Below are 118,161 nucleotides of genomic sequence, written 5' to 3'. Positions count from 1 at the left end.
CCTCAGACCTGACTGGTTCTTTACTTGACGATGGCTGGGCAGTTGATGGAACCTGTTCTGGTCACTAGCTTGCTTAGTTCAGGTAGCACACATCTGTGTCCTGTTGCAGAGGGTGCTGCCTCTGCAGTAGTTTCCCCCAGCTGATGGCTTCTCTCTCCTCATGGAACAGCCCTGCTCTCACTTCTCCCTGAAACTTGGTCATTTGATGTCCCTCAGCAATGCCAAGGGGCGTGTGGTTGAGAAGGGATAGGGATGTTTGCAGAAGTATTAAAGTAACAATTCTTCCACTATTACTTTCTCACTCATAGATTTCCTTCTCTTCACACTTCTATTGTGCAGTTATTATCCATTGGCAAAAGCAAAATTAAATGATAGTCTCAGAACTAACTAGGATTGGGATGTGATAAAGGTTGGCTCATGAAGGTGGGATCAAGTCAGAAAAGAGTGACTAGAAAATGGCACCAGTAACCAGAGCCTCTATACCAAACCGAACTCCCATCAGTAGTGAGCCAGAATCAATGTTTTTTCTTGACTACTGGATAGAAAGCATTAAATGATTTCAGCCCTGTTCCTAGACAAAAACTGGCTCAAATTAAGAACAGGATGAGCCACTGAGACTAAACTTTCTCCCTTTTTTGAGATGCACATGCAAGGATAGGACAAGTTTGTTCTGCCTGAATATGTGTAGAGCATGTTATACATGCGGCGGAAGTGTTGTAACTTAAAAAGAAAAAATAAAAAAAGAAAAAACGTGGACAAGTTTTAGGTGGGTGATTAACCAAAGGACATTTGTGCCTCACTTTCCCAGATTAAGCTTTTCACAACGTAGGCAGCAGCTGCTCCCAGTGCGATGTACTCCTGACTAAAAGCATTGAAGGATGAGTTCATGCACTTCCCATGCGTTGGTTGCATGTTCTATTGATTTTAGAGTAATGCAACTAGAAAACCTCAGTACAACAGAATGAAGAAAACATTGCTAATGCAAAGGAGCTCACAGCAAGCAGTAGTCATGTCTTACTCAAGCACGCAAACTCACTGCAGCAATGCTCACTTTCACAGCAGTCTGCCTCCCAGGAAACTTAACATACTCCTTCTTGCCCCACTTCAAGAATGAGGAGTCTCTCCCAAACTTGCGGATAGTGTCATACAGTTTCATTACTTCCCCAAGGCTACACTATCTTGGTTTCCAGTCTAAACACTAGAAAATTTGCTTTGCTTCATAATTGTAACTATCACACTGGGGTACATCTTTGCCTTAGAGCCAGAGAAGATCTAACTCTGGAGGGATTCCTTGGCACACTCATAAGCTATTTGCTTTTCTTGCTCTAAAGCTTTCCTAGAAAAAAAGGCCATAATTTGTGCACTGAACCCCAGCAACTTTCAGCTTCGAGAACAATCTGATGGACAATGTAAACTAGATCAAACCTTGTGCTGTTCAAACTCCCTCACAGCCTGCACCTGAAATGCAGAGCCTTAAAATCAGCCAGCAGCGCTAGCAGGTTTCTGTGGAGCAGGGCTTGGATAGACTTGGGATTCCGGCCCTTCAAGCACTTAAATTCTTCTCTGCAGTTGGAAGTAACTAACACCTCTTCCTGCAGTTACAAAACATTATGTGCAGCCACGCTTTTTCAACAGTTCATCTTCCTTCCTGCTGTCAGTGTCAGCAGTATACAGCAGAGGGACCCAAAGTCTTCTGCAGCTGTGCCTGAGCATTGTGTCACACACAGCAGGAACACGGCGAGGACAGCCTCTCACAGCAGTGCAGGAACAGGGACAGAGACTGACAAGGAAAAAGTCTTTTGAGCTCAGTTCCCCAACACACCAATTAAACAGAGGCAAGACACACATATATTTCTAAAGGCTTTTTTTTTTTCCTTCCATTGTTACAGGTCTTTGAAAGGTAGATGGATGGATCAGGCCAGTGAATAAGTGGGACAGTGGTAATGCTTCTAAAATAGCATTCCCTACCACTAATAGATCCCTTTTCTCTGTATCTGAAGGGTAAAATGTCGGGTTTCTTTGCCTTTCTTCTTGTTGTTGTTACTAGATATAGCTCTGGAAATATATATATATTTTTAAATGGTAAACAGCTCTGGGGAGAAAAGGTATAATTGATGATGATGATTAGACTTGGACAAAGAGGCATCCTACTGATAATTAGACTGTGATAAAAGACGTTTTCTACACCATATATTTTCTACTCATTTCTCCCTCCCAAAGTGAAGCTTTTGGGGGGTTCTTTTGAGTTTGAGGCTTACATTAGCCTTGAAGTACATGCAATAATACCATCTGGCTTTGACAAGATCTGTACACCCCGCTGGTCTCAGTATGCTGTGTATTTCCTTTTGTGCTCATTTACTAGCAAGTATTTGTTTCTCTAACTTGGTCTTTCAGCTCAAGTTGAGCCTCAGAGTGGTGGTACAGCGTTTTATCTTGGGTCGAAACCAAGGTGGGGCTTTGGAACCAGCACTCACAAAGGATTCCAAAGTATGATGCTTATTAGACAGTAGCATATCAATTCCCCTATTGTTCAGCCACCTACTAATTTGGGGTAGAGCAAATTGCCCTAGCTGGTACCAACACAGTGAGCAACATCAAGCTGCTGAACAGCTCATCCCACCCTGAGCTGGGCTCTTGCACAACCCAGGAGGCAGCGCTGAGCTACACAAGTTGCAGCACTCAGAAACTAGAAGGACTCACCTCCAGCAGTGATCTGGAGTCTCAGCCATGCTATCTCCTAATCGCACAGGCCGACTGGCAACCAAGACACAAGCTCAGATCTGTGGTTCTCTTTCCAGAATCTACACAGACATGCACGTGTGTGTGCACATTCATAGAAATGTGTATTTATGTATATAGCCAGTGAACAAAAGTACACATCAATCTCAGGGTTTCTTGTTTGATGTGCCCGATCTAAATATTTGTACTTTTAAAATAAACTTCCCTTATTCACACACCACATCCACTGCCATTCAGATAGACAGACACATGCAACAAGGCTTCACACAGCCTCCAGGAACTCAACCCTCATACCTAGAAAATAAGGAATTTGTTTGCTTTTGGCACCTGTGCTAAGGATTTAGTCTTTCTACAGACTCTACAGCTATCATAAAACATTGCTCCATTTGGCTACAGATAGAAACCTTCTAAAGCAAAGCTGGGAATTTCACAACAGATACCTACATGCTCCTTCCCCCATCCCATTAAGACCAAACTTGTGGCATAAGACCAGCAAGGCCAAATAACACAGACTATAAATGGAACGGAAGTCACTGCAAAAGGAAAAGTTTTGTTCCTTGACTCCAATGGCACCTCAAAATCTTTTAGTGTCCTACCTCATTGTTCCAAAAGAAAGCAAGTTAATATTATTAAGGAATGTCTTTTCTTTCACCTGATCATCTTATTCTCTCTGCAATTATTTTAAACCAGGCCTTCAAAATCAAATTATCTGTTTTAAAACAGCGCCTGCCTAACAATTTATTTGGTGGTTTTCTGCATCTTGAAATGTTACCTTCCCGCAACTATATAGCAAAGTGAATCTGTGGTGTTTGCCTCATACTGTTCATGGAAGCTGCTCCATTAGAGAAATACCAAATATTTTGAGACTCAAAAGAAAAGAGACATTGAGATCTAACTATATCGGTGAATAAACTGTATTTAAACTGCTTCAACTGACAAGCTCAGAGGTAGACTTAAAATATATGATTTCTACCCATGGGTTGTTCACTTACATGAGAAAAGTGATCCAACAGTCCTCTCCAGATGGCAAAGGCAATTTGGATTCATTACACTTTAACAGAAGGTAGAACAACATTATTTTTTTTAAATAGATCCAATATAAGAAGCTCTAGAATAACTCCACTGATGACATTGGGATTAATTTCTGAGTATTTACTCAGACTGTCAGAGTTGAAACTCATATTCAGAGCAAAGGTTGACTCTGCTTTGGAAAAGATCTGTTGCAAACAAGCAACCATTCAGTCACCAGCACCCTCCTCCTGAAGGCAGGTTACTTGCAGAAGAGAGGACTTGCCAGTACTTTTAAAGGTATTCTTAAAGCTCCAGTTATACGTTTGTGCTCATGCTATTCCTTACAACTGTGTTGTGTTGTGCAACCAGTGGGTTTGCCTATTATTTATTCTTTGCCTTGACAACTGTAGTTTATCTAAAATATAGATTTTACTCAAAAAAATATTACTTGATCATAAGATCTGCCCAAGTAAAATGGATTCTCTCAGATTTCACACTGAGAAAACGAGTAATGCCACTAACAACAACATGAGCAACTTCACATCTAGCTGATTTATGTATTCATGGAGTTTAATATAGTATTGCTACTGAAGAATTTGTGACATTCCAGTTATATCTAGCATTTATGTATATGAAATACTGGATTGTACTTGAAGTTCAAAACTCCCATAGCCTAATTCTTGGCTTTCTGATGACAAAAACAAACAAACAAACAAACAAAAAAAAAAACTCTAAACTGGTTTCTTTCCCATGGCTCTATGCCCTGAGTTTTTGAACTTGTACTAACAATGAGATTCCCAACACCATCCTTCCAGTAACCATGAAATTCCTAACACCACCTGGCACCTTAACAGATAATCTCTACAGGGGCTTGATGTTCCTAGAAAGTAGCGGCAGGAATTCAGATAGTCAATGCATTTCAGAATCTAACATATGCTTAGCACATCTTCTAGCAAGCAAATGTACAAAATTTCTTGATTTTTCACCAAGTCCTCTCTATATTCTATTTAGATGTCCAATACAGAAACAAGAAGACAGGAAAAGTAAAATTAAATAAATAAATAAAATAATAATAATAATTCTTCATTGGGACTTTATTAAGCACTTTCTTGTATAATGACCACTATAAGCAGTAAACTCTTCTACATACCCAGACAGTAACAAGGCTCCCTGCAATCACACCAATCCCGTTAACAGCTGTAACACTTTGTGCAGATGCATCTAGTCCTGTTGTAGCACCAGAACAGGACTGAATAGTGTTCACAGCTATCTGTTCTTTCCAGAAGTACACATTGCTCTGCCCATCAAAACATACCTGCCAGAAACTGTCATAAAAAAAAAAAAAAAAAAAAAGCCTTTATGAGTCACGAGCAGAGCTTTTCAGCAGTTGCTAAAGCAGGATTTTGGAACTTCAGAGAGGAAACAGTTACCTCTCCACAGCTTTTAATAGCTGCATGTCTTCCCACTGACTTCAGTGCTCTTAACAGAGCACCAGAAAGGCAACTGCTGAGGGGACCTTACCTCTGCACTGCACTCAAGCAGTTTCAATGCACTTTCTTACTGAATTAAGTGAATTCTGCATATCTACACTATATCCATCACTCCGCACCAAAATATCTTTCAACAGTGTTTTGAGCACTACGAGTAACATCTGTTGCTTATGTGGTTTTTACAGAATTAACTTGCCTGAATAAAATGAGTCTTCTCTATATTGAGTTGCAACTATGTAATACCACAAAATGCAGAAGTTCACAAATGCTTCTCTAACTTCTTTTAACTGCACTAAAAACAGCTCAGAGTATGTGAGCCTCATGTGGGCTTTTTAGGGGTAACGGTTTTCTTTAGGAAAGGATTTGTCCATTCACAAGGAAATCTTGGTCAATAACCTTCTTGATTAATTCTGACTCTGTGGACACAGGTCCTCTGCTACACTGTGCAGAAGTTGCCATGTCCCACAGGAATACACTGCAGCCTTGGTAGATATCCTCCCCTTATCGTTTTGAAAAGTAGGGTTAAAGCATGTACCACAATTACTCAGGATTTCTGCACAGCTATGGTGTTTAGTGAGCTGAGGTATAGAAGCTGCTTCTGACAGACTGCAGCCATTTCTATACTAGGAAAAGATCACAAAATCATCTAGGTTGGAAGAGACCTCTGAGATCACATAGTTCAACCTCTGACTTAGCACGAACCAGTCCTCCACTAAACCATATCACTAAGCTCTACATCTAAATGTCTTCTAAAGACCTCCAGGGATGGTGACTCCACCACTTCTCTTCCCTGGTGCAACTTGAGCCCATTCCCCCTCATCCTGTCACCAGGCACGTGGGAGAATAGACCAAGCGCCAGCACGCTACAGCCTCCTGTAAGGTACCTGTAGAGTGCGATAAGGTCGCCCCTGAGCCTCCTCTTCTCCAGGCTGAAAAGATATTACACAGGGAATGAAACAATATGTTCTTGGTAGAAATTCCTGACATTTCCTAATGCTAAAATAATTTAGCATTACTTAGGAAACAGCTTTAATCTATGGAGTCTCATGGCCCTCCACCCCCTTGCTACAGGAATGCAACACAACTGTGAATTCATGGAGAGAGAAATGCTAAAATGACCATAAAAGAGAGTAGTATCACTTCCATCTTCTGACTGGAGGATGGGGGTACACCACAGGGGATGAGGAGTATTTATATATGTGTACACACACATTTTTTTTCATACAAAGATAGTTTGGTGGCAAACCAGAAGTTGACCCCCAGTTTCCCACATCTCTGCGTCCTAGGATCCTCATTTGCTATTAGTCTTTTCCCAGCTACATTAGGAACCCTTGGCCAAAGGGCTCTAAGCAGGAAAGGCAGAGACCATCACCCTGCTCTGCCTAGCAACCATTATCAACAGGCAGATTTTTATCGTCTTTACTCTTGCCCTCGTATCCATAATGCCTGAGAAATTACCACCCTATAATTTCCCTCCACTTTGTAGGAACAGTTCTGTGCTTCAGCAGGCATAAAGTGCCTTAGGCTACCTATTTTCAAGATATGATTGCACATCTGGGGCACATACATTAGTTCAACAAAAAGTCTGAGACGAAAAAGACCAGAATTCTATTGACTTACCTTTGTATTGCTGCAGATATACAGTACAGAATAAAACTACTGCAGATATACAGTATAGAATAAAACAGCTCAAACTGCTGGCTAACGTAGCAGTTTACCAAACTCTGAACACAAAATTAAGTGGAAATCATTTTAAACTCAATGAATGCATGTTTTTGGAGGCAGGATATGGATTACTGAGATTTTTGACAGTATTTCAGAACATGGAGAGATTGCTACAAATTGAGTGAATCAAGTCAAACTACTCCCTTGTTCACAATTTAGCAAAAACTAACACCTAGGCTGCATCCATTTGTACAAGCAATACACAAACCCTACAAAATGTAGGTGTTGCTGCTTTCCTGGGAGCGTACATTTTCCATTTGGCAAAGTTTCACCACATGGCTTCTTACAGACAAAGAATTTGGAGTAGAAATTAGACATCACTATTCTTAAAACACAACAGGAATAAACAAATAGATTTCCAAGAAAACCCATCTCAGTAGAGTTGTCAAAGTTGATATAGGGAAAAAGACACCAGAAATAACGGCTCACATTTAATAGCGATAATGAAACAACCGAACACACACTCGTACACAAATACACACACAAACACATGCAAAACTTAGTTCCTGAGGATCCACATACATGCAGAATCTCTACCAATTCCTTTTGTGAATGACACAAAGATTGGCAAGTAATAATGATTTCTGTCAGCACAACACAGCACTTCCGTAAATTGAAGTGATTTAACAGTGTCTGCTTTAATACAGCAATGTGCAAGGTCATGCACATAGAAGCAAAGTCTAGAAGTGCCTACAGATCGAAGAGTTATTTCCTGACAAAGCAGAGAACCTGAAAAGGACTGCCTGTCTGCATGGGCTCTCAAGGCTTTTGTAACCATGGGCTATAAGCAGCTATGTAGTGAAGAAGAAATGGAAAGATCTGGGAGAAATCCCTAAAGTAAGGGAAAAGTTCAGTATGTTTAATTTATCTTAAAAGGGTATCAAGAAATGAGGTGATTATTTATGAAAAGGCATTATGCTAACAACTAAAGAGCTTTGTAAGTGAGCACTGCAACACATAAAAATAACAACGTCTCCAAGTAAGTGGGAGATAAATAGAGAGTACATTTTAAAAGCAAGCCGATTAACTGGCAGAACGAACTGAGAGAGGAGAGGCTGAATTTTCAGTTGTTAAACAACTTTGTATCAGGAGAGGTTGCTCTTCTGGAAGGTTTGCCTTAGCCAGATATGACTTCTCACCCTTCAGTGAGGAAGAGACGAATGAAACGATCTCTTTGCCTTCAGAGAATCTAGGACAGCTGTACAATGTGCATTATCTTTGTGGGAGAAATGCTAGTAGGTGTTGGCCTATTTTTTTTTTCTGAACTACAAATACTGACAGAAGCCTATCACTATGCATACAATAGCAAGTGCCAAAGCAAGAAGTCACCCAGATGACACGGCGAGGCAAGTATTATGCAGGTAGCTGGTGCATGCACAAGAAGTTGTACATCTTAATATATGTTAACTCAAAATCAAGTGCACGTAAACTGTGCAAACATGCTGAAGCAATTTGAGAATTAAATTCAGTAGATGTTAAAGACTGGTATTACTTCTGTTAAATTATTTTAAAAATAATAATGCTATGTAACATGTACACAGTTTTAGCTATAGCCTAGGTCTAGACAGCACCCTCCAAGCTGCACATTCACTTGTGTCCGTCTCAAGCAGCAAGTAGTAATTCAGGGCCTGAACTCTTCCCAGACAGATAAAATGTGTCCTCCATACTTTTGCTCTCTTCGAGTAACTGACCTGTTATGACTGCTCAGCTCTGGGTGACAAAAGCAAGTCCTACACAAACCAAACTTCTGTGTGCTCTTCCTGTGTGGAAGAGGCAAACTGGTTCTCACTAGAGGCCCTGTTTCTGTGTTAGCAATCCACAACCTGCAGAGATATTACTGCCCAGTGTGCCATGTGCTTAGCTAACAGCATGTCAATTCAAATTACAACTGCTCTGAGGAAAGAGCCTTACAACCAGAATCCTTCCAGGTGGCTCAGCAGATTGGTCCATTTGCCATACATGGTAGAACAAGTCAGCCTTTTCTGACTATGCCTTTGGAGTAAAAATATCTCATTAAATAATAATTATGGCATGAGTGAGCGCTACTCTTACACTAGATGAGCACTAAGCAGGTACCCAACTGTGTTTTAGCTCACTGGCTGAGAGCAAACACCATTTGCTTTTGCATGCCCGACAGCTGGATGCAGGCAATGGGCAGAAAAGCAAACAGGGTACCGTGCAAAATGTAGGACTCCCGAGGAGCATAGATGGCAACTCTAGAACACCCCTTATCTCCCTGTCACAGCTCCAAATCAAGCCAGGACATTGCCTGTTCCCTAGCACAGCACACAAGTCTGTTACACAGATTCCTGTTCTACCCTCCTCACCATACCTGACTGTCACCCAGCTGTATGGTAAGCAATGCGATCACCACACAAAGTTTGTTCCTTTTCCTTATTTTGCCTTCAGGTCTCAATTTTGTGGTGTTTGCACACATAAGAAGGCTCACCAAGAACAGCTTCTTAGTACAGTGAAAAGATTCCAACTCAGTGGTTCACCTGATAAACATCCTCAAAATATCCCAATACAACTGTAAAAATAAATTGTGTCCTTTCACTGTGCAAAAGAATTAATATTGAACAGCTACAGATCCAATCAGACATAGCTCCTATGTGACTGAGCCAAATTTATAATTACTTCTTCTACTGTATCAATCTTCAAGCAATGCACTTCAATGGAGAAAGTCAGCAAGAACAATTCTGAAGTTAACATGACTAATGGAATTTGTAAACTTTCATATAAGAAAAGGCATCAGCTGGAACCTCAACTCCCTGACTTGTTCTCTTTAATCAGCAATGACTTGCCAGTATCATCTGGATCTTCACACCGTTTCAAAGAGCACATCAAAAAGACTAGATAGAGAAATATTTTGTCTTTTATTTATTAGACTAACTCCTTTGTGGATGTTTCTTTCTCAGCTGTTCTCCTATACCCCTGCAATCACACTTCAATAACATTAAGTTTCACGATCCCTCTTACTTACCCAGATTAAGCTTTAGAAGTTTTAAGGTACTCGGTTTATCGCATCACATCACTGACAAATACTCCCACCTCTCTCGTAAGAAAGAATTGCATTTCTAGCCCTTGCGTTTGCAAACTAGAGCTTGGAAATATGTGCACACTGAGCCTACTGTCATTCTAGAACAATAAAAGAGGTAATGAATTGGCACAAGAACCCATGTTCTTGAAGCTGGAGATTGTTCATTGGTGTCTACAAAATGCAAGCAAGGCAGCCTTAATGGAGTAAGGGGGTAGCTGCTTGCTGGTGCTAATTCCATGGGTACTTAACGGCAAGGCTAAACAGAACCTTTTCATCTCGTTATTTCATAACTAAGGTGTCCCGTAGTACTTGTAGATAAGCAAACACTCTGCTGAGGCACTAAGAACTGCCTAGTTCATTGCACCCTTAACCCTCCCCTATAAATTCTTGATTACTGTTTTGTTAGGGAAAAAAATAACAATTTACATATTTATGAGCAGATGATACAACTTCTAAAAACTGATCAAAAACACAGTGTTGTGAAAGGACTGCTTTATATGTGCCTGAATAGGAGAAAATTCCTGACAGTGTAAGTCCATGAGCTTGCATTTGAGGCCGATCAGCTAACATTATGAATGTAAGTGGCTATTATTCTTGTATTTCCCACAACAGCAATGGAAAGTCACATTTATATATCATATTGCAGGCAAAGACACCCTATTCTAACTCAAGCCAAAGTTGCCTGTGGTATGTGCTTCTGACCCAGTACGTCATCTTTGCCTCATAGGTAGAGACTACAGGGGATGTTTCACTAAAATCCTGCTGGCACATGATGTGCAATGAACAGATTAGCAAGTGCCTACAGTGTAAAAAGCAGTATAAATCAGACAGAACTGCAGAAGAATCTCTTCTGATCTGTAGAAAACTGCAGTCCAAGGCGTACTTTCTCCCATCCTACTGACAGTGCCTACACTGCAAGCAGTGCCTCCCCATACCCAGCACTCCTAGCTGAATTAGGAGCTCGCCCTCCGATTCTGAAGGTCACTCTCACTGATTTTCAATTGGTTTAAGCCAAGACAAAAATTTGAGTTTAAAGCATATACCAGCATGATCCTAACAGTTGCCTCCTAGCTTATTTTATGTAGCTAAGGATTTACCCAGTTTCATCTTTTTCCATTCTGACAACAGGCAATAATTTGGAAATCCTTCTTTGTGGAAATAGTAACTCTGTGATGAAGCTGTATGAGATGAGAGGAGTTCAGAGCTAAGTATCTGAAAATCAAGTAGCACTTCATGGGATGTATTAAAAACCAATGGGCTTAAGTGATTTGACAAACGTAGAAAAGGTCACTTGGCAATTAAGTGACAGAAGTTGTTTCAGGATGTGTGCTCTTGCTTCTTGAAGGCTTATTATTAGAGCAGGTAAGAGAGGCTGAACGTCTGTACACCAGGAGAATGAATGATGCACGTGCAAGTGTGCAAAATTCACACAGTACTCATTTCCCAGCTGCTGTACATGATATGCTGAGTTTCTTTCACATTTGCATTGTCTATTTTTTTTTAAAGAATGAATAAAGGAATTTTATCCACCCCTTCTTAAAGGATGAATATTTATTTCTAACCTAGCACTGATAAAGATTGGTGTCTGGGTATTATGCTTGAAATGATTTCTTAAGTATTATGTATGGCTCATTTGATGTTGTGTGAACTTTATTTTAGTACTGCTCCATGGTCTGTTTGCTGCACCCCTCTCCCCGCTTTTTGAGCAGGATGGAGAAAGGGGATGCTTACTTCCATTCAGGAAAGGCTGCTGCCTGTTCTTAAGGGAGGGAATCATGAGAACAGTGTGCAGTAACAGATCTCTGGGGAAAAGCATACAATCAAGAAAATCCGATAAAAACATTTCCTTGCTCTACTCTCAAAGTTTCTAGCAAGCTATGGCTCAGGGTCTTTCCGGTTATCAAGGATACCTCTATGTTTAACAGCCCATCACAGGTTTTCTTTATCTTGAATTTGCCTGATTACTTTTCATACACATTGAAACTTTTGGCATCGATAACACCCTATAGCAAAGGAGCCTGTACAATAATTGTGTGCTCTGCATTTTGTAGTTTTATACCTTTTTCTTAAAAGGAATAAAACCTTTCAACATCTGAAATAATATATCTTTCTTCATTTTACAAAACCTCTGATTAATGCAGCCTCTGCTTTGTTGCTTTTAGAAACCTTACAAAACAATGGTCTTACAGAACTCACACCTGCTGGAGAAGAAAAGCTACAGATTGCATTACCTTGCTGTGCTGCTTTAAACGTAAATGAAAAGCCCAGACAGCCTAAAAGGATCATTTCTTCTAAACATGGAGTGTGTTTAACCTTACTTGCAAGCATGTGAGTCTGCACTGACACTGAAAAGCAAAGTACTTTCTGCTGCGCACTGTACAACAAGACCTTTAACATTGCCAAATACTCTTAAATTGCTGCTATGTTACTATTTTAAGAGCCGAGCCTCTTTGGCTTTTTACTCCACTAGCGAGATATCTACAAGTGGAACGGGCAGCTCTCATAAGCAGGGTCATCTTGCCCTTCTATATGGGATCGTACCTTCCACATGGAATTAAAACTCGGAACATACAGCAGAACTGAACTTTCAAGGCCAGAAGTATAAATCAAAAAGAGAAAGACCAAAAACTTTTAGACTGTTACTACCAACACAAATAGACAAAACCCACCCGCATGCCAGTGAGCTTCATATTGTTTTGAAGGTAATTCAGTGCGGTAGCATTTATGCACTTCCTTCCAACGGGTTTCTCTGACCACCCAGGGAACATGAAGAAAACCACGGTGAAGGATAGGTGGAAGTCATATCAAAACCATCTTCTTTTTGGAGGAAATAGAGTTGTAGGTGATTTGTAGATTCTCTACAGCAGTGGCTTTCAATCAGTCACACTACGCTACAGCATATGGAACAGTCTCTGAGGCACTAGAAATTTTAGCACAGAAAACCATTCCCTTCCAGTCCTTTACCCCTTGAGTTAAAAGTATTCTTTGTCAGTCTCTTAAAAAATAGACACAAACCAGCTTTTTGACATTAACACTGTTGCAATTAAGACATTTTAGATTTACTTTATAGTAAGTGTGGTAGAGCTGTCAAAACATTTGTCTCTGGAAAGGGTTTTTTGTTTATATTTGAAAAACATTGCTATGCAGCACGTGAAAAAGAAGCTTCAGAATGATCTCCAACCTTCCACTCTGACCCTCAGCCTCAGTTCCGCCCAGATAACAGAAATGTCTCTAAAATTACACTTTTCTTGATTAATGTGATAGCTTATGCCAAATGACATCTAGTTTTCCATTGACATCAAACGGTTATTAAATGTTAGTGAATAACCCATCTCTGGAATGCTAAGATAGGAAAACAAACTATCTTCTATCCCAGGTGGCATTTCATCTATCATACTTGATTTTTTGCTGAGAATAACAACTAAGATTGTGTTTATTTGCATCCCTGTCTATTCAGGTCTCGTGTTAACAACAACAAATAAGACAGAGAGGCTCTCCTTACCTTCTGTCAAAGGATATCAAGAAGAAATCAGCTGAAGCTGGCAAAACCATTCTGCTGTGAATTTGCTAGAAGATCAGAGCCATAGCCAGGTTCTGCAAAAAATGACAACAGATACCTCTCAGTTTTCATGCAGCAACTAAATTAGACTGAACTAAGCAACTGCCTACTGTATTAAAATTAAAACATAACTTAGAGTACAGAAAAGACATTCCATATTTATGAAATGCTGACACTAAGTTTTGCTCCATAAAACATGGTAAAACAAAACCAGTTCTTGTCCAAGGCAGGCACAGAGATGAAAGTGGGTTGTTTCAGTTATTTTAAAAGCATGGCTTGACAAAATAGCCAAAACTTAACCATGCTTGCCTATTTGGCAACTGCTCCTCAGTGATATCAGTTGCAATGAAGATGATTATGTCTGGCCACCTGTGTCAAAAGGGAGCATAAGACATTGATATTCACACTTGGAGGCTGCTCAGGTTGATAGGTGTCCAGCTTTGTGAGGGAACTAACTCATTAGTTCCCTCACATTACAGGGTAACCTGACTTCACAGGGGACAGTTGCTGTTACTGAAACAGAGTGGTTGTGTCACACCTCCAACTATCCAAGAGTTCCTGAAGTATCTCAGCTCAGGTACCGGCTTTTCATTTATTGTACATGGGTTTGAGATACACTTGAAAACATCAGTGGAATGATTGCTAGTCACAGTGAATCCCTGCAGCTAGGCAATAAAACTGACAGGAGAAACTGAATGTTTATAAAGCTATATACATGTGGAAAACAACCACCCTAGCTTTGCTTATACAGAGAGGTACTTTCAGGTAACAATTACCACTAAGGAAGAAGATCATGGGGTTACCTCAGGCAATCCTAAGGAAATGACAGCTCAGTACACACTAGTTTTTAAAACGCAATTGATATATTAGGAATTACTAGAACCAGAGCAGAAAAATTGTTACCACCATGTGTTTTTTTACTGGTGTATTCTGCACACAGAATATTGTACATGCTTTGGTCACCTCATTTAATAAGGATACAAAAGAAAAAGGTAAGATGATTTCAAAAGAACAAATCTATTGAGGAAAAACTAGGAAGACAACAACCCTGGTTTAGGAACTCCTTATGCAGAAATGTCTGTAGACCAAGAAAAGGCACTAGGAAAGTGTTATTATATCCTCCTCACTTCGCTTCATATGCTTCCTAACCAGCCACTGTTAGCCAGGGGTATTGGCTTACAAGGATTTGTTCTTGTATAAGAAATTGAGCTTTTTCTAAGCTCTCATTAGGGAAAAAAATGCTGTTTTCTGGGCCCTGAATCACCCATTTGAATGTACAGCATATGTCTTGTTTTAGGAAGGCTTCAGAAACATATTCAATAACCTCAGAAAATGAAAGATGCTTATATACTTTGTCCCCTGAGCTCTGCTTCTGCTGCAGTTCAAGAAGAAAAACAAACATCCATTACTATGGATGATAATAGAGTTTTCTCACCTAGGCATAGCAGTATCTGAAATGTGTGATTACTTGATGCATGTGAGACAAAAATGCTGCTTCCTCCTTTCCGGAAAGTTAACTGGTTGGTTAGTTTGCCAAATTACAGCTTCACAGGTGAGTTTCTCGTGATACACTGGAAGACAGCACTCAAGAATAGGGACAGATTATACATGTATGCCTGCCACTGATTGGAAAAAGATATTCAACAGAATATACCCTTGTTTTGAATGTCTGACTTACGCTGTTTCAATCTACCAATGAGATTTCAATATGGGGCTAATGGGAACCCAGCCCAAAGAGCTGACAGGGAAAAAAAAAAATCATACGTACTCAAATTAACAAAACTATAGTGTACATTACAGCACAGCACACTTTTTGTGCTGCATCACATGCAGTCTAATGTCAAAGCAAAAGTCCTTCAGGGCTAGGGAAGGAATGGGTCTTTAATTTTTGGTTTAGGCTTTTAGCACAAAGAAAGATTTCCTATGTAGCACTGCATGCTTCTGATCAATATTCTTCTCCTCCACATACTGTCATCTTTACTGAGATGGGAGTGTTTCCAGTATCTAATATTACATTATTTGGGAATGTGACAAATACCTAATATTTCGTTCCCTAGCTCATAAGCTCCTGGCACAGGATATAGCCAATTTTCATGGAAGTTACTTGTATCCTGCTGCAGACCTCCAGTTTACATGTGGTAGATATGAGCAACTGCATTAACCTTGATCTGAAGGAAAACATTTTGTTATATAAGCACAGTCCTGCTCCCGTAATGCTATTCATATCAATATAAAACATGGGGGAGAATGAACAAGTAAATTAAATAGTGTTCTGCTGCTTGTTTCCTAAACTGCGTGGGATGTTAGGGGACTACAGACTCCTTCTGGTAGGGCACATAGCCCAGGTTGCGTGTCAGACTGCAGTACTGATACGCACTCACATTATCACTGCTGCCCCATCCAGCTCGCAGTGCCTCAGCAATCCTGAGGACACCCTGGCTGACTTCTGTCTTCACTTCAGACCATCTGGGAGCACTAAACTGCACTGCCACCTCATTGTGCTGCTGCCACTCTTCCATCACCCTCTCTCCTCACAAAGAGATGTCAAAACCAGCATCAAATCACCACTTTGTCACAACAGCAGTGATGCTGGGCAGGCATATAGCATGCTAAATGTACAGAATAAGAGGCTGGAAGCTAAGGACTATTTTCCACGCCTCTGGTGGACAGGGCAAAACATAATGGCTTTACATGGCAGCAAGTGAGACTCATTCAGACATTATCAAATGCTTTCAAAATGGTGAAGACAGTTCTGCACAAGAGTAGATTGCCCAGGTAATTCTGGAATTATGTCACTGAAGATTTTCTTGCGAGCAGCTTTGCCAAGAGAGGCAAAGTTTGTAGGAAAAGAAAAACATTTTGTTAGGCCAAGCTTACAAATATTAAACTCTGCATGCTTCTGGATGCCTAGAGAAACAATTGCGCACAGAGGTTTTTCTGGTGGTTGTGGGTTTGTCATAGCCCATCCGTGGATGGGAAAACTTGGCAATGAAAAGGACTGTTTCTCCTCCAACAATCCTCATCAAAAAAGGGGCATACAACAAATGGCTTATCTCCATCTGCAGTTCTCTCTTCCACCCATCTGTAAATTTGAATTAATTAATAAACGCCCTTACGCTTTCAAGGTCATGGAAAATGAAAGGCACTCAGCAAAACGGAGGCACTGACAGTGAAGGGTTTTTATTATTATTATTGCAAACAGAAAACTTGTGAGGCAGAAGCACTTTCATCTATGCCATATGAGGGAAGTTGGAAAACTAGAAAGGGAAGAAAGAACATAAATTGTGCTTTGAATAAATGGGACCCTTCACTAGAAAAAGCCTAAGGCTTTAGAGAACAGAGTCTCAAAACACATGATGAGGCCAAAGACATCATTAAATCAAGGATCTTCAAGCAAATTCAGCTACATTGTTTTTTTTTTTGTTTGTCCCTGTTGATAGTGGACAAGCTCTTTTCTACTGGCTGCTCACTAAAGAACCGGCACAGGGCTCTTGCACTTCTGGCCAGAGAGACCTCATGTAGATAAGCTGTTTTTTGACAACTACATCTGCATACTTATTTGAAGCTCCTGGCTCAACCCAAAACTCTCTAGCGAATCTTACCACAATCAAAATACATAAATGGTAGAACTACATGGCTAGTTTTGAGTCACATAATTTAATGTCCATACACTGCTATATGAGATTCCACAGCTTCCATGTGAACTTCAAGCACCCTCAATGGGAAACAAATAAAATGATTTAGGGAGTAAGATGAAAATGTCATTTAGATATATAGTGCTTGACAAGTTAGGAACATCACCATTAGATAAACGGCAACAGCACGCGTACTTATGGAAACAATTTCTGGAGACACATGCAGACAAACTTCTGGAAATAAAAATTTCTTTGGAGAAAATGTTTTGATTTTGAGAACAAGAAGGATCAACTGCTTAAAAATTCTGGAAGACCCTAAGCCAGAAGGATCACTTAATTCTTGCGCTGCCTCAATGGCAGAACGTCCATCAATTATTAATCTTGATATGGACACCAAAAAGAGCAACTCTGAAGTCTATCTGCAAAATCAATCTCAGCCTGATGCCTAATTCAAGTCAGACTTTTGCTATTTTGTAAGGCAGGAGTGAAATCTTGTCACTCAGAAAACAGGCCAATTTGTTTCCTTTTTTTCCACTTAGAAATTTAAAACTCATTGCAAGGCATACAATTCAACAAGGAAAAAAGTGAAACAGGATAAAAATCATGAGGAAGATTCAATGGCTGCAGCTCAACAGCTGGGAAAAGAGGTCTCTCAGCAGGTGTGTGAACTTCTGACACTCCTTAGGACAGCAGAGGCCATCACAGTGGGCCTGCAGCATCACATGGCACTTGGCTTCAAATTGCTGCAACCTCTGAGTTCATCTCTCTCAATGCTGACATATGTTGACAGACCTGCATGAAGACGTTCTTGTGATGAATACAGAACTGCTATGTAATAATCAAATACTGAGATGCTGTAATTTCATTAGCACTGAGAAATCTGGGCAGCAAGGCTTCTGACTGTCAGATCACATTCAGATGAAAGAAGGACCAATTAACTATGTGAGACGTTGATTAATGGAAATGAACCTGTCAGTTTCAGAGGAAGTCACACAGCTACTAACAAAGCAACTTGAGCATAAGGTAACACAGTTTATTATAAAAATCAAAGCCATAAATCAAGTGTTCTGAATAGAACATTTTCACTAGCCTGTTATATATGCCACTGTGAGTAATTCTATTTATCCCTCTAGCTGGATAAAAGAGGATGGCAAGCTGTCAGTACCACTGGGAAACCTTCAGAATGGATAGGAAGCAGCTTTGGTCACTTATTTTATGCATCTGTTAGCCCCTATTTTGTTAATACATTACTTGTCCGACTTGTGGAAGCGTGCACTTTTGTCAAACATACACGCAAACTTAGTAAGAAAGTTATTGCTGTTATCACCACCATCAGTATTACAATTAACACTGTAAATTGCTTAAAAAACAAAACAAAACAAAACAAAAAAACACTAGGACCAAAACCAACAGTCATGTATTCTGGACAATCCAGGCTAGTACGCATCATTTTGCCCTACTCTCAAACAGTAACAAATCTGTTCTCATCTTCTCTGAGGAAAAACAATTTTTAGCACATTATCAAATCCATATTGTGCAGGAACAGATCTCTCTTCCTGCTTGCACCTCTGTTTCTGGCTCTCTAAAACAAAAAGCTTTAAATATTCAACAAGGTAAAGACCCTGCATTTTAACCTTTGAATTTTAATTTTTCCACATGCTACAACAGCCTAAGACCACAAAAAGAACAAATTCCAAAATGAAAGCACATACATAAATAGAAAAAAAAAAAAAAAAAAAAAAGGGAAAATTACAGTAAAAGTAAAGTAAAAGGGCATCTTTCTGAATTGAATGGACACAGCTGTTTTCGCAATGACATTAACATGAAATCAAAAGAACACTAATGGTTGAAAAGTTTTCTTAGGAAGTACCAGACTGCAATTTTCAGGAACATTCACAAGGAAAAATTGAGCTAGTGGGATTATTTGCAAATCAGGGTATGGTCAAATTGCAAGACAGAAAAACATTTATTGTTTCACAGTCTCTCTTCTCTGTAGCATTTCCTTGTACATTTAATATCTGCACATATCAATAGGCAGCATGCATTTGGTAACAAAGTAGATTGGTCACTAAGCCCTACAAACAACAGTTGCAGAGAATAAATTTGAAGTCCTGACCATAAAGGTGGCTGGGTGAGGTTGTAAGGAGCCTAGTAAAAATGAAATGAAGTACTTGAAACAAGCAAGTTGATGAAGGTAAGGTGCACTTGAAACAACAAAAGAAGCTGGGGGACAAAAGAAGTTGAAAAGAAAATAATAGACTTAACAGAGATGCAAGAGATCATTAACAATCCACCTTCATGAAGATAAATCAGCTTTACCAATAGGCTCCCTTTCACTTTAGACCTTAGAGGCACTGTGTGGATTATTAAATGCACTCAATTATAACTGCTGTTTAGCTTTTTTTAATGTTTCAAACAGAAAATACATTACCTGTTTTTTCTTGATGGAAACTGATGAGCAGATTGCTGGCTGACTGAAACATAACACCCAGACTGACATATTACCAGACCAACACCTCAGCAAAATCCAGCCGGTACCATGTGATGGAGTAAAAGACAGGGGTAAGCCACACAGTGATTTGACAAGAGAGGGAAAGAATTATAAATCTCACCTGTTTAAGGAACTTGCCACTTTAAGGGATTAAATTATTTAATGTGTCCCAACCCAAACCATTTTTTAAAATAGCTTTCACCTTCCAGACATCTTTCCCTTCCTCGAATTAACAGAAAAGGCCATTTTAGGAGGACAATAGGAATGCTTTCTTTCTATATTTTACTGCCTTTTACAGAACTGTTTTAGCTTGTCAGATACTATATACCCATGAAGGCTTCCCAACAAAACTCAGTAATAGGGCTACACACTCTCGCAGGGAGAGAATTAACTTTTACTGCTACCATCTGCAAAATGTCAAGCAAACCTGAGGTACACCACAATGATAAACCCTGAGCACATACGTGCGATTTACTATCTCATCTCTGATGAAGCACATATTAACCTGTCAGGCTCACATGCTAGTCTTCTTTTTTCTGTATTCTATACTGAAACTTAGGAAAGAAAAATAAAAGAAAATTGGCAAACTCATTCACCTTTTGTAATAAATAAATAAATAAAAATTAACATTTTAACAATCTTTCTACATCTTTACTTTCTGAACACAACATTAATCATGCAAATCCCCAAAGAAATCAGAATCAGCAAGAGTATGCCTGTATTTCCACTTCACACTTGTTATTTCTCCTGGATCACACCTTACCGTATACACATATAAAATCTTAACACACTACTGTAAAACAGGAAGCAAACCCTTCTCAAACAAAAACTATGATTGGAAAAGTAAGCAGTGCTAAAGTCACATTAAGGTTCCACATCAAAACTATGTGTGGTTGTGACTGATATCTCTAGACAAGAGCAATATGAGATACTGCACAATCACTGACGAGTTGCATTGGCAACTGTATTTAGACTACAAAGATCTAAATAAAAAATGCAAGCACTGCATAAAAAAATTTAGGTGCCCTAACAAGGTTGGGAAGGAAAGAATTTGCATACCCTTTTTCTACACTGCAGCTGGCCATCTGTCCTGCTAATAATTCCTTCTTTTCATATCCTACTTCAATAGTGTTATTTTTTAAAAGGTTTGATGAGAGTATCTGATGCTCTTAGTTTACTTCTCCCACTTTCAAAACCACATTTTGAAATTTTTACTTTGTTAAAATACAGAGCTTTTGTTTTCCTCCTCCAGAATCTTTTAGCACATCTGCCATAAATCACTCTTGGAAAACTAGACACTAGAAGATGCTGCAAACAAACCATTTTCTATAACTTCTGCTGAATTAGGGGAAAATTGATTCAATACATGTATTCATACTATTCTTCCCTGACATTTATATTACTTTCTTCTTTCTCCCAAGAAAGTCCCAAGTTTACAAGCCAACTCTGAACATTTGACAAGCACAATTTGAGAAATCCTCATGGGAAAACAGTGATTAGAGAAAGCAACTGGCAGCTGGAGGCCCACGCTCTATTCCCTATTCCATTACTGATTTTTTCTGGATGACCTTGTCAAGTCATTTAATGCCTTTCTGCTTCTGCTCCCCTATCTGCAAAACATTCAGATAAACACCTTCTTTTTGAAAAACATCCTAAAATTGTTTATTAGGAAAATGGTTCCTCAGATACTAGCCTGGCTTTTGGGTTGTAATACCAGACAGAAGACAACACAACTGCTACATGACATAAATGCCGATCTATCGTTTTCTAACAGACTGAACCATCCCAGGTTAAGTAACAAGTTAACCTTGTACCCAGGGGCTTTATTTCAGATGAGACAGTAGTTACTCAGGCCATTTTAACCTTACACATATAAACCGAGCTGGCAACAAAATGGCAAACTATGAAGGCAACAAGAAGACACAAACACACAAAAAAACATCAAACAAACAAAACATCATAAACAAAAGAATACACATTATTTTTTTTTGTTCTGTTTAATTTAACAGAAACATGACTATTTAGCCAAGCCTCACCTTGGCCAAGCACATGCTGCTGGCAGTAGCAACGCTCACATTTGGGATTAATGGTATCAGCACAGAACCCTCAGGTATGCAAACAAAAATGGTTTAATGGTGGTTAGTGATGAACCAACATCCCTAAAGTCAGTACAGGTTAGTCAGGCTCTCACAGACATCTTCCAGGCTCTTTCATGCCCCCTCACTGACCTTGGGTGGTTAATGCACATATTTCTATTGCTAATGTGCCAAGATATGCACTATAAATGGAATACATAAGTGCAGTCTTACTATGAGTCATCCTGCCATCACTCTTTTTCTAGATAAAGTGTAAAATTACATAACTCTGGGAGCAACCTAATAACAGAGAGGAAGCAAAATGGAAGAGAAGTGCAATTTTGATTTATTAGTCCATCTGTACAAACCTGTGCTGGCTAGCAAAAAGCAACACGCTGAAAAAAAAATTGCTTTTTGACATTTAGCATAGCTCCTACTTTAGGTACCACAAAAGTTCTGTTTTAGTTCTGTGAACTTAACACAACACATTACTGCACCAAGAACTTAAAACGTACACTAGGTTTTCGTATAACTTTTCTACATGGACTCAGAAATTCATCACCCGAAGACAGCCAGATGCAGGTACCACCAAGAGGTCCCCTCAGCATACAAAGCAGCACTTCAGCTCACTCAAAATGGCGGCGCTGAGGGGAGAACAACCGCCCGCGAGTAACGGTCCGCGCGAGCCCGAGCGCACTACCGGATTGGCTCTCGTTTCCCTTGTGCTCGCTGATTGGTGGAGGAGACCGCTCCCGCGTTCTCTCCTCTCTCCTATTGGCTGCCGTTTCCCGCCTCTGCTGCCGCTCCTGCTGAGGGGCCGCAGCCACCTCAGGGCCGCGATGGCGGCGGGCGGCGGTGGCTCCCTCTCAGGCAGCGCCTCGACGTGGCCCTTGAAGCGCTACGGCCGCTTCCTGCCCCCGACGGACGGCGACGAGGAGCAAACCGCCTCCTCCTGGCAGGTGGCCCGGTACCGGGGTCTTTTCTCTGTCCTGCTGCCCTCAAAACTCCTATCCTGGCCCTCCGTGTGTGGAAATGGGTGGCACTTGTAGCTGTCACCCGAGCCGCGGAGGGTCTTTTGGTATTTTAGCAATAATCAAGGGAAAGCTAAACGTGAAACAGTGGAAAATAATAGGAATAAAAATGCTACAATATCAAGCCTTTTCCTCTTCTTAAGCTAGCTTCCTTCGGCATGTCTGTCCAGCCTGGAGTCTGTGAAGCTAACACAGGCAGTGAGGGGTTTTCCTTTGTGAATTAATAATTAAACCTGTTAATGATATTAGTGATATCTGTTAATGGCCTGCTTTTTTCCTTGTCCCTCAGAAGTGACCCACTCACTGTATTAAAAGCTATAGATCAAGTCCGAAGAGGTCATGTTTTTTTTCAAAGTAGCTAGGTCTGTGTGTGGGGTTCTAATTAGTAAATATTTCTTGACTCTGCCTGCTGTCTGGGGGCTGGAGGCCTGGTACATTTCTGAGAGGTACTTTTACCTCTAACTTCCAGCACTGACCTCTGAAGCCTTTCTCATTTTGTACCAGAAATGGGAAGTGTAGATTCTGTGCATACAGGGATGGATTTTTCTTTTGTCAATCTTTTTAAAGGTTTTTGAATCAAATGAAGAATCTGGTCATCTTATCCTTACCATTGTTGTATCTGGCCACTTCTTTATTTCCCATGGGAGAACAGTACTGGTAAGTTGGTTTTTGTTTGTTTCTCACGTTTAAAAACCATTTCTCCTTTTATCTTAGCATCAATATTGACTTCTTTTCCTTTCTCAGCTTCATGTTCTCTCCCAGTGAAAGGAAACTGCCAATTTAATTTTGCTCATGGAAATTCCCATGTGGTGTTTTCTCTCTTTGTTTATCAGACTAATACTACATGTATTAATTCCTACTGAGGAACAGTGTTTCCTTGGTGCTTCTAAAACTCTAGATTAAGACACATTACTAAGTGCAGTTGACATTGAAAGATGATTTTTTTTCCAACAATTCTTCAGTATAAGAAAACAGAAAATATGCTGTTAAGAAATACATAGAAATACAATTTATTTAAGATTTGCCATATGATCCAGCTAATTTCTTGCAAGTGATCTATTAGTATTTTGATAATTTTGTTTATCATGGTTCTTTTTATTTTCAATATGTTGCGTAATGTGATCTAACATCCACCTTACCTTCTTGGAGACAAAATATCTTAAGAGCTGTGTCAACTGATTGTGCTGTAGCCTGTGCTTCAGTATGACTGGCTTCTAAACTATAAAGACATCCTAAAACACCCCATCTAAGGGAGTTGGTTTGATGTTGAGATTGCTCCATTCTTCATGACAGAAAAAGCCTGTGCTGGAAAGTGGGATCCACTCTGTTCAGTGCATATCACCAATACCCAGTGATGATAGCAAGTAGGAATTGTCTGATAAATATATTTAAAAATAAATAAATAAATTACAAGCCATTGCAAAATGCTGCAGCATTAAGATAAATGCATATTTAATACAGAATGTGTACAAGGATATGTATAAGATCATAAATCAGTTTTTGCTGTGCCTCCTAAAATGTCTTAAACTTACAGAAATATCTTCTAAATATAGAGGGGGAGACCCATGTAGTACTCAAGATTTCAAGATTCAACTTAAAAATTCAAGATACCCTTGATTATTATTTTTTGACCTTTGAGTGTATTAAGGTTATTGAATGGGTAATGAGCGAACTAACAGAGAGCTGTCTGTATAGCCCACGTACAAGGCATAGCATTTGGCTTATATATTTAAGAAGGACAAGTTGAGTGGTTTTAGACAAGGTAAAAATGGAACATGAAAAGCATTTCAGCAGTGTGTGTTGAATAAGAAAAAGGAATGGAGTAATTGAATGTCCAGATAGTTAAACAGACGCAACTGAAATAAGACTTGCTGCCGTCTCTTGCCAAATTCTGCTGGGAATGAATCAGTGCAGAATGCCCCTCTCCTGGGGCTGGTCCTGTTTTCAGTACACTGATCAGACAGCTGTAACTGTTTAGTACCTAGTAGATTTGTATTACGTTGCAGAATGTCCTTGAAATAACCATATAAAGGCTAACTGAAAGGAAGTTTTAGTAATTAACTAATGAGCAAGAAAGGCATGGACAAAAGCTATAGCCCTTCAGAGACTTTGTCTGGCAAAGATTGTATCTGGCAAATAATAATGCGCAGATAAAGCATGCTGTCGTAAGGGATGAGTGCAGGAAGAAAAGCGTTATAAAGACTTGGCTGAGAAAAGCACTTTCTCACAGCTCTCGAGTTTAATGGCTAGTGAAGCTTTCAGGCAGCTGCCTTGCTTGAAATACCAAATGAGGAATTTCTGAAGAGATGTCTCAGGTCTGTTTCAGCTTCTCAAAGACACTAAGATACCGCAGTAATAATCTCAATTTAGGAATAGTGTAGAATAGAGATGGTACAAACAAACTTGAGAAATATGACCAATACATGATATCAAAAGTTTTAAAATGTCATTTTTTAAACAAATTTTGGTAATATTTCTACACGAACGTTAAGGCTACACCAAAGATGTTTTATTAAGTATATGAGAGAAGGTATACAAAATTGGTGTTGTATGCATTTTAAAACCTGATTGTCAATTCCTTTGGATGCACTTCTAGGATGTGTAATTGGGATCATGCTGCAGGAGTGCTCTGTGCATATTGGACGTTACCTAGTGCAAAATGCATCGGTACAACATGCCCTGTGCCTATTTATCTCTCTCTGCAACACGACAGAGATTGGAGTAGTCCTCCCACAGTTCCCTCTTCAACATACTGGACTGGCTGAAAAACCTAGCAAATATCCAATCTGCTAGTTGTGAACACTGGTGGGCATCTTTGGACCTGTGTTTCCTGTTTATAAGTGATTTGGCCCAACATCTGGCTTAGCTTTACTGGTTAGACTTGTTCCTTAAGCACATGCCCTCCCAGAAAGGCGTGCCTTTCCCCAGTGCTGACATGCAGTGATAAAATTCTGCCTAAAACAATCCCAATCCGCAGGTGTCTTTTCAGGCTGATGACCAGTCTATGGAATCTACTTAGTAAAGCAGCCAGTATCACCAGCCAGAAAGGTGATGCACAGGGGGTGGTGCTGTTGGCCAGAAGCTGGTATCAGCACCGATACCACAGCATGCATGACCATTACTGAGTCTGTGAATGGTTTTCTTCAGGCAGTACACAGGGACACTGGAAATTTAGCATCATTTCAGTATCACTCAAGCCAGAATTATGCAGGCCACTGGTGGAATTTTCCAAAGTCCTTGTTGAGATGCATGTAACAAAAAGAATTGCAATGCAGTACAGGCTGTGTTGTTGCTGTAGAAATAATCAGACTGTAGAAATGGTTAATCTCACTGGTGCTATCTCCCTGTGGTCTCCAGCTCCCAGGAGTTGTCAGAAACCTGTCACAATGTTTAAACAGGCTTTGCACAAACAAGTATGTATGGTTCTTTGGAATCTGTCACAGACCACATCTTCTCACTGGGGGTCTATTATAATGGACATTTTGTCATGGAGGATAACGTGAAATACACAAGTTTCTGCTCCAGAGGGAATGCATGAAGTCTGATAAAGTGCTGCAATTGTTGGAATGATTCAGCTCTTGTTTTTACTGTTCGTTTGTACTTGCTGGCGTGGGCTACTGAATTTCCTTTTTAATGCCAAGGTGTTCTCCAACACATGTATGTGCTGAAATTCCCTCTGATGTACTTACAAAACTGTTTCTTGCTATGTAGTAACTACATCCTTTAAAAACTGTTGATGTCTAGTCTTTTGATCCATCTTCCAATCCCTGCTTTTCAGACCTTTTGATGTACTGCAGGCTTCTGATTTTGAGGGAACCCATTAACAACTATCACAGCTTTATACCTTTGCATAGGAACACAGTGAGGCACAAGACCTCTGCGTGACCCTATCAAACACCAAATAGTGAAAGAAGTATTGTCCATTATAAGGGGGGGGGAGACGGGACATACATAGTTTTCATGGTGATCCCACTGGCTGCAAGACCCTGGAGAAGCCTGAAGGTGACCATATTTTCTTTGGAGTTTCCAGTTTGCAGATAATAAAGAAGGCAACAGGTCTTCTCAGAGGGATGTTGCGCCTTGGTTAAACGCGCTTGGTCTGGTCGGAGTTAGGCTTAATTTACTGTAGAGGTGTGATTTAGTTCAAGAACTACTGGATGTTTCACGTTGTGCTGAATGAGACTGCTGTAATGTACAAAAAACAAAACAGAACACAGCCAACCAACCTGCAACAAGTGCTGTTCTTCAGGATTTCCCATCTGGTTTGACTTTCCTGAGGCATTTGCTGTTGATGGATAAATCACCTTTTCTAAGACTGAAGAACCTTTCTGGAAGAGTAGATATTTTTGTCATAGGACAGCATTAAGCAATCACAGGATGTATGATTACAGAAATTGTCATTTGACATCAACAAATGGTTTCTAAAGTACACTACCTCATCTCAACCACTAGTTATTTCAAAGACAAATGAAGGAAGTTATTCTGGTAGTTGTTCTGCTGTCACAGGGACCACCTTCCTTCTCAACTCGAATAACTATTTTGTATTTTTGTAAAATTTCTGTGGATGAATAATAAAGGGATTTTTTTTTTCCCCTCTAGCAGTAATCCAAGAATGAAACGAATTGCAAACTAAATGCAAGAATTCAGAAAGTGGTGAATGTTCCTAATGTTTTTTTTTATTGCAGCAGTTATGGAACCCTTACTCCACTCCAAGAATTTTAACATGAACCATTTTAAGCGATAGGTTCAAAAAAAAGCTTTTAGGTAACATCTTTGACAAAGAAAATATTAATTGGATGCTTTTAAAACTGGCACTATCATAGTATGATGTATTTTAATCTCTTCTGGTTTAAAATGGGTGCAGAATGTAGTAAAATCAGTGCATTAATAGACTCAAACTATCTTGTTTAGTACCTTCTATTTTCTCTAGGAAGATAAATCAGAGTACATCTGTTCTTCAGTGGTGTGTACATTTTACAAAAGCCAAAATGAACCTTTTTAGCTGCCAGCAAGTTCTGAGTTATTATGATAATATTGTGGGTGGATGCTTTTTAAAAAGTCCAGCAAGAAAAAAAATCAGTTACAGTTGAATCAGTTGAAAAATGTGAACTTCAGACTTAAGCTGCTTTGTATGGCATATAGAAGTTTTCTTTATTCATTCTTCTGCAGTAAATGTTAGTGTTAATTGAACTCTGTGCTGATCGGCTTCTTAGTTAATTTTCTCCTAAACTGATCTTGGTTGGCTAACATGCAAGTAGCAACAGCTCCAAGTATTTTCTCTTTAGTGAGCATGGATCCCATGAATACTTACTTTTGGATGAAGGCATATTTTGTTCAGTCGCTCAGTGATTTTTCCATGAAATGCTTTTTCATGTCAAGTGAAGATTTAGGAAATATTAAAATACAAACCATTTTGTGTAACATACACTTGCCTTTGTATTAAAACATCAAGCAATAGCTTTTGTGGGAGTTTTTTGCTTACCAAATGCTTTTCTTTAGTGTCTTACCTTTCGTCCATGGATAACTTTCACTACATCGCCATTTGCACAAAACTGAGATGAAAGACAGTTGTTCAGAAATGAAAATATGTATTTCATTAATGGCTGGATTAACCCAATCCATTTGGGGATGAATATTCAAGGATTCCTGCCTTTATATCAAAATATTTTCTCTTCTATGCATATATTTACATATTCTCACAGGTTTTTATTTTCTTAAAGCAGGACTGTTACAAAACCTTTCTTTTTTCTTAAAGAAAATTGGTTTCTTAGGACCAAGTGAGACTATGCCTCTTCTACGAGCATTTGTAAAAGTTAAAAAAATCTTCACGTAAGAAGATTTTATAGAAGACTTACAGAATTATTCTCACAAGCCATAAAATAGTAAAATATTCAATGAATGATCTTCTAGCAGACTTTTCACTAACAGAATTTGCAATACTATTTTCTGGCCAGAGAGCATGCTATAGCGTATGTGCTAAGTCTCAGCGCTTTCAGACCAGGCAGATCAGTCTGTACCTGCTGCTTGGGTGCTGCAGCTTGATGCAATTTCTTACAGTACCTGAGAATGCTCCAGAGCTGATGACTGAAGCACATCCATCCTATTCTAAGAAGTAATTGTGTTCAGTGTATCCATCAGTTGCCCAAAGAAAACTAAGTTATCTGTTTTAATGGGTAGACTGTTTTGGGGAATGGGTATGCTCTCGATATCATTTTAAACATTCTTTAATGACACTGCCAGAGATGACTTCTTGTGATGAACCAAATGGAATCCAGAGAAGGGTAAACAGAACATCAGAGCCTAGAATGTAAAAAAAAAAAAAAAAACCTCATGTGTAATGCATGTCAAAGGGAGTTTGTTGTTTTGATTTTCAGTATTTCATTTGGAATTGCATAACATTTTTAGGACCTAGTTTTGCTTAACAGACTGCATATCTCAGGAAAACCTCATTCTTGCACACTGTAAGTAATGGAATTTTAACAGAAATATCTCAACAACATCTCTGGCAATTTCTGGTCACACTTAGGATACTTCATGTTCTGTGTATGACACGTGCAACTCATTTCCTTTCCCTCCTCCAAATCAGAACATCATGAAAATTATATTTTGGTGTTTTATTGGATGCAATTAATTCCAGTGCTAGAATCCTTAATATCCTACACATTAAACAAACTGAAATTGTAAAGAGGGCTTATTTAATAGGATAAAATGAATCTGGAGCAATTGATTTGTGACCTGATCTTTTAAGTATAGGCTAAATATCTTTAGTGCCCTCCCAGTCCCCTCCTGACTTCTAACGAGCTAACAGTGCTTAGGATACAGTAGAATCTAGCCTCATTAATTAGGCAAACATTCAGCAGACATCCTGATGTTCTTGATGCTCTCTTCGCAGTGCCTGAAACTTATGCACCAGGTTTTTGAGATGATATTCACAACTCTACCTTGGGTAGATAAAAGTCCCTGTGCAACAAGTGAGGACATTTGACAGGGACCTGGGGAAGTGAGCAGGTTGCTTGGTGGTGGAACTACATCAGTTTCCCTGTTTGTGTTTCCTATAACGATAGATGCCTGTTGTAACAATTATGTATTATATGACCAGCAACTGTAAAGAGTTATAAGGGTTTCAGATTTATATTACTCTCCTGCCCTAATTCTTCTAAACCCAACTACTAATTTTTAAAGAGTAGTGGCATTAATAAAATATACTTACCCTAAAGTTAGAGTTCAAAATAAAATACTGATCTAGGGAAGTATGTATTTTGTATCAGGACTTAAAGAAGAAATTGCTTACCTTGACTTACTGATGGAATACTTTCACGTGCTTCAGCCAGCTAATCCTATGAGTATTCTATTCGTCTCTCTAGGTCCTTGGTCAGTTGTCATTGTTCTAAAGTGTAGTTTAAAAAAATGTTTTTTTGATGTTCTGTGAAACATTGAGGTTTGTCCCAAGTTGGGGGCTTATCTTTGCTGTTCCCTCCTTCAAGGGGCTGCAGTGTGTACCAGTCTGGGGGAAGTCTTTGCAGAAAGGTGCCACCCAGCAGCAAGTGCTCCTGCACCTAATGCTGTGCTTTGGCAAAAGACATTCATTGGTTATCGAGTCCCCTGCATGGCTGCCTATGTGTGGCCTGCATTCAGTCCTTCATTTACCTTTCTTGCCTCTGTACAGAACCCTTTGTTTAATGAGTTCAACCCTGATCAGTTCTCCAGAGTCAAACAAGCCTAACAGCAGCATTTAAGATCAAAAATCTAAGAGATTCGGGAATAAAAAAATTGCATGCAAAAAGAGAACACGGAGCTTAACATCCTTCTATTCCTAGTTAGCTTGCTGTCTGTCTGCCTTGGCTTTTTGGCCTTTATCCTTTTCCTTTCCACTTCCTATTCTATACTCTAAAGATCTGGTTGAGGCAGCTAATACTTAACACGAACTAAGATTGAAGTTACACACAGCCTGTGAAACACATGGTTTCTGCTACGCTCTTAGCTTCCCAAGAATTTGGAGACTGGCATATTGCTTGGAAATTTCTGGAGAGACAACTTTCTACTTCCCCCACTCTCCAAGTAGTCATGTTTGGGGAATTTTTCTTGTCATATTGCCACTTGTGCTCTGCTCAGTTTTCAAAACAGCTCGTCATAGGAAAAAAAAAAATCTATTTGGCAGTATTTAGATCTCAGAGACAGATATAAAAGTAAGGAAGACTTCTAGGTGCGTTAGTCACAAGATAAAAATAAAGGTTTGATTGGAATTATGTTCAAAGCTTGATTTCCATAACTTTTAGCTTTAAGGTGGAATTATTTTTTTTATTTTTCAGTCATTAATGAAATGAATCTTGTCTTTTTATAAAGTAAGCCATTTTCTAAGTTAAAAGTGCAAAATGGCAGCTCACATTGTCCTTTGGAAATCCAGTAGGATAAAAATTGGTATTTTTCCATATATTAACAAGCACTTGATTTACAATCTATATGTGACATTCAAGCATATAGTTTCCAGTATTATAACTATTAATGACTAAATCCCAATCAAAGAGGTCACCATGGAAACATGCACTTGTGAATGTTTTCAGATTTCGCTTAAGGTTTCTGAAAGCATCTCAGTTTTGTCTGTTATGTAGTGTTCATCATAACACTTACACATAATTCACAAGCTTTTTCAGACTGTCTGCTCTCATATCCTTATTTTTCCCTGTCTTGCAATAAGATAGAGTAACAGTCTTCTCAACTCTAACTGAGCGCCCACTGATGTTTGCTTTCCATAGGAAACATTTCTATTCTACTGCAGACTTTTACCAGATTTAGCCACATTGTGCAGATACCTGGAAATAATACTACTATTCCTTTGTTTCCAAAGTAGTCACTTCTAAGAATAAACAACGTGTTCTTCAGTCTAAGTGTTGAATAATTATAGAACCTAGAATGTCAGCAGTCAAAAAATGTTGACATTTGTAATGTAACAAATCACTTAACATCTAGACAGTGAACATTATTTTCAAAAATATTTTTCACTGTACCACCCACACTCAGCATGGTGAGTAGACCCATGAAGTGGAGCTCTGCATAGGATGATGCAGTAGCTGGGCAGCGTCTCTCGCCGTCTGGGAAAAATAGCAAGTTGAAGTCATCCCTGCTGGTTTTGTGCAGTGTTGCATGAGCTTGCAACGTGGAGGGGTCAGAGCAGGCAACGTTTCTTACTTGTTGCTTACCTTGGGCAACGAGTAGACTAAGGAACTGTCACAGGTGCCTTCCATGGAAACTGAACAGGGCCTTTGCAAGCAGAAGATTGCTGTTTTCAGGGAAATTGCTGCATACCATGTCACTGCCCAGTTTGAATCAGAATGTTGCAAGCGGGATGTTGTCTGAAGCCTTCAGCATCTCTTTTCTGCCACGTTCCTCCATTTTTCAGACAGGAGCACTCTGACAACTATGCACTGGAATACTAATTAACCCAATAACATTTTTTGATCTCATGCTGAACTCATAATTCCTTATGAATGCTCATTCCCAGTCTGTGGGATACACAGCTGAATCCCTCATCCATTACGTTATGCATTGTATATCCCCAGTCTGAACCGTGAACTGAGGACAAACAGTTACATATGCATTTCGTGAGCACGTTATAATTGGCAGCGAATAAGAGAGAAAGTTTGTCTTTGTGTTTGGTTTTCTGGGTTTAATTTTTAGTTAAGATTGATTGTAAGGCCTTTAGGCAACCCTAACATAAAATGAATAATCTGTTCATGTATTCAGATGTTGCTTAGCACCATAGAGTTTCTACAGGATATAATAATAGAAGTATTCATAATAAAAACCAATACCTTGCAACACAGAACAAAGGCCTCATTATCTAGCAACTTCTTGATGGCTGAAATGTAAAATCAGAACAAAAGTATTTCCCAAGTAATGACAGACTACGTGGGTGTAAGTCTGGACCAGCATTATTATCTCTCCCTCATGTGATATGTCATGTCTTGTCCTGGCTCCAAAATATTTGGAAAATGCCTTGCTTTGTTTTCTGCTTCAGCTTTTTTTTTTTTTTTTTCCCCCCCTCAGGATCCTCCCTCTGAGAGACAGATTTTTGTCAGAGATGTATGAAATTGTTTTCCTTGAATGCAGTGCTCTTACAGGCCTGACCCCAGGGAATAACATAAAGGCTATAGCCATGATGGAATGCTAATGATCAAACTTTCAGAAATGCTGCCATTTGTATCTTCAAATTGCAAACATTTGAAATCTTATGTTCCTGCCCAATTTTATGTTGCCTTTCTGTCTATATTCCCAATGAATCTTATACTGCCATCTGTCTTTGCTCGTACCCAGCACTGCTCAGCAATGAACAACTCTGAATGTAAAGCAGGTACTGATGGTGCCTGCTCAAGGGGAACACTGCCCACAGCTGCTTTCTCTGTATTTCTGTCTGCACGGTGGAAGCAATCTGGAGGTGCTATTACTATTTTTTTGTCCGTGCATATGTTGAGAGCAGATTTAGAGTTGATTCATCATCTCTAGAAAGGATCAAATGCACTATAATCTTAATATATTGCCATGCATTTTCCAGAATCTACCGCACACTTAGTTCCTGGATGGTGACAGAGATCCTCTCAACTGAGCTATGGAACATGGGACAGATTTGTTTTGGTCTTCATTCTTGCTGTTCAGAATTCACTTACCGAACTTCATACACGGATTTGTAACTACTTCAGTGTTGACAAGAAAGTTCATGCAGTTAAGAAGAATCTTGTCTTAATCCAGGCAGCCTGAAATACAGATTCTATGCTGCCTGAAGTAACATGGAAAAGCCATGAGGAACAGTGAACCTTCTTAAAATGATGCCAAATCAGATGTTTTCTGCTTACAACTGAGGAAAATCTAGAAGATTCTGATTGTAATGACAATTACTGATATAAGCGATCTAACGATGGAGTTAGGTCTGAGCAGTTCTACGGGTTAGCTGTTCTTAGTTGCTTCTGCCTGGCAATATACAATCAACAAAGGTGCAAGGGAAAAGGAAACACTTTCTGTTTTGTTCTTCAGTTAATTAAATTCCAAGTACATTAAATTTCAGTTAATTAAATTTTGGGTCAAATAATTAGGAGTACATAAATAAAAATGATATATATAATTTTTTTCCCCAGCTTGATTTTACCTCAGAAACAGGGCACATTAAAAGAATGCCAACCTGGTAAGCATCAGTAAAATAGTTGGTATGAAAGTTAAACATCAGCTGCCTTTTATGATCTTTGTGAAAAGGGTTATTATTTTATGGAGAAAACATTTGTTCTACCTACGTCTTACAGTGAAAGGAAAAACACTATAAAAATAGAATAAGTATGGGAACAGCTATATTTAAATAAACACAGTGTGCATCAGAGACATTAAGTATCCAAAATGAACAGAGTAAGCAGAAGTGGCCACAAGTTAAGGAAAGTGGCCTAGTGAAAGAGGGGGATATTAGAATTGCTTCACTAACAGTCTTTCAGGACTTGGCAGGGGAATCAGAGGAAATCAAGCAGCAATGGATAAACAACCTATGGCAGGAAGCACTAAGCATGTAAGCACTAGCAGCAGTCATACTCCAACACAAATTATTTCCTGGGTTGTTTGGTTGTCCAGATCTTAGTCTGGCTGCTTAACTGGAGCGAGCAGTTCTGAATTAAGGTATGGATATTCCCCTCAATATGAGTAAGTTAAGAAATGCTCAACATTTATGTCTTGAAATGAGGTAAGAAGGAAGTAAGTCCTTGCAGTGGGATGGAATTAACCTTAAGTTGGTTTGCATTTACTTCACCAAAATAGATTTAAATGCTCTTGGCTTAGTGCACTCCAAACACTGAGAACACTTGCTTTTCAGGTTATTTCTATAAACCTCAAGAATATACTTTTTCTAGAAGGAATGGTTTAAATATATCTTTTTTGCTTTACATAGTCCAGTTCTATATAATCCACATTTTTCTCTGTTCTGACCTTAGAGCCTGTGCCATTCAAACTCTTTTGCAATACTTATGTTTTTTGCAACCAGTTGCTTTCCTTCTTGACTGCCCTCTACTCTGTACTTTACTCATGTTGCTTCAGCTCCATTTTCCTTGCTTCCTTAGTGGATCCCTTCTATCAGCAGTGGCAGCATGAGCACAGCTAACTTGCTAGCACCTTTCCATTTTCAGAGTTAAGCAATATTTGGGGGCCAAATTCTGTACATGAATATCCTTAGCAAAATTGCAAAGTCACATATACAACTGAGGCATATACAACTGAAATTACAACATCCAGAAATGTTCTAACAGTGTTTGGTACTTTTCCTTGCCTACTAATCTCATCTTACTCCGCAGGCATTCTGCTCGGCATTATTATTTTAAAACAACTTCAAAGTCTGCATACCAAGCTCTTGTCTGGCAGGTCTATCAAAAGAAGCTAAAACTGCATACCTCAAAGCCAGGGATGCTAAAATACCAGGTGAACAAAGGAGTAAGAGTATTTCACAGGCTTCCTTTCCTGTGTCAGACTACGTGACAAACTGGCCTTTGGAGGCTTCCTGCTGTTTGACAGAGAGGATTTTGTCTGTATGTGGAAGGAGGATACCCTCCTGCTCCAGAACTTCAGCAGTCCAGCTGCATCACGCAGTACGGCTGGAGAGCAATGACTTACCAAGGAAGATGCTCTTTTATTTCGTGAGTTTGGCAATTCATCCCTTTTAGGATCCAGACTCCTTTAACAATGCATGTAGGAGTAGAGGATAGCTCGGCACTTCCCTTTGGACACAAAGTGAAGTTTTTCCTACTCTTTTGACCTTGAGACTTTTCACACCTTAGTAAGTTCTACCCTGAGGCACGCTGAGTGTGCTCGTTGCCCACAGACAGAATGGGCTCAGTGCAAGCAGCTGAGGTATCTTACCTGCTGTCTGCACCTTCCCCAAAACAGTGCAGATTCTTTTCTCCCTCCGCCTCTAAATCACTTGGGACCAGTACTTGCAGACCATCTTACCATTCTGGAATCTATCACAGCAGGTGTCTGATCAGAATAGTCTGTGATCCAGTTTGCGTTTGGCATGACTCTTCCAACATTTCATAGATACTCCTCATTAAAGTTCAGTTAAAAATCTGCACCCAGTTGCTGCATGGGACTCTAAAACCGGTGCCAGCATACTAAAAACAGTGTCTTATTAAGGCGACTTCTTGTACCAAACTAGAATGGGAGATGGTTTCCTAGCCTGGACCTGCAAAAGATGGATATGAACTGGCAAAAGCATGCTTTTGATGGTCCAGGATGGGCATGACTTTTAATTCTTAACCCTTAGGACACCTATGCAAAGCAGCCTATGTAAAGAGGTCATCAAAAGTTCAGATAAACACAAAATAGGTTACATAATTACCTCCCTGCCCTTAAGCTTGGTTGTGTTGGCTTTTGTTGTTGTTTGTTTTGTTTTTACCCTAGACTTTCCTAAATAATGACTGTGTGGCAGCCTGTGGAATTACTTTCGGAACACAGTCCCTAGTCTTGAAGGTTTTTATGGTGTTTTCAGGTTCCTGGGGTATTTTTACAGAATGCTGAGCAGTCCATCTTGTTTGAAGAGACTGACAGTTAATGCAATGGGAGTATAAAAACATCTTTATCAAGTTACCAAAGCTGCTTCTTGTTTACCTGGATTCCATCTAGAGAAAGTGCCTGTCTGGGCCTTAGATAAACCAACTGCTGGCCCATTCTTCAGGTTTGCCTGCCCTCTGCTGCCTTCTCAGGCAATTTCATGGGATTCAGAAGGACTGATTAAAGCTCTTGTTGTGGCTATTACTATGCATTTCAAGGAGACTTTCGTAACATGCACACTGAAAAGTATACATGGAAATTAGAATGTACCATGACATACCGTTGTAACCGGAGCTACAGACTCCAATTTAATTCAGTGTGATAAAAATTACATATTGGCAATTATGTGATAGATACAAATGATGCCTGTATTCAGATGACAGTAATCTTCATAAGGGATTAAATTGTATCATGTAATTTGAATGTGCACTTTGGAGTATTGCATGTTTGCTGTGCAAGTAGTTTGTATCCTGCTTTATTTCAGGAAGGCTTTTCATTAATTGATTGCCACAAATGGTTAAAGATAGTAAGAAGAGCAGACTGCCTGCTGCTTTGTGCAAAGTCAAAGGTAGGTTGAGTTAATTTTAATATTTCGAATTGCTAACTCAGTTCTGTTTCTTAAGGTTTCCTAATATTGGATGAATTAAACCAGAAATTCTGAGATAATGTAAATTGTGTATATAAATTAAAGTTGTTTTTTTTTTGTTTTGTTTTGTTTTGTAATTTAAGTATGAAACAAAACTGAATTGAATCATCGTAATGTCTTTTGTAGCTGCTGCTATGTGAGACTTTCTGAGAGTTAGCTATTAAAACAGCTAGACTGGTATTTATTTTAGAGTTCATCTGCCAGCATGACTGTATAAAACCTGAAATGGGCCCACAGTGTGAAAACTGTACTGCTAACAATTAAAAAGATGAAGCAATTCTCTGACATGTACAGAAGCTTGCTACCTATCAGTCATACTTCACTGTGGCCCATGAAGTATTTAAAGCAATTATTTAGCTATTTACTGGCTCCTGAGACCTGGCACAGTAGCGCCCAGTAGGTGATTCAGACATTCGATATTCAGATTAATAGAAGAGACCTGAGTTTCTGTCTTCCCCTCAGATCTCACGCAAAGGGGTTGGCTAGCCTTTAAAAAATTACATGGCATTTGTTTGTTACCAACTTAAGTATAAGTTGCAGTTTTCTTGGTTCTTAGGTGAACTCTGGGAAAATCCTTAACCATCTGTGCTGAGCAGTTTTTTCAGAAACAAAAACTGTTTCTAAATGAGAATAGCCCTCCCTCCTCTGCTGATACTTTCTAGGCTTTGTTGTTGCAGCCAAAACAGTTGCTTCCAGTTTAGCTATCTCTACGTGATGAGGGAGTTCATCTTTAGTTAGAAACAGGAATTTTGGAAAGAGATAAGCCCCCAGTTCAGTAGCTGCTAGAGACCAGTTTTAACTGTTGGCACAGAGCACTGAACTATTAAGGCATAAAAACATCTCAAGTATTCTGAGACGTTCTGGCATTCTCCCCTGACAGGAACAGAGCGGGTTATTATAATTGCAAATAGCAGTATCCAGGAGAGCTGGAAACTGTAAAAATTCTTCCTTACTTCTATTTGTATCTCTTATCTGATTCCTTTCAAGAAAGGTGCATAACTGTTTTTTTTCATAGGATGTTACAACCAAAGAGTACGATTTGCAAAGTGGAATGACTTGCTAATTGCAAGATAAAAGCACATGTGAGGTATAATAAACATTGTACAGATATAAGGACTCATCTTGTTTCAAAATAAGCCTAAACTAATGGTAGCACTAGGAAATGCAAAAAATAAGTATCTCGATGTGTTTTAAATTCATGGGTTATGCTTGCCTGAAACCAAAACACCTTTGTTCTCTGATTTTTGTCAGATGATTGTTATAAAATGTGGAATATCATTGGAGAAGACTATTGAGCTGTTGAAATAATTAGTTCTGATGAATCAGTAGATCATCAGTTTCCTTTGGAATTAACAGAACCAGTTCCCCAGCACAGCGTTAAGGGACTCTACTGCATCTCACAAGAAACAAAAATCAACGTCACAATCATTTTGAGGCTCGAAGAAAGCTCTGAGGGACATTTTGGAAAAGGAGGAATATTAACATAGTCTTAAATGAATTCACTGCATCCAAATGTTTACTTACCATAAATTCTCATGACTTAAAGTGGATTTAATGGTATTGCAGCAGTCTTATCATATAGCTTCTCTACTTTGTATCCTAAATTGTAGCTGAAACAATCCCTTAAATGCTATCAGTGCATATTGCTTCTGTGCTAATCCTCAAAATCATTTAAAAATATTCAGGGAGCCAGCCACGCTATGTGAAGGGTTATGTCTCAGTCCCTGGTAGACTGAAGCAGAGTTGAGAAAGATGAAGCAGAAGCCATTTAAGCAGACGAAAGCAAGCTATGTTTTCAAATACCAGTTCCTATATTTGCATGCACAAAGCAATTAAGGGGCATGTGCAACTAACTACTACTCTAATGTTTCTGATATACCTTCTGCTCCTTGTTTTCAGTCTGATTTCCTTACTTTACTGGTTTCGGTTATTTTCTCTCTTCTCTGCTTTTCCACCCTCTGCATATTACCTGCTTCACAGTTATAGGTAATCTATGTCAAAAAAGCATGGAGGTTAATCACTGGGATTATGTACTTCAGAAGAAACTGAGTGAACATTAAAAGATTGGCTTTTGAAAGTCATTAATGTACATTGACAGTGAAACTTACTCTCATTTCTTATAAAATACTCTTTTAATAGGGCATCGTAGACTCTAAGCTAGCAAAATGAGTTTCTAAACTAGACTTTGAGAAATTTAGTGTTACCATGCTTAAAAGCAAGACCTTTCACAGACTAGTACTAAAACTCAGATATACTATCAGAAACTTCATTCAGTGAAACATATGTGCATGTAATTCTGAAGCCATACCTGTCAGGTGCACACTTGTGTCTTGGAAGGAAGGCTGCATGGCTGACTACCCTTTCTACAGCTCCATCACTATTCTTACTATTCTTGCAGTAGGCCATTTCCCTTCATACTGTTGTCACTGAACTCACCCTGTCTAGGGTGGGAAGATTGAAGTGATCTCAAAAGTTCTTCAGTACTTCAGCTCTTGAACTCTTCAGTTCAGGTGCTGCTGTCTAGCACTGTTAGTGCTAAAACTTGATGCACAGCTGAAATGGATTGCTCTCTTTCTGTAAAGGAAAAAGGTGTTTAGTTCACAAAACCTACTGTCTGTAACTGTAATCCTAAGTATCTAACCATCCAGTCCCTGCAAAAAGGCAAATGGCAATACAAATTGTTCTGACTGAAAATGGATTTGCAGATGGTAGGGGTAACTAAAATAAGAGTTCTTTGAAAGTCTCCAAAAAGAATTCAAATTAAGATGGAATTTACTTTTCTCTCATTTTAATGAGAACTTAACTGTCTGGCACAGCCACAAATCAGTGCTCAGTTACGTGAAGTTGACCCAGTTAAGCTGACACCTTCATTAATGACAGGAAATCTAACTGGGTGCTGGTAAAAACAAGTGCTACCATCTGAATTATTTTGACATTTTTCCCTTTAAAAGGCATCAAGGCAGTCTTTTATACTTACAGCGCCATAAAAATCACTTTACGCAATAGCCACATCTTAAAATAACATGCATGTAAACATACAGACTGTCACAAAGAGCTGGCTCATCTTTGAGACAAAAAACTTTAAAGTGAAAGATGTCCTTGTATTCATGTAAATCAGCAGGCTAGCAGCGTGTCTAGACATTTTAAAAAATGGCTTTGATGTTGAAACCTTAGAGAGATGAAGACTTATAAGCTGTATCAGTCCAAGGAAAGAAAAATTTGCTCCTTTTCTGGTGCTTTAACGATGTTTTACATTTGAAATTTCAAGATCAAACTGAAAGTCCCAGTAATACACTCTGTAAACAAGTGCATTCAATATGTAGCTGCCTTTTATCAGTGGGATGTGTTTAAGAGAAGCTTATTGTGCATGACAGGTTCTCCGTGTATTTAAAAAATACTATTGTTCTGCATGACAAGCTACGCTGGGGGTTGATTTTGTGCAATTCTTAATATTATGTCACTACTTGAAGTAATTAATTCTTCATTTTATTAACCAGGAAGATTCTCATAATGAAATCTATATGCTGATGTATATGTACACTATCTGCCATTTCATGTCCAAGGACAGCTGCAGTGAGCCAGTCTGAACATCTGCATCATTGCAAGAGAGGTGGACTAAAACTGGTTTCCAGCAAGAAAGTTTCCAAGGAATGATTTCAGGGAGAGGTTACAGAATAGCTTTCCATTTGCACAGTACTCTTCCTGCTGAAGCATTTCAGTTTCTTTCACTCCCGATTAACTGCATTAACTTCTACTCAGGAAACAGTGGCATTAAGTTGGAATGCTAAACTGAATTTATAGTTATCTATGCACACTAGGTAGGAAAGGCTGATTTTAATGCAGACAATGTAAATTCTAAATGGAACATAATTCCCAGAACTTTTAGTTTAGATGCCAAAGTTGACTTGTGCTTGCTTTAGTGCCACCTCATTTTTTGTCACCAATAACCAGTCAGAGTTGGAATATTCTTAGGGAGTTTGCAGCAATAATAAGAACTTAGATTTCCCTGCTATAACTGTACCCACTGTTATGGCAAAACGCTTAATTAGTTGTATTAGTTTTAAGTGTCCCTGCTTGCTTTTTTTTTTTTAAACTTATTTTCAAATTGCAAATTATAGTCTCATCTAGCTGTTGGGATAAATGAAAATACAGCATGGACAACTTGATTTTTTTTTTTTTTTTTTTTTTTTACCTTGGTGCAGTGATCCAAGAATTAATCACCATCTACCTAACTATATCTAATAGCTTAATTAAATCAAAATATTTTGAGGGGATGAACAGTTAATTTCTTTTTTGTTTTTGAGCAGAATGAATGCCGCATGTTTCGAGTTCAGTTTGGTGGAGATTCAAAACAACAGATGTTGGAACACTGCTGCAATTGTGTTCAGAAACTTGTGGAGTACGTACCGGTTCAAGTAACCGATGACCAAAGCCAGAACCTTTGTCACAGTCTCAGTGGTGGAAGTCAAGTGGAAGATGCTGAACAAGTACTACATGTAGTAAGCAAGCAAGAGTATGTGGATGCAAAAAAGGGAAAACAGTCACCTATCAGTGCTAGATCTGTAAATGACTGCTTATTCTACTTAAGTACAGACTCTGAGACAAAAAAAAAAAAAATCAGCAGAGCTCAATAGCACAATATTCTTTATAGTTCTGTATCTGTTTACATCAAACCAGTGTTTCTCATAGCAAATGAATTTACTTTTTTTTTTTTTTTTTTTCCTCCCCTCTAGCCAGCTACTTCATATTTTGTGTCTCAGGAACTGTATTAATTTTCATGAAAGCTGGTATGGGAAGAACTGGGAAACCTAAAGATCAGCTTGCATGCAGGGAAACTCAGTTAGTGAACCGGAATGGAATCACTCAGGAAGTCAGCTACAGAAGCTAGCTATCATATTGCTATTTTCTCAGTGTGCCTGAAAAAGGTTAACAAAATAACACTCTAAAAAAAGTGGTTTTAGCTCCTCAAGCTGGGAACCACCTGGCAGCTTTTCAGCTGAATTACACAGCTCAAGAAAAATGGTCAGAGACATTTAAGTAACCATGACTTGTGTTCTTTTTTTTTTGCATTTACCTACTCCTGTTTTGTAGTTTTAATAAGTGTACACATAGCAATTGTATACATTTTAGCTTAACCTGACGCATTTAGATGTGATTTCAGCGTAGGAGCAGAATGTTTTCCCTCTAAGACACTGACTTAAGGTGATTGGAAGATGCAAAGGCAGTGTTGCTGAGGATGACTAATTCTATAATATACAGTCTCTTGGTAAATGTGATCTTCTGAATACCCATCTCTAAAAAACATCCATGCAGCTAACTCAGCCAGGGAAACTGTTGAGTATGCAATAAAATACCAAGGGCCAAGAACAGCATCCTGAAAAGGGAATGTCAAAGTTTTCAGCTACATTATTTTCACGGTATAATCCAGAAAATGTCCTACATGACTGGACAGTGAAAACAACATGTGGTAGAGATAGTGGGGGGAAGAGGTGGACGATACTGGTAATTTGACTTACGCTATTTGAAGGAAGATGTATAGGAGATGTATGACCTTCAACATCTGATCTTCAAGATTCATTGCTTGGTCTTTAAGCACACTTATCTATCCTTTGGGCTTTGCTCCTTTCCTAATGAGTTAAAGAATGACAGTTCAATTAACTACTTAAAGGCAGAATACTACTGAACACTAGTAGTCATACTATTGGTATCACTTTGCTCTCATTCTGTGACTGAAAGCCTCACTCAGAGAGCAGAATTGACACCTCAAGCCATCTTTTCAGTGATATAACCCATGGGAAGTTAAAAAGCCTGCTCCTGGTGAGCACTCTTGCACAGTGTTTCTTTAAAGGTACTTCCAGTAAGTAGTTTAAAAGTTACCTTGGTTTAGATATGACAGTTTAACTACAGGCCCATTATTTCATGTCTTTCATTTTTAAAGACTTTAACAGATGTGCTTTAAAGTTCCATAAAAAGAGATGCCTTTTTACTGCATAAGGTAGCTGAGCACATTCTCTTCCCGTTATCTCTAAAAATGGAACCACTTCCCTTCTTGCACATACCCACTCTCTTCTTGGTAACCAGCTCTTATTTGCATTTGATATTTTCTAGCCAGATGAGCCTCTACCAGATTCCTACACAAGCCTTGGAGAAAGAAGATCTGTAACACAGCTAGCACAGGTAAAAAGAACAAATAAATCTAACTTGGAACCTGTAACTAAATCTCTCAGGCACAGAGGAAAAGCTCTCTCATATGCTGTAAATGCCTGGTAGGTGTCTTCACAGCAGATGTGGATGCTACCAGTGCTGCTGTCTGTACTAACAAAAACACTGGCTCTAGCATAATGATCTGGAACTAGGAAATAAGCTGCAACGCCAGAGATTTCATGGTGTAATTGTACCATTTGCCTAAGAACATGCTGCCACACCGAGAGCAAAGAAATACCCAGAGGTCACTTATAAATAAATGACTGTCACTGACTCTGCAGATATTATCTCTAGTTAGTTTAAGTCTGAAAACATCAATCATTCTTGACCTACAGCAAGAGATCCCATAATTCAATTGACAGTTCAACCAAAAGTCCAGGGTAAAGCTGTGCTTAAAATTAGTGGGAGTGAAATGTTGCTTATTGTGAATTTGGGACAGCACAGAACAAGACGACTGGGGAGAAAACCACACTCTTTCAAACCTGTTTTTTGTGCAGTTGCTTCTAATGGTTCCTAGTTTCTTTTTCCTTATCGACAGAGTGATGGAGTTGTTTCTTCACATCAGTGGTTTAAGGGACAACTCCTATGCTCCCTATTAAAAGTTTATCATCTTTAAAACCTAAATGCTTATAATTGTTAACAAACACTTTGTTTTCATAAAGCAGAGTTCCCCAAACTCTCTACCTGTGTTGAGAACTGCAGCACATACATTGCTGTTTCATTCACAGGTTTGTTTTTTCTCCTTGTAGTGATCCTCCAGACTGTAGCCTAGTACTTCTAGTTATGCTGAAGCTTGACAACAATGGGACTGACTGACTCGCTTTACTCATTATAAGCATCACTGATTACTGCTTAGGAAGTCACTGGAAAAACTCTATATGCCCCCTGCTAGGCAGTTGAGTGCAAACCTAAAGCTACATCCATTACCCTTCTACTTGGGCTCAAAGAGCAAGCTCAACATCAAATTCTACCTACAGTATTTTTTGTGTATCTTTGTGCTTCTTATCTGCAGTGAAGGCAGATGGATTAATTGACAATGTGAACAGTAGCCTCAGGACCGCGCTAGGTCCTCCAGTTTCCCTGATGCTACCTGTGAGCCTTAAACAGATGGAATTAGTGACAGTGGTTGCACAGGGCACAGTATGCCCTTCCTGTCCCAGGGCTAATTTAGCTCTGCTGTTGAACACTCAGTACAGAGCGATCAGACACGGCAGAGCTTGCCTTTAGCAACTGTTTTTTTCCATAATCATTTCACAACTAATTTCTGCTTTAAGAGGCAATGTAATGTAAGGAGGAAATGTAAATTAACACCACATTGTAAGACCTCAGGTTCTAAAAAATTCTTTTTTAATCACAAATGCATGATACCTGCTTCTGAACAAAGCTATCTGCTAACAAGGCTTTTTATTTGCTGTATGCTTTAATCCATCTCTCCCTTGAATTACCAGCAAATTCCCTTTCAAAGACTCCTTGATGTAGTTTCATACATCATCCACTGCTTGCCCCTTCACTTTCTAGTCAGCTTAACTCAACTGTACTGCGAGCTGATTTCCCATGCCCTGACAATATGAAGTTAATTCAGGGCTGAGCGTCTTTTCCTAGTTCATCTTGGAGACATACCCATTCAGCTGGTGCTCTGGAGCAGCATGGGGCTGTATTTCTACATTTGTGCCACCTCAAGAAGCTGGCAGCAGCTTTGGTTATATAATATATTAATATATAAAATATACCTGAAAGAGAATAATCATTTTTAAACACTCTATTTTGCGTTTAAAGATACTTTTCTCCAATCAACACTATGACATAAGATAACATCAACAGTGCAATTTTGAACCAGTAAGATTAGGAAAAATTAGATTCCCCCCTCCCACAAACACAGTTATGCTTGATGTGAGCATGCCCAAGCAGCCCACCTCATTACTTTGCCCTGTTTCAGGTTCAAGCAGCGGAAGCTAGGGCCTGGCTGAAACTAACAGCAATCCTGACTTTTCCAGATGGAGAGGCTTGGTTTAGCCCTAGTATGCCATTAGGCATACCAAGGAAGAGGCCAAGCGAGGTGTTTGAAGTTCTTTAAGCCCAGCTACGTCAGACCACCTTCCATAACACTAGGACCACTCACCTTGCTCACCAGCTGCCTCTGCATATCACACTTACCTCACATGAAAGCAGCACTTCAGTGACTTCTGTACTCCTGCTCTCCCATGCAGAGTATCCAAACAGCATCTTAGCTGATGCTTTTATGACTTCAGAACAGACAGGTAAAGCAATTTAGAAAGCAGGTGGGTGGCAATGTCTGTATTTGCAGTTTGAACAACAGGACAGCATTGGTACACAAACATTTAAAGTCATTAACACGCACTGTGAATAATGAGATTTACAATGAGCAGCAACCCTGGCTGCGGCAGGGCCTGTACTCTGTGCAGTTGCCATTTCTTCAGTATGGCTCCCATCCAGCAGGAACACTGGCAGCCAGCCAAAATGAAGCGTTAGTCGAGATGCCTCAGATGGTTGTCGTAGTCACAGCAGCATGGAAAGTGCTCGGGAGCTGCCCAGCAACCTCCCAGGCCATTAGCCTTGCACGCTTCTCCGCTGTACCTAATGGATGAGATCTGGCATCGCCCGTGGACACCAGGAGGCGGTGAGGGCCTCCTTGAGCTCAGTGCATGCTGCTACTAGGTTTGAAGTAAAAAATAGCATGATGGGCATCCTTCCTGCACCACCAAGGGAAAAGCTGAGAGCAGGGGTCAAGTTGGGATGAAAAAGATGTTCTACACCTTTCAAAAAGCCCCACCATTTACTTCTAAGAGACAATTTGCTAAATTAAGAGCTTAGAACCACATTGTTTAGTTATCCCTGCTCAATTAGAACTGCAGTACACGCCTTTTGCAGAGGATCCTCTTCTCTTACACAGAATGGATTCACTAGGAAGTCATGTTACCCAGGAAACCAGCATTTCATAATGGCACAGGCACTAATTCAGAGCTGCACGAAAACTATTGGAATTGAAACCAGGTGTGAGGGGGAAAGAGTTCCACAGATAAATCATATAGGATTGAAAGTATTCAAACAGCGTAATAACAAGGCAGATGCATCTTTATTAAATACTGAAGGAAAATCTGACGTAGCTGCATCATTACAAAAATCATGTAATGCTACTTTTTATGTACAAGATTAGTGCAACACCTTTGTTTTTCCTTTTGCAGTCTGTGCTGAAACAGAAGTTTGAGCTCCCCCTTGTGTATCGGCATTCAGTGTGGAGCGCACAAGAGCTGGGGCCCTTCATTCGCTTATGTCTTATGGATCAGAATTTCCCAGCTTTTGTGGAAGATGTGGAGAAGGAACTGAAAAAACTCGCGGAAGGCTGAGCAATATTTAACTTACTACCACTGAAATATCCGCTCCAGGATACACAGTACTCAGGATATACAAGCTTAAATGCAATTAAATATTTGAAAGTCTCACGTGTTTTTGTCAGTGTTTTATTTTTAAAAACAGGTGAATCCACTTTTTATACATCATTGCACTTCAACAAATACACAGAACACAAGTTCATGCATCTACAGTTACGCACATCATGAGAACCCTGTTAGGTCTATTTCTACAATCTTTAAATCATGAGAAATTACAGTGTCAAACTAAAGATTAGAACTAGTTGCATAGAATATCACCATGCTGTAACATTTTATCATTTAAACAAAAAAGAAAATTATAAAAGTTTGCCTGAATTGAATGTACAAGAATATGTTGAACACATCAGTGCAAAAGGATTTGAGAATTTACATGAGTTAACAAAAAAAATCACTTAAAAAGCAATCATATATATATATTTATAAACTGAAGTTTTGTTTTTGTTTCAACTGCATTTCTCCACCATCACCACCTTGTCGAACCGTTCCAGCTTTTGAAGTCTGATTATAGGACACCCAAGTCTTTCTATATAGGTTAAGCCCTTAAGATAATTTCAATTTATATTACTTCTCTAAGTACCAGAACAGCATAATTCTCTCATCTTTCAGACATACAGTAAGGAATGAACATCAGCAGCTTAAAAATGAAACACAATTACTGTATTTTGGTTTTCCCCTCCCCCAAATATAAATATATACTGTATATATTTTTAAGTTTTGCTGTACTTTACAAAAAGTATCACTAGATGGCAGCAGTGCGCTTTAGAGCTTTGCCAATTTAACAGCTACAGTAAGTAAAAAAATGGTGCATGCGTGATCCGACTTACTACTTCTAATGTTTAAATATATTAAGGAAAAGAAAAGCAACATTCACAGCACATCAAGCCCAAAATAGTTTACACCTTCTACACTGAAGCAGTATTAAAATTTATCTGGCTAGGTCATCCTTACAGGAGAGGCTAAATAAGGCATGCTTTAGACAGTCATACTGTTGCTCACTTGAAAAGGAAAAAAATCAGACAGAACTGGAGTTCTAGAACCAAGAGTTCCAACCCTTAAATTTAGCAGGTCATATTGCCATCAGTCTCTCAGAAACTTAAAGCTCTAAAAAAGAAATGAGAAAAGGTGCTAGTCAATGCCTGACAGCATTTTCAACATCACGTGCCACAACAGTACTTAAACAAAGCGCTTAACATCCAATTTGGTCTTAAATGGAGGCACAGGCTTCCCAACCGAGCTTAGCTTCCAGGCTTTAAGATGAAATGAGGGCTCTTTTTATTAGTGATAGTAGCAGTTACGTAGAGTTTGAGCGCTACGAATCGTTAAACTACCTACACGTTTTATGAAAAAATTCTTTTGATAACCCCCAGTGCTCTTCAAAGCGTGACAGAAAGCCTAGTGCCATACTCTGAGCAGCTGGTAGCTTTAACACACGGAATGAGTTCGGTTTACATACGCAAACCGTGGGAGAAAAAGGAGGGCTTTAGTCTGACCGTTTCTGAGATGTGTGCAAGTCATACTTACATGATAAGCATTTTTAATTTGTGTTTCTCTGGCGTAAGTTTTTATCTTTATGATTGTTTGTAGAATTGGTTTTCCTGGGGAAAGAAAAAAAACACATTAAATTACAAGCGTAGGAAAATTTTCTTTGTACATCCCAAGTTAAATAGGATGAAGGAAGAATGACACGCTAACTACTTTGAAAATATTTGTTTGTCAAGCAAGAATCTGACAGATTTCAATTTTCATTACTTCACTGCCATCAAACAACAAACCAAGCAGGTACCATTCCCAAGCATCAGTGGCCCAAGCCCCTTTATTTGGGAGCAGGGGCTTTTTTGTGCCTCTCCTGCAATAGACTTTTTACTCCCTTGGCCAAAAAAGCCAGAGATTAACTCAGAGGCTTCAAAGAGTGAGGATTTTGCCTGCTTTTACTTTGCTATACAACACAGGGCATGCTGATCTTCATTAGAGCTTTCATGTCACAGCTAGTAATGGCACACGTAACAGCACTGCCAACTCCCGTAAGCCCCCAGAGTGATCTCAGCAATATTTTTTTTTTCTTACGGTGCACTTACATTGGCCCAGCTGATTCATCATCTGCAGCAAGAATTCAGGTGCAATCCAGGGAAGACAAGGGAAGGAAAGAAAAGAGAGTCAGTCTTTGTACCGCCGCCAGCCCAACTGCAAACAGCAAACCAATCTATCTACAGCATTAAAGGCCATTCCACTTGGTAGTGCAAAGATTCATGGAGTTATTTTCTGGATTCAAGTTTTAATGGCAGGTATGTTGCTTCAATGGTTTTAGTTAACACTTTGAATGCTTGTCATGAAGAACTGCAACTGTAGCGGACAGATTGTTGCAATATGGTCAGGCTCATCTTGTCCCCAAGTTCCAGTGGTTCAATCTTATAAAAATAGATGAGAAGACAAACCAACATCTCAGTTGTAAAATCCTGCTGTTTGTTTTCTTGGATTGATTTTTAAGCCATCCTTCAACTGTGGGTGGGTAATTATTGGTACATACACAACAGGGTGTACACGCCATATGCTCATCTTCTACCACGGACGACACAGCCTTTTCATTTCCCATTTCTCTCAAGATCTAATTATCAGAGACCGGGTTAGGAGGAGGCTGAAGGTTCAATACTTGATTCAAGTACCCAAGCATAGACCTGGGATAGCTGCAGGCTTTGTGTGCGCGTCCGATAGAGCACAGGACTCAAAGTACCAGGAAAAATTCTGGTGTCACAACACCTCCAGACACAACAGACTTCAGCTACGGAAGACTGACAGCATTGTTCTGCCTGCGTTTCCTGGCAAGAAAAAACATTCTCTTTGAAGAATTGGAAAAAATTGCCAACGAGTAATGTTTCATATGGGTTCTTTCATGGCCAATTGAATACTTTTTGAATTAAAAAAGCCCTTGTTTTTCCCCCAAGCTGCAGTACAGAAGATGGAAGTGCATTTAAGCAGCAGTACAAAAATCAATCCAGAAAGTTACATTAATGCTCCCATAGAGGTATTTTGGGGGGACCAATTCATGACCTGCTGTTTTGAGCACTCCACAGTTGCTGCTCCCCCTTGTGAGGGAGGGATTTTTCACTGAAGCCTTCAAGAAACTCTCAGCAGGATTCCACAAGGGGGCTTGGTGCACATGAAGCAGTTATGGAAATTACAGTCTGAACAGTGTGGGCATCCGCATGAGCACACGCTAGGAGTAATGTCTGTCAAACGGGACATTACTCCACCTGTACCTTCAAGGCAACGGAGAGGCAAAGCCACCGCTAGCACAGACAGTGACCGGAACAAAAAAATATTTCAAAAAAATAAAGAACTAACCACAAACCGAGAGCTTTACAGCCAAAAATAACATACTAGCGACACACCAGTGTCCACAGAAGTCCATTACCAGCAACAGTACACTATCGGACAAGATACAGAGAGAACTAGGACTAGTAAGGACAACCAGACATCAATGTGCTGTTGTATATACAGTGGAGATATACAGAGACACATCAGGTACTGAAACACAAAGCACAGTAGAGTAAATCTAGAGCCTCCCTCCACGATAATCTTTTGACTCACAAAAGATTGCAAAGCAGGCTAGGCTACGTACTCTGCGCACTCGGTGGGAAGAGCCTGGGACAGACAGCAAGCCCTGCGCCCCCCCAGCCCAAGCCAGTAGCGTTACCGACGCCGTTCGGCGTTACCACTCGGTTATCTCAGCTTTCTACAAGCATCAGACAGCTTTGAGAGTTTGTTTTGCTGAACTTCAGAAATAGCAAACTGCACCATTAAGATACAAGCTCTCTCTCTCGCTACCAAATAACCATTGTTCCTTCCTCCTCAGTTAAAATATTTAGATGTGTATTTCAGACAGGGAGTTTAGTGTGTTAAAAGAAAAAAAGCTTCACGTTTATAAAGGCTGCCAGCAAAAGTTTCCCTGCCAAAGATCCAACAAAAATGCCTATTAGGATACTTGTGATTGTGCATAAGGCCTAAGACCAGTGGATCACCACCACTCGCCCCTTCCCCTTCTATAACCTAAACGGTGATAAAATGCGACCGAGGAAAATTTCTCTATGCGTTACTACCCCGGTCAGACTTTTCTCTGCTGAAAAAGCATCCCCAGTACAGTACAGACAAAGACCGAAACCTGAGCGAAATCAGGGGGCAACAGAACAACAGAAAAAATAAGTACAAAATTAGATTAAATAAAGATTAAAAACAGCAAACTGAAATCCAAATTAGTCGTGAACGTGAATGAAGAAGTTTTAAGAAAAAGTGTTAACATTATGACTTGTGCATTGTATAGACTGAAGCGGAGATTAAACAAACTCCAAAGCATGCAGATCTCTCACTTACCACCGTTTTTTAAGGGTATGATGCAATTGAAGGGGGGAAAAAAAAGAAGTCATAGTAACCGACAAATATCAATATAACTCAAAACCTTTATGCCAGAAGACCTGCTCTAGTAACTGATTTCTATCGCAACAGTATTTAAAATGCATGGCCACAGAGAACCAGCCTCTGAGTATGCTGCTTCATTCCATTCCGCACCTGCGGGGCTCCTGAAACGCTGCCAGGTGAAGCTGTAATTTCATAATTGACCGACCTAAACCCCCTCATTTTCCAGGAGTTGGCTTTTTAATTCGGAGGGGCCTGCGGACTCCAGCAGATCGTTGTTTATATCATGCACGATTAAGGCAGGTATAGTGATTATCTGCTTAGTGTTGCCCTGAAATTGCAGATTTCTGAACTGGAAGTTTAGAATCCCTCCTGTCTTTAGTGCATTGCACACCAAGCGTGATCTTCTTAGGCAAAATTTCTGGACGTTAAAACTCTGGGGGAAATGACAAATATGTTTGCTGTGGCTTCAACTTGCATTAAGTGTCTGGGAACAGAACTCATGCTACAGCAGGCTGAGAAGGGGGCTGCGTTTTGTGGAGGGCTCCCCTTTTACAAGGCTGCTTACCCTGGCAGATGGCAGCACTCAGGCCTGCCTTGCACACCTGTAGTGAACAGAAACATCATTACAGAGCACACCCAAGCAGAACACCCATGTGCAATTTCTGTCCAAATGCTTAAAAGGAAAAGCCAGCATCTGTGGCTGCTCCGGTCTGGTGTTACAGAGCGACCACTGCAGCTTGCAAAGCAGTCTGCTGCAACTGCTGCGGACTTCTGACATTTACACTAGCTTCAGGTTGTGCTTTCTGGGAAGAGAAAATTCAGCAGTGGTTTGCAAACTTCTGAGAAGGACCTTAGTAAGAATTCAGATGTTTGCCCAAGTTTAAAAAAAAACAAAACAACACACACTCAAATTCTTCGGTGAACTCATGGAAGGTGCAGGAGGCTCCCCAGCGAGCACCCTGTGCTTTCTGCCACACGGCTGTTTGCAGGGACATGGGCGTTACAACCCGCACTGACAATTTAGGTTGCACAAAGATTTGGAGGCAGCATTTACCAGCACAGCACACAGGGTTTGCAGTAACGCTCTTCTGTTTCGCTTCATTAATAACAGAGGGGGGGAGCGGTGAGTGGAGACGCTCACCTTGCTCCGCAAAACCCACCGGTAAGGTCAAAGCAGTTGCTCTGAAATGGAATGAAGGCATAAGGCAATGACGACTCTCTGGCCAAGATTACTTACATCAGCCTCAAGGAGTTCTGACCCTCTAATAGCATCTAACAAATTAGTACAAAGGCCCACAGAAGCCAGGCTATTCCATTACCGCTCTGACACAACGATGCTTGCTTTTAGGTATAGTTTATAGCTACACAATCTCACAGCGTGCCTGTCTGACAGTTTTCTCCCCATTGTGAATTTTAAGCGTGGGAGAGAAAGGTGTGGGTAATAGGAAAAAACAAAAATTAACTTGTTACAAGGTAAACCGTTTAAGTGAAAACATTTTGTTCTTTAAATTACTTACAGTAATAGCAGGAACAGGGAAGTCAAGAAAAAAAATGAGTATTAGAAAGAATGTAGGGATATGGATGGAGCTGCTGCACAGCCGGAGCAGAAATACATTTATGGAGAGGCTTTGTATTAAGCTGACAAATGAGAGGGCAAGAATGAAAAAGCACGTATCATAACCCAGTCACCTCATGGCTTTGAGCTAAGGAGTATGCACAGGATGGATTTTGAAGTAAAAACTGTTTACATTCCTAAGAGGGAATGTAGCCAAGGAGTTTTTACTTTCTACTTACCCCGGAACACACCCTTTAAAACAGCATCTGTGCTAATTTGATCCAACAACAGGAGAAAGCACTTTCTTTAGGAATCTTTGATAGACTATATAAAGGTCACAATGACTGATCACTATGTCTATCAAAAATGAACATCTTAAGCTATACCACAGAGGAAGAAAAAGCTATTTGCTCCCTTTTACTGTCAAGGGAAGTCCAAGCAACTTGCGTTCTGAGCAAAATGCATCAGCAGTACCCCGCTGGAACGGTTTCTGACCGTGCATGCAGTGAAGTGCCAGCATCCATGGCCTCGACATGCCATGTTCATGCAGCTTTCATCACCAAAAGCCATGGGAAGCTGCACGTTATTCACCCACTCTGGTTTCACGACACCTAGCTGCTGTCTGGAAACGGAATGCGACCGGCTCGCTTTACCACGTGTAAAGTGAGCCACAACTCTCAGTTTGTGGTGCAGAAATTCAAGCGCGGCCTGCCCTCCCTTCCTCCTTTCCGCACATAATTTGAGAGTGAGGGGGCTCGCAGGCTGATGGTGATACTCGCTGCAGCCCCCTCTCCCCCCAGCAGGGCCAGAAAGCCCCTAATCCGCAGGCACGAGGAGCAAGATCCCGCCCCAGGCGCGCACTAATGCCATCCCCACACCATTGCTGGTGGGAATGCAGATTGCACGGGGGCAGACGTTCCTTCTCCTGCTATGCAGCAGCAGGACAAAATAAAAAATAAACACCTGAATTATGTGAAGGAGGAAATATCAGCGAAGGAGCTACCGAGCAGCCCTGTTCTGTGGCAGAAGAAGCAACTAAACCAAACACAAAAAGCAAGGTCCATGCAAAAAACTGCAGTCAGGAAATGCTAAAGTTAAAGGATCGCCCTCACTCCTCTGGCTGGCAGTGCTTCTAGCGGGCGGTAACACTTTGTGCAGCCAGCAAACACACTGGGAAAGTCTTTTGCAACACAGAGCCCTTCCCACCCAGCTCTGACACTTAAGTGGCCTTGTTCTGCAGTGTTACTGAACAGTAAACCAAGAACTGCTCCGAATTCAAGCAGGTATCTTCGCTACCCATCTGAGAGAAGCGGTAGCTGGCACGCTACGACAGGTAATTTTTAGCCTGTGGGACATGGAGATGAGAGAGGGAAAGGGAATTAATTCAACTGATTTTATTTTGGCTGGCCAGGTAGAGTTCCCAAGAGCTCTGGAAAGCATCCCAGACGTCTTCCAGGACAGAGATAGTGTTTCTCTCCAGTCACATCCCCCACTAGCAAGTGGGGGCTCCTGTTCAGCATCAGCCATTGAAAGTCTTTGGGGGCACTTCTTTGTACCAAAAAGGTACCTACCTCGAGCCAACCCATCAGAGGATTCTAAGGGAGAAAAAAGGCCAGCTGGATACAGGAGACATCCCCCTTCCTTCCCTTCAGGTGGGGAACTCCAACACCCTACGGGTCAGAGCTCGCACCCCAACATTTAGGCTGTTTATGGCAGCAGACACCTTATCAGCAGGAGCGGACAGCCTGCAGGAGGACGTGCCAAGCCGAATGATAACGATCCATTAGGCAGCAGCCCAAAGGAACACGCAAAATGGCCATCCATCCTCAAACACAGCTTTTTTTTTTTTTTTTTTTGTCTGCTTCTGCCTGCTACTGCAGATCAAAGGAGATCTGATGGGTCCAGAGTTATGCTGCTGCCATGGGGAGTGGGGTGATGGTGGGGAGCTATTAAAAAATCTCGGAGTAGGGACAAATTTGGAGTAGTCCAAGGACAAAATGCACATCCCAGCGAGAAGGGGCAGCAGGGAGGATACTCTGCTACCAGTTTTTGCCCCTGTAAGCGAGGAGGAGGCACTAACAGCACAGCCTCGCACAAGGGCTGGTGGAACCACAAACGTTGTCCTGAAGGTTTAAGGCATCAAAACCAACAGTAAGAAAATTCGGGAGACTGGCTGACTGTAAAGAAACCACAGCAGATGCCAAATAATATTTATATTAAGTAATATGATGCTTAGACTCACAGCTAATTAATGTTCTGATAGGCAACTGCTTAAGTTGCTGGCTCAACTGTGGGCTCGCTGGTGTTACCTGCCGCATCTCACTGCAGCACAGAGGCAGATGCACGACTTTGGAAACACCGAGTTTCAATCCCAGATAAACACACCACTGTGATCAAACGTTAACTTTGGCATTTCATAACAACATATTTAAAATAACAATGGAATTAAGAATAATATATAATAATAAATAATTAAGAAAACGCTCAAGTGTGGAAATCAGCAGCCTATCAAGGATTTCTCACGTATGCATTTGTAAAACGCCCCGGCTTTAAGGGTGTTTCCCACCACAGTACCACGGAAAGCTCCAAATGCAGTTAAAGAAAGCACAAGAGTCTCCAAGGAAATACAGGACTCAAGTCAGCCTTTAGATGCCGATTGCATCTCTTCATCTAGCAAACCTAATACGTCATTATTGACTGCAATATTCAGTATTGGATTTTGTCCTCCAAGAAAGTGGGCAGAGAAAACACGGTTCAGAGTTTCATCACTCTCCAGGACTCGAGCTTAGCTGCCTTTAAAAGAATAGCAAACTGAGCAAGCAAAGTCAGTAACCTCAGTTACTTGGCTCATCATCTTGGACACCTACACCAGAGATGATGAGCCTGGAATTCCTCAGGCATCTGAAGAGCAGCCAGACCAGCCAGGAAAACTTCAGCCTTTGAAACAAGCCTGTAACGAACACCGATGCACGCTTCACCTCTGGTGTGTGCTCAATTGTGCTAACACGCTTGTCGCGTTGCAATCTGGTCAAGTCCAAGCCAATTTCTACTGGATTAAATCCAGTTTATGCTGCTTGCGATAACTATTTCCATATCTGATTACAATTGCTGATGCCTCGTTTCAGTCCTTGTGAAACTTCACCAAGAGAAAGCTTGGGAAATGCAGGGAACTACCAACAGCCACCAAAAGAAAAGAAAAGAGGTGAGATTCCCCCTGGCCAAAATGGTACAGCAATATGTGAGAAGCACGAGAAAACGTTCAATTATTCTTTCACATACATCTGAAGTTTTCTGGGCTGGTTGAGAGCCACTTACAGAACAAACTGCCGGCAGTACAAACCCCTTCAGCAACCGTGAAGCTGTTAGTTGGCGGAGGTACATGCACAACACAGTATCAAGTTTGGTGGATATACACCTAGGAACGGTCCCAACGCATGCTCTGTAAGCAGTTAGTAATCGCTACCGAGGTGGTTAAGATCAAAAGCTAGTTTCCTCTAGGTATGCACTATTTAAGAAAGTTTCGATCTGCTGTGGAAGTGATCCAAGCCTCTGCCAAGCTACTGAAATTGATTACCTATTTTGTAAGATTTCTTCTTCCACTCGCTAAAACCCAGCTCGGGAGCAGTGAAGTTATTTTCGCCCCAGCTCGACAAGCAGATTGCTGTTTCAGCACCTACGTTTCCATCCCGAAGGCAAACATCTTGCTGCGCTGTTACTGATCCCTTGTGCAACTCAACGGCGAGTCAGTGCTGCACAAGCTACAACACAGCTGCTTTTGGGAGGTACCTACTGTGCTCGCAGGCTCGTCCAACCCAGGAAAGCCCCCGTGATTCAGTGCTTCCCCACACTGACTCAGCGTTTTGCCCTCCATGTACTCCCCAGCACCTGCTCCATTATCTGGACACGTCATGCTCCTACAGCAGGCAAGATGGCATTACCAGCTGTTTCTCACAGGGATTCCTTGAGTAAGTTTTCTTGACAAACACAGTAATAAGCAACTAGGTGTCACACGAGTGTCAGGTCTGTTTGTCAATGTTTTTCTTTCAAATACTCATTTTAGCTTCAAAATGCCCCTTCCCCCATTTTTAAAAGAGGGAGATATGCAGAAGTTCAAAGATAAAACAATTAAGCTGTTTGGTACACAACAAAGCTGTAATTAATCAGTGCTACCATCAAAGCTAATAGCCTAATCTTTAGAAAATACAACTCAGTGGACAGGAGTTTGCAGAGCATTCCTTAAATACATCACTAATTCAGTTACACACCAAAATAAGAGCCCTACCTCCCACCTCCCCTCCCACCCTCCCTGAAAACATGATATTTTTGAAGCATATCTGTGGTCCCAATCCCTCTAAGTGCAGTGTTTTCTTCCAAAACCTGCCCAGTGTCCAATCCAGGCACCATCAGGGATTAAAGGGTTTCCAGCTCTCTCCCTGTGCTGCGCTATGTTCCGTGGGCTGGCATGGAAGATTTCAGGGCTACTACAGTAGGAAAGAGACGGGGGCACAAGGCCCACCTCGTGCAACAAAACACATTCCAAATATTGCAAAAATTGCCCTCCCATCCCACAGTCCAAGATCCAGGGGAAATGCAGTGTTAGGACTTTGCACAGCACTCAGACCTTCTCGGCTTACTGGGGTTTTTAAGATTTGGAGAGTGAACAGATGAGAAGGCAAACAGCTCAGAGCTGAACGAGCTGCGCTGATGATCCTTCCTGCCACAAAGACCCCTTCTGTTTTCCTTCCATAAGTTTGCTTTGCCTTTTTATGTTTTCCTCCTCTTACAAGCGGCTTTGAGCACACTTACCGTCTGGGACTTCATCCGGCCGCTTCCTTTTCTCATAAACAACTATGATGACAACGAGGATAACAATTTCTGCCAAGATCCCCAAAAAGGGCCAGAGGGGAGCCAAGTGGCTGCGGACACGGAGGATGGTTGTGACGGACATGGAGCCGATCTGGTTGGTTGCGTTGCACTGGTACTCGCCAGGATCCTCGTTGATCTGTAGGTTCGTGATGCTGAGCTCGGTGTAGTTGTCTTTATTTGAAATAAAGAATCTGCCGGAAGAGTTGTTGATGTCCTGATGAAAGAAGAAAGGTGGAAGAGGAGAAGAGAGAGAGCTTAATAAGTCCTGGCACCGAGGCTTTTCCTTTTTATTTCTATGTCACGGCAAGTAGAAAAGATTTGATGGATTCTCAAAAAGCTGTTGGTTCTTTAACACAACAGAGCCCACTGCCAGTGTTCACTTTATATCCCTCCCTGAAGTGAATTGTTTCAAAACAAAAAAAAGAAAACAAACCATGTCAGCTTGACTGACAAGCTGCATTCTCCTGCTGTAACAGTAGCAGCCATGAAATGCCAGCGGTTGGGATGTACGTGTCTGCTGCAGTGTTCTCAGCCTCGTGCCTTACGAGAAACCATTACAACCCATTCCCATCTACACGACAAGATGAAACAAACTGATCTAACCAGACAAGAGAACTAGAGAGTGTTTTCCCAAGAAGGGGACAAAATCATTTCTACGTAGAGAAAAAAAAAAAAAAAAAGCAGCACAGGTTTTAAGATTATTCTACGCTGCATTAGGTAGCATTGTCTAATTATTTAAGATACAGTAGACTTGTTAACATCTTGTCTTTGTAACATTTTTAAAACAAACACGCACTGTTCTTGGACTACCAAGTCTGTGAATATTTACAGAACCTAGAATTTAAGGCCCCACATTCTTTCCACATTTTGGAAAAAGATTTCTGGAATTACTTATTTTAAGAATCATAGGGGGCAAAACTGACAGAACAAAATACAATGGTTTGACCTTCCTGAGAGCTAATCTTGGATGAATTTATCAACTTCACCAGAAAGAAAGCCTGTGGGGAAGTTGACAGAGCAACACACAGGACTCTGATGACTCACAGCACTGGCTAAGCTGCCCATACATCACTGTCCCATGAAAAATTAAGCTCACCCTCAACAGTGAGCAAACAACCCACGCTATTACTTGCTGAATATTTGTTCTTCGTCTATCAATCAAGTTACTGCTTCTCTGGCAGATGTAAAAATAGGCAGGCTGAAGGATTTAGCAACTTTCAGCTTCTCTTCTACTCTTCCAATTGCTGATCAAATTTTTAGCTCAACAGTTGGGTTGCCACATGGAAAAAATATGGGCACTTAAATGCTAATAGATATCACTGCCAAGTCCTCCTATTGAGTCTTGTGAGCTCAACCAGTAAAACCAAAAAACAATTTAAGAAATTTACAACTGAATGCATTTTTAAAGTACATTTCATAACGCGTGTTCTGCAGTTTGTAGCAGATACCCTCAACATTCCATCTTTCGGGACAACTCCTAACTTTGTCCAGCAGCAAAGTAAAAAGCAACTGTTTGCTCAGCAACACTACAGGCGTGCAACAGTTTTGTACTTGCTGCTGCTAAAAAAATCTCAGCTTTGCTCAGCCGCATCTCAGACTTATGGAACCACATTTTGAGACGTTACAAGGCACCCTAAAGAGCACACCCCTAGAACTAAGGTGGTCGTTTCCTGCCTTAGTGGGAGTTTTGGGATATTTATACATTCCCGTTACCCCAGTTCCTTACCTCGAATACTCCATTGACCTTCTTGCGCCACACCCATTCAGGATGTGGGTAGCCCACAGACTTGCAGTACATGAGTGCCTCCTGCCCCTCGTTTTTATTTTCACTTCGCTTGTGGCCAGTGATGTCAGGGATAGCTACAAAGGAAAACAGGAACTGCGTTTACAAGCTGCTCGGTGGAGAGGCAGTTATTTTAAGCTTTAAGAATCTGCACAGCAAATAAGTGACAAGTTCCCTGGAAGCTATCACCTTTCCCACATTGAACCCAACTTAAAAAAGGAAAACTGATTCCCACCTCTCTCCAACCAACATCTCAGCTGAACATCTGCAAGCATATCACTCAGGCTTGGATCACCAGGCACACAGCGGGACAAGGGAGAAATCTCACCATTGGGCTTCAGTTATCTACCAAAAACCTACAGGACTGAGATGGCCCAGGTGCTCCCCAGGGCAGGAACAGGAGGAACATTTTCTGCACTGCTCAGAAGGTCCCTGTGGCTCTGTGGGTACCTTCAGCTTTGAAGCAGAGCTGCCAGGGACCTGGGTTACAACCCGCCCGTTGTGTCAGGGCTCCGTGCTGATCCTGTTCTTAACGCAAAGCTCCAAAAGCTGCATCAAGCCATTATTCCTTGTAGTGAGATTGTAGATTTGGTCTGTAAATGTACCGTGACCTGGAACACTTCACGCTTGTTAACACCTTACAGCGACACTACAGCTGGTATATGTAATGCAGCAAAAGTTAAAATCCCTCCAACAGAGAACTGCTTCATCCAGCATGTATGCAAACATATTTTTAAGGGGAGCTGTAGGTGAATTGGGCAGTCCTGAGCAAAACACAGAATAAATATCAGCACCCTAAATATCAGCAGAGGGTTTTAATTCTGAATTAATTTGTCTATAAATAATGGCACTGCTGTCCCCTTTGCATGTCACAGCAGCCTGTTGCAGCCTAATGCCTCACGAGAGATTACGCTGGATCAATGGACTGCCTGAGCTGAACCTTCACTTAAGCAGATGGCTTCGGTGCTGCAGTGACCACCTTTAAAGCCCATTCGCTTTCTAGCCTGCTAATTATGTCACACGTGGCCTGCTGTGTGATCGCTGGGTGCTGATCTGTTAATCCAGTCAAAGTCCAATCTGAGAGCTCCAGGAAAAGACCCCCAGGTGCTGCAATTCATCACAAGGGTCTACACAAGGGAAGTTCCCTTTGCTGCTAGCAAAACCTACAGGCAGGAGCAGGGAGGTTTCCTGGTGGCTCATCTGCCACTGCATGTCAGAAGACTGAGCAGAAATGAAATCTTGCTAAAGTCACAGCAAACTAACAAGTAAAATATCTCATGTGACTGACTGAGCAGCAGCACCTGAACCTGCTCTTCCCCCAAATTAAATCACAACTCCGGGAAAACATGTGACAAGTTTATGTGCTAAAGGCATTGCCGTATCTCAAACACAAGGGCATTTGAAATGGAGTTTTCCCATGTTTTAGTGCTGGAGGATTCTTTTAGGACAGGTGATTGATAACACTGTTAGAGGCTGCATTAAACGAAGCTTCTGAACCATGAGAAGTCTTGGCTGTACAAACAAGGTACAGCATTCCTCAGCATCCACGTGTTCACCTGAAAAGACACCATCAGGAGAGGCTGATGACCCCAGGCTTTTGTCAAAATGCCTCTGCAAATACAAATTCCAAAAATCTCACACCTGTTGGAAGTTGCTTACAGAAATCCAGACTAAGCACAGGACCTCTAGTGGAGCCCCTAAAGGAGGTTATGCTATTTTAAAATACTTTAAATACAGTGAGGAGCATGTCATCCTGTCCCCTCCCTGATTTTAAAGCATTTTCTCATCAAGGAAATCTCTTCAGGAAAGAAAAACCCCTTCTCCCTTGCAGGATGATACAATACTGAAGGAAATAATTGAGTATCCCCACAGGCAAATAACGTCTTTGCTAACAATCCTCAATATACGTGACCAAAGCAGCAAGAATGGATGAAGCTAGAGGAACGCTGTCTAGTTGCCAAATGATGCCAAACAGTTTTCAAGTCAAAGGTCTCCAAGCAGAAAATAAATCAGCTTCAGGCAGGGCGAGGTGTGCTGCATTACACCTTCAGGATACCAGTGTCAGTAGGCACCTTCCAAAACGCCATCCACAGCCTCAAAGAGGAGTGTTATTCTTACTCCAAAAGGTGGTGGTTCTTCATTAAGAAGCAAATTTCACTTTGTGATCCACCGAGAGGTGTCATCTCCTCCTTGCTAGGCACAAGAGGCTCTGTCGGGCAGGGGCTCAGTGAGCCCAGTGGGGTTTCTGCTTCCTCGAGGACGATACGCAGAGCTCACCTCCAAGCCCCTGACAGCGAAAGGCCTGCAAGCATGGAACATATGGGACAGACTTGGAGGCAAAGCGATGGTCCCGAAACTGGCACGTAAGGGCTGTCAAAAGCAATTGTGAAGCACTCCCCATTAAGGAAAGAAGAAATAGGATTCATCAGCTTACAGTGAAGCCCCACACAGCCTCCATCTGTCAGCACTGGGTTTTCACCAGCAGGAAGAGGCTGAAAGCAGAGCCTTGCAGGGACAGGGCGCAGCAAGTCTGTGCCGTGCAGCTGGCCCACTTTTTCTAGGAGAAAGAAAGGGGAAGCTTTCTAGGACATGATGACTTCTGCTGCAGGGTGACCTAGCGTTCTCCTACAGCCAGGAGATAATTATATTGAAGAAGAGGACATCTTTGCCAGGTTATCCCAATGAGAGCATTAAGTGACACGAGCACGCTCTGCCTGTTCCTTGCTGGGCACAGTTATGCAGCAGCCATTTCCAGCTCTCCGAGGGCTGGGACTATTTTTGTACACAGTCTGAGGGGAGCATTACAGGGAATATTAATATTTCAGGGCATCTGATGCTAGCCAGTTTCAAGCTATGGCTGAGACATTTCCAGTCCTTTTTCTATCAGAATGTTTGGCTAATTGCCTTCTGCTGTACAAGCTACATTTAAAATATCACCGCAGCTGACCTCAATCACAGATTTAGCAACAGAGAAACATTTTCCTGCAAAGCTTTTCTAGCCGAGGTTTTTCTTACACCATTCTGCTCCAGTGCCAGTAACATATAAAGCACAGAATGAAGCAGGTTTTGTTCCTTGGGATTTAGATTTCACCTCGGCTTTTACACAGCAGTGCTCAGCAAAACCCACATTGCTGCTCAGACACAGCTCGCTGCGGAGATGTGGACCCAATGCATTGTGTCAGGTCCCACAGTAGTGGAAGCAAGCTAATGCTCCTGATAAAAGCAAGGATTTTTATTCTTACTTCATGGAAGCAGGAAAAAACGTACTGAAAATCTAAAGACCTGTTCAAAACAGCAGACGAAAGAGCAAAAAGAGGCAGGGCTAGTTTAAGTTAATTGATAGTTAAAAGTATGTAACAAAATAAGTACAGGTTTAGTCATTCTTAACACGAGTAATCTTATAAGCATCACTCTTTCAGTAGATTTAATATGCATCACAATAGAAAGGGGTTTTGTGCCAAAGCACACATTGTGCCTCCAAACTGCGTGTACACCACAGGCACAAACTGCAGCTTTTGGGACGGGGATGCTTCAGCACAGCCTTGGCACAAGTGCTGTTTGGTTCCTCTGTTACAGGGCATGCAGTGCAATCCTCTTAATATAAAGGAGGGATTCAGTCCCTCATTTCCAAGTATTTAAGGTATTTTACTAGCATTACTAAAATGGAGGGGAGGGCTAATACGCCTGTCAGTTCCAAAACAATGCCCCAGTTAACAGAACCTGTCGAGTTTTCCTATTAAAAGACAAAATTAAAGTAAGGTGCTGAGGTGCAGAGGCACCTAAAAATATTCTTGCATGTAAAAACTATTCCGTCTTATGGGTGACCTAGTAGAAGGTCTCTGAAGTTTTATTTTTCTGCATTACAATTCTCATCCACATCTACCTTGATAGCCTGGGTGGAGAGCAAGGACACCAACGGCACTGCAGAGATGGAGAACGTGACGTGCATTGCCCTTTCAGTGTTCAGGACCACTATAAAATGCAGCTGTGCTGAGAGAATGCTGGATTCCTGAATTCACTGCTGGTACAGCATTGTGAAACTGCTGCAGAGGTTTCCTAAGAGCTTGGAGCCAAGGAACCAAGCTCCTCAAGGCTGCTGATACAGCCACCTGTTTTCCAGCACACTGCTTGGGCTGGAGCCAGAGTGAAAGCAGAAGAGCCACGTTCTGGGTGCGGGTATTGCCTGTGAAACCAGAGCCTGTGGCTCGGCTGCAGTTAGGGGGTACAAGAAGTGGTTGCAGAGCGGGTAAGTTGTATGCTCTCACAGAGGTGGTGGTCTGAGCACTTGCTATTGGGAAGTCGACTAATTGCAGGTGACTGAAGAGGAAGGTGCAGAAGAAACAAGGAATGAAGAGAGAAACCAGAAGATTCCCCTCGGCGTCATGATGCTAGAAAGGATGAGGAAATGAAAAGCTCTACCTAGTGCACGGGAAGGCGCATGGCAAGAAAGGAGCCTGGGATGGGAAGGTGAGGTAGGGAGAACAGACACCGTCCATCGGTCACACTGTGTCCATCATGACCTTTCCTGGGGCTTGCACAATTTCTGGGCACACAGAGGGAACTGGAAGCACGCTCCTCCCCAGCTGGTTCTTGCTGCTGCTGTTCTGCACCAGATGATGGTTTGTACAATACAAAAAGACAAACTTGTTTCAACCTCCTTCTCCCAAGATCTTGCTACCAGCAGAAAGAATGTAGAGAGAATTCTTCAGACAGCTGCATCTCTTTCCTTTTGATCTTCAAGCTTGCAGAGCTCTCAGCCAGCAGGTTCAGGAAGCCAGGGGGGAGAAGACCCCTGCTTCATGGAGGAATCCTTCCAAAATCAACACAGGCCTAAGGCTGTTGTTTCAGGTTTTCAGCAGCTCTCACACAATGCCCCAAAACAGCTCTGAGATAATTTGAGCAAGAAAGTTTCCATCAGATGCTTCACCCAAAAGCTGCCTGTACGAGGGAAGCCAGACTTGGTCCATTCCTGGGAACTCCCAATGGCTGACATTAAAACCCAGTATTTTAATTCAATTGCTTTTATGCAAGTGCTGCCCCAGTAATTTCTTTTCCAAGAACAGCTGCTGTAAATATGCAAGCACATCTAGCAGTTCTAACAGCAGTGCTCATGTTTCTGCATTTTTATCTTCCTACACAGCCCTTGTAGAGATTGGGGAAGAAAATAGGCAGCATTACATAAAAGGCAAATGGCACTGGTGTATCCTGGATTACATCTGCTGCAAGGCATTTGGTAGAGTTGTTCTCGAGTTGTCAGAAAGTAACTATTTTAGTCCACAAGCACTTTTATATTCAGGGCCATCTTTTCTCCATGCATCAGCAGTTAAAAAACTGCAATGCAATTACAATCAGCAATTAAATGAATACATTTGCGTACCACTGCTCGTCCACAAATACTCTGATGGGCCACATATGCAGGTAAGCGTTAAATTGCAGCTTCTGCATGGCCAAACAAGATTCATGCATCACTGATGCATTACACATGCCTCAATTAACGAGGTAACATCTCCACGCATCACGCTGTACCAAAATCAGTCTGATTTGAGCACTAAAACTGCTTTAGCAGCATGCGTAGAATATTTACACCAACCTGCAAGAATCACAGGGAATGCCTTCCTTTGCAAAACGGTAAAAAAAAAAGCCTGCATATTCTATGCAACTGGCGTGGATAGTATTCAGAGACATTTACATCCAAGAAAATATATGTGATGCCGTATAAGTTTAGCGGTATGGCTCTTCCAGGAGCAGTAACTTAAACACGCACTCTGATCAGAATGAATTTATGTATAGCGCTAGGACTGCAGGGAGACTGTACACAAAGTTCACTTGTGCTTTAAGTGCCGCCCCGATTTATTGCCACACAAATCTCTCTGCAACAGGGGTTGGACAGGAAAGCATGTTTTCAGTTTAAAACTATCCGCGTATTCCAGTTTCCAATGTGCTTTGCAGGACTTGGGAAGGTATCGCCACTTCAGACAATGCTGCTCTGTGCATGCAGACCTCAATACTGCTCTGTCGAGAAGGAATTCAGGCAGCCACTCCTGGGATGCTGCAAGGAGGAGCCAGAGAACAGGGTTACCCAGTCCTTGCGTTACGGCTGCAGAGCAAGCTGCAGGTGCGATGCCTCCAGGAGCAGCGTTCATTAACTTGCAAGTGATGATTGCTCATCTGTATCTATACATAAATTATCTGTGCAAAGCGGCTGGTAGGATGAATTATTATTCTCCCTCTGCCCTTTCTGCCAATAGTTCAATCAGATATATTGGCGTTTCTTCCTGCAGCTTGAGGTCTTCCCTCCCTGTACAAAGCTCCCTGCCAAGCTCGCCTGGTGCCCCCGCCTGCCACTGGGCAGCAGAGACGCCCTAAGCCAAATGTCTCTAAAAGGTCTTTTGACAGATTATACAAAGCTGGAAAAGGTCTTATTCAATCCATTATCAGAGCTATATTTCCTGTCTCTGGAAGCAATTTGTCACCCCTGAAAGCAGCCTAGAGAAGGCAGAAAGGACTAAAGATCTTAATTAAGATATTGAAAGATTCAGAAATGACGGTGTAAGAGCAGAATGCAAAAATTTCCCCAGAACTAAGGAAAAAACACAACTGTAAATTGAACACCCAGAAGACAACCTCACCAGAAGTACAACCGGAGTTTGGATTCCAGTTGATTGTGCTTAAATCAGTAGTTATTTTTAGAGCTGCCATCAGATTTCCAATCAATAGCAGCCCACTTCAGGTGCTGCACACCACTTCTCTAGGCCAACAGGAGCTTGGGGTGCTCCCACGTGAGCACGTATTTTACATTTCCTTTTTCTTTGCAGATGTAGCTTCTGTACCAGAGCTGGTTAAATGCTGGATATGTCTCGAAATATTATTATATGCACGATCATTAAAAAAAACTAAAAAACTCTTAAAATCAAGATGGGAAATCAGCAAGCTTTGTTTGGTGCATCACTGGATTGTGAAGGGAAATATTGACTTATGAATAAGCAAAGAAGCTGTTTGTATGGTTCAAAAGATTCTTTGCTCATGAGGAAAAATGATGTTCAGAATAATTTGTCATTTCTCACAGACTGCTGAACTCCTCTCACTTGCTTTGGATTCGGAAACCTGACCATGCAGCATTCAATGAGGCAACAGAAGTATCCAGGAAAAAGGTTTCAGCTTCTGCTGCAGATCTGTGGTGCCTAATTTAAACAGCAGTGATCGCAATATAGATGAGGACAGGCTGCATCACCAGCGCAGGGATGCTGAGAAATAGAGAAGCACCCTCCTTCCCACTCACTGCTGTTCCTACAGCAGCAGAGAAAGCTCTGTCTAAGCTGGGGATGTGATGAAGCTGGTAAGTAATGCTCATTTAGATTCCGAACTAATTTACAGTACACCATAAAACAAGCATATTAGTACAATCCCAGACACACATAGGCTGGCTGCAAGAATTTTTAATCAAGTTTTTGCTTGACCTCATCTGTCTTTGACTAACAAGGCTGCCATAATGCATCATACCGTAGAGCATTAGGGGAAAACTACTGCACAGCAGTGACTACATCCACATGCTGGCCAGTCATTTACACGGTTATTCAGCAAACAAATTGAACAACCATTTAACACTGGATAGAACACCAGTATCTCTATGCTACCTCTCTTTTTTATGTCTAAAACATTGAACAAAAAAGCATCAACTACAGTAAAGCTCGGTGCAAAGAGCATATTTGCTGCAGCACAAGATTTTTTTGGGCTACTTTCACATTCTGCAGATTCTAGCCACAATTTTCTGACATCTTTATGACCCTAGCAGTATCAATATGCACAAGACAGGGAAAAAAACAACACATGAAAGCAGAAAAACCCCAATCTGGTACAGGGCATCTGTCCAAACTGGCACCCAGGCTTTCCCAGCAGTTGGACTCGTCTCTGCAGACAAAAAACTACAAGTACACCACTTCCAAGCTGTCACGTGTGAGATGCTGGCTCTTCACTTTTCCCCATTCAGAAACAGGAATTCAAAATACATTCAATACATTCAGAAGACCTCATTTACTGTTAAACCGAAATGGGGAGGGAGCCCCAGTTGTCTTAGACATATTCTGCAGCAATCTTTTTATCCTGCTTGCGCAGGTGTGCTCATCGTAGCAGTGCAGACAAATATGCTAGAACGGTGTTTTAGTACCCTCTGTGAGGACCACAACTCCAATATTCACATTCCCATTTCTGTGATATCTTACCCTGGGGATTTTCTGTAAAACTTCCTCTGAAATTATAACTAAAGATTGGATAAGAGGCTTGATTTCATGAGGAAAGGCCTCCTGAGTTTGCCTTCTTGCACCGATACCGAGTGAGATAGCAGAGGCAGTGAAAACTTCACTTTCAGGGAGAGGAAACAAAACAAAACAAAAAGAGTACCTCTCACTTCTATAGTGGCGTTGGCTACAGGAGAGTTTGAAAACACAAACACGCACAAGTATTCCCCTGACTCTTCTGCTCTGGGCTTCAAAATCCTGCAGACAGGGAGAGAACAGATGAGCTGTGTTAGGTATTATGTTAGCATTCAAAAATGAGCAGGCTAGGAGGTTTTGGTGTTTTTTTTTTGTTTGTTTGTTTGTTTGTTGTTGGTTTTTTTTTTTTTTTTTTTTTTACTTTAATCCTTTAACAAATAATAGCTGTGAAATTCAGTTAATTCAAGGGGTTGTACAGATGCATCTACTTGAAACAAATGTTGTTTGCCGAGAAAAAGGGTGAGCTCTAGTCAGTACCAACTGAGCTGCAGAAGCTGCATTTAGTTTAAGAGCAAGGAAGGCCCCTCACAACTGTTAATTATGCACTCCAGCTTATATGGAAAATTAGGCAGCTAATAAATCACCTCTCTCTCTCAATGGGACATGATATGTACTACCTACGTGGAAAAGAATCATTGCACACCCAACTGGGATATGATAAATCAGAGATACAATCATGGCTAAATGCTGTCATCTCAAACTGTTGTCTTTTGTAACAGCAGATATGAGACTGCTCCATTAATAGCGTTCCCTGAGTCAGATGAGACATGGAAAATCTGCAAAAGCTGGTCAGCTCACGAAGGAAGGCACCACGCAGGAATCTGCTGCCATTTAGGAAATTAGGAAAGACTAACTCAATAAGAGCTAGCAGAGGGAAAAACAGATGCAAGCCAACCAGAAGAAAACTGGAGCTGCAAAAAACGCAAAGGAAAAAAATACTTTGGAGATGGTGCTAACTTCAAGTCCACCAGCTTTTGCTGTCCTTTGAAAAGCTTTGGGAAACAAATTACTTAAAAGCTCTAGGTATATGTTCTTCATATAGTTACCTACAAAAGATATCTTAGAGTAGGGAAACATGCTATGATGTGACACAGTTTACATCTCCATACAGCATAAACAGAGTATTGTACAGTATTCCCCATCGCTCCCCTACACTGAAAGGCTTTTTTTTTTTTTAAAACTTATTTTTAAGCACATTAAGTGGATAGCACACAGATGAACAGGAACCCTACAGAAGAGCATTGTAATAAAAGAATTTAATTGCACATGGAAACTGCTTAGACATGTGGAAAAAGCTGCTCGCTTTGACCGTGCACTTGGACCCAAGACTTCACTCTGTTTGCAGGGCTTACTTTCCAGTCACTGGTGAAAGCCTAAACTAAGTTATGAAGTTACTGTCTTTCTGAAACATGGGTGTTATCGTTAGATCTGAGTCAAAATTAAAGATTATCTCCATGACAAAGAACAATCATTGACCATTACCAAACATCAAAGCTGTACCTGGCTTTTAAACCGCAGCCAGGCGAAGCAGGAGCACGTTAACTCCGAACACCAGCGCCCGCTGACAAAGGGTGGAAACGTGTGCTCCTCGCCCAGCTGCACGGCACAAACCCCACCCAGGTATTTCCATTACTAAGCCATTGTAGAACTCCAGATATTTCCATTACTGAGCTGTTGTAAAACTCAGGAAGCATGGGGGAAGGCACAGACTCCCTGTCTTTCTCTGATTCCCTTAAGGGCCTTACTATTTAAGCAGGCATACTCTAGATGCTTTTTTTTTTTTTTTTTTAAATCAATGCTTAAGAAGTGGAAGAAAAAAGAAATTTTTTCAGTTCTACAGACTTCTTTTTAAAACGTGAAAGTATAGCAGCCTCTAGTAGAGTTGTATTGGGTTATATTGCCATAAATCAATAAAACAAGCGTACACTGATAGAGCTTCAAAGCTGTAAAGACGGACAAGAGCCTAGCCAACAACTTCTCTCTGCCCCCTGGTTTTAGGAGAAGCCCAGCTTATCATGGCCAGAGCTATTACTGAACTCTGAATCAACTGATGAAGAACGTGGAAAGAAGTCACCACTTCTCTCCTCCGAACTATGAATGCAGATGAGGGGACAGGTTTCTTCCATGGGTGGAAGCACTTTGCTAAGGCAGTGAAAGCCTTAAGTATTTCTTAATCCTGTGCCAGCAAGCAACACTAGTGCAGTAATGATCCTGCAGAATTCTGGTGGAGACAGAAAAGTCAGGTGAGTGTACAGGCAGGTTTCCCTCCGTTAGAGCAGAGACAAGGCACAGTAAACCAGATGTGCTCTAATTTAACAGGCCTTGCCTAGCCATAAGCACCTTCTTCTAATGGAACAGCTAAGTAGGAGGGGCAGAATTGGTCTCACATCTCCAAGGAGTAAGAAAGATGCCACCACACAGGTGCTTAAAATATTCTTCAAGTGCTTTTCATTCTAGCTTAAGACTGAACAGAAGGCTCTATGTGCTATCTATGCTACCTCCTAAGAGAAGAAAATGAAATAGGGGGAAAAAAGCAAGGAAGCCACACACAGAATAAATCTCTGGTGGCATTACTGAGCATGTTCTGTACGCTCTCATCAGCTCCACGGCTAGAAAGCCCCATTGCAGGAATACTGAAAGCTCCAAAGGATTTATGCTTGATGCAAGTGACAGAGACACGAAAGAGGTGGCTGCACACGTTCTGCTCTCCTCCACACCCTTAAACAAGAAGCAGAGACAAAGTCAGAGCATGCACACGTGGAACAGATTAAGGCTGAAAATGTGGATGTACTGACACACAAGAAGCACAAGTGATACAGCTGCACTGGTTTAACGAAGACCTGGTACCATTTCATAGCACTGCTCAGACAACTCTCAGAACAGTCTTTTTTCTCCTAGGGCCAGAAAATGATTAACACAGCCGACTACAGCAGTGCTTTACGTGCTGTGTTTCCCTGCATGATAAAAATGCACAGCTGCAAATTCATCCTTATATAGACATGAACAGGATAGAGACAGAGCAGAATATACTCAGAGGGGGAAAAATGAAAGCTAGACTTGGTGTCTGCACCTATGCCACACATCACACACAGACCAGAAAAAAACTACAGGAGTTTAGCATGAAATTATGGGCAACTTGACAAAGAGAAGTTCCCAGTGTGTTTTTGTTGATGCTATATTTTTGTGAACCAGACAGGACAGCTGTAGACAATCTCCCCAGATTGTTCCTCTAACTGTTTCACAGGCATACTTTTTGTAAAGCCTCTAACATGGATCAGTTCCCACAATTTGTCTGACCACGGTGACGCTGAGCCAGGGACCCTGGAGTCCCAGCAACTCACTAACTACTGCAGCTGCAGGTTTGCCAATTCTGCCATTCTCCAGTGTAAGGTGGAGATTTTTCCCTGAAGAGACTTACTTGTATTCTGTAGTGTTTGAAGTTTTTCTAGTGCCAGGAATCTCTTCTCCATTCTTCACCCAGTAGCTGGACGAAAGGGGGCTGGGACTCGTGGTGAGGTTGCACTGCAATGTGACGGCCGAGCCATACAGATGGATGGTTACATCCTCGCTGGCATTGATCCTCGGCTCTGGAAAAAAAGGGACACATTAAATAGCAACAAATCTTCACTGGCAAGTGTGCCACACTAGTCTAAAACGCAAAGGGCAACAGGGAAGGGGAAAAAGACTACACAAGGAGTGTCACTGCACTAATTCGGGAGACATCAAGAAAGTCACAATAAAACAACTGACTGCTAGCGAAGGCAACACCTTACGGATCAGCTCCCCTGTGTGGGAAAAAGAGAATTCATTATTTCAGATTTTTATGTTTTACGTTACTACAGATGTCAGTGCAACATGACTAATCATTTCTACACGTGGCTGAACATAAAATGGATAATAAAATGGATAAATGTTTGTCCTGCGACTATACAGAAGAAATCAGCTATTTCTTTGGAAGCAACTTCTGCCTGGCGATTACTTGTTCCCTCTACCTACTCTGAGGTTTGAAACAAACCCATTTTCTGTGCAGAACAGCCCTCAAAGTCAGTCTTCTGAATAATGTTTCTGGACTTGCCCCTGCAAAGAGACTGATGTCTACCTAAGATACCCTGTCTTCACCTGGCCATTTTTCCAGGCAAGACATGGTTTTGTGCTAGCAGAGCAATGCTCCTACAGCAATTTCACCAGTACCTGGAATTAGAGCAAACCCCGCTGTAAGGCACAAGTCTGATGAAGGATTGCTAAAGGCTGTCCTTAATGCTTAAAATTAAGGAAAAAAAAAAAAAGGAATATACATTGTTAAAATGAGTCAGGTTTCTACAGTAACCTGAACCATAAACATTTAGGAAGGGAAAAAAAAAAAATACGTGAGCCTCATGACCTAAACAGACCAAAGGAGTTGGATACTTTGCTGGCTGAGCGAGGACTGAAAGCGGGCTGTTTTCATGGCAGTCTTACCTGGCACCGTCACACTGACATGATTTAGGGGAAAGCATTTCCAAAGCAGTCAACTTCATACTAGGGCACTGCCCTTTTTTCTTCAAATTGAGCAATTATTCCCTAACAAATAATGGGGGGGTGACTTTTTTTTTTATACAGCTGGAGACAGGTTTCCTCCTAAACTTGGCAAAAAACCTTTTCAGTAGAAGATCTCAGGGATCATAGCTGGTTTTAGGCATTCTGTTGAGAACAAGACTTAAAGGATGACAGATCTTATAGGAAATTTATGAATTCTTATGAATTCTTGCCATTAGACTTCTGAAAAGCCCTTAATTTCACATGGAGTACAGTGAGCTGGTACTAGGGGTCACTGCTCCAGGAGTAAATGCGCGTCCTCTGACTTCAATTTATTTATTTCCTTACTTTAAAGGGCAAAATGAGTTCCAAAGCTGCAGCTTTTGCCTCCACTCATTTCAGCAGCCACACTGCCCCAGCACCAACCTCTCTGAATGCAGGAGCCCCCTCCTCTGCAGGTGGGTCAGCAAAGTGCGAGAGGGTGAGGAAACTGGTCAGTAACAAATGACTTGGTGATTTTTGCAAGTCAGCAAAGGATTTTTAATCCTGGAAGGTTTTTTATGCCTTGTCATGTTATTTGGAATGCAAATTTAGTCATACGCATGCAGTCTTCTGGATATTCATCTGCAAAGCACTTGGAAAACAAATTAAACGGAATGAGCAGTGGAAAATACAGTCCTGTCAAAAACACTGCATTTTTCATCGCATAAAGCACTCATTTCTCCAATACTACAGTACTTAGATTATTGCCCAGAAAGGCAGAGAGGTAAAATATCTACCTACTAATAACTTGACACAGCCCTCTGGGACTCCAGTCTATCCTTTTCTCCTTTCCTCAGCGGGCAAGCTACAGAACTTCTTTTCACAGCTATTTAAAACAAGGACTATCATTGAACTGCAGAAAAACTCACAGGTACTGTAGAAATAAGCTTTTTTTTTTCCTGATGTTTCTCATAGATACCTCACACCATTATCAACTGCATTTCTGCCTCGTGATATTCCTGCTGGGAATTTTATCTGTGCAAGGAGTTGTTTGGGTCCTACAGGGTACAAAATTGTTTGATTACTTTTCCCATGGCCAACAAAAAGCGTGCGTGCCTTCTGAGAAAGCCACTACCAGGGCTTTGGAGAGCTTTTTAGGAATGTGTTTGAAACAGTAACTCAGTGTTTGAATATTGATATAGAGGGGAAAAAAAATGATAGAATTCACTGCTCATGCTGGGGTTTGTTTTAAATGTTTTGCTTTGATTATGAAAGCAGTGTCCTCCAAGTTTTCAGTCCCTGCTAACCTATGGTGTCCAAAAATATTTACAGTTGTCTCAGGCCTGCTTTGCTGGGGCCTTTTGTGCCTGACTTGTAACCTCTTCAAGCTTGCGATGTGGCTGGAGATGACTGCAGCCTCATTTACATCTTTTCCCTGCACCTATGTTACTTTAATTGGTAATAATTGAACGCAGTGAGGCAATTCCAGTCTGACTGAGTTCTAAGATGAATTGCATGCAGAGAACTACTGGGATCGTAATGTCCGGACAGGGATGCCCTACTGAAAGAGAAAGGCACAAGAGGCTTTTCACACACCACTTGCACTGGCCGTTTCATGAAGGAGCAGGTTTTCACATAAAGACATCCATAAGCAATATTCATTGTCCAAACCAGTAACAAGCTTGAAGCCAGAGGTAGTTCTTGGGTGCTAATGTTTAAAAAATCAAGTTGCACTCAAGCTCTCTGCGTTCTGGTTTTGGTATTGGACACCAGCTATGATTTATGACAGTGGGAAGAGAGAGGTTCTGCTCTTTGGATCCAGTTGGCGTTCCCTTTCCATGATGCTGATGACACACGAGGCCAGCAGCAACGCAGCCACCATCAGCTGGAAATACCTGCACCGTTCAGACAGAGAACTCCGGCTTCAGAGACAAATCGTGTTTGCACACAATTAAGCTACCAAGAGATTTTGGCCAGTGGCAGAGGTCCACATCCTCAAGGGCAGCTTTGAAGTCTGCTCTTCTCTCCATTTCCAGCACAGCCATGCAGGAGCTTGGTGTCCAAGAGCTGTTTCCCAACATCAACAGGTCGGATCTCCTGACACAGCCAACATTTTGGAGTAAAAGCATTGAAGTATTTGGTTCAATGCTTTCTCCCACATGTAAGTGTGAATAAAACACAAAACTGGAATAATCAGCCCGGTCACGAGGCACTTAGCAATGAAGTCACGGCACAGGCTCCAGAATTAGCAGCACCAGACGCAATGAGTGATGGTAGCTGGGGAGGAAGATGAGCAGTTAGGCTTCAGTCCCCAGAGCAGGGAGTTTCAGTGGCCTGAGAGAAGGAAAGCCCACTGCCCATACGGAGACATCTGTACAGCAGTTCGCTCCCAAATGACACGATCACTGTCACTGGCTTTTCATACAAGATTTTTCTCCCTCTGTAGGTCACTAGGGCTGACTGGAAGACACCAGGAACTCACCGTGTTCAAGAGAAACAGAGGGTCTGAGTCAGGGGGAGTTCAGGAGACGTGACTTCTGCAAGACAAGGTTTTTATGCTTTGCCTTAAGCTTGTGCTATTTCCTAAAATTACCCAACTTCTGCTATTGGGGGTAATGCAAGCAATCTACAGATCTGAGTCCTCTTGGACATCAACAGATGAAGGAGGGATCAAGCATCAGGACTACAGGCCAAGCAGGTTTGTGCTGAACAACCCAAAGCCGCTTCAATTTTCCAGGCACATCCTCATCGCTGGGTACACTGCCCATTCTTCCATGTACAGATGTTTCCATTTCCCAGGGCTGGAAATTATTTGCCACCTCAGGACACTGAGAACTCACCAAGCAAGCAAGTTCTCCTGCATCTCCATGCAGCAGGCTCACGTTGCAGATTTGAGTCACTCTGCCTATAACTCATTATGTATGTGCTTTATCTCGTTAGCAAACGAGTTCATCATCTTACACGAGATGGAACAGGGTTCTGCCATAGCAGCTCTGATGACAGACTTCCAAACCCATCTGGATCTGGCTTGAAAAGTCAGCAGAATGCAGAAAAGTCTTGATCCAGAATTGCTTTTCGTCCCTATTGTTTCAACCATATTCTCTGCTTTTGAAAGCTTTTCTGCTGCCAAAAGTAGCATTCTCGGATGAAAGTCATTTAGCTAAAGCCATTATTTCAACATTGGAGAAGGAGGTGGGTTCCCCACCCCCCCCCCCTTCACAGGCTGGATTAAGAATAGCTGCATCAGTTCAGTGCTGCTGCATCAGAGAACTCCTGAGGAAACATGCTGCTGGGGAAGGAAAAGCAACACGACTTCACGGAAAAATCTGCACAGTAAAGGTCACGCATAACCGAAAGGGAAGGATCTGCACAGCAGCATATATGCAACCAAAATCACGTGAGGAAGGCATTCAGAGGAAATTCCAAGAGAACAGAAGAAAAAAAAAAAATGGTTAGACCTGGGAAGAACACAAGTCAAATATAAAGGCACTGATGGAGAAGCCAGCATTCGGGTGGCTGGAAACCTGCTACAGAGCTACGGGGTAGGGGAGAGGCACAAGCTCAACGCGGGGCTGGTTTCCACACACAGCTATGAAACTAACCCAGGGATTTCTCCCAACTCCTTTAATCCTAAGGAGAAGACAGAGGGGTGGCAGACAGGTCAGCACTACGGGAACGGTGTCGGGTTGGAAACAACAGGACAAGGCAGCAGGGGGCTGACGGGGATCAGGGGAAGGCGAGGGGCACTGGGCTGCCTCTAGAACTACGGTACCACTGCGGCAGGGCGCCGAACTCACTCTGAAGGACGCTTATAGTAGCCTGGGCTCGAATCCACGTTATGGAGGGATTTTGCCTCAAGTCATTCCTCCTGGGGTCGTTGCTGGCCCTGCACTCGTAAGTCCCAGAGTCTTCCAAGGTGAGGCGGGTTATTCTCAGCACGCTCACCCCGTTCGCCCCGTAGGCGGTGTTAATGGTGACCCGGCGCTTCCGCGCGCCATCCCACAGCTGTTTGAAAGACTCAGCCCGGTTGACTTCAGCGTACCACCACTGGATCTCTGGAGTGGGGTTCCCAACCACATCACAGTACAGTTCAAAGGCGTCCCCCGTGAGCTTAGTTTCTGACATGGGCGACTTGACAAACCCGGCTAGAGGGAGGGGCAGCAGAAACGCAGTGACAGACCAGCAGAAAACAAAAAGATCTCATAAAGAATAAAGCAACGAGGTGCAGAAAACAGTTAGAAAAGACATCAGCATCTACAGTAACAGCTGTTAACACCACTTTTGGAGCAGAAGCACACCACGGGGCACTGGCAGCTTGGTAGTTGGAGAGCATTCTCTGCCAGCAGCATCGTGGGAGGCAAATCGTGGCACGAAATGCTCGTCCCCACAGCCCTAGGGTGGCACAAGGGCTCGATCCTACAGGGCTGTGCTCGGGAAGACCCGGGCTGCAGGGCACGCTGCTTCAAACCAGCCAGGAGACGACTCCGAGCTGTAGAGCACGCTGGTGGGTGTCAAACCTTTCTCTTGGGTCAGCCTTCCTGCTGACGGGCAGTAAGTGCTCGTGGCCAGATGTCTTTCTCTAAAAGTTGTCTCGTTTTTGTATGACCCATCTACAGGGCGGGGGAAGAAGTGAAAAGGGGAAAAACCCTACACAGCTTGTGGCTGTGAGCTCTGCTTTGACCTTTTTTTTCACCTGTTTTGGACATGTGAGGCCTGGAAGTCCCCAGGACACTGCTGACCCACTTCCCTGAAGCAGATGGACCACCGGAGCTGTGAGTGCCTCCCACCCTTCCGAGGCAAAAGGAATTTCCCTGGTACACACGTACACAGGCAGGACTGCTTCCCTTAGCTAGGAAGTGCCTTTGGTGCCACCTGTCCCAAGAGACCATACAATTTTTGCCTTTGGAAACAAGATGCCGTGCTGCTGACCATCAGCCCAAACCATCCTTACTTTGAAGTCCTTCAATACTTACCAGCTTCTGAGCAGCGTTAAGAGCAAGCACACCAAACTGTCCTTCAATCCTGCTTCCAAAGGTCCCTACCGAAAACTGCGTTGCCCTAAAGCTGGTCTCTCCCCCGCCGCCTCCCCCGAAAACCCAAAGATTACAACACAGCTGGCCAGGCAGATTAGGGAGCAAAACCTGTCAGATTGCTGCGCTGCCCGGGCTGCGGGGCTTCACAGCACTCAGAAGTGCCGCACAGAGTGAGATCGCTTCATCCCTCCCCTTAAAACCACGGCTTATTTCCAGGAAGAGGACTGGCAGACAATTCGATGGCACAGCTTTTGGTGCACGCTTATTTAGGAACCGTCCCCTGATGGCGCGGCCCTGCCTGAGGAACAACCGCAATAGCTGCAAAAACAAAGGCTCAGAAACCAGACGGATTAACCCCAGAAATCATTTCTGCTATCAGCTCATCGGTGAGGACTCTCTCAGCACTAAAGGCAGGTGAGCTCTGTGCTGGGTAGAAACACTACTGCAAATAACCCACTGCTGCAGGGAGCGAGGAAAAGCTGCTGTGCCCTAATTAGCAGCAGCCACAAACGGGGCGAAGAGCACCGCTGTTGTTTCTGGAGGCTAACAAGGCTCACACTGCTCTCACGCTGCTGCTCAGGCTAACAAAGGAGACGGGGTTATGATCCTGCTCTGCTGGACTGTCCCTGTTTCAAGGGGCACTGAAGGCTTTGAATTTCCAAAGAGGCAGAAACCCAACAGCGAGACCGGCGTCTGCTGAATGTGGTTTGCTGGATGCAAAAGGCGATAGCTCACGGCACAGCCTACCTGCCTGCCATCACTCAGCAGCTCCTTCCCTGAAATTACAGGCTTTTTTTCCCCCCTGCTTGCCCACTGCAATGTGGAAATGCCACTCAGGGCTGAGGAGATGACAGCAGCTTGGGAAGGCTGCTCCCACAGCCTCCTCACCCTGCAGGCTCCCAGCTACCACCAGCAGCAGAGGCGAGCTCCCTGCCACCAAAGGGATCACCGAAGTCAAAGCCCGAGTGACCCAAAGCCCCGGGGCTGTGATCCCAACCACTGCTGCAGCAAAGGCATCTCTGGGCGGGGATGAAGGGGTGTGAGGGTCTGTTTCAAACCACCAGTAGCTGCACTACTGCTGGGGCTATGCCGGAGGCAAACGTAGCATGAAAGAGGACTGTAAATCCTCTTATTACAGGGAGTATCAGCAATTTGGGTAGGACAAGCTGCCAAAAGCTTTCAGTTTTGAATTTGCTTCTGCATTAGCTAAGCTGTTAAGTTCTTGTAACTTGTGCACAAAGCCTAAAAATAATAGAAAGAGATTAAACTGGACAACTGCATCAAAAGGTCCCTTTGGTAAATACTCTCCGGGTTTAAGTTTTAAACCCTAGGCTTCCATCAGTTTCAAATCCCCTTGAAAAACAATGCCTCAGATTACGATAAATTTCAGTGCAACGCTATCAGGATCTGAGAAACCATGCCAGCAGCACAGACAACTCCATAATGATGGCAAAGAAAAACGCAAACTGGATTTGTTGGCTCCCCCCACCCCAGCAGGAGATGAAAGCGCTCTTTAAAAGGGTGTTCCAGGTTACGATAGAAATTCTGGGAGGAAACAAATGGGAATGAAGGTGGTAGAAGAGCCTCCATGTGCAGATTAATCAAGACTTAGCATTACAAAGGCCTGGCAGAGCTATTAAAAACTCTGCACAAGAGTCTCAGGTTAATGTTTTGCATTTTCAGTAGTTCAGGAACGGCAAAGGCAATAGATCAAACAGCATCAGTAAGTTAGGCAATGCTTCCAGCTACTGTACATCTGCCAGAGGGCCATTTCTGATTAAAACATCCAGCCAGAAGCTACAGAAAAAGAGCTGAAGCCTGTCAGTACCAAGCCATCATTAAAAAGGGGGCAAAAAAAAGCTAAACATTACACTGAGCGCTTGCTGTAACACAATGGGAGTCTGGAAGCTGAAGCACTCCTGCTTTTTGGCAATTGTCAGGGATTTCCATAATTGTTCAAAACCAAACAGAAAATGACACTGTGCAGATTTCACTGCTTACATAAGAGGCTTTCGGAGCCCAGCAGTTTCCTTACTTGGTCTTCTCCGGAGCGCAGCACTCGCTGCTTTGTTATTATCGTGTTCTGCACAAGCCTGGAAATAGGAGCATCAGACACATCAGACGAAGAGCTGCACATCAAAATACAGGCAGGTCACGGCAGGGCCACGGCTCTGTTACAGCAATTACACTGCTCGCAGCTGAAAACTGAAAGCTGCTTTGTGAAATTCCCCAAAACTGCAGGAAGCACTGGTGGCAGGAACGATTTCCAGCTTCAGCTCCCCAGTGTCAGCGGACAGATGAACAGCGCTGGGGCCGGCACCCACACCCTAAGATCCTATCAGCCCATGGGAAGCAGAAGAGCAGCCCACGTTTTAAGTGATCTCTTATTCACTGGGGTAGAAATAAGCACCTCTAAATGCTTAGAAGAAAGTATTCCTATCAAGTTTCAATAGTTTCAGGTGACAGCTGTGTGTTCTTCAGTCATCAAGTAGTTCTGTTACACAGGGAGTTTTCCTCATTAAAAGAAAAAGGCGTTGTGTTGGGGTTTATTTTTTAATGCTGATTGCTATCAGGCATAAAAGAACAAAACCTATTGTTAAACCTCCCGCCAGGTGTTTACAGAATATTCACAATACTCCAGATTGTAAAAAAAAAAAAAAAAAATCAACACATGATAGGCCAGCAGATGTAACAAATCAAGTACACTTATGTTTTCAACACTTTTTTTGTTAAAAATTTGTGGTTATCTGTCTGACAATGCAGAACCAGTAGCAACACTCTTAAATTGCTAAGAAAGTGAGGTTTGTTTGTTGCAGATTCACCCTCCCTTACCAATTTTGAAGAGAAAAGGAAGGAAAGCGATGGATTCTAGAATGAGAGGAACAAACTAATGCCTAAACACAATTCTGCCAAAGATGAATGAAGCCCAGTGCACAGCTCTTCACACAGGCAAGATGCGAACATGGTAACATGTATTTTAGCGAAGAATTGCTAAGATACAGTTAGGCAAAAGGTATTTTGAGAGACAGGCAGGTGTGCTTGAACTGGAAGCGGGGGAGAGCTTGGGGCTGTTCAAAAGGGCAGCCAAAATTGTCCATGTGCAACAACAGAAGCACATAAAGTAGACTGCCATGGCCAGTAAGCTGAAAAAGCTCAACACTGGTCAAACATAGAGCTCAGGAGAGGAATAGAAAAGGACACTGAAGATGAGGAGTTTAAATAAGTGTAGAAGCTTAGCCTTAGCACACCTAAGCAGACTTACTTTCATTCATCGATGGAAGACACCTTCCTGATCCATTTTGCTTCTGTTTAGCTCCCTGTTGGCCAAGCTATGGCAAATAACTCACAGCTTTACACACCAGCAGCATCCCCCCTAGCTTGGGGTGGCAGTGACACCTTTCCACCCACAGCTACTGCCCACACTGACAGGGGCCAGAAAAAAGGCAGCAGCAGCTTACCTACATAGGGCAGATGTGTGGGAGAAGCAACAAGGCTCATCTGCTTGCTGCTGTGGTCGTGTCATCGTAGCCCTGAGTTCTGCATAAAGCTGTAACTTAAACATATTGGAAGCACAGAGAAATATTGAGCTAACTCCGAGCAGCTTCTGAAGCCTGTAGAGGAGCTTGTGTTCTGCCTTGGCTGGAGCCCAAATGCAACAATACTCAAAAGACAAAGCCCAAACAGCTTTAACCAGTATCACAGGGACCAAAGAGCTTCTCAACTTCCTCACCTGCTAGAATGAATGTGCACAAAAGGATCTTTGACAGAGACCAACAGCCAGTATAAGATGTATCAGCAGTGATCCACCAGTCAAAAAAAAAGCAAACCAAAGGTGGTACCTGATGGAAGTCATCCTTCGGTTGCAAAAAAGCCCCTGCTATCAATTTAAATAAAAACATGTAAGTATCTTTTAAATATCCTAAACTTCCCACCAGGCCGCAGAAGACTCAACACCAATGGCACTGGAGAAGCAACGCAGGAGGAATACTAGCCTAAATAAACGTCCTAAGAAAGATGTTAAAAATAAAACAAGGGTTTGGCTTGAAGAAGATGCAGATAAATGCTAAGGAAATGTTAAGCCTGCCCCAGCACACAAACAGAATCAGCCAGAATGAAATGAAGCGCAGGTACTGCAAAAAGCCCTACTAATGCAGAACAAATGCTAATTTCTCTAGGCGTGTAACTTTTATCCGGCATAAGATTAAAGCTGAAAGAAGTGAGAGTCCAAAGAAGACGTGGTCTTAAAACAAAGTCCGCAAAGATAAGAGAACAGGAAGGCCACCGAGTTCAGAGCAGGGAACAGGCACAAGAACGTAAAAACGTGGTTGGAACAAAGGGAGTACAAACTATTTCTAAGAACACATCCAGCCACAAGAAATACAGCTGCAACAAAGCAATTTTACAACCAGGACAGAGCAGTGCATGTCTCTGCCAGGCAAGACGATGCTCCTCCTGCCTTCATCTTGGGGTGAATTCCACTTAGAAGGAACAACACACAGTTCAAAGCTCAGAAATGAGGAAAGCATTTGCAAAGCTAGTGCAAGAAGCACACCTGATTTCAGCAGGAGGCCCACACCACAGCTCAAACTGCTTTAGGACTGCGCTCTGCAGATTGTCTGCCTTCACCATCCAAACCTCCGTGCGAACAGGCAGGGCTGATGTTTCCTGTCTGTCCTATTACCCTGCCACATGCCCACATTTCACAGCTTCCACAGCTCCCAGGCCCCTCGCACAGGTCTGGCCATTTCATTTCTGCGCACTGGCTGAGAGCCGTGCCTGCAGTTATACCGAAATCATCCAGACGGATGAGATACAGGTGTCACCGTAGCAAATACCATCACCTGCTTCACACTGAGGCTCTCCCACCAGAAATAGGCAGTAGGGTCGAAGCTATCGGTGTCTCCTTGTTAACCTCTTTTCAGATCCATTTCCTAATTGCTGTTCTGAATTAGAGACACTGGTATCTTTTTCCCCAAAAACATTCCTCCAGCTTTCCCAAATACCCCAGGCTCTGCACCTGTAAAGAGAAGTGAAGCTTCACAACCACTGGCACACGCTGCAGAGGGACTAGCTAAATCTCTTCATCTTCTGTCCTGGAATGACAAAGAGAACTGCATTTATGAGGATTTAATAGGGGAGAAGGCAATACTGCCAGCTGCAAACACAAACGTGCTTCCGAAATGCTGTGTTGGTATCGTCTCCTTCCAAGGAAACCTGCTCCTGACACCAGGGCTCACGGCATGGTTGCAGCACCAGGGAACACCTGGATTTCAGCTTCAGGAAGGGGAACAAACTAATTAAAATACCAAATTTCAGCTCTTCTCAGGTGCTCCTCAGATGGCTTTGCCCTGCCCTCCAGTTAGGCTATTTTCAGCTTTCTTATAGGGCAAGTCTCACTTGTATCAGGATATCAAGGAAAGCTGCACCAGCAGTCACCCTGCTCTCCTCACCTTCCCACTGCACCCATCACCTGGGCTTTGAAAGCCTGAGCCCAACTACCTGCTATTTAACTGCGACTTTGCCTAATTAACACCTTCTTCTTCACTGAAAGGTGTTAATTATGTGATAATATCTTTTTTTTTTTTCCTCAAGTGGGAGAAAGACTACAGTCACTTCGACAAAGTATTGCGTTTTTGTTTCAGGCAGAAGCAAAAAAGACAGCCTAATTAACGTTGAGTGTCTTGCCAATTCTGACCTTTACTAAAACAAAGGATTTGAAATTAAGTTAAATCCGTACCAAAAGAGCGATAGCCAAAACGGCAGCTGGAGCAGAAGGCTGTAAACATTTCAATTCCATGGAAAGCGCTGAAACATCCTGCCTGTTTTCACCTATCAGCTAGCAGGTTTAATGCTTTCCCACTCGTTTATCACTCGAGAACATGGCTTTTAATCAGCTCTCTGATAAAGAGACGGGCTGGGCTTTACATCACATCGCTGATAAAGAGATGGGTTTAATTTTTCCAGCACACTTTGCTGCTCTCTGCAGCCACCCAAGTATGAGTCAGCAGCTGCCCTAGAGCGTACCTTGTGCAACCGATTGCCAGAGCCTGCTGGATTTCAGTACGTTAGCTGGTGGAGTGGATGCTGGGCACTACTTTTCTTGGTCTGCTTTGCCCTGCTCTTCAGCCAGCTGCAGAAGCACTAAGAAGCATCTCATCTTGCAGTTTTATAGAGGTGAGGGTAGGTTCTGACTTGCTATGGAGGAAAGCACTACCCAGAGAGCACCGTGCAAAATGCACGAGCCCCTGCTGGAGCGCTGCCTCCCTTGCACGGAGAGGGAAACCTGAGGATTACTTCAGCCAAGCCCGCAGACAGGAGGATTAACGTTTTCTGGACCCAGACCAACATTCCTCATTTCTCTGCGCATTACAAAGTCTTGCCCGGTTTGACGTGCAAAAAAAGATTTAGGGAGAACCTAATTCCATTTGGTTGCTGAAGCAACATTCAGGGAGCCCTTAAGTAAATGGTTCAGAGCTATCTCTACCGTGAGGCCATCCTGGAAATACGTCCCACGTAGCCGAGAGAAACTGCTCGGTGCTGACCTGCTCCGAGGTTATATATCAGGGAACGCAGCCTGGAGAGGAGTTCTGAAGGTCCTCTGCTCCAACAGCCACTCCCAAGGGGAAAAAACCACTCAGATCAGGGCGAAGAGCTCAAGCTGCCCATTCACCTTCCCCCACACATTCACCCGGTGGATGTTTTTATTTAAGAGCTTCCTTGGAATAATCGAGCAATGCTCAGCTTTACACCACAAACAGCTCTGACTGTAAATAATACTTAATCACCTTTATTGGGCAAAAAACACTCACAGTAACCATAATTCAATGAAAAACACGGTTCATAGGAGATCATTGGGCAGAAACGACACTGACATGTAGGAGTCGTGTCTGTGTGCCCTCAGTTTCTGGAAGCTGCCCTAAAAGCCCTAAACATATTCCCTCCAGACTCAACCCTTCTCCAGGCACCTTGCCCACACTCACACATCATTTCATGAGGTGTGCACAGTGCTTCCAGTCTACTTTTGCAGCAACCCCACGCTCATACATTTGATACCACAAGATGGGAGAAATGTAAACAGATTTGAGTCTGGAATATTTGGCAAGAGAGGAATAATCCAACCAAGAAATTAAGAACTACTCCCTCGTTTTGGCTCCATGTTGATGTCAGCCTCCTGCCTATCGTCACATTTTGAAGCATGGCAGTTTATGGATCTTGTTCTTTCCATCTGAAAAACTGGGAAAAAAGTTCCTCTAGTTCTCTCATGCTATGTAAGAGTGTGATTTGAAGAACCAACTGGAACACTGGCCTAGGTGCTGACAAACGACTGGGAAACTTGATGTTTCCCTTAGCTACTGGAACAGTGAGGGGGCAAAAGAACCTGACAGAGCCCCCTTTACATACGAAACAAACCTTGACGTCAAATTTTAATTGCAAACTTGGCTATAGGAATCTGTGTTACACATCCCGATTTCTCTGCAAAGGGCTCAGAAGTGCTGATAAGGAACGCGGTGCGTTACACGTACACCAGACTGAGATGGCACATGAGCAGACGTGCAGGAAAGAGATGCTATTTTTTTTTTACACAGCCACGTCCCTGAAGTGCATTCAGAAGTCCCTATCATAGCTCATTTTCTGCTGAGTACAAGCTCTATTTTCAGTTTATAGCTTTGTCCTGAGAGAAGTCTGCTTTGTGTTTTAAACCCAATTGCTTAGAGGCATCGAACAAGTGTTATCTAGAAAGCTCCAAGCGTCTGCCCTGCGAGTTCATCTACTAGAGCAATTCTCTCCGCTTTGGACATCCTGGTTGGAGATGGGTACAGTACTGCAGACACTAACCACCACTGCAGACGTGATATTAAAGCCTTCTCTTCTGTAGGAAGTAAAGAAAATCTCTCATTTCCTTGTACCACCAAACAAACAAACATTATCAACCTGGTGCATGCGTTAACTTGCCTGTGGAACGGCACCCAGAGCAACAGCACGTTCATCCATTTGTTCAGTGCCTTTGAAAGCACATTTCTTTGTATTTCAAATAAAAAGTTACAGGGCAGCAGTCAGGAACTGCTCTTAGCAGTCTCCAGAGCAGCTGCATGCACCATGAGAGGCATGGCAGAAGGCAACGGACAAATCCTAAACAAACCCCATGTAGCTAGGCAGCATTTCAACCACATGCTTAAGTAAAACACCTCTGGTTAGCTTCATTTGGCAGTTTGCCTAGACCAGCCCCTCGTACAACAGCAATTAAACAACGGTGGATGACGAAGCCATTCCAGGAAAATGGCAAGCCACCCCCTGGCGAGGACACACACCTCAGTTCAGGGCAGCACCAGCAGAATGCAACCCACTTTTAGTACCGGAGTTTTAAAATCCCAGAGAGCTCTGCCATCGCCAGCTTCCCGCAGGCTGCACGGGCTGCTAACTGCTCCCCAGGGCTGCCAACAGCCCCCGGGCTCTGCTCGAGGACTGCTGCAAGAGTCAGGAGACTTCTGCGTGCTGCAGGGATGAGGGATTGAGGCAGGCATGTAAGTGGGAAGCAAGTTTACCGAGCAAGTGTTCACCTCCCTCCCGAGGCGATGCAGGAGCAGGATGTGGAGCCAGAGCTCCTGACAGCCGGGGAGCTGTGGCCGGTGCTGCTTTTGCATGCATTTAAATTCCTGTTGGCTCAGAAGGGTGCACGCTGGCAGGAAGCTGGTTCAAGCCTGATGTGGTTCAACACATCAAGAAGCATTGACCACGGCAGATTTCCTTCCAGAGCGAGTTTGTGGACTAGTTTCTCACGGGTTTTTCAAAGATTAAGCTTGCATCATCCTCTGCAGAGGAAGGCATTATTCTTCATTTTTTTCCATTTATGCCTCTCCCTGACACAAGTTAGGGACAAAAGACTTACAATCATCCATGCAGGGGAAAAATAAGCCAGTCTTTGATAGCATGAACTCTTTTTTTTAGGTCACTACAGAAATACTTCTGTTGCAGCTGAGGAATGTACAAGAATTTCCCTAGAACACGATGGCATTGCTCCTGTCTATTGCCAAAAATACTTGTTAACAACCAGGATCCCATTCCCTAGGAGTGGAAGGGAAGGGTCTCCGCTTCACAAGACAGAAAAGCAGAGCTCCCAACAGCTCTGCTTCAGCAGTCTTAAAGAAGACAGAAATTTCAATGTGTCCAGTGTTCACACAAACGCAGCAACTGAAGCCTGCACGCTCAAGCTCTCAAAATATTTTAAGACAACCAGATCTGCATCCTAAAGATACGGAAATCTCTGTGAGATGGTGGTACAGATGACAAAAAAAAAAAAAGTAGCATTCAGATTAGTTATTTCTAGTCCACAGACTATTCCATTAGTAAGGTGAAGGTTTGAAGTATTTTCAGTCTTGCTTTGACCTTTCCTGATCCAACAACCGCATTTGAAAGGAGAGTGATTGCATTTCTCTCTGGCAGAGAAGCACACACTGAATGGCAAACCTGTTTTTTTCCCCTTTTAGACATGCTGCAGAAGAACGAGCTGCTGTCTCATCTGCAAGGAAGAAAACGCTCCGACTGTTTTAAAGAAATGCCCTTCGCAGAACCGTTGGCTTATGTAACAGGTCACACAATCCGAGGCAGAGCTGAGAATAAGCCATTCAGGAAAAAAAAATAAAAAAAAAATAAAAAAAAAGACAACCACTGCGTGCCCAAGAAATGCTATCAGCAAAAGGAACAACACATTTTGAAATGCAAAGCAGAGTTCAGAGAGCAAGAGCTGCCTCAGAAGAACATGTAAGATGCTGCCCCTGCTCCAGGAGCTGGGGTTGGAGAAGGGATGCTCTACTTACTGCAAAGCTCACGTTCCCACAGCCAGAGAGCAGTTCTGTCTGTTGGCTGCTAACTTCAGGGCCACGCACCTGCAGCGGGTCAGGCTGCAGTGTCCCCACTCAGCCTGCTCTCCAGACACCACAACATTCTTCTAGTAATGGGGATGAGGAAGGAAATGCATTAGAAAGTACTGAGGATGCCACCATTTATTTGCCAAATTGATGTTCCTTGGCAAATTTTGAGAAGCTCATCCCTAAGGTGCATTTCTGAGTGTTTCTCTCCCCCCAAAGGCATTTCTCCAGCGCAGTTCAGCTTCTCCCTATTTTGGCAGGCCTGCTGCTCCACTAACACACCCCTGACCACAGCGAGGCTTTGCTAACTCAAACAGCCCTACCAGGCTGTCTACCACCACTCGTGGCTCGTATGTAGGACATACCAGTAGAAATAGCTTTGCCCTTCCCACTGCTTCGTGCCAGCACATGCAGCTGCACCGGGGCTGCGTCACAAATCGGATCCTTCCTTGGACCGGGGGTTTGATCTCACACGGCCTACTGACACTGCTTAGATTATGGGTACAGAAATAAACTTCTGAGGGCAGCTCCTCCGCAGCAGCAAACATCGCTGTTTAGGAGCTGAAATTCAAGTTGAGCATGAGCCAAGGTTAATGCGAGCCTTGCTGGCGATGCCCCACGCCGTGCCTCCTAATCCCCCCCGCAGAAATCACCTTCCTGCAGCCCAAGGCTCCCTCCCAGCGCACTCAGCTACTGAGATCTGCTCCCCACGCCTCACACAAGGGATGTGCAGGAAGGTGACTAACCCCCAGACACGTCAGGCATGGATAAAAGGATCCTGTATGGAGCTGCTGGGTTTTCCAGAGTCTGTCTTCCAGCTTAGAAGCAGGAGGAATAAAGGGAGCTGACACAAAATACTGCCAGAAACCTGTTCTTTGTTCAGGATAAGGGAAAAAATTTACAGAATAACATTGTGTTACCTGTACTAATTATAGGTTTTTGTTTGTTTTCATCTGTATCTGCTCGAAGGCTTCTGCAAAAACCTAAGAAATGAAACCCTGCAACAGTTCAGCAAGTATTTAAAGATTAAATGGAAAAACTCTTCTGTCTGAACTCAGCCAAAATACCAGCACATCACTGACACTATGCATTACGCAGACATGCCTTGATGGGAATAAAAATTTAGAAGCTGGGAAATCAAGGATTTAAGGTGACTTCACCCTAAAAGCAATGAGATGAAAGAAAAGAGCACTCCACAGAAGTCAGGGGTGAGATCTCTCGTGCCTGAGCTGTCCAAAGAGCTCAAGTGCAGCCTACTCAAGGTACACAGGATCCAAATTCAGCTCAGATTTATTTAAAAAGTATTTAACCACATTTTAGAGATTCTGTGGTGGTTGAATACGTGAACGGTGACCTAAACAATTCTGTTGGTTTCTATTTGGAATCCTCTCCCCAAGCTCAAGTGAAGAGATAGTTCTTCACTTGTTTTTATCACAGCATTCCTGAAGAGCTGTGGTAGGTAACACGAGGGCTGCATTAAGTAGTCTCACAGCTCTTGAACCGAAGACCCCGTTCAGCTGTGCAGTTATTTTACAAAGACATCTTTTAAATACCTTCCTGGAGGTCAGACCAAAGCACGCATAGCATTTGTCCTGCATTGGGCCCTTCACTGCAGCAGTTATGAGAAGAATGTCAGAACAAGGCAAACGCAGTCCTCATCTGCCAGCCTTCCAGGGTTTGCTGCTGAGGGATCTCCTAAACCAGAGGTGACATTTTCACAGCCATCTCAGGGCAAGTTTACATTTTCCAAAAAAAAAAATAAAGAACGAAAAACCTTTATTTAGTAATTTTCCATCTCCAAGAGGCTCTGATTCAGTTCAAAAGAGGACAACAGCGTAGTATTTCGAAAAACCCTTTGGGAAATCTTTTTGTCAGAGAACTGGAGAGCAGCAGCAGACGAAGCATTCGCTTGGTGCTGTGGAAGGAACAGGATAAATCCCTGCCCCGTTAATTTGCTGCCTAGATGAAGCATAAAGGGACAACAGAAAAATGTGATTTTGCTGAAAAATCTGAATGTAGGCCACTGACGAGCCATTGTAACTCAGACGTTTACTCACTGAATACTAGGAAGCCCCACACCCTTCTGGATCTACTTAAAGCAAGATTTGAGAAGATGAAAGTACGAGGGAAAAGAGCTAAGCAGCACTTCGTTCATCCAGCCCCTTCTGCCATTTGTGCCTTGACTGGTATTTATAGCTGCTTAAGAGCTGGTTCTCTCTCTCCTGCCTTTTCTGCTCCTTTCTCACAACAAGGTCCTTCCTGGGATTCAGAAATTACTTCCTTCTTCCTCCACGTGGCTCAAGCTGGAGGTCACCACGTTGGTCCTGGTAGCACTAAAAATAGGAGCTCCATGAGCTTTGCTTAGACCTAACTCGTTCTGTTATGTGAGAGCAAGTGAGAGCAAGCTGAGCACCTCATCACTTCCAGCATGGCACTGAAACACCCGTCAGTAAAAGTGGAAGTGAATTCCACATGAAAGCAAATCAGTGGTGTCTTCGTCTCACAGCAGGTTCAGCGCCCTGAAGAGACATGAACTGTCCCATCCGCTTCAGCAGGAGAACCCGGCCTTACTTCACACTGCTCCTCCTGCCAAAGGTACCAAAAGAACAAAGATTTGCACTGCACCCTATCTAAACACAAATAACACAATAGAAGGAAATGCGGAAAGAAGAAGAGTGCTCCTGGAGGGAGATGAAGCCATTTGCACTACTGCCACGTGTGCCAACAAGAAAAGCGCTCGGTACAGCACACCCACCCTCGGGTACTCGTGTCATCCCAACTGCTTTGCATAAAAAAAAAACAAAAAAAAAACTGGCACAAATAGGGTAAAGCTCAAACAGTTCCCCAAGTGCAGGAGGTAGAGGTGACAGTACTTCTGCTGGGGACAGGATCCAAAGGTGAAGGCAATCCAGACCTTTATAAAACATATGATGGGAGCCGGTGAGCAAATGAAACAAGCCCAAACGCAGTAGAAGAGAGAAAAGTTTTGTGAAATGAGACTTATTTGGGGTAATTCTGAGAACACTGGGGTCAGAGCAGAGACAAATGGACATTCCCAGGCCTACACCAGAGAGGTAAGGCTTGGTGAAGAACCCAGGATAAAACAAACCAAACAGGGCCGATTGGCAGCACAGGTTTCTAGGTTACAGAAAGCCCCAAGTACCAAACACACCGCGTTTTACAGCAAACCAAAGCGGCAATCCATGGATTTCTCTCAGAGCAATCGTACAAACGAAAAGCTCTCTGCTGACACCCACAATGTCTGTTTTTTCAACCAAGAGGCAAAGCCAACCCGTTCACCTGCTCTTTGGAAATACCAGCAGCAAGTCCTCCAGTCCGCCTGAAGTGCGCTGGGATTGTACCAGGAGGTTCAATTAAGCGCACTCCTTTCTGATGGGATGTGTGCAGAGCAGCCAGTAACACTTCTGCCCACTTTGTCAGACCTTTTTTTTTTTTGTTCCCCAGCATGAAGATACAAGGGGCTTTGGGGGGAGTCCAGGCAAGCCCCAGCTTCCCACTGTACCTAAGGAGCAAGGAGGAGCCCATCCAGGAGACTTCTGAAGACATACAGATGTACAGCCCGGCTCTGAGTCACAAGCCCTCGATGTTCAGCTGCTTCAAGACTCAGAAAAGCTTCCCCGAGGCACCTCTCTTCAACAAAGTGGTAAGCCTCAGCAGAACCCACTGGTTATGCAGCCTGGCAGTCGTTAAAAGGAAGCAGCTCGCTGCGGAGCTTGCTTTACCGTAGGCAAACGCCGAACACAACAGCACCTCCAAATTCTGAGCTCCCAGTTTGCAGCCCGGAGTCATTAAGACAACCTATCACAAGTGGAAATTAAGCTGCCTGCATCAAATCAGAAAGATAAAGTGTCATAGTATAAAATGTCAGCCGACGACGACCTTGGATGCTTAATGCAACAGAGAGAGGAGGAAACAATATTGAGCTCCCTGAGAGGTAACTTGTTTGTACACAGAGGCGAGGGCACCTCAAGCAGGAATTAACAACAAGTAGCAGCACACCAGGGTAATCTTCATTTCTCTTTTTGGGTCTGGACTGTCAGATTCATTCCACATTTTCCTCATGGCAGTCCTTATCTCCAGCATTTCCACTCAAGTCTGTCATTAAGCACCACTTTTGGCACCACAAAGGCAAAAGCTGCTTAACATCACAAAACTGGGGTGATTTTAACAAGGCTGAAAGTAACAGAGCAGCTGGACTTCAACCTGCAGCCAGCTGAGCATCACTTAATTCTTTACGAGTTTTGAATGAGTATGATGGGAACTGAAACACTTCCACACTTCCAAACCGAACCTGCTAAGGTGGATTATTCCAGCTCACCACCACAAAGCTCTCCTAACATAAACCAGGCCAAAAAAATCCCGCAGCAGTCAGTCACTATGGCATCCGCTTGGTTTTTAAAAATACACCCAAGCATGTGTTCCTTCAAACTCCTGCTGAATGCCTTCGCTGGACTATTTCAGTCTGCCTTTGGTTTGCTACGAAGCCTGCTGGGAGCCTACTGCTTTGCTAAAATCATCGTCGAGCTCCCTTTCTAGGCATTTAAATACAATTCCCTCTGGTTTTCGCTTCAAATATATTTTGTCAGTTGTGCCAACCTCCCAGAATTAAATCCTTTTCCCCAGGACTTTTTCTCCTATTTGGAGTTCTGGCCTGGCGGCACCTTTTCACATCTGTAACAGTCCTCTCCTTTTCTCCCACCTTCAATATCCACCTTAGAAGATGTTTTCATTTGAGGTGTCCAAGGTACACAAGCTCTAGGGAGAGCCTCTGTGGCCCCTTCATCACCACAGACCAGCACTGATTCAGGTAATGGGGGAAGCAGCTACACCACTCGGCTGCTCTAAGCAGCACTTCGGCTTAACAGATTCCTTAATGTCATATTTGAAACTATGGACTGTAAAAGAAGCCTATAGGAATTAGAACACTCTAAGACTTTTCCCCTTTATTCATACCAGAACAGGGCATTGTGATTTAATTTTCTTCCATAACAAGGGCTCACGATGCAGATGCGTTTAGCCTGGTGCTGCCTGGGACAGTGCTCCTCCTCAGCTGCAAGATTTGATCTTTCAGACACCCCCTTCTTTTTTTTTGGTGTATAAAAAGGCTTCCGATCTGATAGCAAAAACCACCCCAGTTTACACAAACACAGTGTTCCCAAGGCAGGTCTGAGATTACATCTGTGTACTGAAGTCCCAAGCACACCTTCAAAAACTGCAGGACAGACACGGTGCCTCTGCCTCCCTCCCAAGCAGCTGCAGAACAAAATTCTTAGTGCCCTGCCCCTTTCCAACATCAAAGCCACTAAGGACAAAGGCTGCCCTACCCCATTGCTCCCCAGCAGCTCCATTTGGGGTTGAATTTACCCAGGACCAGAGCCCAGCGTTGACGCTTTGCCCCACACCTTCCAGCGGCCGAAATACTACGCTGCCATCGCGGTGTCGTTTTCCACCATGTGGAAACGGGAACAGGAGGGAAAAAGAATAAAAATCTCACTCTCAAGAACTTCTAATTCTTAATGATAGCAGACATCTCTGGCTTCTGACAACGCATGATGAAGAACCCTTCACGGCTGCAGAAGTTATTGTCTTTTTGCTTGAATGAGTTTGCGTCAGCGCTTAAGTGGTGACTTCAACCACACAGATGACCCAAAAAAGCTTCGAGCTCATCAAGAGGGCATGAATTTTTAAAAGTCTACAGTAGTTATCTTAGTAGGGGATAAATACTCCCAAGACATTCAATCCAGGCTGAAATTATATTTAGATTTAATTAGACCCTCTCACTTACAGCACCAAAAGAAATGGTGCGGTGCAAGGTAGCAGAAAAAAGAAGTTTAACGTAGAGTGAAAATGTATTCCACATCAAGGAAGTGTTTGTTTTTAAAGGAACATAAGTGATGTTTCAGGCCATTATCATGGTTTTAATAACTAGATATTATTTTCTGACACAGACCTTTGATAACAGCCAAGGACTGTTGTCCTTTGACTCTCTCCCCTCCAACTTCACACAAGCCAGTTCCACATTCTAGCATTAACAGGGTAAAAACCCTGCCAAGTCTCCACAACATTACAAAATGCCGCTAAGCAGCTTGTTTTAATTGCACTGACTACACAACGGCCATCCTCAAGCACCTACCAGGCTGTGTATAGGACACGATCCCAAACCTTCACACCCAGGGGCAGCAGCCCAAGCACAACCCGGTCCCCGAGGAGCTGCCCCCAAGCAAGAGCCTCCTAACCAAAAATAAGATGTCACTGACATAGCTTTGCATGTCAGGTATGTGCTTGTTAATGTGGAACAGTGAACAAGTAGGTGGAAAATGGAATAAATAAGGCAAGTGATGGGTAGAGCATCATTTAAGCTGATCAAACCACAGCAAGCTGAGGTAGGGGTGGGTTCCAGAGGACAAAATGGGACTTCTGAAAACAGCAAGGAAGGCACCAGGAGTAGGTACAGTGTCATTTAATGAGCAGTCAAAGAGCACGAAGCAGCAGTTGTGCAACCTGACTGACCACTGGGAAGGATCCCACCATGCTGTAAAGCCACCGTTTGCCCCGTGCTGCAAACAGGAGCACCATCTGCAAGAGGCACCGAGCAATCCTTCCATGTCGCCGAGCCTTGGTCCTTTCCCAGCTGGAACCGTGGCCAGGTCCAGACGTCACACTCCAGGACACGTGGTTTAAGGAAACCCACAGGAAAGCACCGGGAACAGTCAGGAAAATACTACTTGTGGTGAATGTCTGCGACAATTGACCCCCAGAAGTACAGAAAGCAATCGCTGGTGAGAAGGAAATACCCTGCTCCCTTCTCTAGATTGCACAGGTTTAGGGAATAAGAAGCCTAGTGACAGGAAAGCAGGTTTAGGATGGATTTATGGGAGACCTTTCCAGCTAATGGATAAGCAGAAACAGTTTATCTAACTTCCAGTGTTAAGAGGCTCCTCAATGGGAGCTGCAACACTTCCAGCACTCGTTTGAAGGCTGGGCTTTACAACCAGATGAATCACAGGCTGGCATTGTCCTTTACAATGCAAGTTCTTACAATTGCCTCCCCTAAAGTAGTACTTAGAGCTAAAGAAACAGCTCATTGTGAAGGAGAGAATGCACCTCATTCACCACTGCAACCAGCAGTCTTCGTGCAGCATTGTGCTGCGAGGACAGCCAGCATCATTTCAAGTACTTCCAGCAGCTCTCCACTCCTTGACACAATCAAAGCCCTTGTTGAAGTGTACCAGCAGTCGGCATCTCTTCACCCTTCAGAGATCTGCTAGAATTGGATGCAGTTTTCCAGCGTATACATTAGTCACGTTGCTTGTATCTAAGTTTCCTATGCGGGAGTTGTAGGAGGAAGGAGAATAGAGATGGTGGGGAAGGGAACAGAGCTCTGCACACTCTCCTCGCTGCTCAGCCCACACTCACGCTCCGTAAGCGCTGTACGAAACTGTTCCTTGGTTTTATCTGGGGACCATTAAAATCATGTCAGTGCGAAATGGATGAGAAGCCGCAGTCAGAAATAACACTCACGGTTTTAAAGATGCGACGTTCAAGGATTTTCTCTTGTAGACAAGACACGATTAAGTCTGTTTTAACCATGCTTTGCCAGACCAGATCTTTTAAAAGGAAGAGCTGGAAAATAGCAATTCGGCTCACCTGGTGGGGTCGACTGCAAATTTAACAGGGTCAGCCTGAGCATCGGTAAAAATACAGCCACGCTCCTTTAAAACCAAAGGCTCCAAGGTGAAAGCCCTCATATCCTGAAGCCTTTATTTTTAAAGGAGCAGCTGGAGAAACAAATAGATTGCAAAGGTCAAAAGCCAGCAAGCAGAGAGGGCACTGAATTCATCACCGAAGAGGCGAGTCAAGCATCTTCCCATAAGGAGGACTCTGTCTGTTTTCAAGTGATCTTCCAGCAAATACCAGTTGGAAACCACAGGTCTACACAGACCTTCTTGACAGGCTGACTTTTTCCAGCTGTTCCTCCTCATCTCTCCTCTAGGCCCCTGCTCTGTCACTTCATTGACCCACACTTGGGGTGCACGTGACGGGCAGCACCCGAAACGCGACCTCGAGGAACCCAACACGTTTCGCAGAGGAATCCCCAGGAAAAGTTCCCTTTCTGACACACGACTTCTTCTGTGACCTTTGGGCGTTTATGCAAGAGCTCTGAAAATAATCCACGCAAACGCCAGAAACCTGCTTCCAGTTTCATAAGCTTAAATCTATAGGCAGTGCTAATTAAAAATGTGCCGAATTGCACTACTTCGAGAAAAACCACTGGCTGCTCTGCAGCGATCCCTGGTCAGCAGCAGCAAAGAGGCTGCTCCCAACGGGCAGGACTCCTCTGTGTATTTTTTTGGGCCATGCGAGCAGTTTCCACCACACGCCATGCGTGTCCTGCAGCTCAGTAAGCACTCACTGTTCCTTCTCTGACCCAAACTTGGCCATCCTGTGTGTTGAACTGCCCTTGGCATCACCTCTCGATGCCGCAATGGCTATGGACCAGTAACAGGTAACGAGGTCCTTATCCTCCACATGCCTCACAGCACACCCCTGTCAACATTCAGATCTGTTTTTTTCCAGGGAGTTGCCCCTGACAGACTTCCACATCTGCTCAAATCACATAATTTATAATTTTTCTAATGGCTTACAAGGAGCGCACACAACCCAGGGACCAGCTGTACCATTCCCTCACAACAAAGCAAAAAAGAATTGTTTCTTTAAGCAGCTCGTTGGCCACTATTTGCAGAAAGAAATTAGTTCCTCCATGGCAGAGCCTGACCTCCAAGTTTTAAATTTGTTTCCCTCTGTTACGGCAGCATTCAAATTGGGGACAAAAATTCAGCTGCAGCAGCAATAAGCCTTTTGCAGAAGGACCTCCACCTCCCACTTGACTTTCAAGTGCTCCAGTCCTTGCCAAGAAGATTTTCACTCACCTGTGTAAATTCCCACCTCAGCACTGATGCTCCCCCACCCTTTGCTTGCTAGGGCAACCCCAGTTCACCAAACACAAAAGGAGCTTTCAGGACACACCCGGGGGCTGTAGTCTCACCTTAAGCCACAACCAGCTGCCAGCATTTCACGCCTTGCTGGCAAACCCAGCACAGAACAGCTTCAGGCACAAGACCCACTTCACTCACCACGGGGCAGGAGACCACTCACCTCGCTTCACCCGAACACCACGGGGAACACAACACGGGCAGGTTAACCCTGCCAAAATGGTGTTTCAATAGCACAGCTACCTCAGGGAGCAGACAGCATCTCTGCAGCAAGGAACCTTGATGTCCACCAGGCAGCCCAACCTGCTGTATGCTGGGGATCCAGGTCCCCAGCTCCCACTGAACACCAGCAAAATTTGCCCAGAGCCTTTGCGGCTCCTTCATAAAGGCCCCCACATTGCAGAAAGCCTACAGGCTTCATTCGCACAGCGTGGGTGCCAAAGCTTCTCCTGGGTGGTTAACAGTCAGACATGGAGCTCAGCTCTGCTTTCAGACTGCAAAATCCAAATATATTGAGGCAGTCATTCCAATCTGGGGTCTTTGGGCCATTATTTCTTAAATCTGCTTGTCTACCACCATGGCCAGATATGCAGAAAGGCCTCAGTGCCTTTTTTTCCTAGAGCAAACAGCCGATGAGGCTGACCCCAGGCTGCAAAGCAAGACCCACCTCAGGAGAAGGAAGCTAGGACAGCACAGTATCTGCAGAGCAGAAAGGATGAGGAGGGGAGAACGGAACAACACAAACTCATCTGGGGGTCGGTACATTACTGAGGTACGGTTTCATTTGGGGAAGATTTCCCCACTGCACAATAAACCTCCAGCTTGGGAGCCAGGCTCCCTTGCCCTTACATTAGCTTCACCACAGGTCTGCACGAGAAGCCTGCCGGCAGCAAGGCAGCACCGAGGCAGCTCCGGAGCACGCAGAGCCTGACTTACGGCCGCCTCTGGCCTGCGGATCCCCTGGTAAGCTGCACATTTCTCTAAGCTCTGCAGGATCTTCCTCCGAGCGCCGATTTAGGCCAGCCTCTTGGCCCCGCTTCGTTCTGCCACTAATTGCCATGCACTTGGCTGCAAGCTCATCGGGGAGGAGGCATGCCGTGCTAGATTTAGCTCAGACTATCCTATAAGGAACAGAGAAGGGTTTTCTTTCTTTTTTTTTTTTTTTCCCCTTTTTCCTCCCAGTTGCTAAGGAACTACGACTTTATTGCATTAGAAACCAGCGAGAGCAGCTCGGCAGATGCGGGTTCGGTGGGCGGGAGGCGATGTTCCAGCCCCCCGAGCACAAATCACCTCAGGAAGCGGCTGGGGGAAAAGGGACTGAGAGATAGGGGGCCCCCAGCTCCCTCCTCCCCCCTCCCAGCGGGGCCGGAGCCCCCCAAATCCCCTCCAAACCTCCCCTCAGCACCCCCCGCTTTCGCCTCCCGCACCTTTTTGACCCTCGTCCCCCGCCGTAGCCTCCCCCTTAGCAACCGGCGGCCCCATAGCAACGGAGCGGCCCCATAGCAACGCGCCCCCCCCCCCCCTCCCCTCCCCTCACCGCCACCCCCCCGCCCTTCACCCTCACCGTTCTGCGCGGCGGAGGGCGCCGGCAGCAGGGCGGCCGTGAGCAGCAGCAGGGAGAAGGCGGCGGGGAGCGGCCCGGAGCGGGACATCCTCCTCCTGCTGGTCGGGGCCGGGGGCGAGCGGGAGGCGGCTCCGTCCCCGTCCTTCTCCGCCGACCTCCTACCGCAGCGCCGCCGCCGCCGCCGGCTCTCGCGAGACTTCGGGGCCCCGCCGGGGGCGGGGGAGGCGCGGTCACGTGGGGGGGGGGCGGGCGGGGCGGGATCGCCGCTCTACCCCCCCCTCTTCCCTCCCTCCCCTCAGGCGCCATCTTGTGCTGGGGTCGGGGATGGGGGTGTTGGGTGACAGCGTCTCAAGGCTGTGGTCTTGGGGCTGGAATGGGGCTAGGGGAGCCGGCTGGGTGCTGGAGGGGGGTGGGAGGGTGAAGGAAGGCGTCCGAGGCTCGCAGCTCTCGCAGGTGCTCTCACAGGCAGCTCTGTCTCCACAGAGCCCCCCCCTCAGGGCTCTGAGGTGAGGAGGGTGAAGGCGCCTCTGCGCCCCGCCAAGCTGCGACCTCGCTCCTGGCCTTCGTTCTCAATAAAAATGCCAGCAGATAGCCGTGGAGGCAGGCTGGGGGGCCTGCTACCCTGCATATTCATCGCCCTTGCAAGATCACGATTTTCACAGCCGTTATTACAAAAAATAATTTAAGAGTTTTACCCCTCTTCAACAGCAGCTGCAAGTGTTGCTGCAACCCCAAATCCGTCCCAAAGTGCTCTCCTTTAAGACACAAATAGGTAACCTGCACCCCTGAAAGACCAACGTGTTTTATTTTTTTCCCTCTGCCACACAATTAAGTTTAAACAATTTTATCAATTGTCACCTGCCTGCGTGTCTTTTCCCCTTGCCTTAGATTTCTGCATGGAGTTTACTTGGCAAAAGTATTGTGTTTTTTATGAAAGGTCAATGCAGCGTGTGAAGTTTTGCAGTAAATAATAAATGGGAAAACGCTGCGAAAGCCCCTCATAAGAGCAGCCTCGTCCTGCGTGCCTGCCTGAGGTCTGCTTGTGGTTAGGGCTGCAGACTGCCAGCACACAAGCCTACTTGTTGATAAACAAACAATAACAAATAAATAAAACACTTGTGTTTCTTCAAGTGCAGGGCTCTGCCCTTCTCATTGCACAGATCTGAAGCTGAGGCCACAAGAAGCGAAGGCATTTGCCCCAGGTCAGTGGTGGAATTGGGTGCAAAAGGCTCAGAAATTCACTCCTGGTTCACTGGACCTGCCAAGCACCCCTAGAAATAGTTGTGGTTGCACCTCAAGGCTTGCTGGGTGAACTTTGGGCTGGTCACCTAAGTTTTCTCTTTATTTGTCTTCTTGTAGAGTAAAAATATTGGGTCAGACCTACTACTTATGCTCGGGTTGCTTTGTACTGCACTGGTGACCCCAGCTGATGGTAAACGCAATTTAGCTGACATAAAAGTGGATCTCTGGCTGCTCTCCCTCCTGGGCTGGCACACAGTTGGAGTGTGCTGCTGAACACTTTAACACACATCCAAGGCGGGGAGATTTGCAGGAGACTGGAACACAACAGCACAGAAGGATGCTGAAAAAAAAGATAAGAATAAAGAAAATCCCCCAAGAGCACATTTTCTGCTTTTTGCTGAGTCCTCTGTCTCCGCTCCAGAGATCTCTGCATGCTCAGGACTCCCAAAATTGTCCAAAGATTGCCTAGCTTCTCCCCCTCCCACAAAAGGGGCTCTGGGAGGATGTTAATGCAACCAGCAGTTGTTTCCCTTTCCAGGCAAAGCTTCCCGGCCATTAAATCCCATTGCAGAAGCTTCTTTGACCAGGGTGCAGCGCCCACGCTAATTGTACCCTGGCTCACTGGCTTCACTTGGAGCAGCTCTTTGACGTTGCACCCCGGATCGCTTCGCCTCATTATCCTCAGCTGATTGCTAGCAAACAGAATCGGAGTCCTTCCATTGTTGGCGTGACTCAAGGAGTGAAAAGGAGGATCAGACACACCTTTTTCACGGAAGCCCTGCTACTCAGTTGAAGCGGATGAAATTGCTGCTTGAGCGCTTCAGGGCTTTGATGATGATGATCGCGGGCTTAGGATCTGCTGAGGTCACAGCAGAGAAACCTTCAGGCTGTGCCCAACCCTGGCTGGCCATGGCTCTCCAAGGATGCCGTGATACTGAACTCGATCTGCATCATATGTTCCACTGTGCCGTGTATCCTGCGCTTGAGCATTTCCATGGTGCATTTCCATGACTCACTATTCTTGCCAGCTGAATCATCTGTGACACTACTATTTGTTTTCTTGCCATGGCGCAGAAACATCCTCTTTTCTCCCCGTGTTTGTTGTTCCCTGGAACAGTCCTCACAGTAGCTCTAGAAAACCAGAAGGAATAGGGAAAAAGAAGCAGAAAGCAAGATTTCACATGGTGCTCTCCTTCCTTCTGCTTTCTGCATGCTGTTTTGCCTGCTCCCAAGGATTTTGCTGGAGCTCTCATTTTCGCAGACACCCACTCGGCATTAGGCCTTACCTACACTCCAGTGTTTTCCAAGTTTGGAGCTAGTTAGCGATGTACTTGCCTCCGAGCATGGTTTGTATCTGCACAGTAATACTTGTTTCGTAACCATGGCAGCTCGCCGTGACTCATGCTGCCGGAGGCCTGGGCCGAAGTTAGCAGAAGGCTTGGGCACACGGTTGTTTCCCTTTATCTTCTCCCCACCGTTGCGTAATTCATCTGTCACGTTTGCACTGCTCTGGCTCCATCCTGGGGACAATCCCGGGACATGCTGCCCCGCTCGCCAGGAGCTTTGCTCCGCCAGAGAGCAGGGAGCAGCCGCCAGGGTTTCCCTCGAGGGCTCTGATTACCCAGAGCGAGTAACAAAGGTGCCCCACAGATGGAGTTGCCCTGTGGTTTTGTGGTTGAGGCAGAGCGTACAACACAAGGAACAAAAGCAGAAGATCACTGTGCTCACGGACCCCACCTGAAGCCTGCTGTTGTCTTTGAGAGTCTTTTGGGGAGCTTTTGGGTTTCTACAGATTCCCTGATGTATTTTGCCAGTGTCTCAGGTATGCATGGCTAGCACCATGGAGAAAAAGCTGTTCTCTCACTGGGCACAAGTATGTCCTCTTTTAACAGGTCACACTTTTAGAGGAGCTGTTTAGAAAAATAGGAGTTGCCACCAGTGGGTGCAACATAGCAGCTTGATGGTAAGAAAAGTGTTTTATTCCTGAGGCAAGTGTTCCACTTGTTTTTTGGGGGATGTTTTTTTGCTTGTACAGTGATTCCTGACCTTGTGAGTGGAAAGCGGAACTCGGACACAGATTTTCCAGAGTAACTCAAAATCCCCACACTTCCCCTTCACTCGAGACCCATCTTCTTTTCTCCTGGCACGCATCAATCTGGGTTATTCTCTGAGACTTCAGCTAAAGCAGGGCAGAAAGCGTGGGATTCAAAACAAGCAGAGGAAGAAAATCATCGTACGAAGTTCCTGTTCTTTTTTCCCACAGCAGAGCAGCAAGGAGGCATCGTCCTTTCGTGTGTGTGTGTCATCTTTGAGCTGTCTTCTTGCAACTGGAAGCATTTAAGACATCCCTGTTATTTTGATGTATTTATTGATACACTTTGGCACTTGAAGAAAGCTTTGCCTCGAGAAGTCTCGCTCGCAGTCACCTTCTTTTGAATCTATTATTGGAAAGCTGAAAATGTAGGGTAGAGCGTGAAATGCTTGGTGACGTCTAGCAGTGAAACTCCGCTACTGCAGCTGCTCTTGGGGCTGAGAAATGCTGAATAACGTCGGTTAATGCCTTGACATGCTGGTGAGAGCGCAGATCCGTGCTTCAGCTGGCTCGAATCAGCTTGTAGACACACACGCAGGGTACCTGCACACCAGAATGCCGCTGCTCTACAAGGCTGCATTAAGCGCGGGGTCCCGCTGTTTGCGTTGCATGCATGGAGGAGATGAATGAGCAAACACAGTGCAATATGCATGTGTGTGCTTGCATGTTATGTAAGGCTGCCGTCGTCAGTGCTCCTTGCCTGCCTTGCAGCATCCTAAGGAGCAGCTCTGGCCCTTAGGTTACACACGGATCATCAGCAGCTCATCCCCAGAGGCACAATGGTGGGAAGGGAACACCATTAACCTAAGGAGATAACTGAGCTGCTGCTGCTCCCAGGGCTGTTCCAGGAGAGCTGCCAGCCCCTTGGGACAGAGGTGACACCCATCCCGGTGAGTCACCAGAAAGGCTCTCTGGTTCTTCTTACAGGCAGGGCACGAGGGGCTGGGACTGCTGAAAAGGCTTCGTCCCACACAGCGGCTAAATTGGGGACATGGCTCAGCATCATCGCTGCAGGCTGGACGTGGGGACACGGAGCCACAGGACTGAGCTACTGGGGTCAGCAGCTCCTGCCACCATCAAGTCAAAATCACGGGTTGTTGCTGGCTGATAGGAGAATTGGAGCTTGGGGGAAATGCCAGTAGGAAAAACCAAGGTGATTCTGTGCAAGGGAATGTGAGAAAATGATGGAGGAGCAAGGAGCAGCAAAAGAGGTGGAAGAAAAAAAAAAATAAAAGGAAGAGGTTGAACTGAAGTGGTGCTCTAAGGAATGAGAGACAAAGGAAAAGCTTGTAAAGCCAGAGAAAAGCATGTAAAATCACTTTCTGGGAAAAAAAAAAAAAAAAAAAAAAAAAAAGAGAGAGAGAGAGAGAGAGAGAGAGAGAGAGAGGAAGGACCCTTGGGTAGTAGTGAGGAGTATAGATGTACTTTCTCATTTTGCAGAAAGGTGGCTTTCCATATCTCAGCTCCGACGGGTAATGGCAGTTTGGTTATTTCTAGCAACCCCCCCGTCCTCCTACATGTTCAAATGTTCCTGTCAGAAATGGTCAAAATGTTTGAACTGTTTTTTTTTTCTTCCCCTAAGGAGAAATGTCCTTCCCAACAATACAAACATTGTGACAGAAGAGGTAATTTTGGACGGAACGATTCACAATGCAAACAAAACCAGAATCCAGCGAGAATTATTGGCGTATCTGATTTCATCTGTGTTATGGCAGAAGTCTGAAGGATGCCTCACTGATTTTTGGCAGAAAAGGACTAAGACAGACAAAGAGGAATCGAAGTGCTGCTTTCCCCTCTCCCTGACCCAACCCTGAAGTTGTTTCTCTCAAAGGCAATTATTTCATCCAGCTCAGCCCTGCAGTAATGTTTTTCTCCACCCATTTTTTTTTTTTTTTTGGAAACCAGGTCCAATAGATTAAGTTTCCAGTTACAGATACATGAGAGCTATTCCCTGACCTCGTTATCCCGAGGAAAGGGGTAACGTTATCCTCCTGCTCTCATTAAGAGCAGCCCCATCCAGCCGTGGGCAGGGCACGTGGGGACAGCCCCGCTGTTCCCCAGCTCCCTGTGGGTCGCAGCAGGAAGCCTCTGAGAAGGCACAGGGGAAAACCCGAACATCTGGAGCAGCTTGCGTGGTGCAGAGGTGAATTTGTGGGCGATGCCATCAGCAGTAGACGGCAGGTGGCACCCATGGATTAGCGCAGGGCTTGCTCTGGGTGAGCGTGAGCTCGGCTGGGCGATGCCTGAAGCGAGGGCTGGAGAGATGCTTTAACTCCATCTCCTTGGGGAATTAATAAATAAGTAGGGAAATGGGGAAAAAAGGAGGGAAATGGGCCCTCTTGATTGCACGCAGGGACTGCTGTGTCCCGTTTTTGCTGGCCTGGGGCACATTCAGGCTATTCTCTTTGCATTTTGTTAGCCTAGGGAGCGAGCTTGTATTGGGGCCCCAAATGCCTGGGATGTCCATAGGAAGCAGGCTTGCTCTGCCAGGGAGCAAAAAGTGCACTGCTCCTCCAGGGAAGGGGAAGCGAGGGCACGCAGTGGCTGGCAGGATGGAAACAAGCTCCAAGGGACCTGAACAAGGGGAGCTGAAGGCAGCCAAGAGTCCAGACCATCGGGGTGCTCACAGAGAGGAGATCAAGGCAAGAAATCTGTCTGTGGGGCAGGATCAGGCATGGCGAGGGCAACCAAGCTCAGATTCAGTGGGGCGACCCCTGCACAAGTCTATAACTAAAATGAAGGCAATGAAACTCAGATCAGACAATTAAATTTGGGTCATTTGGAGGCTGATGGAGGGACGAAGCGGAACAGGGGTTCATCATGCTGGGTGCTGCACACACCCATGCCATTTGTTGCATCTCCTACATGGGGACATGGCTTGGGGATAGGGGACATCCCTCCAGATGCCATCCATGGAAGGAGCCCCCAAGCAGCTCCAGACCCTTCAGGATGCACTAGGGTGCTACAAGGATACCTGAGATGACACAAAATAAATACCAGCCACGAGAAGGAAGGGGAGCAGCTGTGAGGGCACTACTGGGCTTTAAGGACCCCAGTCAGCCTCACCTGGGACCACACCTTCCTCTCCATCAAGGAGCACCAGGAAGGACTAGGCAAAATGGGCTGAAAACCTTCCAGAAAGGTGCAGAGAGGGCTGGGACAAGCTTCCGGATGCAAATGCGAAAAGTAATTTCTGCAGAAGGATTTCTCTATCGATAGGAGAAAACGAACAATAGGGGATGGCGGTGAGCGGCCACAGGCTCGGCTGAGTATCTTCTGTATCTCACCTAGAAAAGCTTGGGGGAGTGCTGAGGGGGGGGAGATTTAATTGATGGCAAACATTATGGGCTGCACAGAGGTAGAGGTGCTCCAGACTGCGCAGGGAGGACTTTTATAGCAGCTAGTAGATGAGCGTCATGAAAGATGGCTGTGATTCTTTGGGCATTTCTGGGTTAGATTGCAGTAAAATTGCAGCAAGAAAGCAATTTTGCTTTAATCAACTATATAACAAAGCCCCAACACAGTGAAGAGCAGAAGGTGTCAGAAGATAGGAAATTGTCGGCATTGCTGGAGCTGAAAGATAAGATTGTACTCTCCATGGCTACACTAAACGAGGATAAATGATCCACAGGGGCAATTCAGAAAGAAAATAACCTACAATTAAAGTTGTTTGAATTACAGTCTTAGGGAAGCACGGGAGGAGAAAAAAGCCAGTGTCAGTGGAAAGTCTGAAGTCTCCTTCCCACGTGCTTTCAGAAAGCAGAACTTTTTTTTTTTGGGAAATGAAAGAAAAACTGAGCAGGGCAACCCCTACAGAAGAGCAAAGGATGAGTTAGAGGGGACCCTATAGGGATGGGAGGAGGTGGTTGTGTTCTGCTCAGCACAGGCGGGACCTCAGCTCCGGTCTTGTGGCTCTTGGCTGCCTCCAGCCATGACTCCATCAAAGTGGGAAGAGGAAAAGGGCTTAATTTGTAGGGAAGCAAATACAGGGTGAAACCTATCTGTGAGTGTGACCCCTGCCAGAGGCTATCTGGCACCTTCACTGGGTTTTGGGTGGGTGGGCTGGGTCGGGCAGGGCTTGTGGCCATGTCCCCAGGTGGGTCCTGCTCTACGGGACAGGGGAGTCCATGCTGCAAACCTCCCCTTGAAACCCCAGAGACCCTCAGGCGAAAGCGTGGGGGAACGAGGGGCTGAATTTTGAACCCATCATCACATGTGACGGCTTCGTGAGTGGGAATCTCCTGCTTTTTTTTTTTTTTTTTTTTTTTTTTGCGGGACTGCTCCCGAGCAGGCAGCAGGGATATTTGGAGCGAGCCGGCACCTCCCGTGCTGCAAAATCCCCCGTCCCACCAGCCACCTGCCGAGGGGCCCCGCTGCAAGCAGATGGCTGCGGGGAGGGCTGCGGGGAGCGCTGCGAGGCGGCATGAACGCGGCTCCTCGTGCGCCACGCGCTCGGGCAGCTGCGGGGTGGAAGCCGAAGGCGGCCGCCCCAGCCGAGCTCCGCGGTGACTTGTGCGGCTGCCACGCTGCCTTGCGTGCTGGCAGCTGGCTCGGAGGAAGAGGAGGAGGAGGAGGAGGATGCTGAGATGACGGAGGAGCTGCTTTGGGAAGGGCTTTTCTTGGGAAAGTTCTTCTGTGCGGCGTGGGGTGGGCTCCAAAATTCTGTGGCTGAGCTGGAAACGGGGCCCACCAGCGCTCTGCTTCCTGAAATCAGCTGCTCTGCGAGCACCAGCATGGGGGCTGTTCCCTCCCAGGTCTCCTTTCTCTTCTGACCATCCCTTTTCCACCATCCCTGTCCGCCTTCGGAGCTGGGACAGCAGCTGGGGGCCACCCTGGGTGCTGCCAGCGTCCTGCTGGGTGTCCAAGGGCCAGGAGCAGTAGGGCAGGATGTGTCCTGAGGCTCCCAAAGGTCTGTGTCAAGGCAACCTGAAGGTTTATTAGGGTTATTGCTGCTTTGTGGGTGGAAAGCCTGATTTTGTCCAACTTCACCCACCTTTGATGTGGTAAATAGAAGTGCCAGCGACTGAGAACTTGCATGTGGCTGCTCTGAGAGGCTTTGGGGTGAACGTGGTGCTAGAGCACGCAGACTGCGACCAGCACAGTTTGTGTGTGAGCACAGCAAATACCAAATAGCCCGGGCAAATCTGCTTTGTATGGCTTGCTCCTCACCAGCACAGCATCTGCTGAAGTTCTGCACGGCTGGGCCCCGCTGTCACCGCGTGGGACACCAAAAGCTCTGCTTTGCTGCTACCCCGCTCCTTTTTCTGCTTGCTTGCTTGTGCACAAACTCAGCTCGTGGGCTCCAGAGTGAGCCAAAGAAAACACCGTAAGGAATGGCTCTAGAGATGACAAAAATACTATTTTTAAAAGATGAATCGATGAAAGCCGTGCTGAAAGCAATCCTGCAGAGGTGTTGCTGGGGAAAAGAAAAGCCTCGTGACTTTCCTCTGATAAGAAAATATTCCTTCCTCACGCTGCTGGCGTCCCCCGGGGGGGAGTTTGTGCATCTGGAGTCCATCGCCGGGCTCTCTGCTTCTGAACGACTGCCGTGTGCTGCAGAAATCGCTGAGCTCCCTCCAGAGCAGCCTCCCACCACGTGCACGGACCCGAAACATCTGCGCTCAGGCGGCGGTGAGTGACTCACTGTCCCCAGCCCCAGCATGGCCACATCCGAAGCGTTTCGGCTCCGTTCCTCCAAGCGAGCAGGGCTGAGGCCGTCCCAGCTGCAGCCTCAGCAAAAAGCCCCAGGAACAGCAGGGCAGGACCAGCACTGGGCTTCTCCCGGGACCAGCTCCTCGCTCTGCTGAGGCTCCGAGCAGCCCCAAGCCCTCTCTGCTCCTCTTTTTGCTCCGAATCATTGGCAGGCGTTATGAATATGCATGTGCCCCAGCGCCTTAGTGCGTCTCCTCGAGCAGATCCTGGCTGAGCGTAAAATTAAACTTGCAAATCGCCGCCTTTTCTTTGCCTTCCCGTGTTTGTTTGTTTATTATTTAATTATTCATTTTTCTGTTGTCATCAGCTTTGTTATTATGCACATTTCTCATGCACATACCTCGGGTACTTCAGGGTGCGAGGAAGGAAAATTAGCCAAAAATACTCATTTGGGACAGAGCATCCACTATTTAAATTCCTCCCTGGAAGCCTTGTTCCTTGTTAATTATGAACAGGCTTGCAAGCAGCATCGATTTTAATTTCTAAGCTAGCGTTGATGTGGAAAAATCTGCCTTTGTTTCAAAGGGCGTTTTAGATTTTATTTATTTTAACAGTAAGGAATCTGCTGGCGCTCAGACACTGATGTCTGAGCCCTGCACTGGCAGTTTGCATCTTTTCGGGGTCTTTTTGCTGAACCCCTCGGGCTCCACTTGCATTTCTGGAGCTGGGTAGGGACTCCTCTCCTGCAGAAGGCCCCTGCAAGCCCAGCTGGGCTCCAATTGGAGACAGAGGGCTGCATCCTTTTTGGTAGCATCCCCCAATAATGCCTCTGGGTGGATGGGGCTCTTGCGTTTGGTCTCCAGGAGCTGTGCACAGCCACCACCCCCACCAGGCTGGGCACGGAAAGAGGCACCCTCCCGATCTACAGGCACAGCTGCAAATCGAGCTCCCAGTTTTGAAGCGTAGCTGCTTTTGAAGTGAATTTGCTTCGTCCTCGATTGTTCTTGTTGCTCTCACCCACGGAGCTTGGGTCAAGGCTTTGCCAGCTCCATCACCACAACATCCTTCCTTGCTCACAGGGAAAAAATAAAATAAAATCAAGTGGTTTTAAATATAGCACATCTCAGGGTATTTTTATTTGCTTTGTAGCTTTGAGCTCTCCAGGTTTGGTTGGTCCAGCTTCGCTCTGTAATCAAAAGGGCGAGGAGCTTCCTTTTCTCCCCCGCAGTGAGACCGAAGCCTCCCACGTGGGCACTGGGGCCACCGAGTCATGGGGACGATGCGGGAGCCTTGGGGACACGGTGAGAGCTGCCCAGGTATCGTGTGTCTGAGGTCTTGCTTTCGTGGGCACCCCTGCACTGTGGCTCCCAAATATTTGGGGGTCCCTCCCTCTCCAGCAGCGTCTTCCACTGAGGATGGTGTGGGGCTGCCAGTGCCTCTGCACCCCTATTCCCCCAGCTCTGTATACCCCAACCCCCAGCTCTGTGCACCCCAAGCTCCGTGCACCCCAATTCCCTTTCTCCATACACCCCAATCCCCCAGCCCCACACACCCCACACCTAGGGCACCTTGCACCCCAATCCCCCAGCCCTGTACAGCCCAATCCCCAAGCCCCATGCACCCCAATCCCTTATCTCCATCCACCCCACACCTGAAGCTCCCTACACCCCAATCCCCCATCCCCCTATTTCCCAATCCCTGGCCCCATGCACCCCAATTCCCCATCTCCATACACCCCAAACCTAGGGCTCCCTGCACCCCAATCCCCCAGCCCCCCAATCCCCTATTCCCGTACACCCCATACCTGGGGCTCCCTGCACCCCAATCTCCCAGCCCCCCAATCCCCTATCCCCGTACACCCCAGTCCCCCAGCCCCATACACCTCAACTCCCTATCTCCATACACCCCAAACCTAAGGCTCCCTGCACCCCAATCCCTAGCCCCATGCACCCCAATCCCTGGCCCCATACACCCCAACACCCCATTCCCAGGCACCTCAATTCCCTATCTCCATACACCCCAATCCCTGGCCCCATGCACCCCAATTCCCTATATCCATACACCCAAATTCTAGGACTCCTTGCACCCCAACCCCTGGCCCCATGTACCCCAATTCCCTATCTCCACACACCCCAACTCTAGGACTCCCCGCACCCCACCCCCCGGCCCCACACCCCCCATTTCCCAGCCCCACACCCCCCATTCCCCCGTTCCCCCCCCCCGGCCCCTCCTCCCCCGCCGGACCCCGGGCAGGAAGCGGCCGCAGCCAACCAGGGCCCGAGCGGATCCGAAGGGATCCGACGGGATCCGAAAGGAGCCGAAGGGAGCCGGAGGGAGCCGAGCGCGGCCGAACGGGGCCGGGGCGCGGTAGGTGCGGGCCGGGCGGGGACGGGGGGCGCTGGGGGGCGCCGGGGGGGGGGGCAGCCGCGGGGCTCCGGGTACGGCCCCGGGGGCTCCGGGCGCGGCCCCGGCCTCGGCCGCAGCCCCGGGGCCTCCCCGGGCTTTGTGCGGGCGGGGGGGGAATGAATGGGACCGGCAGGGGGGGCCCCGAGGGGCGTGGGGGGGGCCCCGCCGCCTTCCCCTCCCTGGGGGCTCCCCCTCGGGGCCCCCCCGGTTTGGGGCTGAGCCGCGGGGAAGCGGCTTGGGGAGGGAGCGACGGGGCGGGGGGGGAGCGGCGAGGTTCCCGACACCCTTTGGGTGTCTTTTTTGATTTTCTTTGATCTTTTCTTAATTGTTTGAATTGATATTTTTTTGATTATTATTCCTTTTTTTTTTTTCCTTCCCCCCCCCTCTTCCAGGGTGCTGAGGAGACGCCCCAGCGATGCTCTGCCCGCTGCTCGCCCTGGCGCTCAGCCTGGCAGGTGAGGGGGGACCCCTCGGGGGGAGCAGGGACCCCTTTGGGGGTGAGCGGGGACACCCTTGGGGTGAGCGGAAACCCCTTTAGGATGAGCAGAGACACCCTTGGGGTGAGTGGGGATGCCTCTGGGGGAGCAGGGACCCCTTTGGGGTGAGTGGGGACCCCTCTGGGGTGCTCCTCCCGGGTATGCTGCGAGCACAAAGAGGGGCAAACCCTCGCCCGCCGCCACGGGAGGAGCGTCCCGGTGTTGAGGGGCTCCACGTCCCGCGTGCTGAAGCCAAATGGTGAAGGCGCAGCGGGGTCACGTCCTGAGGGATGTCACGGGGCTGGATCCGGCCCCATGCTCGGCAGCTCCCAGACCTCCTCCGGGCACGCCACCAGTGCCCGCTGGCTCCTGGAGAGGGATGAGTGGTCCTGGCCTGGCTCCCTGAGCCCTTTGCCAGCACACCAAGGCCTGACCCAAGCCCCTGGCATCGCTGCAGCAGCCCCCTGCGGCCCCACAGCACAGGGGGGCAGTGGGGATGAATCCTTTTGGGATGCTCGCCAGCCAGCGGCCAGGCCGGGTGATGTTCCTAAAAACCACCCACAGGCCTTTATTAATAGCTGGAGGGAGCTGTGACGCCGTGGGGCCTGCCAAGAGCCAGGCTGGCTGCCCGGGCGCTGTGCTCGTGTCTGTCCGTCCGTCTGTCCGTCCGTGTCCCCTGGCAGGGCTCAGCCAGCCTGGCTCCCTCCTGAGCTTCTCTCCTGCAGGGATTTATTGGGGTCAGGGTGTCAAACCTTGCTGCCGATGCACCTCCCTTGGTGCCAGGCGGGATTTTTCCCCCTTTCCTTCCCCATAAAACACTGGGGAACGTGGCCCTGCTGGGACATCCCCACCCACTGCCGTCATTCCCTAGGGGACAGGGGGCGAGTGGGTGGTGAGGGTCTGGGGGACAGATCCACGCCTCCGCCTGCGCCACTGCCAGCTCAGCAAGTGCCACCCAGTGCCACCCAGTGCCACCTGGGGCTGGCAGAGGGACCTGGGCACGTCCCACCTGGGCATGGCACTGGTGCCATCTAGCGCCGCTTCATCGCCTCCATCCTCTCCGCAGCCCGCCGTTGGGGTGGCTTCTTGTAGACCCTACCAAAACAGAAGCAGCCCCGAGCAGGTTTGGGCACCCACGGGTGCTCCTGGCAGTGCTGTCCCCGTGACGGGTGGCACTTGCTGCCTGCTGGCAGCTGAGGGCAGCAGTGCCCCGGGTTTGGGCTCACCCCTGGGAGGCTGCTGCTGTCCCCAGCTCCGCTTTGCTGGGGAAGGGCTGGAGATGTTTTCCTCCCTTCCCAGCCCCTCGATTCTCTTAGTCATTAATTAGCCAGCTGGATAATTAAGGAGATGCTTCTCTCCTGCAGGTGCCATGGAGATCCAGGTCCCGGAGGAGCCCGTGGTGGCCCTTTTTGGCCGAGACGCCACCTTGCGCTGCTCCTTCTCCCCTGAGGCCAATTTCAGCCTGGACGACCTCAGCCTCATCTGGCAGCTGACGGACACCAAGCGCTTGGTGCACAGCTTCTCCGGCGGCCGGGACCAGCTGGCCGACCAGGGCGGGGGCTACGCCAACCGCACGGCCCTCTTCTACGACCAGCTGGCCCAGGGCAACGTCTCGCTGCTCCTCCGGCGCGTGGAGATCGCGGATGAGGGCAGCTTCACCTGCTTCGTCCGTGTCCGTGACTACAGCAGTGCCGCCGTGACGCTGCAGGTGGCAGGTGAGGGGTGGAGAGGTGTCCTGGGGTGCCTCCCCCCATGAGAAGGGTTCTCCGTCACACTTTCATCCTCCACGCAGCCTCTTTCTCCACCCGTGTGGTCTCCACATGAATTCAGCCCTCCGGCAGGCTGCATCTTCCCCAAAATATTCCTCACAGGGGGGCTGATCCCTTCCTTGCTGTGGTGGGGAGGTTCTCGGCTCAGGTGCCACCTGAAGCAGCGTGGCCAGGAATGAATCAGAGCTGGGGAGGGTTCAGCTGGTTGGTGTCATCCGCTGGAAGGTGGTGGGTTGCTCCCGGTCCTTTTGTCACCTCCGTCACCTCCTGCTGGCTTTCCCTTTCAGCTCCCTACTCCAAGCCCAATTTGAACCTGGAGCCCAACAAAGACTTGAAGCCGGGGGACCTGGCGGCCGTGACCTGCCACGCATCCCGCGGCTACCCCGAGGCCAGCGTCCTCTGGCAGGACAGCCAGGGCACCAACATCACGGAGAACATCACCACGTCCCAGGTGGCCAACGAGGAAGGTCTCTTTGACGTGCACAGCGTCCTCCAGGTGCTGGTGGAGCCCAGCAGCACCTACTCCTGCCTGGTGCGAAACCCGGTGCTGCAGCAGGAGACCCATGCCTCTGTCACCATCACAGGTGAGGCAGCCTGAGCCAAATTTGGGAAAGAAAGGGATGGGATCTCTTCTGAAGAAGGTGGCCGTGGTGGCACAAAGCTACCCCAGGGGTTTGTACACCATATCCCGGCTCTACCTCTCTGCCCATGGACCTGCAGGATGGCCTGAGGCTGTGCTGTCCTTCCCTGTAGCTCCGTACCAGCATCCCAGCCTGGTGCTGGAGATACTTGCTGAGCTGCAGGATAGGTTTTGCAAGATCTGTGGGTGATTTTGTAAAGGTCTTGAGATGTTTTCCTCCGTCTAGCTTTGCTGGTTGCCCTGTCCCAGTCTAAACCACCCTGGAGAGCCAGCACAGGGCATGGTGGTCTTTTTCTCCTTGGCACATGCCCATGGGATGCTTTCCATCTGCAGCTCCCCATCCCATCCCATCCCATCGCATCCCATCCCATCCCCTACACAAACCCCACATCACTTGCACTCTGACCTCCTAATTAATCCTGACCAAAATACCCTTGGGGCACCTGCTGTAGCAGTGGTACTTTTCCACCTGGGCTGCTTGGCCTGGAGACCAGCACCTCAGCAAACTTTTTGCCCGGTTTGCCAGCTCGACTTGTTTGTCTCTGAGCCTCGTTCAGCCTCACTGCTTCGCCCTGACGATGTCTCGCTCTGCTGGCCCAACAAATCGGGAGTTTAGCGGCATTTATCCTGGATGGCCCGGGCAGGGAGCTTGGGCAGGGCTCTGTTGAGGAGATGGGTAGGGCTGTGCCTGGGAGCTGGGTGACAAAACCCATGGCTGTGAGCTGTGTGCCCCAAATCCAAACCTCCTGGGGCTGGCAGGGACCCATCCTGTTGCCCTCAGGAGTCCTGCTGTGTCCCAGATGCTCTGGGGAGGGAAGAGACGAGCTCCAGGAGAGATCTCCCAGGAATCTGACCCCGTGGGCTCCACCGGTGGCTTGCAGGACTCAGCCTTGGCACACGAGTGACTTGCCACCAGCTCCAAGTGGCTTCTGCTCATCCTCACTCGCTCGGCTTTTATAGCTGCCTTGGAGCTCTTTATAACTTTACACACTCCCCGGTAGCTTTAATTAGCATGTAATTGGCACGGCAGTTGCTGGGTTGTGAAGGTGGATCCCCGGTGGAGCATCAGCCTCTTGGCTGCTTGCAGCAAGCTCCTCCAGCAAGCGTCACACAGGCACCCGACGTTGGCCATGGCCGAGCAGAGAGGAGGACACCGATAATGCTTCTGATCCTCTTCTCTAAGGGATATTTGTCCCTTGTGGCGGGGAAATATCCCCTAAACTCCACCTGCCTTTTATACCCCTCGGCATTATAACTACAGAAGGATTTCTCTTTCTCTTCCCCCAAGGCCAACACCTCGCCTTCCCCACTGTGGCTCTCTGGGTGACGGTGGGACTCGCCATCTGTGTCGTGGTGCTGCTCATCGTCCTGGCTTACATCTGCCAGAAGAAAATCCGTGAGAGCTGCGAGGAAGAGGAAAATGCAGGTAAAGCATCCCCATCCCATCTGGGTGCACACCCTGCGGCAGGTGATGGAGGAGGGGACACTTTAACCTCTTTCCTTCTTTGGCACATAAACAAGCGCTTTCCTCTTGTTTTTGTTTCTTCCTCCCAGCACATTTTCACCTTTCTGCTCTGCCCTTCTCCATCTCTTTCTCCCCATCCTCCCGCTCTCCTCTGAGCATCCTCCGTGTGCCCAAGGCCCTGGCAGGACACCGTGCGGGGAGCGTCTCCTCTGAGAAGATGCCCCCGGGCTTTGCCACCGCAGAAATGTCGGGCGCGTTGACACGCGGAAATAGCATGAGACAGAGATGCTCCGTGCTCGCCCTTGCTCTCCCTTTATCCTCTCATGCTTTGTTTTGAAAGAATTAATGAAAGGCGTGTTGCTGCCTCTTGGGAAGCACTCTGAAATGCCCCCTTTGAAAAATGTTTCTGTGCCAGCTCTCGTTTTCTGCATTCTTCCCCTCCTTTGGTTTGTTTCTTTTTATTACAGAGAGGTGTTTGCATGGCAAGTGGGGCTTTATTCCTTTAAAAAAAAAAAGCTGTTGTGCTCCGAAAATGGCTGCAGAAGCAGCTTTGCTGGCGTTCCCCACTTGTTTTCTCTCGCTGGCTGCAGGGCTGATGCGTTCGCGTTGCCAAAGCCTTGCCCTGACAGCGTTGTGCTGCGCAAGCTGCAGCCGCCCTGGGTTTTGCTGCTCTCCCTGCCTGCCGTGAATTTATTAATTGCTATGGTTTTATTATATCATATCTATCTTTTTCCCCTTGGAACACAAACCGCAGTGAATTTTCCCTTTTGCTGGGGGATTTGGAGTGCCGGACAGCTCGATCGTGGCCCTGAGCCAGCTGACCTTTAGCACAGGACGCTGCTCCCAGCCTGCGATGTTTTCTCCCTGACCCTCAGCAATAACCTTTACTTCAAATACTAACCCTGCAGGACCCTTTGTGGGAGCTGCAGGAAGCAGGAGCAGCAGTTTTTGATGGTCTTTCTGGCTGGGAACAGCATCACAGGCATTCAGAGCATCCCACTGATGGGGCAGCCAGGGATGGAGGCACGTCCACCAAGCCCGGTGGGCTTTGGGGAGAGGTCTGCAGGTGCTTCACACTCTCCCGGTTGCTGTTTTGTAGGGACGGAGGAACAGGATGAAGATGGAGAAGAACCCAAGACAGGTGGGTGCTGTCTCATGGCTGCGGGGCTGTTCCCAGTGCTCCCAGTACCATGCTGAGAACGGGGCTGGGGGACAGCCACCTTCAATCCCTCCATTTCCCCATTAATGTGTTCTGCTCCCAAACTGCCAAAGGAAAGGGGCTGGGGGTCTGAGGCTGTTCTGTGCAAGCTGACCACGTGCTGGTTTTGCTTTTTGCAGCTCTGCAGCCGCTGAAGAGCACAGAAGACAAAGCAGGTGAGCGCATCCGCTGGGTGTCCTTGTGCCCTGCTCCAGGAGCCCGCTGGAGGGGCCACGAGCTGGCTCGATGCAGCAGTAACTGTTTCTCCGCAAGCTGGTCAGCTTGGGATGAAGTGGTTTTTTTTTTTGCTTTTTTTTCCCCATTTGCTGTAGAACGATCAAATTTCCCCAGATTGCTTCTATCAGGCAGCGCTCTGGTTTGGGCCACTCTGACCGATGCTTGTATTTCCCAGCCAGAGATGAAGTGATGTGAGCGATGGCTTTGATGCGCTGTTTGCTCAGCTGTAAGATGCTTCTGAGAAAGTTTTGTCTCCTGTTCAGGTTTTCCTCACACGTTGGGAGTTCTCTTGGTCTGAGATATATTCAGGCATCTTAATCTTTGCACCCAAAGCTGTATTTAGTCCTCAGGGTGCTGGGACTGTGAGAAATGGAGGGGAGCAGCGCAGGGGGCTGCGTCCCCAGCTTTCCCTTCTGCTCTAGCCCGGGTTGAGAACAGCCTTGTCGGGGCCCTTGCCAAGAATTTGTGTCTCTGCAGATGTGGGCGACCACTTTCAACTCCACGCCTGTGGATTATTATTAATATTTAAAATTTGATTGCCAATTTTAATTTCTTCCTTTCTTTTTTTCTCCCTCCCTAGATAACGAGCAAGAAATTGATTGACGCGAGCTGGGACAGCTCCAGGCAGCACCCTGTGCCCCGCACCACCCTGCGGTGACAAACCCAGGACACCTCGGAGGGACAGGGACACCCCCGACCCTCTGCCACCGCCGCTCCGGGTGCCGTCCCCCTCTTCCCGCGCCGGCCGCATTTTCGGGGCGCCCTGGGGCTAGAGAGAGGCTGCGCCTCCCTTTATCCCCAGTGAGCCCCCAAAGCCACCTCCTGAGGGACCTGGCACATCGTGTCCTGCGTGGGGTCGTTGGGTGTCTGTCCGTCCGTCCTCATCCCTAAGGAGCGCCGAGCTGAGCCCCTAGGGGGAGCATCATTCCAGAGGCACATTAGGACAGTTATTGTTTTAATTTTTTTTTCACCTTGCACCACTGCAGTTCCAACTGGACTTTTATTCTTGCCTTAAACGCATGGTTATCCCATGCTTTGAATTAACACAGAGGATTTTTCGGGGGGGTGAATCTTCTCCCTGTCCCGACCCTGCAGCCGGAGGCAGGGCTCAGGGAATAACTAGGGCTGTGCTGCGTGATGCCTTTTTTTATTTTGGAGGGGTTGGAAGGCGGTGGGTGGCAGAGGCAGGGGATTTTAGCAAGGGGCAAGGGATTAATGCCACCCGCAGAACCTGGGTTCAGCCCAGGGGTGCTGGAAGAACACCCCAATCTTGTTTTTAAGGGAAAAAAAAAACACACCAAAATCTAGTTTTTAAGAGAATTTTGTGCATCCATGGGGTATGTGACAGGTGCTCATCCCCGGCTGGACCAATGTGCCTATTGCCTAATTAAATATTAAACAATAACTCGGGGGCACGTGAGGGGTGCACTAAAGCCCTGCAAAGCGCCTTAGCATCCTCGGTGCCCTGAGTGTTTGTGCTGGAAATAATGCTTGTTTAACTCAATTTGGGTAAACCCGCCCGCTCGGATGGCTGCGGGAAGGGGCACCCCAACGCCAAATGTGGCTGACGCTGGGGGACGAATGCAGGCTGAGAAGTGGGTTTGCTCGTGGCGTGTCCCTGGGTCCAGCGATGGGTCTCTGTTGGTTGTCATTTTTATTTAAAATCTAAGGATCTGGAGGGTTTTGTGCCTTGACAAATAAACTCGTGGGTCTTTTTGGATGATGGCTTCTGGGCTCGAAGCTCTCCCCCCTTCCTGTATTTTCAGAGGTGGCTGAGGGTTATGCGTTACTATAAGAGGAAAAAGGAGTGAGGATGAACTCAGGTTGTTTCCTGCCTTAAAGCCCCGTTTCCTTCCCAAATCATCGATGGCTCACACCGTTTCTAGAGTCACTAGAGGACACAAGGGCCAGTTTTGGTGGCAGAGGAGGTCTAAGGGACGAAGGACACTGACCCGTAGGATAACAGGCTTCAGTAGTCCCCCTGCTCACAGGATGAGCTGCTTCACACCATGCATTCATTACATTTTTGGGTTGATTTTGTGAGATTCAGCACAGCCAGAGGAAAGCCCTGATGTCCATCCCCGTCTGTGATGTGTTCCCAGGGTGTTTGGTGGCCTGGACTGGCCCTGCAAGACCTTGCACGGTGCTTACAGCCTTAATGGACTTCTTTATGGATGCTCAAATTAATGCATGCATATTTTGGACCTGAGCTTTGCTTTGGCTCTGTCTACAGCTGCCACGGTGGCATCATCCATCATCAGCTGATGAGCCCTGCCACGATAGCTCCTCTTCATTTTCATACCTAGAGCAGCAGAAGAAGGTGCAAAATCCCAAAGCAGCCATCATTATCTTTGTACCAGCCATATGAAATACCCCTGAAATTCAGGCTGCTGTTTAATCCCATCCGTCGGTGGGGTTTGATCAGGAGCTGCCAGGGGATGGGGTCTTCTTCAGCCCGCCGCAGCCGGCGAGGATTATTTTTAGCTGTCCTTCCCGGGCGTGAAGCCAGGCGCTGCATTTTAATAGAAAAATATTTCTAAAAGCGAGACAAGTTAAAGCGTGCCGGTATCAAACTCGTATTAGGGAGGGGATGGATGGTTATTTCATTTAGGGGCCATGATGTACAGCCTGAATTAAGCACTAGTGCAATTTTTAACGAGGTGCCAGGAGGTACCATTAATATTAGTTAGCACCCAGACGCTGGGCTGGGGGAATAAAGCCATTAACCCTCCCTGCCCGGTGCTGATGAGTGATGGGACGAGTCGTCCTGAAGCTCAGGACCTTCACGGTCTTTAAAGATCCCGAGATAGCTCCACCAGCACGCGGTCTCCCACCACAGCCAGCTTCTCCTGTGGATTTAATTATGGAGTGGGGGTGCAAACAGCTGGTTCCAGGTTAATGGGATGGGATGGGGCGATGCCTCCATGGTGCTTGTCATGAGATGAGCTCGGGGGTTTGGACTAAACAGTCTCCAGAGGTGACTTCCAGCATCAACTGCTCTGAAATTCCCCATGGGAGCCACTGCACAGATAGGAAAGGGGATGTTTTAGGACACCCCCGTGCCATAAGGCAAGCATATTCACTTCTTGTTCCCCTAAAAACCTTCTCAGCTCCTGGGTCTCTGCTCCAGGAGCCTGGACTTTCCTCCCAGCCAGCTGCTAAAGGTGAGGAGCAAAGCCCCAGGGTCAAGGATGAGAGCAGATGGAAGCAGAGGGTTTTTTAAATCCCTTTCCACCTTTGTTTGCAGCTTCTTCTGGCTAAGCAGCATCCAGAAAAAAATAAATCCACCTGAAATCCAGGATGCTTGTTACCTGGTGGTTCCCATTTTCCTGCAAACATCCAAACAAAACACTCTCTTTTGGTGTGAAAGAGGGCGTTTCATCCCATCTGAAATGGCCTTGCCCTTTGAGCCCACGTGTTCCATATGGCCACATTTTGTTTCATTTCCCTTCCGTTTTCCTCCTGATAAGAAGCTCTGCTTGGGGAACAAATGTGGAAGTT

At 44.8% G+C, this 118,161-nt stretch overlaps 3 protein-coding genes across 4 annotated transcripts; 2 read left to right on the top strand and 1 right to left on the bottom strand.

Moving 5' to 3' along the window:
- Window positions 1-22,604: 22,604 nt before the first annotated feature.
- REC114 (REC114 meiotic recombination protein) lies at window positions 22,605-46,591 on the top strand (the record flags this gene model as incomplete). Its single annotated transcript, XM_084293525.1, has 6 exons — window positions 22,605-22,724; window positions 23,364-23,453; window positions 36,850-36,933; window positions 41,316-41,510; window positions 43,120-43,188; window positions 46,419-46,591. 6 exons carry the CDS (start codon window positions 22,605-22,607, stop codon window positions 46,578-46,580), a joined length of 720 nt encoding a protein of 239 aa, XP_084149651.1. The 3' UTR covers window positions 46,581-46,591.
- Window positions 46,592-46,678: 87 nt separating this feature from the next.
- On the bottom strand, window positions 46,679-97,678 carry NPTN (neuroplastin). 2 transcript variants are annotated; one of them, XM_084293430.1, is made up of 9 exons: window positions 97,484-97,678; window positions 75,804-76,151; window positions 70,928-71,096; window positions 67,637-67,731; window positions 59,183-59,316; window positions 57,397-57,670; window positions 48,701-48,722; window positions 48,147-48,220; window positions 46,679-47,726 (listed from the first exon to the last, which is right to left on the bottom strand). In XM_084293430.1, exons 1-8 carry the CDS (start codon window positions 97,569-97,571, stop codon window positions 48,160-48,162), a joined length of 1,191 nt encoding a protein of 396 aa, XP_084149556.1. In that variant the 5' UTR covers window positions 97,572-97,678; the 3' UTR covers window positions 46,679-47,726; window positions 48,147-48,159. The 2 variants fall into 2 exon arrangements, with proteins under 2 accessions (XP_084149556.1, XP_084149557.1); XM_084293431.1 differs by lacking the exon at window positions 75,804-76,151.
- Window positions 97,679-108,719: 11,041 nt separating this feature from the next.
- On the top strand, window positions 108,720-115,658 carry CD276 (CD276 molecule). Its single transcript, XM_084293432.1, has 8 exons — window positions 108,720-108,836; window positions 109,268-109,330; window positions 110,716-111,066; window positions 111,408-111,704; window positions 113,049-113,186; window positions 114,325-114,366; window positions 114,564-114,599; window positions 115,241-115,658. The coding sequence occupies exons 2-8, from the start codon at window positions 109,291-109,293 to the stop codon at window positions 115,261-115,263; spliced, it is 927 nt and encodes a 308-aa protein (XP_084149558.1). The 5' UTR covers window positions 108,720-108,836; window positions 109,268-109,290; the 3' UTR covers window positions 115,264-115,658.
- The last annotated feature ends 2,503 nt before the right edge of the window (window positions 115,659-118,161 follow it).

This window comes from Netta rufina, assembly GCF_964035555.1.
Source record: "Netta rufina genome assembly, chromosome: 11".
Classification (NCBI taxonomy): domain Eukaryota; kingdom Metazoa; phylum Chordata; class Aves; order Anseriformes; family Anatidae; genus Netta; species Netta rufina.
The sequence above is the reverse complement of the archived record's forward strand: the minus strand, read 5'-3'. Positions and strand labels throughout refer to the sequence as shown.

Bases quoted from the DNA above. Each gene is read 5' to 3' on its own strand.
- CD276 (XM_084293432.1), top strand. From the start codon at position 109,291: ATGCTCTGCCCGCTGCTCGCCCTGGCGCTCAGCCTGGCAG. The intron at 113,187-114,324 runs GTAAAGCATCCC...GCTGTTTTGTAG, and splicing joins CGAGGAAGAGGAAAATGCAG to GGACGGAGGAACAGGATGAA. The intron at 114,367-114,563 runs GTGGGTGCTGTC...TGCTTTTTGCAG, and splicing joins TGGAGAAGAACCCAAGACAG to CTCTGCAGCCGCTGAAGAGC.
- NPTN (XM_084293430.1), bottom strand. From the start codon at position 97,571: ATGTCCCGCTCCGGGCCGCTCCCCGCCGCCTTCTCCCTGCTGCTGCTC. The intron at 76,152-97,483 runs GTGAGGGTGAAG...CCCTCCCTCTAG, and splicing joins GCCCTCCGCCGCGCAGAACG to CCGGGTTTGTCAAGTCGCCC. The intron at 57,671-59,182 runs GTAAGGAACTGG...TTCTTTCATCAG, and splicing joins AGGTCAATGGAGTATTCGAG to GACATCAACAACTCTTCCGG.